The following is a 144,179-nucleotide window of genomic DNA, read 5'->3' on the forward strand; positions in this document are numbered from 1 at the left end:
AGTTTCTATTGTGACAACGCCATCGTCAAGTGCGGTGTCAGAGATGCCACAAACCATGTGCGATGATGTGCATCCATTAGCATCACATTGGCCTCGTGGATCGTACTCTTAAGTCTTTGGTCCAGATCCCATGGGGTCTCTCCTGGAAGCATTGCAATCTCTTTAAACCTGATGATTGACTGTGTCTCTGATTTTAGTTGGCTAAATTCTCTATTCAATGCATTCCGGATCTCTGTTATCACTGCGTTTGAGTGGTCATTAGAGTGCTTGATATACCATGTCAATGCGCGATCCTGCAGCACGCTCACCAATGTAGCCTTCTTAATATTGTTGTCTGTGACACCTTGCGCTTCCTATACTACTCTTACCATGAACCAGAATTGGTTCAGATCTTCATTCCCTACCCCTCTGAATACTGGTAGTTTGATCGCGCTTGCCATACTGAACTGTGAAGGTGGTGGAAGTGGAGTGGGTGGAGATGGAGGTGAGGGAGGTGAAGTGGGTGGTGGTGTGGGTGGAGGGGGTAACTACGGAATGCACTACCTTATCAAACTAACCGCGCTTCTTAGAGAGACCTTAGTGAGCTCTTCCTTGCTCTCTCATTAAGGTGAAATTATGGGACTGTTTCCTAATTTTCGTTGCTTTTGTAGATCTTTCCGCTCTGCATTGTCCCAAACATTAATGTATTCACATGACCCTCTTTTCACATAATAGCATCTTAATCCAATTATTTAAAGACTTAATATACTTACCTCACGATCCTTTAAGGAAGCATCATTCTGCTTCGCTGTAACTCATGGTCGTGTCTACTGCAAACTCAGTGATAAATCCCCCTATTATCCAGTCAAGCCAATGGTCCACATTTTGCATGATCTTATTTTCTGATGCCTCTAGTCTACGTACTAATTCCGGAGTCCACACTATCGGTTGGTGGAGCCTACACCTTCCCTAGCTGTTGGCTAACCTCGTGATCCAGTCATACAATTCAAAAGGAAATGATACAAGAAAAATCTCGTGGATTTCATATACGCGTAGCGATCCAACCACTTTTTCTTAGATACTTGTGGAGTTCTATTTTCCTGTGTCGTGAACTCATGAATCTTCTTGTCCAACCACTCTTCACTTTCCTTCTTGGTTGGGTTCCAGTGGCACGACATCAAACATCCCTTAGGCAGATCCTAGTCCCGGCAACAGAACCATTTGTTGGCTACGTGGGGCTTGACCTAGGTTCAAAAGTGATTTAACCAAGAAATCCCTGTACTACTGACCCTTTCGACAATAGTTCATGGAGTGCGGACTGAGGTCTCACCTAAAGTAGTATGGGAGGGTGCTAGAACCAGGTTTCCGCACCCTAGGGATGTCTTGATTAAGGTCTTGGAGGTTCGCGGTCTGAACCTGTGCGCTTGTGCTGCTCCACACAGCAGCCAGTGTGTACCTTTGTAATGGACACGTATACAGTACTATCCAGATCTCAATCCTTACTGCACTATTATATTATTGCTTTGACTTAGTTTGTGTGGGCCCAATGTTCTTATCACTTATTCAACTTTCAAGTAAGTGCACGTAATCAATACCACTATAAATGCATAAAGATAAACAGAACCATAGATGCACAATATTCTGAATCAAACTTATCTTTATTAATAACCCTTTTCAAGTTCAGTTCATTTACAGACCCGACTCTTCCCTATGCACTCAGTTGCAGGGGTTCGTGCACTCAGCTGCAGACTCTACTAGGCCTCTGTGCACTCAGCTGTAGAGCCTTTTCCTACTACTACAACATAATACATTTCAGATCCACTTCTATCCTCTAAGCATGCCTTCGCATCTATCTATTACTTTCTTTCCAAAAACTACCTTTACACTTAGAGCCTCGTTCTATTTATACAATCCCATGGTCCGCAGACCATGGGTAGGCCGACACATCTTGATATTATTTTACAATTCTTAGGGTGGAAAACCCTATGACTCATCCTAGAATTTTGCGCTTCGTGCCTGTACTTCATGGGGTCTTTACATAACATTGACCAAAATTCGGGCTTTAAGCCCCAAAAACATGTTGTGGGGGGATCCACTGCCCAACAAAGCTTGAAAAACAAAACAAAACAAAAACACTTATTTCATGCCTCGTAGGAATAGGGATAAATTAGGATTTTTTACCAAATACTCCCACCACTTCAAATAGCCAACCTTCCCTCTTCTTCAGTGGCTATTAATTGGAGGACCCCTTAGGCGTACAACCAGAGATATTTGAAGAGCCTACATGGGGAGAAGGAGAAGGAAAACCCATTCCAACTGAACTAATGGCTGAAAAATAGAAATGACAGGGGAGATAGAGATAGAATTGAGGGTGCTTTCTCCATTAGAGAAACCAATGGGGATGCCAAGATGAAAAACATAAGCCCCTCTTCTCTTCCTCACTTCCATGGCCTGACCTCAGAAGATCCAGATACTTTCTTGTTTGAGTTCGTTGTAATATGCAGAACTTATGATTACACCACTGATGATCAGAATTTGAAATCATTTACATGCACTCTGAAGGATGTAACTCTGCGCTGGTTCATGGGTTTACCTAGGGATAACATCACCACTTACGCTCAGATGCAACAAGACTTCAACAATAAGTATCGGAACTACTGCAGGTCCAAATATACTAAAGAGGAAATTTTTAGAATGACCTTGGGGCATGATGAGTCCTTAGAAGATTATGAGGAAAGATTCTAGCTTAGCTACAGAAGGGCCAGGTTCACACTTGATCCTGAGTCACTGAAGCTATTCCTACTCAGGGGGGTCAGGGAAGATCTTCTGGATACCTTAAACCTGCTAGCAGGAGGGGACATCTACCAACTACCCTATGAAGATATCAAGACTATCTTTAAGAACCATTCTAGGGCAGCTAGGAAAAATGGTAGGGGTAGTCAACCAGTGGCCAACTCATCCTCTTCCAACACATCTATAAAAGGTGAAATTGGAAATGTGTTAGAAGATTTCAGGAGTGAAATGTTGCAAACCCTTGCCCTACAAATGGACATTATGCACATCAAGAGAATGTAGGAGAAAGCAGAGAGAGTATTAGCCATCTTCTGCCCCAAATGCACAAGGAGGCACCCTAGGAATGAATGTACATTAAACCTTATAGAAAGATGTTCAGTCTATGAAGAAAACAACCCCACAGACAAGTGCCCTTCTTTAACTAAACTAAAGGTTGTGTAATAGGGAACTGAAGGGGTGACTGAACATCTCTGCCACATAAATCAAAGGAGGCCTCATGGGCCTCGACTATACCAGTAGGGCATGCAAGGGTCATCCTATGCATATTAAAACCCTAACCAAAACACATCCATTCCCTCTTAGGGCCCCCTGCTCATACCTCCTGGTCTACACCTTCTCCTTGGTCTTTTGCACCTTAGTACCATTCCAAACCAACCAACTAGCCATTTTAGCCATATACTCCTCCACAGCCTCAGTGGAATGCACCACCCCAAGGGTGGAGCCCCCCATAAAACAATGCTCCAGCTTTATTTCCTTCACCTCCTTCTCAACCACAACTTTTACACCCTGCTCCACCTAAAAAACATCAAATACCTACCCAATCAAATACGAACCTGAAAAACACACAAGCACAATAGGTCTTCATTGGAGAGGCATCTTACCCTGCTTATGTTGTGGAAATTTAGGAAATCAACCTAAGGTATGGGTGTTGGGTGTGGAGCCTGATTATATTCCTTCTTTAGAGGTATCGCCGCATTGGACCCCATTTCGTAATGTGGTGTCAACGCCACCCATAAAATGTACACTGCCAAGGTGGGGCGATGGTAATTATTTGGAGCCCCCACTTGGTGCGGGGATCGGGGGAAGCACCCCCGAAGCTAAAAATAGATGTAAAATTGCCTTGTAAAATGTTGTAATTTCATAATCAAATGGGTCGTTCATTAGGCGGAGATCTGACAGTAGAAGTTATGTTTAATTTAGGGTTTTTGCCCCTAGAAGGTAACCCCTTGCTATACATTAGGGAATTGTATTACGTTTATGTAGATTTGTTTTCTGAGTGAGAAAGAGAGAGGAGATTATGTGAGAGTGAAGAGGGAATTACAATGGATCTGTTGTAGTTTGTATCTCTTCATTTTTTTGGATAATATAAAAGGAAGGACTAACTGTTTCTCTATGGACATAGCCCAAATTGGGTGAACCACGTATATCTGTGTCTTGCTTGTTTTATGCATTTTCTATGTTTATATTTCTGCAATATATTTTATGTGTTCCATTGCCATGTAATATATAATTTTCTAACACTGGGAGAGTACTCCCAGACAACCAACATCCATCTCCACCAAGGGAGAGTGAGGAGGAAAGAGTGGAAAGTATGCCTAGACTAAATCCACCACCCTTTCCTAAAAGATTAACTCATCCAGTCCAACCTACCATAGAAGAGAATGAACTTTTGGGTGAATTGAAAAATCTGTGTCAAAATTCCAGTTCTCCAAGTCATTAAGGATGTACCTATTTAGAACAAGCTGATTAAAGAGAAGTGTTTCAAACATCTAGGGAGGTGAAAAAGAGACACCTCTACCATTAATGTCATTGGAAAACTATCTGAATTAATGTTGGGGTAGGTAATTTTCCCAAAGTATTTAGACCCTAGAAGCCCTGTAGTAGATGTGCACATCAATGGCACCATTGTCCCACACACCTTGATTGATCTTGGGGTTTCCATTAATGTGATGACTAAGGACACCATGCTCAAGCTGAATCTCTAGAGTTCATTAAGAAAGACCAAGACAGTCTTGCAGATTGCAAACCGATCCATAGTAGCCCCTGAGGGGATTTTTGAGGATGTGATGGTATCCATTGACTCCTGGGAGCACCCTGCGGACTTCCTAGTTCTCCAACCTAAGGCCAAGCTTAATGGTTATCCTCTCATACTTGGGAGGTCTTGGTTAGCCACTATCGATGCATACATCAGCTGTGGGGCTGGAAACATGACTATAAAAAATGGGCATCCATCCAAGCAGTTGGTCTTGTACCCTCCTACTCAGCCATCTTTAGAACATGATCTACCTTTATGGCTAGAAGAGGAGGAAGAAGATGAAGTCTACTCCGCTCAAGTCTATACCCTAGAAACTACCATGGGAGGAGGACAGCCTGATGAAGGTGATGTGATTGAACACATCCTTCAAAATCCAACTCCCAATACCTTGTCTTTAGAAGAACTATTGAAAGAAACCAAGAGCAACCATCATATTGATCTATGCTTCGCTGATTCAAACCCCACTCATGTCAAGACAACAGAATTCGACCCTAAAATAACTTTGAAAATCAAACCCTCTCTTTCTGTACACCAAGAAGAAGAGTTATGTAACATGCTAAGGGAAAATTTTGATGCCTTTGCTTGGAGTTACAAAGAAATGAAGGGAGTGCACCCCTCGATGTGTACTCACCACATTTATATCAAAGAAGGTTGCAAACCAGTCTAATAACCCCAAAGTAGAATGAATCTAGCTCTAAAGGATATAGTCAAAGAAGAACTGTAAAAGCTGCTAGATGTAGGATTCATTTACCCTATCTCGGAAAGTGAGTGGGTGTCTCCTTTGGTGCTAGTTCCAAAGAAAAATGAGAAGCGGAGGATTTGTGTTAATTACAGAGAGTTAAACAAAGAAACAAAGAAGGACCATTTCCCTCTGCCTTTCATTGACCAAATGTTAGATGGTCTGGAAGGGAATTTTTTTTCTCTTTCTTAGATGGGTTCAGTGGGTACAATCAAATCTAGATTAGCCCAGAGGACAAGGATAAAACCACCTTCACCTACCCTTGGGGTACTTGCGCTTATAGGGTACTTCCTTTTGGTCTATGCAATGCCCCTACCACAACTTTCTAGAGGGCAGTCATGAGTATCTTTACTGAGCTAGTCCATGATGCAGTGGAAATTTATATGGATGAATATACACCTTATGGGTGTGATTTCTAGGAGGCTATCTCCAACCTCGATAAGGTGTTGAACAAATGCATTGAAATGAACTTATCCCTTAGTGCCAAAAAATGCGAGTTCTTAATGACTGCAAGGAATGTGCTAGGTCACTCAATATCCCAGAAAGGATTGCAGGTAGACCCAAAGAAGATATCCATCACCCAAAGGGTGCCAGCTCCACAAAAATAGAGGGATGTCAGAAGTTTTCTAAGTTTAGCCAAATGCTATAGGATATTTATAAAAGAATTCAACAAGTCAGCTTCTCCTTTATTTGTGTTATTGGCCAAAGACTCCGAATTTTTATGGTCAAAAAGTTGTCAAGAAGCCTTGGACACCCTAAAGGACAAGTTGACCACTACACCAATTCTCTGAGGCCCAAATTAGGCTCTTCCTTTGAATATACATGTTTATGCCTCTCACAAAGCCATAGGAGGAGCTCTAGGCCAGATAGATGACAAGCTACCTTATGCCATTTACTTCATCAGTAAGAATATGTCAAAAGTAGACCTGAACTACATAGTGATCGAAAAAGAGCTCCTAGATGTTGTGCATTATAAATTTAGGCATTGCATTACTGGTTACCAAACATTTGTACATATTGACCATGCTACAATGAAATACCTGATGAATAAGCCTGATGTTAATGCCCCGATTATTAGATGGTTACTTTTATTGCAACAGTTTGATTTAACTATTATTGATAAGCATAGAAAGGAGAATGTTGTTGCATATTTTTTATCCATATTGACTTTTCCTGCAGAGGAGGAAGGAATGGTTGATGATAAGTTACCATATGAACACTTATTCGCCATTTTAGTTCTCTCTCCATGGTTTGCTGACATAGAAAATTACTTGGTGTCTACACAGTTCCCACCAAATTTTCCCTCCAAGGAAAAGAGAAATATCATAAGAAAGAGTGCCCCATTCACTTGGATTGGGGGAAACCTCTTCAAACTAGGCCCGATCAAATACCGAGAAGATGTGTTAGGGAGGAGGAATTCTTTGACATCCTTCTGACCTTTCATGATGGGCCTTGTGGGGGTCACTTTGCAGCCAAAAGAACAACATTCAAGATACTACAAGTTGGTTATTACTGGCCTACTCTTCACCAAGATGTGAGAAGGTATACCAGTCAGTGTGATCGGTGCCAAAGGATGGGGAAACCTACCCCAAATGGTGAAATGCCTCTACAACCTCAAGTGACTTTCGAGCCATTTGACAAGTGGGGCATGGATTTCATTGGACCCACTGACCCTCCATGCAGACAAAATAAGTACATCATTGTGTGCACTGACTATTTAACCAAGTGGGTTGAAGCCAAGGCCATCAAAGAAACAACAGAAGAAAAAGTGGCTGAATTCTTAAGGGAAAATGTGTTTTATAAGTTTGGGTACCCTAGAGAATTGGTCATTGATCAAGGTAGTCAATTTACATCTCACATGATTGAGAATTTGTTAAGCCAACACAAGATCAAGCACAGAACATCCACTCCTTACCACCCACAGGCTAATGGGCAAGTGGAGGTAACCAACAGAGCACTGGAAGGCATTCTGACCAAAATGATTAGCATTGGCATAAAGGATTGGACTGATAGATTAGTTGAGGCCAGATAGGCCTACAATACCACCTGGAATACCACCACTAGGTTCACTCCTTATGAGCTGGTCTATGGGAAGAAATCCTTGTTGTCCATTGAATTTGAATACAACACCTTAAGAATGGAAGCACAACTGGATCTAAATCTCACCAGGGCACAACAAGAAATATTTCGCCAGTTGACTGGGCTAGATGAATTTAGGATGCAGGCCCTCCTACACACAGAGGTGACTCAAGTTCAAAGGAAAATTTGGCATGAAAAGAATATAAAGGACAAATAGTTTCAATAAGGTGATTGGGCTTTGTTGTATGATTTCTGGTACAAGGAGTTTAAAGGTAAGTTAAGGAATAGATGGTTAGCGCCTTATGTCATAGAAAAATGTCATGATAATGGTGTTGTACAGATAAGAACCACTGATGCAGAGGATATCCCTTTACTTGTCAATGGGTATAGATTGAAGATCGATAAGAAGCCCTTGGCAAAGTAAGAATTCATCAACAGCATCAGCAAGACAGTGATGGTGGTGGAGTAAGTGTCAGCTTCCACCCCACCAAGTCCCTAAAGAAAAAAGAAAAAAAGAAAAAAAAAATAGAAAAGATAAAGAGACTTAGGTGAAAACCTCTATGAGGCACCCGAGTCCCCCTGTTTGGTTGAAAACCTCTTGAGGCGGCCCAAGGGTGTTTTAAAAAAGAGAGAAGAAAATAAAAATACCTCTGGGTGAAAACCTCTTTTGAGGTGCCTAGGGCAGGCAACTAGGATGAAAACCTCCTTGGAGGCAAACTAGTTACAACTATCCGACCTGATGTTGGGGTAGGTAATTTGTTTGAAATATTTGGACCCTGGAAGCCCAGTAGTTGATGTCCACATCAATGGCACCATGATCCCACACACCTTAATTGATCTGGGAGTTGCCATTAATGTGATGACAAAGGACACCATGCTCAAACTCAACCTCCAAGGCTCCTTGAGGAAGACCACGACAGTACTGCAGCTAGCAAACTGCTCCACCGTAACCCCTAAGGGGATTGTCGAAGATGTGATGATCTCCATTGATTCTTGGGAGTACCTTGCTGATTTCTTGGTTCTCGAGCCGAAGGCAAAACTCACTAGGTATCCTCTCATCCTTGGAAGACCTCGTTAGCTACTGTCGATGCCTATATCAGCTGTCGGGCTGGGAACATGACCATCAAGAATGGGCATATGTCCAAACAGTTAGTCCTATACCCTCCTCCCCAACCCTTGTTAGAACATGATTTACCTCTCTGGTTAGAGGAGGATGATGAGGATGAAGTCTATTCTGCACCACTTTGTACATTAGAAACTATCATGGGGGGGAAATCGCAAGATGAGGATGATATCATTGAGAATTTAATTCAGAATCCACCCCCAGTACCTTGCCATTAGAGGACATAGTGAAAGAAACCCAAAACAATCCCTTAACTGATCTCTGTGTGGCCGACCTGACCTCTCTCCATGTTAAGAATATAGAGTTTGGCCCTGACAGAACCTTGAAAATCAATCCATCCCTATCCACTTCCTAGGAAAAGGAGTTGTGCATCTTATTGAGAAAACATTTAGATGCCTTCACCTGGAGTTATAAGGAGATGAAGGGAGTGCACCCTTCAGTATGTACTCATCATATATACATTAAGGAAAATTACAAACCAGTCAGGCAACCTCAAAGGAGGATGAATCTAACCCTTAAAGACATTGTTAAGGAAAAATTGCAAAAATTACTTGATGCAAGATTCATCTACCCAATCTCTGACAGTGAATGGGTCTCTCCTTTGGTGCTAGTGCCAAAGAAAAATGGCAAGTGGAGAATCTATGTCAATTATCGGGAATTGAATAAAGCCACTATAAAGGACCATTTTCCTTTGCCTTTCATAGATCATGTGTTAGATGGTCTTGTGGGGAAAAAGTTTTTCTCCTTCCTAGATGGGTTTAGCGGGTACAATCAGATTCAAATCAACCCAAAAGACCAAGATAAGACCACTTTCACTTCTCCTTGGGGTACCTTTGCATATCGGATCCTTCCCTTTGGTTTGTGCAACGATCCAGCCACTTTTCAGAGAGCAGTATTGAGTATATTTTCTAAACTCGTTCATGATGCAGTGGAAATATATATGGATGATTTCACTCCTTATGGTTCTAACTTTCAGGAAGCTTTATCTAACCTAGGAAAATTCTTGGGCAAGTGCATTGAAATGAACCTATCCCTCAGTACGGAAAAATGTGAATTTTTTATGACCGAAGGGACTGTGCTAGGTCATGCAATATCTCAACAAGGACTGCAAGTGGACCCCAACAAAGTCGCCATCATCCAAAGGGTCCCACCTCCTCAAAAGGTGAGAGATGTCAGAAGTTTCCTAGGCTTAGCTAGATATTACAGAAGATTCATTAAAGATTTCAGTAAGTTAGCCTCTCCATTGTTTGGTATTTTAGGAAAAGATGCCGAGTTCATATGGACCGAAAACTGTCAAGAAGCCCTAGATACCTTGGAAAGCCAACTTGTGACTACCCCAATTTTGAGAGGCCCAAACTGGGCCCTACCTTTCCACATTCACACAGATGCCTCGAACAAAGAAATAGGAGTAGCCTTAGGACAAATTGATGAAAAGTTACCTTATGCCATATACTTTATAAGAAAAAATTTGTCAAACGTAGAGTTAAACTACATGGTGACTGAGAAGGAACTCCTAGCTATGGTGCATTCCTTAAAAAAATTTAGACATTATATCACAGGGTATCAAACCTTTGTGCACATTGATCATGCTGCAATTAGATATTTAATGAGCAAACCGGATGTAAATGCTCGCATTATTAGATGGCTTTTACTGCAGCAGTTTGATTTGACCATTGTTGATAAACCTGGTAAAGAAACTGTTGTTGCTGAATTTTTGTCTAGAGTGAATTTGCCTGCAGATGAAGAAGGAAAGGTGGATGATCAAATGCCAGATGAACACTTGTTTGCTATCTCAGTACTCCGGTGGATGAAATTTGGATGAAGCAATATTTCCATCTACAATGACAGTATCAACCATCTCATCAAGCTCTGCAACATAGTTTACAGGGGGTTACTCTTCTAGCAACACAGTCTAAACTCCACCTATAACAAATGACACCTTCCTAGATTCAACATGACTAGGAGTTAGAATTCAATCACTATCAAGCATAGTTTCCACCACACCTGTCCTCAAAGGAGAAGAGCAAGATCTTGAGGAAAAGTGCCCCTTTCACCTGGATTGGGGGCAATCTCTTCAAACATGGCCCAAATCAGATCTTGAGAAGATGTGTCAGGGAGGAGGAAGTTTTTGACATTCTCCTGACCTATCATGATGGGCCTTGTGGAGGCCATTTTGCAGCAAAAAGGACTGCCTTTAAAATATTTCAAGGAGGCTACTATTGGCCCACTCTTCATCAATATGTGAGGAGATACACCAGCCAATGTGATTGGTGTCAAAGGATGGGGAAACCTACTCCAAAAGATGAGATGACCATGCAACCTCAAGTGACCTTTGAGCCATTTGAGAAGTGGGGCATGGACTTTATAGGTCCTATCAACCCTCCTTCAAAACAGAAGCAACACATCATTGTGTGCACCGATTACCTAACAAAGTGGGTAGAAACAAAAGCAATCAAAGCAGCAATAGAGGAAAAAGTAGCTGATTTTTAAAGAGAAAACATATTCTACAAGTTCGGGTCTCCAAGAGAATTAGTCACAGATCAAGGTAGTCAGTTCACTTCCAATTTGATTGAAGACCTGCTCACACATCATAAAATCAAGCACAAGGATTCCACCCCTTACCATCCACAAGCCAACGGGCAGGTGGAAGTCACTAACAAAGCTTTGGAAGGAATTCGGATCAAGGTAGTGAGCAACAACAAAAAATATTGGGCAGAATGATTGGTTGAGGCCACTTGGGCCTACAACACAACATGGAAGACCACCATAGGGTTCACACCCTATGAACTGGTCTATGGGAAGAAGGCTTTGCTGTCAATAGAATTTGAATACAATACACTAAGGATGGAAGCTCAACTAGACCTAGACCTCAGCCATGCACAAAAGGAAAGACTACTCCAACTCAATGGATCGGATGAACAAAAAGTGCATGCCCTCCTACACATAGAGGTAGTTCAGCTTCATAGGAAGATATGGCATGATAGAAATATCAAGGAGAAGCAATTCCAAGAGGGAGATTGGGCACTGCTCTATGATTCAAGGTATAAAGACTTTAAAGGCAAGCTCAGGACAAGATGGCTGAGACCATACACTGTGGAAAGATGTAATGATAATGGTTCAGTTCTGATCAGAACCATTGATGAAGAAGTCATCCCCATGCTTGTCAATGGACATAGGTTGAAAATTTAAAAGAAGCCCCTCTCCAAGTGAGAGTTCATTGAAGATCTATATAAAACAGTGATGGTAGTGGGGCATGTCTCAGCCTCCACACATTGAAGAAATAGAGAAAAAAAGGAAAAAATAATAAGGACTCAAGTGAAAACCTCCATGAGGTGCTTGAGTCCCATCATTGGGCTTAAAACCTCTTCTGAGGCAGCCCAGTGATGCAAAAAAAGAGAGAAAAAATAGAATAAGATCCATGGGTGAAAACCTCCCTTGGAGGTGCCTAGGGTAGACAATCAGGGTGAAAACGTCCTTGAGGCACCCTAGTTGTCTTTCAAAAAAAAAAAAACAGAGAAAAGAAGAAAAAGAAAATTGAATTTTAATGTGCATTGCAGGTTGCAGGAGGACCACAGGGAGCAAGAGAAGATGCCACAAAGCCTATTTCATCTCCTCCACACTCTTCTCCATGATTTTTGACTTTTCTTCCACCCCACTGTGTTTTTTTCAGAAACTGTGTGTTCTACAAGAGGCCCTGTGTTTTCTATAGGAGGCTCCTGTAGAAATCACAGAGAGCCAGAAATGGTTCCAAAAAGCAGTTTAAGGGGCTGGGAAGTTTCATGAAGAGCATGTAGACCCTCCTACAGCTATCCACCCTCCTTTCCATCCATCCCACATCTACACCACCTCATCATCATCATATTTTTTCCTTCCTGTTGAAAAAACAAAGGGAGCAGCATCTCAAATCTCACTTGCAGCTTACCAAGTACCTCTCCATCTCCATCAACATCTCTGGCATCATCCTTACTGCTCCCAGCACAAAAATTAGCTAAAATTTTAAAGGGAGAAGCAACTACATGAGCTCATGTAGGAATTCCTGTAGCAGCCGATCCCATTAAAATCAAGCCATAGCAGCGAAAGAATTGCAACCATGGGATTGAAGGAGACATCTGAAGCTAGATCCAGCAAGAGGATACCTGCAAAAAACAACTAGCCACACATCAGGAAGCAGAAAGCATGTAGCAAATGAAATACAGGCATGCAGTAAAGGAAATACAGGCATGCATCAGCAAAAGGAGCCAAAATGCCTCACAACACATACATTCGACTCACAGGTAAGTGACTAACCCACTCCTCTGTTGCATTGGTGTAATTGAAAAATATGCATAAGTGAATGACATGGTTAGTGTTGAACGAGAAAAGGTGGCCAGTTCACTAGCCACCCTCATCCAGTTGACTGTGCTCATCTCGAGTTGCCACCACACATGCATGTATTCAAACTCTGAGAAAAATCCCAAGGACAGGTAGTGGAGGGTTTACAAACTCCGATGCAATGATGGGAGGTGATTGTGGGAAGAAAGCATGATGACAAGGCGAGTGGGGACCAATGGTCCAAATATTGCAACGTACATCTTTTGCCATCTCACCCTCTCACCGGAAATATCTAAAAGAAGAAATAAGTACTCCTCCTCGAAACTCCTTCACCACCTTCTCCTTCATTTCATCCGCGTACACTTAGCTGCAGCAAGCTCTTTGTCACCACCACAGCCTCGAAACCATCGTTCTCCATCACTTTCATCCATCCTCCTGCTATCGGCGCTCTATAGGAGCACTTACAGGTACTACTGGAGCACCTACAGGCAGTTCTACAGGAGGGGAAGTAAGTTGTTTTTAAGGAGAAAACACGGGTTTTTTTTGCTCAATTTCTGGCTTGAGGAGGTAGGTTTTGTGCATACCCACCTTGATTATCAATATGTGCAAGGAATGATATAATTTTAAGGAGGAATTGAGTCCATAGAAGAATAGGAATTACATAAAAAAAAAAAATTTGCCTATTTTCTTAAAAAAAACACAGTTTTTCTCTGTTTTCTTGTTTTCTACAAAATTCTTGTCTCCATCATTTGTTGTTCAAAAGGGGTATAAGCACAATGACAGGGGGATTCATGAGGAAGGAGACCACAAATTCAACCAGGCTCCATGAACATCCCCAAGTAGTAGCCATATTCACCAGAGAAAATTAGATGACATTTTTTGAGAAATTCTGAGAGTTTGATGAAGAAGTGCCTCAGGAGTTTGCCCTTTCTTTAGTCCCTCACTCAAGGACCCATGCCACTATTACTTTTAGAGGTCTCTCCATGGAAATCACCCTAGAATTTATCAGTAGGGTTACCACCCTTCCTCTTGGATTACCTTGGATCAAAGATGAAAAGCCAATTGGATAGTCTGCCAAGAAAAACTTCTTTCAAAACAATGAACACCCTGTAGAAGACAAAAATGGCATTAGAAGGACAAGCATACCCTACCCTTGGGATGAGGTTAGTTATCAAATCATCAAATATATTTCCTGTGAATGGAGGTATAGCATAGTCTATGGCTACCATTTTAGACTCCTCCATGAGCTGAGATATGGCATGGAGACTCCAACACCCCAGAAACTCAGCATCCCTTATTTTCTCCTGCAGTCCCTCATAGACTCCAGCAATAAGTTGAAGGCAGGAGGTCTAAATCAGCTGGCTCACCATGGGTTAATTAGAATGTTAGTGGAAGAAGCCCTCCATACCTTCAGAATCCCCATAGCATGGGAAATTTTCTGAAACGTGACCGCAGAAGATGACATAAAGGCCCTCACATATGATCCCAGTCCTTTTGATAGTGAGGAGGAAGAGCAACAAGGGAGAGAAGGGGAAGAAACTGAGGAACAAGAAGGGAAGAAGGAAGAAATCAAAACAGAACAAGAGGAAACAAAACCAACAAAGACAGAGAAGAAGACAGAAGGAGGAGAAAAAGGGGAAAAAAAGGCAGAGGTGTCTCTTGAGACCCTAGAAAGAGAGGCAACAGCTGCTCTCACTACCCTCACCACCCTAATTAAGCCAAAACCAAAGAGGAAGAGGCAGACCTCAATGTATTTCATGGCTAGGAAGAGCACAAGGATCAAACAAGGGAAACCCTAGCCTTCTTCTAAAGTGCCCATTATTATTGAAGATTCACCCTCTGTCTAACGGAAGGAATCCCCTTCCAAGTAACCTATCACTTATGAAAGGGGGACTCCTAGATCTCCCACATGGAAGGAAAAAGTAGAACTACAGGACTCAAAAACAGTCCTACAGGAGGCACAGACTGTTCTATAGGAGACCCTGTCAAGACTATAGGAGACCGAAAAACTTGAAAAAAGACTAGAAGGATAGTCACAGGGGAAGGAGGAAGCAACAAAGGCTCAAGAACCTGACCCCCAACCTAGTTTGGGCTCTTACTATAATCTTCTTGAGGGGGGAAGAATCATTCCACAGAAATTTGCAATCCCACTTTTCTTTGAGTTGGAGAAAGAAAGAATAAAAAGCCATAGGTGGATGCAAATCGCTAAATCCAAGGGAGTTGAGGATATTGGCCATATGGAGAATCAACTTAAAGAAATGGGTAGAGAGATAAGTGTTGTTAGACATAGAGAAGCAATCACAAGAACTCACTTGCAAACAGAAAATGAATTTCTAAGAAAACAACTGCAAGAAAAAGAGACACAATTGGCATGCATGGCTAGCTGGTCCATGGAGGCACTACAATGCAGAACACCAACAAAATCATATGGATTATACCTCAAGGACCAATCGCTACAGTTTCAGATAAAGACTTTGGTATAGAGAGGCACAATGCCTTTCCAAGATTACAGACAATTTATGGACCTATGTGACCAAAGTTCATCAGAAGACAAGGCAAAAATAGTAGAATTCTATTTGCATAGCATGGCCCTCACAGACATGAATGTGTGGGACCCCAATGCCAGGCTAGGGGACCTGCAACTAATGGCCATGGGATCATGGATGAATCATGAGGAATTAAGGGCATCAGAGATAAGGAAGTTGATGATAAAAGAGAAGAATGAGCCCCTAATGATCAAAGCTGAGCCATCAAATCCCATGGCTTTCATCAACACACACCAGCTGCTTGCAAATAATCCCCAAATTGCCCCTAAGTATATCAATGATCAGGCTCATGCCATTGCACATTTTGAGGACATGGAAAGGTTACTTGGGGATGACTGTATCCATGTCTGTATGAGGAGGTGGAACACCCTACCACATAGTTTATAGATCAGGGAGTATCACTCCCCAACAAGGATGAAAGAAGCATTAAGGACAGTGCCAATGTATAAGCACTCTATGTAGAATTTGAAGGTCAATTGATTGGCCTCAAATTGGGTCCCCCACTGCTGCTAGGCATGCTAGAAGGTAGAAAAGAAGAAGAAAAGCAACAGTAGTGGGAAGAGGTGGACAGAAAAGTAGGATTCAATGACAGAGAAGAGGACCTCACATCAGAAGCATGGGATGTCAGGGAGACCATCAGGGCCATCAAAGATGAGGAGATGGACTAAGTTGCTCAGAGGATGAGCAACACCTTTAGTAGGGGGGTGATGATGAGCCCCATAAATGGGTAATCATACGGTCTCATTTTGCCTCCTAAAATAGTCTAATAAACCAATCTCTTAGCTTATTGCATGTTTTTTTATTACATTTATGCTTATGGAGTGAGTTGGGTTGGTTATGTTGCCAAGGAGTCTAATATGTGTTTAATGCATATTTTTGTTGAATTTTGAAGACAAAGTCAAAGATTTAATGGACAATTGGCAGCAATAATTCGAAGCGGAAAAAGGAGAGGATTTATAGGGGAGTATCCCCCTCATTTATGACTCCCCACTTCGAATTCTCCTTCATGCGGCTTGAAGCACAAACAACCAAATCAATGCACTTGGAGGCAGCCGAGCAAGTGGAGGATAACTTATGTTTATCTCAAGTTTTGGGAGCCAAGACTCCCTGATTTTAAGGAAGCTATTGGGAGATTCAGTTGTATAAGTAGAAAGGCCTAGGGCCTCATTAGGGAGTTAGTCAAATTTTCAAATTTTTGTTGCAACCTTGCTATGCTCAACTTCGAGCTTACTTTTGTTTACAGTTTCATGTAATCCTATTATTATTTTGATAATAAAGATGAGATCCTTTTTGAGCTAGCACTGAGTTACCTCAGAGGGATGAAGCTCTTGGGTTAGGGCCCAATCCAAGCAACCAAGCTCCTCTTGTTTGTATTTCTATGCTTTGTTTCAATTTATGAATTAGTTGCTGTTAGATAAATTTCTTTCTTAGTTAAGAATAGGTTTCTTTTGGTGATTTAGAAGGTTGTTTCCATTCAATTTTTCTATAGCAGGTTGAATAGGGATAGAAAGAAGAAATAAAATGGCCATCAACAGAGCCTTGGTCTCCGTTCCTCCCTTTGGGACCATGAACTGAGGCCAGGACCCTCTTGCTGCCACAAAAACACAGAGTTGCCTTCTCCATAGGATTTCTAGTGTTGCAATTTGTTAGAAGGCTAATGATTTTCTTTAGATCTCTTTCACCATGCTCATTTCTATATTGCACTAATTTTCCTTCCATGCTTTCTCTCATTATAGCATTTCTTTAGCATTTCTTTCCATAACTCTTAATCTAGATTAGTTTGATGCAAAATTCTATTTTTTGATGTACTTAGTTTACTTGCTTGCTTGATCTCCTTGTTTGATTTGCAGGTACTTTTGCAGCAAATCTTTTCTCACAGTAATTCAGCCTACTAGAAATCACATTCTCTCCTGATCTATGCCCTATAGGTCGCCCAAAGTTCACCACAAATCTGCCTTAGTTTTCTGCACTTTCCATAGATTTTCCTCTCTTTCCTTGAACAAATCCAACCATCTCTCCCTCTCCTAATAATCCTTGGTGACCCCTAGGTACCTTAACACATCATCCCAGCCTTTAGCTACCCTTTCCACCCACTCTCAAACCTTCAAAACCTCCAAAAGTACTTTCGGCATCCTCCTCTAGACCTCCTGTAGACCTCCTATAGATCCCCTGTAGCCTCCTGTAGATTTTCCTGTAGGCTTCTTTCTGAAGTCCGATTGCGGGAAAAGCCTCCAAAAGGCCACCTGAGACCTCCTAGGACCCATCCACACCATCCTACATATTCTCAGGTCCAAAAGATGCCCTCCATTGCCACCAAATCACTGCCACATTCACAATAAAATAAATTACATGCATGATAATTTCACATAGAAATACATAAAAATCCAAAAAATAAAAATAAAAATTGCTCATTTACTTCTAGAAATAGCTTGAGTAGATGTTGTTTACTTTTTGAGTAGGTAATGGCATTCATTTCATGGTTTTTCATCTCTCTTTCTGCAAAAGTAAGATTAGTTGGTTAAGTAGGGTTTTAAATAGAGGAATGAACTGTTATAGAGTTTTATGAACCCAACGTTTCAGACTACCAAGTGAGTCCATCATCAGGGGATGCGACAATAGATATTCTAGAGATATTCATGATGTATCCATGAGCTATATTTTAAGTTATATTTGCAATTTTTAAGAAAATTTAGATTGGAAATCATTTTCGCTCTGGATAATCTTAATTTCTCGAATTCTGATGCATTGTCCATCATGTCCCTTCCATGGTAAAACTTGATGTTGTTAAATAATGAATCCATACAGGTGAGGATAGTTTTAAATAGAGGAGGAATGACCTGTTATAGAGTTTTATGAACCCAATGTTTCAAACTGCCAAGTGAGTCCATCATCAGGGGATGAGACTAGATATTCTATAGATATTCATGATGTATCCATGAGCTATATTTTAAGTTATATCTGTAATTTTTAAGAAAATTTAGATTGGAAATCATTTTTGCTCTCGATAATCTTAATTTCTCGAATTCTGATGTGCTGTCCATCATGTCCCTTCCATGGTAGGACTTGATGTTGTTAAATAATGAATCCATACAGGTGAGGATAGTTTTAAATAGAGGAGGAATGACCTGTTATAGAGTTTTATGAACCCAACATTTCAGACTACCAAGTGAGTCCATCATTAGGGGATGCGACAATAGATATTCTCGAGATATTCATGATATATCCATGAGCTATATTTTAAGTTATATCTGCAATTTTTAAGAAAATTTAGATTGGAAATCATTTTCGCTCTGGATAATCTTAATTTCTCGAATTCTGATGCACTGTCCATCATGTCCCTTCCATGGTAGGACTTGATGTTGTTAAATAATGAATCCATACAGGTGAGGATAGTTTTAAATAGAGGAGGAATGACCTGTTATAGAGTTTTATGAACCCAACGTTTCAGACTACCAAGTGAGTCCATCATCAGGGGATGCGACTATATATTCTAGAGATATTCAAGATGTATCCATGAGCTATATTTTAAGTTATATCTGCAATTTTTAAGAAAATTTACATTGGAAATCATTTTCTCTCTGGATAATCTTAATTTCTCGAATTCTGATGCATTGTCCATCATGTCCCTTCCCTTACATTTCAGTCTTCTTTTCCTTTCTACAAGTAGAGTAGCCTCTGTAGAGTAAGCTTTCCTTTCTTTCATCACATATAGAGCTTCTTCTAGAATCCATAGAAGTTGGCTTGAGCTCCTAGTGATCTTGCACCAACTGACCAAGTGACAACCTACAGTAAGAACTAGTGCTTGTGCATACAACACCGTCGCTTCTAAGTTTGTTACGAACTATCGGGTTGATAAAAGTAAAGTAGGAAGCCCAGGAGTTGCAACATTATTGCTGCAATACTGGTGCTCACCAAAGAAAAATTAACAAAAATAAGAAGATTTGAAGGTCATGGCAGAAGAAGACATGAATGATTCAGATAAGCAAGAAAACCAAGGGCATCAAAGTTATATTGAAGTTTGGTTTCAGAGAATCAACAAGATGGAGCGTCACTCTCTTCTTCAACTATGCTTGATCCTTTCAAAGTCAAATTATTTGTTCTCTGAAATCCAAGTACATGTCAAATCATATATTGGAAGCCTACACATCATTTTTATATGTCATCTTGATGTGCATATGGATCCATTAGAATTATTATTATACTTGAAAGTAATTTTGTTTTTCAAGTAGAGCAGGGTAAAAAAAAAAAAAAAAAAATTGAAAAATAAGAGGAAAAAAAAAATCTCAGGTGAAAACCTCCTTTGAGGCACCTGAGATTGTCTCATTGATTGAAAACCTCCATGAGGCAGTCAATGGGTTGGGAAAAAGAGAAAAAAGAGAGAAAAATAAAAGATCCTAGGTGAAAACTTCCTTTGAGGCGCCTAGGCACACCTACAAGTTGAAAACCTCATTGAGGCAGCTAGTATGCCTAGAAGAAAAAAAAAAAGAGAAAAAATAAAAAAAATATGTGTTCCATGTCTCTTTCTGATGAATGTAGGTGCCCTCCAACATTTGCAAGCAACAAAAACAAGTTGGCACCAACAAAAGAAAAAATAGGTCAAATCTAGTCAAAAGAAGTCAAATTTTGACTTTCTCCTCCTTTGCTCAAATGCTCCAACATGACCAAGGCCATGAAAATCCATCACCCTCATCTATTTCCACCATCCACTCATCATTTCCAAGCTTCTACCACTCATTTTCCTTGCTTTCCTAAAAAACTACAGGAATGCTCTGTTTTACTACAGTGAACAGAAATACATAGAGCAGAAAACTATTTTTTCCATATCTTGCAAACAATGAATCCATTTTCCAAGCTATTTTAGGGGTAGATCCATATGGATGATGGTAACATGCTCAAGCAATTTCAGCAAATTCCAGTGCATATTTTTCGAAAAATCAACCTCCATCACCTACAATCATTTTTTAATTTTCTTGATATCCTTGAATCCATTTAAAAAGATGTTTCATGGGGAGATGCATATGGATGATGGTAACATGCCCAAGAAATTTCAGAAAATTCCAGTGCATTGTTTCCAAGAAATTAGCTTCCATCACCTTCAGCCATTTTTAGTTTTTCTTGAGATTCGTGCATCCATTGGCCAAGATTGTTTTATGGAGAGGTGCATAATGATGATGGAAACATGCTCAGAAAATTTCAGGCCAATCCATTCTACTGTTTGGGAGATATGAACAAAACAAGTCTGCTACAAGAGGTTGTCCTAAATTACTATAGGATCTCTACAGGAAGGCCGAGAAGAAGCTAGAAGAGGCAATATGATGGAGAAATGGGTCAAAAGGTTAGGTATTCTTTAGGAAAAGTTGATATAGGTCCCCCAACATCTACACATCAACAAGAAGACAACCCATCAGCAAAATGAGATCAACAAAAAAGAAAAAGGCAGTCAAGAAGATGTACCCGAGTCATTAGCATCACAAAAACATCAACTCAATGGCAACATGCATTTCTCTCCAAAAACCATCAGGTAGGTACAGGCATGCAATATTCTTGACCTCTTCTCTTGAGCATATTATAGTTAGAAATTTGTTTTCAATGCATTGAGGTTTTATAAGCTAAGGATGGGTAAGTAGTCTCAGCCGCCTTCAACTAGTTAATTGCAGCTCACTCCTTCACTCATGCAATGTTGAAAAGTTAAAATTATGAAGGGTGATGATTTCAAGGAATGGGACAATAATTAAAAGAAGAATTTTTTGCAAAGGCCAAGTCACCATAGCACTCCAAGCCCTCCATCCACTTCATATCCACTATCTATCCATCATTTTTCCATCTCTGTCTCACCCTGAAATTTCCCTAAGAAAAATAGATCATCCTCTCCATTTTCACAAACCTACACTACTCCCTTTAAGCCCTAGCATCATGCTCCAAACCCTTTACATCAGTTATCATCACTCCCATACTGTTAAAAGACTATGAAAGAGAAGGAATGGCTACTGTAGGAAGACAAAATGTTGCTACAAGAAGGAAGAAAGGAACAAATGGTGCTAAAACAAAAAAAAGCAGTGCCTAAGAGAGACCTAATCAAAACAGAAAACTCTGAGACCATTAGGCAATCATCTAAGCCACAAAAGAAAAGAAGGCAAGCTAACGGTCTCAAGAAATAATGATTTTTCTATGCACAAATATATTTTTGGGCTTGTCCTAGCAGAACTTACAACTAAGATTATTGAGGGAAAGGACTGAGGAATGCACAAGAGAGAGGCCACCAAGGCCATGAATGATGCACAATGAGGTCACTACGTTGCTCAGGGGATGAGCAACACTTTAAGCAGGGGGTATGATGGACCTCTAAATTAGACATAAATTAAGGCTTGTGCCTCTAAATTAAACATAAATAAGGCCCATCTAACAATCCTTCATCATATTAAACCTCTCTTTTTGCATTAGATAATCTATTTTTAACTTTAATATGTTCATTAGGAAGGTTTATGAATAATTTCATATATGTGCCTAATATTATTTATTTTTGTGGAATATTATGAGAATATTAGGCAGGTTATGAAGATTTGGAGGAGGAGATAATTTAGGGACTTTATCCCTACTATAGAAGGATGAATATTAAATAATAAATCAACAATATGTTATGGAATTATGGCACAAATTGTGGAACTCCAATGATTGATAAGATCTAGGAATGTGTTCTCTATCATTTAATGTAGATTCCTAGTAATGGGAACCAGATCCACTAATCAAGGGATTTTGGTGGAGAAAGCTTCCTCCTTTCATGGGGAATGATTCCTAATAAATTTGTATAAGCACCAAGTCGAATTTTCCTCTAGGGAGAGATTTTGATTAGTCTTCTTGTGGAGAGAACTCACATTTTTGCAGCTCTATTATATTTTCTTGCAAGGATGTAATTTTATTGATGAAAATAATGAAGATTGGTGTCATGTTGAGCTTCTAAATCTTGTTCTCCTCCATAGGAATCTAATTTTCCTTGGGCTTGGCCATCTGAGGAGCCTTAGAGCCCTTTTGTATAATTTTTTTTATTCTTTCCACTTCTTATTCACTTGCATCTCTTGTTCTTGTTTCTTTCTATTTCTGCATTTAGTATTAACGATTTCTTGTTGTAGTATTGGGTTAAATGGCTAATGTAAGTTCTTTTGTAGGATCACAAGAATCATTTCATCCTTGGAAAATATTTGGAAGGTCATAGTAATCATTAAGCTACTTGGATTAGTTTTCTTATTCCCAAATCTAGATTTTTGGAACTCCTTTGAAGCAAAGAACAATAAATTTCTACTATTTTTTAGTGCATGATAATGAGCTTCAATCAAGTTGATTCCACTTGAATTGGATCAAAAAAACATTAAATTTAATTAAAAAAAATAGCCCATTGCATTTGCACTTGATTAGGTTAAGCATTTTATAGATTTATTAGCTCACTAGTTCTTGAATTTCTGGATTTTAGACTAGTAAATTTTCGTTATTTAATAAATTTTTCCCATGTATATATGAATTTATGGATAGATACAGAAAATAATGTTTGTTGTTGTAGGAACTTCTACATTGCAGGGAGGCCTCATCTCATTCACCTCATCCAAGCCTCATCCACCCATGTCACCAAAATCCACTAAAGTCTCAATCCGAATTCTTGTTTTATAAGAAAAAATTATCATTTCCATTGAGAAAATCTACCCATCTTGAAGCCCTTGCTTGAGTTCTAGGTAATGTCCACCACTCCCATGCCTTATTCTTCCATTATCAACCTTTCCTAAGCTTCATTCCACCTCCTAGACCACTTCCTAAGCTTTCGGTCTGTTCCTTTAATAAAACAAGGGATCCTGTAGGAACTAGTACATCTTGTAGAAATCCTATGGGAAATCATGTAGCGGCTTGTTTTGAGCTCGAATTGAGAAAAATCATCATTTAAGCTAGGATTAGGCCTCTACTTGACCTCCAAGCCATCAAAACCATTGTACCCCTCTTCCTCCACACCTGTCTCCCCTGCTAAAGAACAAGGAAAGATTAGCATTTGCATTTATAAAATGAAAAGATAAAGAAAATTAGTTCTTTTTATTTATTAATTAGCACATGCATGCAGTAGTTAATACTCCCTAGATCAGATTCCATGCTCAGTTAGTTTAAATCATCACATGTGATAAATAGGGTTAAGTTAGGTTTCTTTTACATTTAGTTCATGATCTTTATGCAATTAGAATATGTTTCTTTCCTTGTACTTTATTTCTTGCAATAGGTTAGGGTTTCCATTTTGATGAGCCCCAATTTTGGTACAATTTGGGCTCATTTTGGCCTATTCTACTTGCTCAAACCATTCATTTTTTACTGCTTATGCATGCATTTCTTAGTTTATTCATGTTGTTTGTAGGAAGAAGGGTAGGCACTCTATCTACGTGACTAATGCATTATGATTCCAGGTTTTGGCATTAAAAGGGAGCAAAAGACAACGAAAAAGGAGACAAGGAGACAACGAGGTGGCACTGCTGGTTTTTAGGAGAGGATGTCCACGGTCTTAGGGACATTCCTCGTGATTCCCACCAAGAAATCCGAGCTCCAATCCATCTCCCCTCCGAGCTTAGAAGCAGCCAGTTGTTCTACAGGAACAGCAGTTATAAACTGCTCTACAGGAACAGCAGTTATGACCGTCCTACAGGATCAGCAGTTAAACTCTAGTTGGACAGCCGAGCTCCTAAAATCAAGGACATTTGTTGGATCATCGTTTTTGTATAAGTATAGAGGCCTTAGCCTTGGATAGGTTGTTGAAACTCTCGTATTGCTATTGTAATTTTGGAGCACAGCTCAGTTTTTGTTCCTTTTTGTAAGCCAATTTGGCATGATATCAGATAATGAATAAAGAAGGCAGATTCTGATCTAGTTCTGAGTTTTCTTAAGGAGACTATAGCTCTCAGGTTAGGGCCCAACCTGAGAGCCATAGATCCCCTCTGCTGTAGTGTTGTTTCCATTTCGTTTCAGCGCCTTGAGTTTTCCTTTTTACATGCAATTTGAATTACAGGTTGCTAATTTAGTTGTTTTCATGAGTTTAGATAGGATTTGCTTATGGTGAATTGGTTTACAGTTGCTTAGGTTAGAAGAGGATAGATACAATCTATTGGAGCTCCAACAAAAAGGTTGTTAGGGCTCACTTCCATCTCATCTGGGATTGGAGTGCAGTCCATGACTAACCACCAAAAATACGCATTTCTTTATTCCATGATTGCTGCAAACACAGTCACGTTATGTTAGATGCTTCCACATGATTCACACCTGCACCACACTCCTTTACCACAGCTTCATGCACATTCTCCTTCGCGTTTAGATTGCTGTTCATTGAATTTATAAGCACAGGTAGTCTAAGTTAATGCATTTTCGGTTTGGTGATAGTCACAAGCATTTGTTCCATTTACACTGCTTTCCCTCGTTCCATTTCTTCGTCCTCCATCTTGATCACACCTGCAAACACATCTTTGACCTCTGCTCCGCTCTGTCATCTCCCAAAGTCTTTCACTCCTCACGTACATCCATTCTCTAGCCCTTTCGTTGACCTAGCCCTTTATCTTCCAACCTACTCCCTACATTCACTCCCTATCCCCATTCCTCCACTTCTACAGCCATCACCAGCCTCATTCCTACCTTACACATCTCCCCCTACCATTTCATCACTCCTCCATCACGCCAAACACTCACGGTAGGTCATCCTGTAGCCGTTTGTAGACATCCTGTAGAAACCAGAGTATCCTGTAGGATCCCCTGCAGACTTCCTGTAGGAGGCCACTCACTCGGTTGCCGAGCTTCTGAATGTGAGGAACCTCTGTGGATGGATGCTAAGGATCCCTAGGGACCTCTCCTAGCCTCCCCAACCTATCCCACGCTTCCCTTCCTTCTCCATCCCATCTGCACAACCAAACCCTAGTTAGCACAAGATCACGATCATTCCACCCACTTAAAGGAAAAATACAAAAACATATCTTTCATGATGCAAGTAGTTTAGATCCATGCATTTGCACTTATTAGAGGTAACAGCAACATTGGTAGAAGTTTCATTCACATGTTTTGCATTGTAGAGGTTAGACTAGTTAAAATTAGGGTTTCCTAGGTTTACATGCTTTGATTTGCTTTCAGTCCGTTTTGTCAAGTAGAGTAGTTTTCCTTTGAGAATAACTTTCGTCCATCAACTAGCAAGCTTCTTCTGAGAGCCTATAGAAGTTGGCTTGAGCCCTAGCGGACTTGTGCCAGCTGACCAAGTGACAGCCGCGACAAGAGCTAGTACTTGTGCATATAGCACCGTCGCTTCCAAGTTTGTACGAACTACCGGGTTGATAAAATGAGAGACAGGAAACCCCAGGAGTTGTAGCATTATTGCTACAATACTGGAGCTCACCATCTTTTTGGCGCCGTTGCCGGGGAAGCGTCAGAGTATTAGTAATTGTTGCTTTTCTTCTACTTTCGTACTCTTACTTCTGCTCAGTAGTTTATTTCATTTCCATTCTGCAAAAGTAGCTTAGCATTTCCTGCTTTCCTAGATTAGCATTTCCTGCTTTCCTAGATTAGCATTTCCTGCTTTCCTAGATTAATATTTCTTGCTTTCCTAGACTAATATTTCTTGTTTTCCTAGATTAGCTTTCCAATTCTGCAATTTCATTTGAGCAATATAGTTAGTTGTAGATCACTTTGTTTCAGTTTTGCAGGTACCAAAGAAAAAGAAAAAGCACTCAAAAAAAGAAAAGTCCTTTCCATTTCATGCCTCGTAGGAACCGAGATAGATCAGGAAAATTCCTACCAAACACCCCCACCACATCACTGAGTCACCCTTCTCTCTTCTTTGGTGACAGTGACCCAGAGGAACCTATAGGTGAACATCCTGAGATATACCAAGACCCTATAGAAGAAGAAGAGTTAGAAGCCACTCCATCTGAAGCCATGGCTGATAATAGGAGAGAAGATGAGAGAATAGAAGGAGCTTTCCCCATCCGAGAGACCAATGGAGATATGAAAATGAAAAACATTAGCCCCTCCGCCTTGCCTCACTTCCATGGACTGACCACTGAGGATCCTGATACCTTCTTGTTTGAGTTTGCTGTCCTTTGTAGAACCTATGACTATACTGAAGATGAGCAAAAGCTGAAGTTTTTCCCTTCCACTCTTAAGGATGCAGCACTACGCTGGTTCATGGGATTACCTGGGAATAGCATCGCTACTTGGGCTCAGATGCAGCAAGCCTTCAATACCAAGTATAGGGATTATTGTAGGTCCAAGGAAACCAAGGGAGAGATCTTTCGAATGACCATGGGGAATGATGAGTCTTTAGAGGATTATGAGGAGAGGTTCCAACTTAGCTATAAACGGGCCAGGTGCACACTTGACCCTGAATCCCTCAAGTTGGTTCTACTCCGAGGAGTCCCTGAAGATCTCTTAGACACCCTTCACATGTTAGCTGGGGGGGGACATTTACCAACTGCCTTATGAGGACATCAAGACTGTGTTTCGAAATCATTCCAGGGCAGCTAGAAAACGAGGTAGAGGAAATCTCCTCTCCACTAGTGTCCCTTTCTCCAAACATGAGTTTACAAACCAATTAGAAGATCTTAAGAGTGAGGTGATACAGACCATTGCCATGCAGCTGGACACATTCAGGATCCAGCAGAAGAAAGAAGAAGCTGAGAGAGCCTTGGCTGTCTTCTATCCTAGGTGCACCAGAAGACACCCTAAGAACGAATGTCCATTGCATTCGGTTGAAATGTGTTTCGTTTGTGAGGAGGACCACCCAACAAATCAGTGTCCAACCTTACCTGGGTTTAAAGCCATGTACCAAGGAACCGAAGCCCCCACTGAACCTCTCTACTTCATCAACCAAAGGAGGCCTCAAGGATCTAGACCTTATCAGCAGGGGATGCAAGGGGCATCTCAAGCTTATTACAACCCCAACCACTCGACTCCCATGCCTTCCTGGGGTCCACCTGCTCATCCTTCTTGGTCCATGCCTCCTCCATGGTCTTATCCACCTCAGTACCCTACTCAACCTACTTCTCATCCATATCCCTCACATACCCAGTCGCAGCCTCAATGGACTGCTCCTCAGTCGGGGTGGAGGCCCCAATACAACACTCCTCCTGCCATTTTGCCTCCACCACCAGTTCAACCTCAGCCTTTACCTCCTGCTCCTCCAAGGCAACCTCAGATGCCTGCTCAACCGAACCCAAACCCCAACAATAGACAGGCTCAGCAGGTATATACTGGGGAGACCTCATGCCCTACCTATGTTGTGGAGATCCAGGAGATCAATCTTAGATCTGGAAAGACTCTTCCAGATCGCCAACCTCCTCCCCCAAAGGATGAGGAAAACCATCAGGAGAGTGAACCAAAGCATATTCCACCCTTTCCTGAGAGACTAACAGCCACCACACAACCTAACCCAGAAGAAGATGAGCTTTTGGGTGAGCTCAAGCAGTTGTGTGTAAAAATCCCACTTCTCCAAGCCATCAAGGATGTGCCAATATATAACAAGCTGGTTAAGGAGAAGTGTTTCAAACACCCAGGCAGACGGAAGAAAGATGCCTCAACTATCAATGTCGTAGGACAGCTGTCTGACCTTATGCTAGGACAAGTCATCTGCCCAAAGTACCTAGATCCTGGAAGCCCTGTAGTAGATGTTCACATCAATGGCACCATTATCCCCCACACCTTGATTGATCTGGGGGTGGCCATCAATGTGATGACCAGGGATACCATGCTTAAACTCAATCTTCAGGGTTCCTTGAGGAAGACCTCGACAGTACTGCAATTAGCAGATCGCTCCACCGTGACTCCCGAAGGGATTGTGGAGGATGTCTTGGTCTCTATCGATTCTTGGGAATACCCTGCAGACTTCCTGGTTCTGCAACCAAAGGCCAAGCTTACTGGATATCCTCTCATCTTGGGAAGGCCTTGGTTAGCTACTGCAGATGCTTACATAAGTTGTCGGGCAGGAAACATGACCATCAAAAATGGTCCCATGTCCAAGCAGCTAGTCCTATACCCTCCTGCCCAACCTTCTTTAGAGCATGATTTACCACTCTGGTTGGAGGAAGGAGAGGAAGACGAGGTGTACTCTACACCTCTATGCACCCTAGATACCACTAGAAGAGACCCTCCTACCGAGGATGATTTGATTGAGACCCTGATCCAGAATCCACCTTCCAGTGCACTATCTTTAGAGAAGTTGGTGGAGGACGCCCAAGCTAGCACCTTAGTGGACCTTTGTACAACCAGCCCTGTCACTCCCAGAGTCAAAAGTGTGGAGTTCGGCCCTGAGAGAGCATTAAAGATCAGCTCCTCCCTATCTCCTTCCCAGGAGAAGGAGTTGTGTAGCCTATTGGCCAGCCACTTAGATGCTTTTGCTTGGAGCTATAAGGAGATGAAAGGAGTCCATCCCTCGGTCTGTACCCATCATATATACATAAAAGAGGATTGTAAACCAGTTAGGCAACCCCAGAGGAGAATGAATCCAGCCCTTAAAGACATTGTCAAGGAAGAATTACAGAAACTGTTGGATGCTGGATTCATCTACCCCATCTCAGATAGTGAATGGGCATCCCCTCTGGTCTTGGTTCCCAAGAAAAATGGGAAATGGAGAATCTGTGTAGATTACCGTGAGCTGAACAAAGCTACCAAAAAAGACCATTTCCCTCTACCTTTCATAGATCAAGTGTTGGATGGACTGGCAGGAAAGAAGTTCTTCTCTTTCCTGGATGGGTTTAGCGGGTACAACCAGATTCAAATCAGCCCGGAAGACCAAGATAAGACCACCTTCACTTGTCCTTGGGGTACCTTTGCCTACCGTGTCCTTCCCTTTGGGTTATGCAATGCTCCTGCTACCTTCCAGAGAGCTGTCTTGAGCATCTTCTCGGAGTTGGTCCATGATGCAGTAGAAATCTATATGGATGACTTTACTACTTATGGGGCTAACTTCCAGGAAGCATTGTCCAACTTGGGAAAGGTCCTAACCAAGTGCATCGAGATGAACTTGTCCCTTAGCCCTGAAAAATGTGAATTCCTAATGACTGAAGGGATCGTGCTAGGCCATACCATTTCTTCCCAAGGATTGCAGGTGGATCCTAACAAAATTGCTCTCATCAAGAGGGTTCCACCTCCTCAAAGAGTAAGGAATGTCCGGAGTTTCTTGGGATTAGCAGGATATTACCGAAGATTCATTAAAGATTTCAGCAAGCTAGCCTCGCCATTGTTTGGTCTGTTGGCAAAAGATGTGGAGTTTAAGTGGACTGACGATTGTCAGAGGAGTTTGAATGAGTTAAAGGACAAGTTGGTGTCAGCACCAATCTTGAGAGGTCCAAACTGGGCCCTACCTTTCCACATCCACACTGATGCCTCGAACAAAGCCATAGGTGCAGCCTTAGGACAAGTTGAGAAAAAACTTCCATATGCCATTTACTTCGTTAGCAAAAACTTGTCCAAAGCAGAGCTGAATTACACTGTAACCGAGAAGGAATTCTTAGCTGTGGTCCATGCACTGAACAAGTTCCGACATTATATTACTGGTTACCAGACTTTTGTACATACTGACCATGCTGCTATTAGATATTTGATGAATAAACCAGATGTGAATGCTCGTATTATTAGATGGTTACTTTTATTGCAGCAGTTTGATCTAACCATTGTTGATAAACCAGGGAGAGAAAATGTTGTTGCTGACTTCTTGTCTAGATTGGATTTGTCTGCAGATGAAGATGGGACGGTGGATGACCAGATGCCTGATGAGCATCTGTATGCTATCTCAGTACTCTCTCCATGGTTTGCTGATATAGCAAACTACCTTGTTTCAGCTCAGTTTCCTCCGCACCTCTCTTCAAAAGAGAAGAGCAGAATCATCAGAAAGAATGCCTCATTTACTTGGATTGGGGGCAACCTGTTCAAGCTTGGCCCCGATCAGATCTTAAGGCATTGTGTAAGGGAGGAGGAAGTCTTCGACATCCTCCTCACCTGTCATGATGGGCCTTGTGGAGGACATTTTGCAGCAAAGAGAACTGCCTTCAAGATCCTGCAGGCAGGCTACTATTGGCCCACACTTCATCAAGATGTCAGAAGATATGTCAGCCAGTGTGACCAATGCCAAAGAATGGGGAAACCGACCCAAAGGGATGAGATGCCTCTCCAACCTCAAGTGACTCTTGAGCCATTTGAGAAGTGGGGCATGGACTTTGTGGGTCCAATCAATCCCTCTTCGAGGCAAAGATCCTACATCATTGTGTGCACTGACTACCTGACAAAGTGGGCAGAGACCAAAGCAATCAAAGCAGCAACAGAAGCAAAAGTGGCCGAGTTCCTAAGAGAGAACATCTTCTATAAGTTTGGCTATCCAAGAGAGCTGGTCACTGATCAAGGGAGCCAGTTCACCTCCCACCTGGTTGAAGATCTCCTAGCTCATCACAAGATCAAGCATAGAACTTCCACTCCCTATCATCCTCAAGCAAATGGGCAGGTGGAAGTCACCAATAGAGCATTAGAAGGGATCTTGACTAAAGTGGTGAGCAGCAGCAGAAAGGACTGGGCAGATTGCCTGGTTGAAGCCACATGGGCTTACAACACCACCTGGAAGACCACCACCGGCTTCACACCTTATGAGCTGGTCTATGGGAAGAAAGCTTTGCTGTCCATTGAGTTTGAGTATAACACTTTGAGGATGGCAGCTCAGCTGGACCTAGATCTCAGCCATGCACAGCAAGAAAGGTTATTGCAGCTGAATGGACTGGATGAGCACCGCATGCAGGCCGTCCTTCACTCAGAATTGGTTCAACTTTAGAGGAAGGTGTGGCATGACCAACATCTCCATGACAAGCAATTTCAGCCGGGAGATTGGGCTTTGTTGTATGATTCCAGATACAAAGATTTCAAGGGGAAGCTGAGAACCAGATGACTAGGGCCATATTCAGTGGAAAAATGTCATGACAATGGATCTGTTCTTATCCGGACCATTAATGAGGAAGCCATCCCCATGCTTGTCAACGGGCATCGATTGAAGATCTACAGGAGGCCTCCCTCCAGACAAGAGTTCATCAAAACTATGGAGAAAGAAGTATTGGTCATAGAGAAGGGTCCTGCCCCTGCTTTGGGCACACCCTGAAGAATCTAAAAAAAAAAAAAAAAGAATAATAAAGATCCTTGGGTGAAAACCTTTCTGAGGCACCCAAGGCAGGTGGTAGGGGTGAAAACCTCATCTGAGGCGCCCCTGCTATCTTTCAAAAAAAAAAAAGAGGAAAAAAGAAATAAAGATCCTTGAGTGAAAACCTCTCGGAGGCGCTTAAGGCAGGTGGTAAGGGTGAAAACCTCATCGAGGCGCCCCTGCTATCTTTCAAAAACAAAAAAAAAAAGAGAAAAAAAAAAACAAAAAAAAAAAAAAAAGAAGAAGAAAAAAAAGAGAAAAAAAACAAGATCAATAAGCTATTATGTGAAATTTGCATGCAGATTGCAGGTGTTCTATGGAGGAGAGGAAGCCTCTCAAGTCAAAGTCAAAGGTCCTTCTCATGCAACCAGGACACCTCACAAGCTCCTCCTCCAAGAATGCTTATGTTTTTCAAGGTATGTGCAATTTTATCATGGTTTGAATCTTCTACAAGAAACTGCTGTCTTTCTACAGGAAGGCACAGTTTTTCTACAGGAAGGCCGAACTTTCTACAGGAAGCTCTGTGTCTACAGGAAACTTCCTGTAGGAGTTTTGGGCGGCCAGAATTCGTCGTAAAAGGAGATTTCACGACCATGGCTTGGTTTGGATGCATGCAAGCCTCTGTTAAGCATCCTTGCACGTTGCTGTCACCATGCTCCACCACCTGTGTCGACATGCGGCCAAGTCCCTGCACAAACAAAGGAAATCGATGAGTTCTCGTGAGAAAGCCATTTCCAAATAGAAAAATGATGGGATCTCATACCACAGGCATCAAGAGCTCTGGGATCGTGATCAGAACCGCCATCGTGCAGCATGCACCCAAGGAGAAAGGACTGTTACGAGACCCCTCGGGGGGATCCTGTAACAGTTCAACCTGCTCAAGTGGATGCCATTCACAGCACCGTCATCTGAGATGAAGCGCAGGCGCATGCAAGCAAATCCGTCCACTCCAGCGTTGGCATCTGGTTACCACGAGCTTCCGGGTCTGTGTATGCCGCATGCAGTAGGTAGATCCGCTCCCCGTCGTCCAAAAACCGAAAAATCGTGTGCAGCCGCACGCAGGTAAGTGTCTTCCCCTTCATTCCATCAAATCGCATGAATCTAACTTTGAATTTGTTTGCAAAGCGTAAAATTGAATGGTTGAGCGGCCGTATGGCCAGTCGACTGGCCACGTCGGCTAGTTAAAGTGTAACTGGGTGATTGGGTGGCGGACATGACAAAGAGAATGAACGGCATGCACGTGGGAGCACTCTTCTCAGAAGCATGAGTTTAACAGGAAAGGCGGCGGTAAATCTGAGGAAATGAATGCAGCAGTGAGTGAGAACGCAGGCGGAGGATGGATGACGTCACCCAACGGTCCACGGGGACAGCTCATCCCCCGCGCCATGGATTGCGTTGGTTCAAAATCCAATCGGCTAAATCAACCACACGCATTTATCATCCAACACTTCAACTCGGCTAAGCCATTCTGATTTCTTCTGCATTTTGATACGCCGAGTCGTTGGCTACCAGAACGCTGGTCAAGCACACAGTAAGCGCGGCCAACTACAGTCCTCCCCGAGAATTGCGCGTGGCTTCTACAGGAACGCAGTCCTACAGGAAGCAGTCTCTACAGGAACGCGGTTCTACAGGAAGGTGAAGTCTTCACGTAAGAAAAGGTGGCAGAAAAGAGGTAACCCTGAAACTCCTTCCGCAATTGGCTTTCAAAGGTGGCAAGGTCATTATTCACAGTCTGGTCATAAAAAAATATTGGATTGCCGTGCCTATACTATCGCTTCTACAGGATAGCAGTATAATTAGACTGTGGTCTGTGAATTCATTGCATGCTCTGTCTATAAGACCGAATTTCCTTTGTATCTACCGCCTTTGGTCAAAACCACTCTGTTCATCATGCCTGGTGGGTTTATCAGGCGAGAGCCCACTGATTCAAATACACTAAGAAGAAATCCGGCAGTGGTTGAGCTCTTCACTAGAGCACAATGGATGCCTTTTTGTGATAAGCTACAGGGCTACGATGATGAAGTAGCTGAGGAATTCTTGCAGGCTCTGCAGCCTAAGTCCCAGACACTGGCCACAGTAACCTTCAGAGGTCTAAGCCTCAGACTCACTCCAGAACACATCAGTCGGATCACAGAACTTCCTATGGGCCTTCCGTGGGACAAAGACGAGAGGAAGCTGAGACCGTAAGCCAAGAAGGAGTTCTTCCCACCTGAGGAAGAATTCTCTGAGGATAAAAACAGGGTGAGGAGGACCAGCCTGTCACCACCATGGAACGAAGTCAGTTTGCACATTATGAAATATATTACTTGTGAAGGCCGGTTCAGTATCGTGTATGCATATCACTTCCGGCTCCTCACTGAGTTAAGGCACGGAATTGACCTTCCTGTAGAGCAAAAACTAAGCATCCCTTATTATCTCCTGCAGTCCCTAATGGAGTGTGCTACAAAGCTAAGACAGGGCATCCCTGATCAGATAGCCCATCATGGGTTAATAAAACTGCTTGTGGAGGACGCATTGCACTCATCTAAGGTACCCCTCTCATGGGAATCCTTTTGCAATCTAACCAAAGACGGGGATATTAAAATGCTGGTCGAAGAAACAGGTTCCTCTAGCAGTGAGGAACACGAAGCAATGGCCGAAGAACAAAGGAAGGAGCATGAGGAAAAGAAAGGCCAAGAAAAAGGTGGCACACCTACCTCGTCAACAAGGGAAAAGAGGATGAAGAGCAGAATGGACAAAGCAGAGGTGGCCCACGTCAGCCCGAGCACCTCAACAGCACCTACACCCAAAGCAAAAAGCAAAGTTCAAGCAGGCAAGCAAGTGGAAGTGAAGACCCCTGTGTCTACAGGGAAGCAAAAACAGGCTTCTACAGGAAGCCCGACAACACAAACTCAGGCTTCTACAGGAAGCCCAAAAAACATTGAAAAACAGGCTTCTACAGGAAGCCCGAAAGCAAAAACAAAGGCTTCTACGGGAAGCCCGAAGATCAGCGAGAAGCAGGCTTCTACAGGAAGCCCAAAAGCAAAAACCAAGGCTTCTACAGGAAGCCCGAAAATCGTTGGAGAAAAGGCTTCTACAGGAAGCCCGAAAGTGCAACCACAGGCTTCCACAGGAAGCCCGAAATCTGAAAAGGAGGGACCCTCTACAAGGAGCTCTGAGAGAGCAAAACGCAAAAAAGAGAGGGCTAGCATTCTCGAAAAGAAGGCTGCAGTGGCGCTGGCTGCCCTCAGTACACCCCCGAAACCGAAGGAGAAAAGAGAGAGGGAGACCCCTCTACAATCTGAAGCCAGGAGGAGCAAGAGGATGACCACGGGCAAGCCACAGCCTCCACCCAGCAGCCAAACCACTTCAGGGGACGTCCCTACTTCACCCAGTGCAAGAACCCCTTCTAAAACATCAGCCACCCCCGAAAAGGGGAGCCCAAAAATAACTTCCTGGACACGGAAGATAGGCCAGTCGTCTTCCGAATCCCGACTCAAGGAAATAGGAAAGGGGAAGGAAGCATCACCCTCGTCACCACCAGGGGCAGAGAAAGCAGGGCCATCAAAAGCAGAAAAGAAAGAGCTTGTTCCGGTCCCGAGTCCTCGGCCAAGGACAAGGAGCAGGAGCAAGGTTGCTCAAGGATGAGCAAATGGTTCAGCTGGGGGGTGATGATGAGCCCCAATTTTGGTACAATTTGGGCTCATTTTGGCCTATTCTACTTGCTCAAACCATTCATTTTTTACTACTTATGCATGCATTTCTTAGTTTATTCATGTTTTTTGTAGGAAGAAAGGTAGGCACTCTATCTACGTGACTAATGCATTATGATTCCAGGTTTTGGCATTAAAAGGGAGCAAAAGACAACGAAAAAGGAGACAAGGAGACAACGAGGTGGCACCGCTGGTTTTTAGGAGAGGATGTCCACGGTCTTAAGGACATTCCTCGTGATTCCCACCAAGAACTCCGAGCTCCAATCCATCTCCCCTCCGAGCTTAGAAGCAGCCAGCTGTTCTACAGGAACAGCAGTTATAAACTGCTCTACAGGAACAACAATTATGACCGTCCTACAGGATCAGCAGTTAAACTCTAGTTGGACAGCCGAGCTCCTAAAATCAAGGACACTTGTTGGATCATCGTTTTTGTATAAGTATAGAGGCCTTAGCCTTGGATAGGTTGTTGAAACTCTCGTATTGCTATTGTAATTTTGGAGCACAGCTCAGTTTTTGTTCCTTTTTGTAAGCCAATTTGGCATGATATCAGATTATGAATAAAGAAGGCAGATTCTGATCTAGTTCTGAGTTTTCTTAAGGAGACTATAGCTCTCAGGTTAGGGCCCAACCTGAGAGCCATAGATCCCCTCTGCTGTAGTGTTGTTTCCATTTCGTTTCAGCACCTTGAGTTTTCCTTTTTACATGCAATTCGAATTACAGGTTGCTAATTTAGTTGTTTTCGTGAGTTTAGATAGGATTTGCTTATGGTGAATTGGTTTACAGTTGCTTAGGTTAGAAGAGGATAGATACAATCTATTGGAGCTCCAACAAAAAGGTTGTTAGGGCTCACTGCCATCTCATCTGGGATTGGAGTGCAGTCCATGACTAACCACCAAAAATACGCATTTCTTTATTCCATGATTGCTGCAAACACAGTCACGTTATGTTAGATGCTTCCACATGATTCACACCTGCACCACACTCCTTTACCACAGCTTCATGCACATTCGCCTTCGCGTTTAGATTGCTGTTCATTGAATTTATAAGCACAGGTAGTCTAAGTTAATGCATTTTCGGTTTGGTGATAGTCACAAGCATTTGTTCCATTTACACTGCTTTCCCTCGTTCCATTTCTTCGTCCTCCATCTTGATCACACCTGCAAACACATCTTTGACCTCTGCTCCGCTCTGTCATCTCCCAAAGTCTTTCACTCCTCACATACGTCCATTCTCTAGCCCTTTCGTTGACCTAGCCCTTTATCTTCCAACCTACTCCCTACATTCACTCCCTATCCCCATTCCTCCACTTCTACAGCCATCACCAGCCTCATTCCTACCTTACACATCTCCCCCTACCATTTCATCACTCCTCCATCACGCCAAACACTCACGGTAGGTCATCCTGTAGCCGTTTGTAGACATCCTGTAGAAACCAGAGTATCCTGTAGGATCCCCTGCAGACTTCCTGTAGGAGGCCACTCACTCGGTTGCCGAGCTTCTGAATGTGAGGAACCTCTGTGGATGGATGCTAAGGATCCCTAGGGACCTCTCCTAGCCTCCCCAACCTATCCCACGCTTCCCTTCCTTCTCCATCCCATCTGCACAACCAAACCCTAGTTAGCACAAGATCACGATCATTCCACCCACTTAAAGGAAAAATACAAAAACATATCTTTCATGATGCAAGTAGTTTAGATCCATGCATTTGCACTTATTAGAGGTAACAACAGCATTGGTAGAAGTTTCATTCACATGTTTTGCATTGTAGAGGTTAGACTAGTTAAAATTAGGGTTTCCTAGGTTTACATGCTTTGATTTGCTTTCAGTCCGTTTTGTCAAGTAGAGTAGTTTTCCTTTGAGAATAGCTTTCGTCCATCAACTAGCAAGCTTCTTCTGAGAGCCTATAGAAGTTGGCTTGAGCCCTAGCGGACTTGTGCCAGCTGACCAAGTGACAGCCGCGACAAGAGCTAGTACTTGTGCATATAGCACCGTCGCTTCCAAGTTTGTACGAACTACCAGGTTGATAAAATGAGAGACAGGAAGCCCCAGGAGTTGTAGCATTATTGCTACAATACTGGAGCTCACCACATTTCAAGCAGTTCATTTTCTGCAATTAGTTTAGGATTTGATTTTAGTGCATGCACTCCATTACATCATGATAGTTAAGGAAGAACACATTGTATTATGCACATATACTGTCGATACCTCTTAAGTTTGTACGAAACCCAGGTTGATAATTAAAGTCGGTAACCTTGGGAGTTGCATCATTCTTGTTGCAATACCAAGGCTCATCAGTTGTTTAGGAAAAGAAGGCGAGGCTCTGCAGCTGAGTGCATAGAGGCCTAAGTCTGCATCTGAGTGTGCAAAAAAATTGCAACTTAATGCAGAGGTCAAGAACTGTTTGTTGTACAAAGAGTCATTATTTTAGCAACAATTCTTGTTGACGTATCCCCACATTGGTTTAAACCACGGTAAAATTGGTGTCTTCATGTGTATATTTGCTTATTATATGTTGTAGCATATTAGTTTATTACAGCGTCCCTTTATTTTAGTACAATGATGATTTATGGTTTATATGATATGTTTTAAGTGGTTAAATGAATGCGACAAAGTAATTTATGAATTTTAGGAATAAGAAAACATAATAATACCACATCTCAACATCCTTCAATGTTGCAGAAACCTGGTTCTCAATCCTCCCATAGTCACTTTAGGTGAGACTATGATCTGCTTGCAAGTATTTTCCTAAAGGGTCAGTGATTGAAGGTTTTTATGGTGCGCAATATAGATCAAACATGGTTAGCCCAAATCATAACCAACAGTTCTACTGTGAAATTTCATTTATGAAACTGTCATTGAGTTCTAGGAAGTGACCTGGGCTCTGGGCCTGAAAAAGTGGAACAAATCCCAGAGTCACAGGCATAGGATTGAGGAGAAATGTCCCTAGACGCACTCATGCCTTGTTGTAGGAGCGACTGAAGCCTCCTAGACCCACCCTTGTCCATATAAAGGGAACATCTAAGCGTTTAATGGTCTAAAAAATCAATGGGACCCAGGGATTGGTCACGGGTGTTGTAGCATCCATTGTTATTTAAGTTTTATTTTCAGTTTTATCACAAAATGAAAGAAAAATAAAAAAATATGAAAGAAAAACCAAATATTATGTTATAACATAAATAAAAAGAAATGCGGAGATTTGAAATAAATGGTTTAATTTATATTATTAATGGCTTTTGAAAGTGATAAACCAGCGAGAAGATCTGGGTCATCCGATCAATAGGCCACAGATCCGACGAAAATCACGTAGTTAACTAGAATAGGGTTTATTTCAGAAATTGGATGCGATGATGTATGAAACACAGTTTAAATCGCTGAAGTCCAGGTCAATCATAGCCATCCATCGAAAGAGACGAGATCCAACGGATATTGTGTCGAAAAGTAATCAGGTTTTATCTTTAAAATCAGACCCGATAAATCATTACCTGGCAGTTTTATTTCTTATCGGGTCTGTATGGGAGTCAAAGGGGCATTGAAAAAATGGATGCGATAAAGTTTTGTTCAAACAGGTCTAATTTTTCGTGAGTCTTGAGGCATCAGACCATCCATTGAAAGGGTGATTGGATGGTGATCGCGTACATCTCAGGTGGACGCGACAGGTTTATGAACCAGAGTTTTAATTCTTCGAGTTCCGTGGTAACCGAAGGTTTGCCATATTCTGCGTAAATTGATCTATTTTGTTGTTTTAACAAAATGACCAAAGTTAGAGGTAGATAACTAAATTATAAAGGAAAGGTGATTGGTCGGGTTTCTTAGTGTTTCCGCTAATCAGAGCACTCTAGATACATATGTGGGCCATAAGGGTTTCTTTATGTTTTAGCCAATCAGAACATTTTTGATACATACATGGGCCCAAGTCCATGCACAAAGTTCTTGTAAAGTTGCAGTTTACTGTGTTAAAATAGTCTAACTGTCATCAGGACATCTACAAGGCTACAGCTTGCAGAATAAAACTCAAGCCACAGATTTGAACAATGAACAACCATCACCTTCTAATTTCTGTTACTTTCTATTATTTTATTTTCTTGAGAATGAGGTGTCTTTTACCCTCTATGTAATCATTTGTAATAACTTTTACTTTAGACAGTTAGGAGAATAGTTAAGTAGTTTGACAGTTTTGGCGATTACCAACTGTGACTCTCATAATGTATAAAAAGAAGAAAATTTGCAGAGTTTTCCATACATTGTTGGGTATGATTTTGTGACTTCTTTGTTATGTGTCATCAAATGTTTTCTTACTTTAATTATGGTAATGAAGCTACAGGTCTTTGTTTTCTTATGTAAATGAAGTTAAAATCCCTTAAAAGAGCGCTCCTATACTTGAAATTCCTACCTCTGCAATTCTTCTAAGTTACAGATAGTAGATTCTGTGTAAAATAGCATATTGTCTACGACTTCTTCCATCTTTCTTCATTCATCATTTATATTCAACAATCAAATGGAATTCTGACATTTTCATGTCACCTAAGTATTGAGGGTTTTAAAACCAAGTCTTTCAGGTCCTTCATTTGAGAATACAACATACAATTACATGACAAACAAGTGACAAAAATTATAAACATTAATGTCTTAAGCACAATTTCCACACAGACAGGAAATTGGTTTCTTAAGGTACAACAACAGGGATGACTAGGAAGGCTTCTGGGAGTCCTATACTAGGTATAGAAGGTATGTGTTGTGGGTGTTCGTTGATTCCACTTCCTTAAGGTCACCTAGGAGGTTGAATCCCATTATGGTGGCCTCTTGTTGCATATTTACCCCAATTGGCTAGTTACTTGGGTAGATGTGGGATGAGGGTGTTAGAGAGTGGTATCAGAGCATGTTTTTGTTTTTTTGGGTCATATCTGATACAACAAAGTGGTATTAGAGCGGTTTTTTCTCTCTTTGGGTCATATCTGATACCACATAGTGGTATTAGAACATGGTTCATCCCTTGGACTAGACAGGTGGTGTGCGTTGGTCTTGCATTCATGTTGGTTGCACGTGTGTTAATCATCCTTGTGGTTTATATGCCTATTGCATATGCATGGTGTCATTCATGGTTGTAGTGATGTCACCATGTGAAAGAGGATGTTGTTTTAGTGAAGTGTGTCATCATGACTGTATGATTGGTTATGCATCACTATGTGTGCCAGTGTTGAAATGTTGTCAAATGTGAATTGATATAGTTGTTGTTGTCATGCATGAGGTCATGGTATGTGTAGTTGACATGGTCATGCATTGATGACTGGACTCTAGCTAGAATGATGGTTATATGGCTATATGTTTATGTATTATATGTATATATGTTTTCATGATTATGTTATACATGTATTATGTTGATTGGTTGATCTTGTAGATGAGGTATCCTCCTCTAATTATGCTAAGGTACATTGGTTTACTGTGATTTGGTTTAGCTTACATTATATATTGTAGGAACAATATCAAAGATGAATAGAAAAATGGTAGACTATAGTTCATGAGATTCTCCTTATGGGTCAGATGAGTAGCGTGGTGTTGGGAATACTTCTAACTTAGCAGATACACTGAGAAGTTCGAAGGCAGAAGTAAGGAGTTGCAAAGCACACAATGACAAAATCATACATGCACAGGAGAAACAAGTAGAGGTGAATGATGTGATACTTTAGCGTTTGTGAGAATTGCAGCGACAGGGGCCACTTCAGATCAACCATAGGAACGATAACAAAACTAATTGGGGCATTTGGCATAGGTTAGATAGATATGACACAGTTATAGATGTAAGGTTGTTGGATACTCCGGATAGGAGAGGTAATGGATAAAGGTATTATTCTAGTTCTGGTTCTGATAGGCATCATGATCATCATTGTTATCACCTTTACAAGAGAGTGATAGGGGATACTTTGTAGGTTTTAACCCTGTACAGAAATTACTTGCATACGAATTCTAAAAATAGAAAATAAACAATGGTGAGAGCATAAAACATAAAACAAATATACATAGAGATTTTCCCCTGGATCCCAAAACCAGGACTACCAGATTGATTTTTCATTATATTCCTTTCAATGTTACAATACATATATATACATGTTGAAGCATCCATAAACCCAAATACATTAACCCTATATTAGAACATAACCATATTTCCCTTGACAGTATCTACAAAATACCATGGATAGAAAATGATCATGCCCTAAACCATGTGCCAAATCCATGCACAATGTTGAAAATAGCAACAAGAAATGCTAAATATAGAAGTGCTAAATTTAGTACCATTATAAATAGGATTTTGGGATACCTTCCTATTTTAGTCAGTCCCTAAAACTAAAATAGTGAAGTAAAATTCGAATTTGATCTTAGCAGTTGTTTGTAAAATAATTAATTAATTTACCATGAGTTAATTAGTTAAGGAAAATCAAACATGAAGTCTATGTGGGGACATGCAACAGTTTCTCCATTAATTGAGGAATTTATCCATCAATTAAAGAGATAAGGATGAGTTGTAATATTGATTTGTAATTAGTTGGCTCAGTTAACTGAGTCAAGTCGAGTTAGATTAATTCAAATAGTTTGTTGAATTAATGTAAGTTCAGTTAGGTAATGCATGCATGCATGTAACTGCTGCACTTCAGATAACTGAATATTCTCTCATAAATAACTCATGCATGTCAATTCAAACAGAGACCCAGTTGAGATCAGATGGAGGGGCAGTGTACTATTAGTTGCTAGAATATTCCATTGTGAATATCTCTTTCATGTAGAAGGAATTATTTCCTTGAGGATTGCGTAGTTACTTCTTCAGGTTTTGTGAGTGTGATGAGGCCAATTCACACCTGTGGAATCACTGGACCCCAAGAAAAACTGCACAAGGAAATAGGAGGCTTGGAGGGCTTGAGGAAGACATATACTATGTCTATTCAGCCTGTGAGTTGTATTGTTTGATTGCAGAGAGAGCAAGATAGATTGAGAGCTGATTCTTTTTGTAACTTGAACAAGAATTCCACTTGTATGATAATACAGAGATTGGGGTTTTAGGCTGAGGCTTTCCCCGGGTTATTTCTTTTGTGTTATGTGTGATTGATTTCTCATTCTCAATTTGATCCGAATGGAAAATGGCATCAACCCATGGTATTCATCCACCCATGGAATTTACCCATGGTATTGTAAGTGGCATCCACCCATGGTGTTTATCCACCCATGGTATTCATTCACCCATGGTATTGTGACATCCACCCATGGTATTCATTCACCCATGGAATTGACCCATGGTATTGTGACATCCACACATGGTATTCATTCACCCATGGAATTGACCCATGGTATTGTAATTGAAAAATACTATGAGTAACAAGTCGCATTTTGTAAAAGGATAGTTTGTCCTCCATAATGTAGCTCTTACAGTTACTCTCCACTTTAATAAAAAAAATTATTTGTGGTTTTGTTTATTGGGCATTATCCTCTTTTTCTTGTGGCAATTTTAAATTTTCAGATCTTGGGGGCCTCTCCCCAATATCCATTTCAATCTTTCAGATCTTGAGGGCCTCCCCCCAAGATCCGAATCAGTGGCATCGGAGCAGGTTATGATTTTATGGGAATGAGGGTTTAATGCATATTTCAATTTCAAATTTTTGTAGAAATATTCACCAAACTTCAGGCACGTGCTGCAACCTCCACATAACATTTTTTTTGGACAAGCAGGAAGAATTTATTTTTTTTTCATTTTTATGCAGGATTTTTTTTTGGGCGGCGAATTTGCAGATCAGAGCTGAAACATTTGGTGCAATATTTACAAAAAAAAAAAAAGATCTGGATTCCTTGCAAAAAAATACCAAAATTCAAAAAAAATAAAATCGGCCGAATCGAAGTTTGGATGAGGGATATATCGCTGATTTAAAATAAACTATGTTGTAGAAATTTTTTCTGACAACAACTAGTGGACGAAAACTCTCCTATCATTTTTTGAAGTTTTTGTGCAGAATTTCAGAAAAAGGATTGTAGATCTGAGCTCCTCTTGAAAAATCACCCAATTAAAAAAAAATGGGTCGAATCGGAGTTCGGATGTGGGAGATATCGCTGATTTAAAATCAACTATTTGTGATGGAGGAAAAAATTGCAAGGCGAATTGGAGATTCTAGAGTGTCCGATAAGGATTTCCAACACATGGGAAGATGCAAAATGGTCCTTCTACTTCCAAAAACAGGTTATAATAAATATTCTGAGTTATATTGACTGAGTTATGTCCATTTTAATTCTGGAGCAGCATTCGTAGCGGGTTCTCATTGGAGACGTGCCCTCCACCCCCACTTTAGTAGGAACCTACTTCACATTCATCAGTTTCAACATATCAGCATTCGGCTTGGGTTATTTGGAGATGTGCCCTCCCACCCCAGGCTATGTAGGCACCTGCTACTTCATCAACAACCAACATCACGGTTATGGGTCAATCGCACAAAATCCTTGTTATCGAAGTCCATTTGCTAAGCCGAACACTGTTAGCATCACAATGGGTCACAAGCATTACTGGGTATCTCTATCCTCGGATCTCCATTCATCATGGTTATGGGTCATCCACAAACCCACACTTCATCGAAGTCCATTTTCTAGGTCACACACTGTCAATATCACAGTTGGTCACAAGCATTATAGGGTATCTCTATCCTCGGATCTTCGTTCATCATGGTTATGGGTTAACCACATAAAACCCTTCTCTTCAGTGGCTCTTCATATTCAACAAAGGCTTTGGAGGAGGAAACTTCATGCAATGGGGACCATTTCTTCTTAAGGAGGGAGGAATGATCCGAATGGAAAATGGCATCAACCCATGGTATTCATCCACCCATGGAATTTACCCATGGTATTGTAAGTGGCATCCACCCATGGTATTGTAAGTGACATCCACCCATGGTATTGTGACATCCACCCATGGAATTGACCCATGGTATTGTGGCATTCACCCATGGTATTCATTCACCCATGGAATTGACCCATGGTATTATAATTGAAAAATACTATAAGTAACAAGTCGCATTTTGTAAAAGGATAGTTTGTCCACCACAATGTAGCTCTTACAGTTATTCTCCATTTTAATAAAAAAAATATTTGTGGTTTTGTTTATTAGGCATTATCCTATTTTTCTTCTAGCAATTTCAATTTTTCAGATCTTGGGGGCCTCTCCCCCAAGATCCATTTCAATCTTTCAGATCTTGAGGGCCTCCCCCCAAGATCTGGATCATAGTTATATGTGTTCTCTTGATCTTGCTCCATTCGATTAAGCTTCCGCAAAGTGTTGTAGAAGTATATCTTGTATTTTGCTTTAGTTTATTGCATAATCTATTGATCTACAGTGGGAATTTATACATGGTATCAGAGCAAAGGTGATCAAGGAGAAGAACACTATACAAGAAGTTCGAAGTTTGAAGTTTGAGGTTCCTGAATATAGAAATCGAGTTCTTATCACATCTCAATTTCACCAATGGTGTTCAATGGTTTAAGACTCGAGTATGCCCTTGATGGAAGTTCGAATTATATAGCCTGGAAGGATCGCATGGAGGCAGTATTAGAGGATAACAGTCTAAAGGACTTCATTGATCAAGAAGTCCCCAAGCCAACTGATGCTACTCAACTAGTAGAATGGAAGAAATGTGTAGCTAGAGAAAGGAGAATCCTCCTAGAGGGAGTTCGAGACCACATTGTATCGAGCCTCCATGGGAAGGAGACACCGTTTTTTATGTGGAAAAAATTGAAATATCTATATCAAAACAGCAACGATCAGAGGAAACTGGCGCTGAAAGACAAGCTTCGTAAGATCAAGTGTGAAAAGGGTGACACGATCTCTACATATCTGAACAAGCTCACCACCTGCAGGGATGAGCTTGGAAGTGTAGGGATCACAACCGTTGATGATGACATGGTGAGTCTTGCACTCCTCGGTCTTCCTAAGAGCTGGCATAGCTACCAAGACTTGGTTAATGGAAGAGAAAAACTGCCAGATTGGGAATGACTTTGGTCAGATTTGATGCAGAAGGAAATAAGAATAAGCACTAGAGATGGATCCTCATCAAAGCAAGATGATGAGGAAAAACTAGCCTTAGCGAGTAAGGCGAGGAAAGGGCAATGGAAGGCGTCCCATCCCAAAACCAATTCTTCCCATGGTGGGAAGAAGATTGACAAATTGAAAGTGTGATGCTTTCATTGTCATGAAGTGGGCCATTATGCTACGAATTGTCCATAGAAGAAATCCAAGAAGGGTTCCCTGAAGGGATTTGATGGTGAGGCACTGGCCTCACAGTTTGAGCTAGATTTCTCGCTTATCGCATGCATGGTTTCATCCATGGTGGGATGTGTGTGGTACCTGGACAATGGAGCTTCATTCCACATGTCAGGTGACAAGAATATTTTCAGTACCTTGAGGGAGAAGGATCTCCAAATGTAGATCAATACGGGTGATGATGGAAAGTACCATGATTCAGGTTAAGGTACGGTTGTGTTTTGAGAGGGAGCATGGAGCTCCCCTGGCCCGGACTGATGTAAAGTATGTACTAGGTCTAAAGAAGAATCTTGTGTCTGTTGGTATGCTAGAAGATAAAGGCTATGATGTAGTCTTTAGTAAAGGAAAGGTATTCCTGAGGTATATCGGTACTGGACAGACAAAGAAAATTGGGATTCAAGTAAAGAATCTCTACAAGCTAGAGGTAGATGACTGTGCTGCATTGAGTTCCAAAGCTAAGATGGTGCAGAGCCAAGATGTTGGCGAGCTATGGCCTAGAAGACTGGGCCACTTGCACCATGGATTCTTGAAGATCATACAACAGATTTCTACCGGATTACCCAAGGGAAAACTTGAGCAGACAAATACATGCAAAGCTTGTACCTTGGGTAGGTATGCGAAATCTTCCTTTCCGGATCAAGACAATAGAGCTAAAGCAATCTTGGAGCGAGTTCACTCAGATATTTGTGGACCATTCTCTACAACCTCCATTGCTAAACAAAGGTACTATGTTATTTTTGTTGATGATTTTTCTCGTAGATGCTGGATCTACTTTATGCAAAAGAAGGATCAAACCTTCTTTTGGTTTTGTGAGTTTAAAGCCTTGGAAGAGAAAGAAACTGGAAAGAAAATAAAAGCATTGGGTAGCAACAATGGTGGAGAGTATGTTTCCCAACAATTTAAAGACTTTTGCACTGCAGAAGGAATTAAACAGGAATTGACGGCACTTCATAACCCACAACAAAATGGGGTGGTCGAAAGAAAGAATAGATCAATTGTGGGAGAAACTCAAGTGATGTTGCATGACCAAAGCCTACCACTGCATTTGTGGGCTGAGGCATGCAATATAGCAGTATACTTGCATAACAGAAGCCCACACTGTATACTAGGGATGAAGACACCTATGGAGGCATTTTTCCAGGAATCGACCTGATGTAAGTCACTTCCGAATCTTTGGATCATCAGTTTACTGTCATGTGACCAAAGATGCCAGGAAGAAGCTAGACCCAACAGCTGAGTTGGAATACTTCTGGGGTACACAGATACACCCCACAACTATCGAGTGTACTTGCCTTCCACTCAGAGGACAATGGTACACAAGGATTTGAAGTTCGAAAAGCAGAAATCCATGTGCTTATCACTTGAGAGGGAGCTCAAGTTGCATGTAGAGGAGGAAATTTTAGTTCCTCGGGAGGAGGAGCCTCAGATTGATGCGGAGCAGTTGCATGCAGAGGATCTAGGAGTGGAGACATCCACTCATGCTTATACTTCCAAAGATAGGCGGAAATGCTCAAGGGAAGCTGACAGGTTGATGCTGGATGCACAGGAGAATGTGGGACAACCATATTCTTAGTGTAGATAGAGGAGGTCACCTGAGCGGTACACTAGGTACATGGCCCTGTTTGGGGAGTGTATAGATACCGAACCTTCTTCATTCAAGGAGGTAGTGTAGCAACCAGTCTGGGTTGATGCAATGGTAGAGGAGTATGACTCTATCATTTGGAACATTGTGTGGGATGTTGTCCCAAGACCTCAAGGCAAGTTAGTGGTGAGTTCCAGATGGCTTTACAAGGTAAAGCAGGCAACTGATAGCAGTGTTGAGAAACATAAGGCAAGTTTTGTTGCCCGAGGTTTCTCACAGGTCAAGGGGATCGACTACAATGAGACTTTTGCTCCTGTAGCAAGGTACTCATTGATTAGATCAATGCTGGCACTAATAGCTCAAATGGGGTGGAAGATCCACCAGATGGACGTGAAGACAACATTCCTCAATGGGAAGATTGAGGAGGAGGTGTACATTAAGCAACCAGAAGGTTTTGAGACCTTTGATCGTGAGTCGCATGTGTGCAGACTCAAGAGGGCTTTGTATGGGCTGAAGCAAGCACCCCATGCTTGGTACACCAGGATCGACAGCTATTTCACCGGTTTGGGCTTCACCAAGAGTGAATCAGATGTGAACCTTTACCACACCATGGTAGAAGGTAAACCACTTATCATTGTTCTTTATGTCGATGATCTGATTTTGACTAGTGATGATCAACTGATATAGTCTTGCAAGGAGGACCTTGCAAGAGAGTTCGAGATGAAGGACACGGGCCTTATGCACTAATTTCTAGGCATGGAATTTTGGCATAAAGATGGTGAAGTATTTGTGTCTCAAGGCAAGTATGCCAATGAGATACTCAAGCACTTTCACATGGAGAAGTGCAAGCCCATGCAGACTCCTCTAGCTGGGAACTGGAGGAAGGAGGATGCTACTTCACATGAGGTAGTATCTGCTACTGTTTATCAGCAGCTAGTGGGTTCACTTATGTATCTGGTGAAAACACGACCCGACTTATGCTTTGCGGTGAACCAGCTGAGTCAAGCTATGGTTCAGCCTACCAAGCTGTTTTGGAAGGCCATGAAGCATGTGTTGAGATACCTCAGAGGCACATCTCAGTTTGGATTATGGTACAGACAGATAGAGGGAGTGAAGCTTCGGGGCTTCACAGATGTTGATTGGGCAGGGAGTCCATCAGATTGAAAGAGCACTTCTGGAGGAATCTTCAACCTTAGTTCAGCTGCAGTTTCCTGATATAGCAAGAAACAGAGATAAGTTGCACTTAGCTCAGTAGAGGCTGAATACATTGTTGTTAGTCAAGTTGCATGTGAGACCATTTGGATGCGGAAGATTCTAGTTGGGTTGTTTGGTCAGAGGATGGATCCTACAATGATCTACTGCAATAACCAGAGTTCTATCAAACTCTCTAAGAATCTAGTTTTTCATGATAGGTCGAAGCACATTGATATCCGGTATCACCATCTTCGAGACTATGTGGTCAAGAGGATCATGTTGTTGTTGTATGTTTCGATCGAGGAATAGGATGCAGATATTTTGACTAAGGTATTGTCAAAATGAAAGTTCAAGTTCCAAAGAGATAGGATTGGGGTTACTAATAATCCCTTTCTTGTTGAGAGGGAGTGTTGGAAATAGCAACAAGAAATGCTAAATATAGAAGTGCCAAATTTAGTACCGCTATAAATAGCATTTCGAGACACCTTCCTATTTTAGTCAGTCCCTAAAACTAAAATAGTGAAGTAAATTTGAATTTGATCTGAGCAGTTGTTTGTAAAATAATTAATTAATTCACCATGAGTTAATTAGTTAAGGAAAATCAAACATGAAGTCTATGTGGGGACATGCAACAGTTTCTCCATTAATTGAGGAATTTATCCATCAGTTAAAGAGATAAGGATGAGTTGTAATATTGAGTTGTAATTAGTTGGCTTAGTTAACTGAGTCAAGTCCAGTTAGATTAATTCAAACAATTTGTTGAATTAATGTAAGTTCAGTTAGTTAATGCATGCATGCATGTAACTGCTACACTTCAAATAACTGAATATTCTCTCATAAATAACTCATACATGTCAGTTCAGACAGAGACCCAGTTGAGATCAGATGGAGGGGTAGTGTACTATCAGTTGCTAGAATATTCCATTGTGAATATCTCTTGCATGCAGAAGGAATTCTTTCCTTGAGGATTGCACAGTTACTTCTTCAAGTTTTGTGAGTGTGATGAGGCCAATTCACACATGTGGCATCACTGGATCCCAAGAAAAAATGAACAAGGAAATAGGAGGCTTGGAGGGCTTGAGGAGGACATATACTATGTATATTCAGTCTGTGAGTTGTATCGTTTGATTGCAGAGAGAGAAGGATAGCTTGAGAGCTAGTTCCTTTTGTAACTTGAACAAGAATTCCACTTGTATGATAATACAGAGATTGGGGCTTTAGGCTAAGGCTTTCCCTAGGTTATTTCTTCTATGTTATGTGTGATTGATTACTCATTCTCAGTTATATGTGTTCTCTTGATCTTGCTCAATTCGATCAAGCTTATGCAAAGTGTTGTAGAAGTAGATCTTGTATTTTTCTTTAGTCTATTGCATAATCTGTTGATCTACAGTGGGAATTTCTACACGCAAAACCATAGGTAGGCCCATCCACGTAATATAGGGTCCTGTTAGTGCCTAAATCTACCTCATGCTGAGAAAGGTAGGATCTAGGATAACATCAAACCACGCTTAACTTGGTAGCTAGCCCTACTAGGTCGGGAGAGGGCTCTGTCCTTGCCAATCTCAACAAAATATGATCAATGAGGCTTGAGATGACTGATGTAAAGACTAATTTTAGGCTAGGTATGTGTTCATAAACGTTTGATTGAATTTTATGATGTTTTGTTGGCTCAAATGTGAAAGGCATATTTGGGTGCGGGGAATGAAGCTCAGTTTTGCAGAGATCTCTATGGGGCGAGGTAGGAAAATGGTTTGGTACTTCAAATTGAGTGAGATGGAGAGATTTTAGACTGGTGAGGAGTTGGAGAGGGCATGAAAATCTCAGGGATCCTCTTCAAATATCTGAAAACATAAATAACTAAACAAACCCTAGGTAAAGCACTGCAATTTCAATGGATTCTACCTTAATCCTTATTTGATTTAGTTAAGATGAAGTGAAGAGAGATAATGGAATACATAAATCACATGTAAAACTTGCAATTATAGAAGAAAACACAATACCAAATCAAGATGCCACAAGAATCCCATAAAGTGCTGCAAACCCTAGTCAGTTCCTTTGCCAAACTACTAAAATGTGTATACAATGAAACTCCAAGCTTGCTCAAAAGTCCAACCATGCTAATAACTGAAAAATCAAAGATTTAGGAAAACAAAAACTCATATTAGCCTCTAGGGGTTGAGCTTATGAGTTTAGGAGTTGTTTCAACAAATTCTAAACTGAGAACTAAAAAGTAGGCAGTGGAACAGCATGCCTCTCAAAACTAGGGAACTGATTCATTCAGTTGCAAACTACGTTTTCATGGAAGAATCTACCTCTATAAGTCAAAATTTAACATAATTACATCAATATCCATCAAATTAAATTAAATTACATCATGAGTTTGATATTTAGAAGAAGAAAAGTCAAACTGTCAAGAAACTAGGCGAAAAACAGAGTATTTTTGGTCAAACTGAGCAAAATTTCCACAATGTGCCACGCTTTTTTTTCAGCTACTTTTTGAGGCATTACTGGTGTCCAAATTTGCTCCAAGGATGCTTGTTGGAAATTTCTGCATGTCTAATTTGCAGAACAAGTGGAATTTTTGAATTTGGCCTCCATTTACCCCTCCAAAATTGAGTTCTCCCAACACTGCTTCCTGTGTATCTAAAAAGGGGTAGAGAGGTCATTTTTGGGGTGTTTTTGACCTTTTGGGGGGCGCAAAACCTATCAAAATTTCTTGGCCATTGGTGAGCATGCATATTTTTCCATGAAAAATCCAAAAATTATGATTTTTCATCAAAAGGAGACCCCCATCAAAAGCGAGCGCCAGGTGGTGCGACACATTGGGCAGAAAAACCTGTTTTTTGTGCCAAAAATTTCAAAATTGAAAAAAGTGTCCCAAATTTTTTGAAATTTGGGCTGAGTGTTCTCCATCAAGTGCTGTGTTGGGCCAAGGAATCCTCAGCCAATATCTGAAGTCTATCTTGCTCCTTTCACTTCCTTGATGCCTTCTTCAACTTGGCCTTCAAGTTCCTGATTCTTGCCTTGTAGCTTTTATTTCTCGCCAAGTAATGGTAGGCCATGTGCCTCAACATTGTTTTCTCCCTATTGGCCTTCTTTAGAAACTTTTCTAAGTGGATATTTTCTCTCTCAAGCCAAGACTCACGATCAGCATTGATTTCTTGCTCAAGTAGTGTGAGTTTCAGTTTTCTCCTTTTAGCAACTTGCCAGTTTTCTCGTATGTTTGCAACTCCATAATCGTTTGCTAATCCTCTAGCTACTTGTTTCTTTGCTCCAGGTATTTGATTATCCACTTAGCTCTTTCTAGGTTGAGGGACAAATCATTAATGTCCGCCTGTTGCTCCTGAATGATCTCCCTGAGCTTTGAGCTTTGTGGGCCCAAATCAGTGTCATCATCCTGAACGAGAATGAAATCTGTCTCCTGCTCTCCTGAAGGTCCCTCATCATGCAATGGCTGCTTGCCCTTAACCTGAACCTACTCTACTGATGGAGGAAGCAAGACCCCTTCCACCCTGGGTGGAGATAATACTCGCTTTGCTGCTGCAAACAACTATCTAGTGCCCTTTTGATAGGTGACAAACACCGGCACACTAGCGGTCTGTGTCTCATGACTCTCCTGCTGATGTGAAGGTCCACCTGTCTCATGAAAAGCTTCTGGAGGTACTTGAGGAGCCGTGAAGACCTCATGAGAAATGAAATCCTCCCATGAGATGTTTTGCAAACCAAGCTGATGCATGACCACAATCTTGATGAGTGCAAAATGATATATACTGTTGTACTACTGTTGAGGAGTCTTCCTTTGCACTAAGGTGGTCATCTTCTCGATGTTCCAGCAAATAAAGTAGGGGAGATTCATCATTCTCACCTGAGTAAAGTGCATCAACAATCTGATGTGATAAGCATATAGGCGAGAAAACCAGCCCTCACAGCTGAAATACTTAATTATGAGTTTCATCAAAGGAGCATATGAGTCTTTCAGATACCGGAAGGGAAAAACTCTATTGAGATGTCTTTGATAACTAGCCTTGATGTAAGGCTCATAATGTTCTCTCTCAATCTGTTGCCTTTTATTCCACTTCTCATCGACATTTGGAATGCCATTTGCTAGAGAAATAGTCTCTGGTGTCATGGTGAATGTCACACCTGCTAGAGTGACTTGGCCATTATGTAAATGGATCACAAACAACCTGGCCAACTCATGATGGTATTGGACCCTCTCTACCATCTCACAGAACTGATAACAGGATTGGTTTTGAAAGCATGTGATAGCAATAGGGCAGGCCTGCAGCTCAACAAGTGAAGTAGGCTTCTCCCATATATGTTTACCACCCTTGTGAGGTCTCCTTGGTGCATGCATTTCTGTAGGAGAGTCACTGTGTGTCTCTTCATCTCAGTCATAAGAAGGATCAAATTCCATGCTTGCCAAATGTTTGAGTTGTCGTAGATGAGTATGAAGAGATTTTAGGTGTCTTTGATTTTTTGTTGCCAAATGTATGAAAATGTATGAGGGACAGTGAAGGGATAGGGTAAGAGGGGTTTTGGGAATGTTGCTGACTAGAATTTGGGGAATAGAAGGGTTTTAGGGATAGTTATTAGATTTTGGGATAGCAATTAGGGTTTAGGAATTTGTAGCTAGGGTTTGGGATAGTGGGAGTTAGGAATATGGGGTTAGTGAATTTAGGGATATGGGAATTAGGGATATGGGGATGAAACTAGAAAATGAATGTGGGAAACAAAGAGTGTGGGAGTGAGGGAATGGAATTTGGCAGCAAAAACACAAACTACAAATCCTAAGCACTTATTTTTTAGCAAAATTGCAAGGAGGTAGGGTTTCAAGCTTATCTCTTTAAATCACCATAAACTTTGTAAGAAAAACTCATTCACCGGCAGTGGAAGAATGATGACTTACTTGATCAGGTGGAAATTTAGCAAATTTGGAAATTTGAACGAATCTGTGGGTGAAATTGGGCTTGAAGCCCTATGCGTCGTGCCACAAACCCAACGCGCTGCACCTACTCTATGCGTTGCACCAGTGTAATTTCTGCACTGTGGAGGGTGGCCCAATGCGCTGCGCCAGCTCTATATGCCACACCCATGACCCAATGCGCCGCGCCCCTGAAACTTGCCAATTTTGCTGCAATTTTTCTCTTTTTCTTCAATACAGCCTTTCAATCGTTCTCTCCTTTTTCTTTAGATGCAAATGAACTCTTTGAATAGGACCAATGGTTTATATACAAGAAACTTTAATTTTTCACTCATAAAACCCACTTTTGTAATGTTTACAATTGACACTTTCTTTTCAAACTTTGTTTTTTAGGTAGCTTTGCTATATTTTGCCCTTTATGAACTGAATGACTTAAATTTTTGTTTGCCTTGTAGGTGATGGAGATGCTAAAGCTTGGCAAGGTGACCAGGGTTGCCACTGAAGCTATTACATATGAAAAATTGAAATTACACCAAATTTTATACATGAAAACATGGAATACTCTGTTTTTCCTCAAAACAGGGTTTTGAGGAAAAAAACATTTTTGAGCATGTGATTATGAAATTTATTGGTACTGAAACTTTATTCAACCTCCTCATGTGCCTGCTGACTGTTATTGAAAATTTTGAAGACCTTTTTGACAAAACCCTAGACCTAATGAAACTGAAACCCTAAAAATGACTCTTGTATATTTAAAGACAAAAAGTGACAGAAAATGATCTAGATGAATGGAAATGGGCCAGAAGGTCAAGGACATGAAGGAAAATGTACGCCAAGCCACTACCGTCAGATGATCCATGATCCTAATGGAATGCAGCTGACTGAGCGAGACACCTAATATGCAATGCAACAAGAGAATTTGATCACTGACAGAGGGATGAGGATACCGACCCTAACATTGGCTCCAATGGGGATGGTAGTTCCTTGGAGGTGCCAAGAACTACAGAACTCTGGGAAAGCAAGCAGTGCCTTTGTCCATTGGGCTATGGAGTCAATAAGTTTGACAAACCAAAACCAAACTCTTGACTCAATTTCAGGATTGAAATCTGACTCAATTTCAACACTGAAATCGACTGAAAGACATAATTCAAACAAACCAAACCAAAACTAAAATCAAACTTCAGTTTTATAGCCTTCACCTCGGGCCCCAAACTGAAAGAATGAAAATAGTACACACTTGCAATGGAATTTAAACAAACCGGTATGTACAATGATACATATGATAGCAGAAAACACTTCAAAAATAGTACCATTTGAGCAGCCGACCATTGACCGGCCCACCTGGATAGTCTTCTCCATTCATTTCTTTCAAAAGGAAAGCATTTTGGCCCTGATATGCAGCAATCCTGAAAGGTCCTTTCCAAAGATTCTCAAACTTTCCATGCTTACCTTTCTCTTCGTTTCTCGCATCCCATTTCAGCACTATGTCTTCTATTTGAAACTTGTCCACCTTTGCCTTTCGGTCATATATCTTCTTGATTCTCTCTTGTAGCCTGAAAGTGTTTTGAAAAACCTTCTCTCTAGTCTGCTGTAAATGGATCATTTGATTGATTTTTTGCTGCAAATGATCGTCCTCACTGCTAGCTTCCTACAGAATTTTAACCACTAGGACTGCGAGAGAGGTCGAGAATACTGTGTCCATATCATACATGAGCTCGAAAGGGGACATGCCTATAGATTTCTTTTGACTTATTCAGTTTGCCCAAAGTGCATTAACAAGCTTTTTGTGCCAACTTTTCTTGTTCATTTCCGGCAACTTTTTGATAATATTGACCAAAGATTTATTTGAGGATTCTGCCAATCCGTTACCTTGGGGGTAATATGCAGTTGAGTGCCCCAAAGTGATTTTATATTTATTACAAAAGTCAATAATTCTTTTAGATTTAAAGGATACTGCATTATCAGTGATCAGCTTATTTGGACAGCCAAACGAGACAAAATATTGTTTTCAAGAAATGAAATGATTACCGAATCAATGGCCTACCGTGTGGGAATCGCCTCAATCCATTTAGTAAAATAATCCATTGCTGTGAGGATCCATTTGTGCTACACTGAAGAAGAAGGATGGATCTTGCCAATGAAATCCAAATCCTCCTACCTTGAAAAATCTAACATTCATGGCAGCTTGCTACATTTTTGTACACATCAGCAAAAAAGAATTGGCCAATAATATCCTACTCTCAAAATTTTATTGGCTATTGTCTTCCAGAAAAGATGACCTCCGCAATCTCCCTTGTGAAAGTCTTCCATAACCTGTTTTTCCTCTTGTTCAACCAAACAATTGAGCAAGACACCACCGGGATCTTTCCAATAAAGTGCATTATTCATTATACAAAACTTGGCAGCCTTCAATTTCAGTGTTCTACTTTTTTTCTTAGCCATTCCAGGTGGTGGTGATAGATTTTGGAGCACATAAACAATGTCCAAATACCAAGGAGAAAGAAGAAAAATTTCTGATACTTGAGCGGGCGAACTCTCTTCATCTTCCTCGGACATAGTAGCAATGAGATTAATGTCCAAGGCATGCAAATTTGACTCAGCCATTAATTTGGCCAACCCCTGTCCTTTGATGAGCTTTGTCGGTTTGATCTCCACGTCATATTCCAACAAGGCAGCAATCCATTTGCCTCTTCTCCCCTCTGGATCTGTTTGCACTAAGACATCTTTGACAGCAACATTAGGGACATAAGCAAGGATGTGAGAATGCAGAATATAAACCCGAAAATCTTTCAATGCCTTTACCAAAGCAAGGGCCTGTTTTTCAATAATATTATACTTTAAAGCTGCATCTCTTATGGTTCTGCTGAAAAATGCAATTGGTTTCTTGAGCTGGTCTCTTTTCTGCATCAAGACCGCTCCCATAATATGATCCGAGGCAAATTAAAACAAAATAAAATCCTGAGTATAGTCCAGGCTGATCAAAACAGGAGTTGAAGAAAGGGCCAATTTCACCAAATTGAAAGACTTAATTGCTTCCTTGGTCCACTTCACTACACTATATTTTTTGAGCATGTTTGTGATTTCCCTTAAATGTTCTACAAGATTGGGCACAAAGCGACATAAGAAATTCATCTTACCATTGAATGATTGGATCTCTTTCTTACTTCGTGGAAAATCAATCTTTTGAATAGCTTCCACCTGAGCTGGATTGATGTGGATGCCCTCCTTTGATATAATATGACTGAGAAGCTTGCTTTCATCCATGGCAAACAGACTTTTCTTTGGATTGGAAGATATACCATACTTCCTACACGCTGAAATACAATCTTCAAATGATAAAGGTGCTCTTCATTTGAATTAGAGAAAACTGTCAAATCATCAAGATAAACAACTAGAAATACATCTTTTTCATTAGCAAATGCAATATCCATTGCCCGCTAAAAGGTTGCACCAGAATTTTTCAATCCGAAAGGCATCTTTGCATAATGAAAAGTTCCCTACAGAGTGGTGAACATTGTTTTGTCTCTATCATCCTCATGGACTAGAATTTGGTTATAACCCGAATGCCCATCGAGTAGCGACATGCGCGATGCTCCAACTACTCTTTGAAGTATGTGATCCATCTTGGGCAATGGATAGTTATCTTTCAAAGATACTTTATTCAGATTTCTAAAATCAATACATAACCGAATCTCACCTGTTTTCTTATGCACGGGCACCAAATTAGAAATCCAATCTGAAAATCTTATAGGGACAATGATACCAACTTTGTACAACCAATTCACTTCCTTCTCTATTGAGGGCGGTAACTTTGGATTTATTCTTCTTAGCTTCTAACGAAAAGGCTTTTGATTTGGCTTGATCGGGATGATATGTTGAATTATGCTTGTGTCATATGCCTTCAAATCTGAATAATCCCAAGCAAATACATCAGTAAAAGAAGATAGTAAACTGATATACTTTGCTTTTACCTGTGGAGGCAATTCCTTTGATAACTTCACCATTCTAGGATTTTCTGCTGATCCAATGTTTACATCCTCAACTCCTTTCTCGGTTGGCAGCAAGCTCGGTTTTCGGGCTACATCATCCTAATCGAACAACTCCTCTAAAGGTATTAGACCTTTAGGAATGACGTTATCTTTCAGCTTCAAAATTTCCATCTGATTGACTTTTATATCCACCTCACCATGATCATACTCCAAATCAATAGAAGTGTCTTTGAATTTACCTTCGTTCTGTAGAAATTCATCGATCTCTTCATCATCTTGAAACACTTGCCAATACCTTTGATTGTCAGGGATAGCTGGGCGATGTTTCACATGAATTTCAAACTTCTTGTTTGAATTCATTGGAATTTTCAAATTACTTGCTGCTGTTGCAAGTGAATCTGCAATGACATTATTGCTTGGCACTTTGTTTGGGGCAAAAATAGGGCTGCGTATCCAAATGCTAATTCCAGCACCTTCCCTTCCTACTATGCTATCAAAATCCATGCTCCATGGGCCTGCTTCGTCCTCCTCTAAATGCTGAAATTCTGTTTGCTCTGTCACTTTTCCTTGTTGTCCATCAATATGTTGCTACTGTCAGAAGGCTGATTGCTCAGCGATACTATCAAGTCTTTGTCTTTCTTGCTTTAAGACCTCTTTGAAATTTTTAGTGATCTCTGAAATGTCTTCTACTTCAACTACTTGGCTATTTACATCATTAAAACTATCTGAATACAAAACAAATGATTCTAAATCAATATGTACATAGTTGATTGGATGATTTACCGATTTCTCCTTGCTAGTAATCATGTACTTCATCTTTTACTCCTGTTATAATTCCCTCATCTGACCAAACACGGGAATAGTAGCATAGGAGAAATCAAGTTGCATTGTCCCTTTAATTTTTGCTCCCCAAGATCTGGAAAGAAGCATGCCAAATCTAGGATATATATCCACCACAACCACATCCATCGAAACATTTTTAGCCGGAATTTGATCCAAATTGACCACCAAATCTTTGATAAGACCGATGCATCTTACTCTACCAGAATCGAAAGAGTAAAGATCATGATACTTTCTAGTGATATCTAATCCCAATTTCTCCATGATGGCCTTAGGCATGAGATTATGAGAGGCTCTAGAATCAAACATAGCATTGTGTAATACATAGTCATGCACCCTAAGGCTGATGTAAAAAGGAGCTACATCACTATCTTGAGACTGACCTTCCAATGCTGGACCAAAAATCAACTCAAGTTTATCATCCTCCACGTTCACCATATCAGATGATGGATCTGTTGGAAATAATACTGAGAGGGGGGGGTGAATCAGTATTATCAGATCAGTAAAACCTTTTCAATTTCATACTCAGAAACATATACGCAACTTCAATTAAGTGAACCCGCGTGTACATGCAACTTTGTCTAATGCAACTAGCGTATATCCAGAGATCTTATAATTCAGTTAGCTTAATCTTCAGTAAATGCATCAGAACATTATTAAGCATATTAACAGTAAACAGGTGCAGTATAACAGAACAGAACATCACACAAGAGCCACACACATGAACACCATGATATAAGGTGGAAACCCAATGTGGGTGAAAACCACCTGCTGCAATTCGTCTCTTTCTTCTTTAATAAGAAACTTCTTTTACAATGTACTGGTGCAGTCATTTACCAACACGCAGGCTGCAACCTGCAGAGGGCTACAACCCTCTCTCGTTTTCTAACTACTTTTGGAAGGGAGCTACAACCCCCTCAGCTCTTGTACTAGCCGATCTATTTACTAGTACGTAGGTGCTGACCCTACAACCTTCAGGGACCACGTTTCATCAATTTTCAGACTGGATCCAAGAGTACACAACAAACATTACTGCAATACAATCATCAACTTATACTTGCATCATAATTCATTAAACAACCCAATACTGAATCACTGAAACCCTGTCATCAAGATCACAGAACCCAAACCAGAGCCCAGAACTCTGCAACAACCACCAGAATCAGCAGCAACCTGAAATATCAAATCTTATTATGCATACGCTACTTCACTGTACCAAACCCGCGTGTATACGCGCTTTCACCAAAGGCAACCCGCGTGCAGATCTAGAAATAATTACTTATACCTTCGCTTTCAGATCTGACCCTTGCCAAGCGTCCTGAACAGATAACCAGCAATACCAGATCTTCTCACTTTGTCAGACACCTAATGCATGCTTCTTTGCCTAATGATCTTCTCCTTATATAGCCTTAGGTACTTTACCATACCATGGTCCAAAACCATAGTTACACAATACCATCAACCTCAAAACGAGGGATCGACACGCCCGTCGAGACACCATGGTCCGAAACCATAGGCACAACTTCCAAGGACTAACCGCCACGGACCAAAGGTACTTTTCACATAAACGCTCTTTTACTGAAGCCAACCTGTGTGTACATGCGACTTGATATATAGAGAACCTGTGTATACGCGACTTGGTATATAGTGAACCTTCTTGTATACGCGACTTGGGCTTAACGAACCTGCGTGTATGAACTTTCTTGGCATGTTGTACTAAGATCTGTCCTCTGATTAAGTTGCCATCACTTGTACCAACCTCTGAGCATCTGTACCAACCTCTGAGTGAGTTTCCATCAAGGACAACACTTGAATCATAATGCCAACAATCTCCCCCTTTGGACTTGATGGCAACCACCACACCAAGTCACTCTCCCCCTTTGGACTTGATGGCAACCACCACACCAAGTCACTCTCCCCCTTTGACATCAAGGGCAAAGGGCGGACCAAGATATTTTCTTCTTTGGTATACCTTCATACTGCTGTCCATACTCTCCTTGAGTACATGCTGAAGTTTCTGATTTGGCTCCCCCTTTGTTTATGCCAAAGTGTACCAATCTATCCACGCTCCCCCTGAGCAGATGCAGGTTCATTCAGATCTGTACCATAAGCATCAGCCTGCAATACTATGCCTTTGATCAAACAATAAGATGTATCATTTAGTTTCATCAGCCACTTCTAACCATAATGCCAACAATGAATTATTTGGAGTATATGCTCCCCCTGAGTGTGAGCCAACCATGACTGAACCATTTCCTGAGTCTGTTCTGCTCCCCCTGAGCCTGAGCCAACCATGACTGAACCTGGGTCTGTTCTGCTGCCCTTTCTTCATATACGCGACTTTGCAGCCTGTAACTCGCGTATATACGCGACTTGTCTTCATTATATCAGCGTATGCAGGATGGAATACTGAATTTCATCACTTTCAGATTCCCCTGTGTCTGTTATGTCAGCTGTCTGAGTTATGCCACACCTTTCTGTCTCTGTCTTCTTCAATTCCTGGAACTGTGATGATGTATGGTCCTCTTGTTTTGAATTTTGAAATCTGCTCCTGCATTCCCTTGCTTTATGCCCATAGTTGTTGCATGTATAACACCTTACATTTTTCATGTTCCTTCTATGACAATCAATTGCTTTGTGTCCATATGCATTGCAGGCAAAGCAATATCCTCTGAAATACCTGGGATGCGATGATGTTTCTTGAACCATTCTACTTCTACATCTGGCTGCAACATGTCCAAGATTATGACATACATAACATTCAACATTATTCAGTGGAGGAAATAGTCGTCTATCACGTCCATAGTTAGGAGTAAAGGATCTTCCTTGAGGAATTTCTTTCCTTGGTTGTTCCTTGTTGAGCATTTCAGATTTCTCATTAGAGTTTCTTACCTCACCTTGTGAACTAGATTCACCTTCAACATATTCATGAAAACCAAGACCAGTCTTGATAGCAGGAGACCTTTGACTATTAAGAATATCATCCAAGACTTACATACTATCTTGAAATCGTAAAAGCTTATCCTTTTCTTCTATTTTACCTTTCAAGATATTTACCTCAACTTGATGTTGTTCTTCCTTTTTCAGATATTGATTCCTTAGGTCTTCTTCAGCTTTTCTTCCTTCTTCCACTTGTCGCTTTAGTTTGGTCACTTCATGTTCTTGATCTTCAAAATCTTCTCTGTTCTGTTCTCTTGATTTTTTAAGATCTTATTTTAGAGAGAGGATCTTTGATTCAAGTCTCTGAATAGTTGTACTCTGATCCTTTACTATATCCTGCAATTGCTCCCTTACCCTGATTTTTGTTTCCAATTGTTCTTTTAATTTGGCAAATTCTTCAGTTTCTGCATTCTTCTCTTCATGTGCCATGAGACTTTTAATATCTTGGCTATTATTGGATGAAGCATTCTTATTCTTATGTGCCATGAGACTTCTAATATCTTCACTATCATTGAATGAACTTTTAATATGGGTATAATAGCTTCTACCATCTTCTTCAGATATCTTTCCTTTGTTATGAGGACATCTAGCAGCGTAGTGACCAACTCTACCACATAGAAAACATTTGAAAGGTAGCTTACCTTTGAACCGTCCACTCCCCCGTTCAAGATTCTTGAAAAAATTTACCTCATCTTCTTCCTCTGACACTTCGAATGCGACCTCTGGTGGTACCTCTTGTCGCATTTCAAAAGCAGTTAAGATCCCGTGAAGCTGTGACATGGTGATTTTCTGCACATTCTCCTTTTCTTCTATGGCAGATACTTTAGAATCAAATTTAGTAGACAAAGATCTCAAAACCTTTTCAACTAAGACAACTTCCTCAAATTCTTCACCCAGATCCCTCATACAATTCACAATCTCATCCATACGCAGGAAATAATTAGCTACGCTTTCATTACTACGCATCTTAAGAGTTTCATACCGGATTCTGAGAGTTTGAAGCTTTGCTCTTTTTACCTGATCATCTCCTTCGTAGCTTGTAACGATTTTGTCCCATATTTCCTTAGCTGATTTGAAATGCATGATCTTCATAAATTCTGATTGAGTCAAACTACTCAATAGGACAGTAACAGCTTCGGCATTGAGCTCATATTGCTTTTTCTCTGCTGGATCTGTAGGAGTTGCTGATGGGAATTTGTATCCTCCTTCTACGATTCCCCAAACTTCTGCTCCAAGAGATTGTAGATATGCAGTGGTTCTTATCTTCCAGTGAGTAAAATTGTTCCCGTCAAAGACTGGTGGCCTGATGTGTGCCTCTCTTTCTGGATTAGCCATTCTGATGGATCTTTTCCTTCAAGCGATCAAGCTTCCTCTGAAGGACCTGCTTTGATACCAGTTGTTGGAAATAATACTGAGAGGGGGGGCTGAATCAGTATTATCAGATCAGTAAAACCTTTTCAATTTCATACTCAGAAACATATACGCAACTTCAATTAAGTGAACCCGCATGTACACGCAACTTTGTCTAATGCAACTAGCGTATATCCAGAGATCTTATAATTCAGTTAGCTTAATCTTCAGTAAATGCATCAGAACATTATTAAGCATATTAACAGTAAATAGGTGCAGTATAACAGAACAGAACATCACACAAGAGCCACACACATGAACACCATGATATAAGGTGGAAACCCAATGTGGGTGAAAACCACCTGCTGCAATTCGTCTCTTTCTTCTTTAATAAGAAACTTCTTTTACAATGTACTGGTGCAGTCATTTACCAGCACGCAGGCTGCAACCTGCAGAGGGCTACAACCCTCTCTCGTTTTCCAACTACTTTTGGAAGGGAGCTACAACCCCCTCAGCTCTTGTACTAGCCGATCTGTTTACTAGTACGTAGGTGCTGACCCTACAACCTTCAGGGACCACGTTTCATCAATTTTCAGACTGGATCCAAGAGTACACAACAAACATTACTGCAATACAATCATCAACTTATACTTGCATCATAATTCATTAAACAACCCAATACTGAATCACTGAAACCCTGTCATCAAGATCACAGAACCCAAACCAGAGCCCAGAACTCTGCAACAACCACCAGAATCAGCAGCAACCTGAAATATCAAATCTTATTATGCATACGCTACTTCACTGTACCAAACCCGCGTGTATACGCGCTTTCACCAAAGGCAACTCGCGTGCAGATCTAGAAATAATTACTTATACCTTTGCTTTCAGATCCGACCCTTGCCAAGCGTCCTGAACAGATAACCAGCAATACCAGATCTTCTCACTTCGTCAGACACCCAATGCATGCTTCTTTGCCTAATGATCTTCTCCTTATATAGCCTTAGGTACTTTACCATACCACGGTCCAAAACCATAGTTACACAATACCATCAACCTCAAAACGAGGGATCGACACGCCCGTTGAGACACCATGGTCCGAAACCATAGGCACAACTTCCAAGGACTAACCGCCACGGACCAAAGGTACTTTTCACATACACGCTCTTTTACTGAAGCCAACCTGTGTGTACACGCAACTTGATATATAGAGAACCTGCGTATACGCGACTTGGTATATAGTGAACCTGCTTGTATACGCGACTTGGGCTTAACGAACCTGCGTGTATGAACTTTCTTGGCATGCTGTACTAAGATCTGTCCTCTGATTAAGTTGCCATCACTTGTACCAACCTCTGAGCATCTGTACCAACCTCTGAGTGAGTTGCCATCAAGGACAACACTTGAATCATAATGCCAACAGGATCTAAATTCAAAATATTAGACACCTGACCTTTGTAGCTGTTATCACTCAGGTTGTTCCCTTTGACTCTTAGGGGAATACGGCCGAGGTAACCACTAACCAATCTTCGGATTACAGGTTCTAGCCCACCTGCAATCAAAGAGGGCTTTCTCTTTCTGATTTAGCTTTGTTTTAGGAATTTTAGGCTAGTTATGATGCACTGAATTTTGTTTAAAGTTTGGTTGAATGATATCTTCTAACAGCTGAAATGCAATGTTCAGAGGGTTTTAGTCCATTGGGCATTGGAGTCTGTGATTAAGTGTTGCTTGAGGTGTTTAGTGAGAATGATGATACTGCAGAGCCAGATGGGCATTCATGAAACAACCTTCAAATTTGGGAAGTATGGATTGTAATCAGACAGTGAGAGGCAATTAAGGTTCTTTCACTATGCTGGTGAGATGAAGAAATGAAATATTGCTCAGGAGCAACTCAGAATTCCTGAACAGTATTTACTATGAAAGATTCAGTGTAAATGTGAGCAATTAAGAATTTCACATTCATAACTAATTCTGAAGAAAACATAATTAACAGCAGAGATTGAGCTTAGGGCGTTTAATAAACAAATCCTGAACTATTCTTTTTCTCTGATGCTAAGACCATTTAACATACAGCATATGCGGGTTTCGTAAGCGAAGAGAATATAAAGACACGGTTTAGAAAACTTATTGTATCATGAAATAACGCAGGAATCCTGCAGCAGCAAGCAATCTCATCACAACACATCAAACAACGCAGAATTTCAGGAACTTCATCAGCTTCTTGTATTGAAAGTCTGTAATTACAGTGTAGCTCTTCAGAAGAAAAATCAACAACCGCAACTAAGTTATGCGTGGGGATATATATACAAAAGTGTTTCTCAAAATATCTGAAAGATGAGTCATTAACTCATAACTTTCTTACCAACTTTCTACGAATAGTAGATACAAAAGTTATTGCTTATTTAAAGATTAATAAACAACTGTTTATCTTTGTCAGAGACCCTTGACTTTGAAACCAACTGGGTCGGCCGACTGATTTGCATTGATTTCGGGAGTGTTTGCTTTCTTGCTGCTTTGCCACGATGCTGCTGTTGTGGTCGCATCATTTGTAATCATCCATTGGTGCCTAGTCATCATCTTTGTCACTCAGCTGCTCTTTCTTTTGCCACCCAAGTAGATTGAACATGTGAGTCATTTGAAAATGCTGACTCAAGATTGATCAAAAAAAATTTCAAACAAAATTTGATTTATCAAAGTAATGTTTCTATCATGCCTCTCCACCAATCTTCAGTAGGCAATTGGTGTCTCTGTATTTTAATCAGAGTCTCATCAGTTTCAGTATATTTGTAGTAATTTGGAGGTACTTCAAAAAGGTGCTTGATCTCATGCTCAATAAAAGACAAATTTTCCAACTTTTCACAGAGAGCTTGCCCAGATGGGGACCCTGTTTCCTCTGAACTGCTTGCGGATGTTTTTATTTGATTTGTTGCATAATTGTTGACCCTCTTGGCATAATTTTCATGTGATAACAACCTTCCTGCACTAGTTACCAAGCTGGGAAGACCTCTGTTATGCAATGCTGTGATTTTTGCAATGAATTCATTTACCTCTGTCTGCATTTCTTGACACCTTCTGTCTAATGTCTGCACATAATTCCTCAAGGTAAGCACCCTCCTTATTAGTAATATGGTATCAATCCTGTCTTTGATACCCATTCCTACTAGCTGAAGACCGGTGCGATTGTTAAGCACTTGAATCATTCTGTTGGCTATTTCAGGCATACTTCCCAGGGATGCCCGGGCTCTTTGACCTTCTGCTTTTGCCCTGCTTAGGAGATCCATTTGCTCATGGATAGTCTCGATGGACTGCCATTGGTCTGTAATGGATTAACCAATGTTGGCCCATAGAATCTTCTTGATTTCACTTATAGTTTTTTCCAGAGTAAGCTCTTTTTCTAAATCCTTTATCTTTTTTTCAATAGCCCTTACCTCTCTTGTTCTTTCAGCTATATTCTATTTTGATTTGTCATATTTTTCTTCAAGCGTAGCCAATTTCTCTTTAGCCACCTTTAGTTCTGCCATCTGTGCCTCCAGAGCTTCTAGTTCTTTCATCATATTTTGCGTGTTAAGGCTGGGTACCTGTTCTGATGTTGTTGTTGGTGCTGTCGCTTCTGGAGCCAGTGCTGAGCCTGAAGGGACTGCCTCTGATGTTTGTCTAGTGGGAGGACCTGCTGAAGTAGTTACAAGGGGCACATCTTCAATGGCTGCAGATGTCTGTGCTGGCTGAGCTGGTAATTCTCCTTGTTTTGCCCTTAATGCTACCTCCAAGGCACCCTCTGTTTCCACCAATCTCTTATGCAGGGTCAAGAGTAGAGCAACCACATCTTGATCTTTCTTTTGTTCGGCAACCCCTTCAGTCTGAGGGTGATAGGTGGGTGGTAGTTTGATCTGCTTTCTTAAAGCTGCTATATCCTCATCTTTTTTCTTCATCAAAGCCTGCACGCCCTTAGGATCATTTGGATCATGTCCTAGCTCTATAATAATTTCTTCCAAGGACTTGATTCTGTTGTCCTTGGCTTGAGATGAAGCCTTCTCTAATTCTAACTGGGCAGTAGTGTTATGTAGAGAATTTTGCAAGCGGTGTGCTAATAGAGTTTTATCAGCCAATGTAGAATAGAGCATCTCCCCTGTTTGCTTGTGTAGCTCGATCTGGTCCATGGGGTGGATGTCTTTGGCAAACACCTCCAAGTTAGTTCTGATGTAGTCTACAGCTGATTGAGGTTGCTGCATAGTAGACCTAAAATGACTAAGAGTCATTTTTCCTTCTTGGATATCATAGGCTGACATGAGCCTTTCTTGATTGGTTGGTGCCATTATGAGTAGCTGGTTATAGAGCTGGTATCTAACCGGCTCATTTCTTGCTTTTATGTCTGTAAACTGCTTCTTGATGCTAGAATCTGCCTTGGTCCGCTGCCTTGAAGAACTTACTTCTGTTCCTTGTTGCAGTTCTTGCTCTTGCTGTAAGGAGCTGGCCGATGTTTCGATGCTAGGAGGGAGCATAGTATCAGTTGGTCTTTCAGGCATTTCCTCCTCAGAGAAGGGATTTAGCCTCTGTCTTTTCTCACCTTGCTGATCTGTTGAAGTAGTGAGAGGAGTTTCCTCTTGCCTATCTCTTTTCCTCATTCTTTCTTCATTTGCAGGTGTCTGTAAAACTGTAGTTTCAACTGTTGCCTCCTGCCTTGGAGGGATTTTCTCTTGGGTTTGCTGCTCTGTGGAGACCGGCGCTTCAGCCATTTTTTCTTGCTGCTCCAAATTGGGAAGTGACTCCTCTTGTTGTACTTCTTTGCCTTTAGCTATATTTGCTGCTTGACCAGTTGCTTTGGCAGACTGTTGGGGAATAGTGGAGGATGAGGCACTTTCTCCAAGATGCCGAGGGGCTGGAGACCAAACCTGTCCAAAATATTCCAAGTCAACTACTTTTTCTAATTTTTTAATTTCTCTCTCTGCTAATTCTTCTTCAGAATAATCCTCCACTAATGTGCCTTCTCTCCACTCTAGTTGGTTAGCATATTTTTCAATTTCTGGAATGCTAAAGTGATCATAGGTAGCAAGCCTATACTTGATTCTTCTGAGGCTTATGAAATGATTAGGGTCATATGGTGCCCAATAGAAGCTTGTTTTGAGCTGGAGATTTTTTAGGATCTTGTCTGCCTCTCCCCAAGCTTCTTCGCTCTTATTAAAGATGAATGGACCCAGTTGGTGCTTAATTTTCAGCTGTGCTTTCTTATTTCTGTTATGAAAATGGATAATGTCTGCATTTCCAAATTGCCGGAAGTAATATAATGCAAAAAGTCTCATGGGAACGTACTTTGGCAGTCTGTATGGGGCTAGCTCACAGCCATATACTCTGATTACTGTGTGGTATTGGTAGAAGTACCAATCTCCAATGCTATAATTCTTTGAAAGCTAGAGGATCTTCTGCATTTCATCAGTGAGTCTAGGAGGAGGAGAACTCTGCAGTAGGGACAAGGCTGGATGGATGAACAGATCAATGAACTCACAGTAGTTGTATGGAGAGTAAAAGATATGGTGACAGACTGGTGTCCAGAATACCACTAACCTCCTGTTTCCTTTTGCATCCAGCTTTTTTAAGAAAATAGGGAAACTGTCAGGCTGATTGTATAATATCAAATGATATATATAGGATGTGTATTTGAATACCCTCTCTCTCTCCAAATTCATGAATTTCTCATGAATTCTGTCAGCAATGAATGTGGCATAATCATACTGGATAGCAGGGGGCTGTCCTGGAGTGAACATGGATAGCATTACCAAGATTGTTTCATCCACAAACTCGCTGGTATTGAATCCTAAAATGCAGGATATCATGTCCACTAGCAGTCTCCCTATTTCATTGAACCAGACATGTAAATAAGGAGGAGGTTGCCGGGGCTGATAATATAGCTGCAGGAACAACTGGCCAATCCTTGTGACCTCTGAGCTGGGCAGCTTGGCACCTTGTTTGAGCAGAAAATTCATAGAAAGGGGCGCCAGAGGTTTGGTTGGCTCAAAGCTTAGCATCTCATTTATGGATTGAGGAGTGATGTGAAATAAAACAGTCCCAGATGGACCCAAGACTGCTCTTTGAGAGGGTTCATAGTGTTCACAACACTGATGGATGAAGTCTGGGAATACATTCACTTGTGGAAGATAATAGATGGGCAAGTTGGACTCCCAGATACCTATGTCATCAGCACCGCTTGTGTGTTTCCTCTTTAGCTCACAAACGGTTTCTATGTGATATTTGTTACTTATTTCAACTGTTTCTTTCATTTGATAATCCCTGTCAGCAAGGGCCAACCATTCTAGGTTCTTATGTGGGGCATTCAGGGGTGCAATATTCAATGCCACAGGGGTCTCCATTGCTTAGTTCTCACTTGGAGTTGAATTTGTGCTTTGGTTTCGCAAAACTGGCAGTGAACAGTAAATTATGGTTGATGAGATGACTTGCAGAGATGAGAATGAAGGTGAATTGGGTTAACAGGGAGCAACAGCTTGTTGAGAAAGTGAATGGAGCCAATGCCTGGGAGTGAGTGCTGCTTTTTCAGTGGAATTTGTCTGCTAATGGTTTTAAGTCGCAAATGCGCAGGAAGCTGTGGGAAGTGGGCGAAATTTGAACAATGGGAGCCCCTTCACATGAACTTGGGGCTAAACTGGCAGATGGAGGGTCTTAGCATTCAGGAATTTGAGTAGTTATTATGCTTTTTTCTGTTTGTCTCTTTTTTTCTTTTTTATACTGCAGAGAACTCGGAAGACCAGGGTACACAGAGGAAATCGGTAAATACCTGGGGACTGTGAGGCCGAAGGTGTTGAAGGTTGATGAACTTGCAGCGCCAGTAGCTCAGGGCACGAATTTTGCAGTTGGCTGACAAACGACGTAAAACAACATGCAAGGGAGCACAGCACTTGACCAATAGAAATGCAAAAAAAACGATGATTTTGGGCGAATATATGGAAAAAAGGGATTTGGCGCCTTTTTTTGTAAATGACGTCAGCATGACATCACTGGTCGGGCCCGGGTATGGAGGGATGACGTGGCGATGTGTGACTGGGCTGACGTGGAGGGATGACGCGGCGGCCATGTCGGATAGAGAGTGAGATGGCAGTTGACGTGACTGCTGATGTGGGTGATGACGTAGGGGCGGGAACAAACGGTGGTAAGTGGTATTATCAGACCACTTGTGGTATGGGCCCGGTAACTGTCAGAGGCCGCCCAATCCAATAAAAAATGGGCACGCGTCCCTGGCACTACGTCACCCACTGACAGATTTCGGGCGGTAAAGGACGGATAGCAGAAGGGCTCCGAAATGCCCGATGACCGTCGGATGGGAGGGCCCAGATCCGACGACGGACGGGAGGACAAGCCGCCATCGCGATAACGGTGAGACCCAATCATTATTAAATTTTCTCTTTTGATAAAGCGCGGAGACTATCGCACGGACTGAGTCGATCTTGCAGACAAGATAGACCTTCCTAGAATCTAAAGAAGACCTAATGACAAGCAAACCAACCAGACACTATCTTTCCCTAAATATTCTTTAATAAACAATAGCAAACAAGTGCTTTTAGGGCCTACCTTTGGTCCAACGCAAGCTTGTGGATGCCCTCGCTCCTTTGATTCCAATGAGCTCCTTTTCACGAATCTACAAACACAAACAAGGAAAACAAATTAAATAGCACCTGAAAAACCAATTGCATAAAACATATTTAACATGAAAGTCAAGGAGTCCATGAAACAAATAACATAAGATACTTGTTGAGAAAAATGAGTTTGATTGTATTCATTCAAAAGAAGAAGAACCTTACAACCTTTGCCTTGACGTTGTACAAGCTCCTCCTAGGATCCAACAAGAAGTCTCCTCTACTTTGACAAGTTTCACTCACTCCCCAATGAAGCCAAAAAGGTATGTGATCTCTCCTCTTAAGCTCAACTAGGAAGTCTTAATTTCACCAGCATTTACCCTCAAAATGTTCAGCTTCTAACCCCCTTAGTCCTCACCCCAATGCCTGTATTTATAGTGCAATGGAGGGAAGTTACTAAGTCCTCCTTCAAAGGGATAAAACCCTCCTTCAAAGGGATAGCTCCTTTAGTCAAGGGATTAGCTCCTTCTCTTTTGGGATGCATGAACCACCTCAGAGTGAACAATCCACGTCAAAATTCCTTCTAGAAAACTCTAGAATTAACCCAAAGTGAGTTTTTTAAGATAAAAATTGCGCCTTTTGACTTTCACAGGGATCTGCACCTACACCGTTAGGGACAGAGCGGGTAGGTACGCAGCTTTTGTACACAGAAGGTGCGGGACCGCAGGTGACCATGAGAGAAAGTGCAGAACTAGAGTTACATTGATTTTTAATGTCTTTCTCCCATTTCCAAAGCTTGATTTGAAGAGCTGAGGTCTTAGACTTACTCAGGAGGACAGTACAAGTGATGATAGACCCATACTGACTGCAAATAATCATGGTGACGATATTTTTGTGTAACAGATTGCCCCCTAAAGTGCGAAGTCTGTAGTAGATGAGGATTTCATTTATCATATAGGAAGAGTGAAGTACTTTATCATTTCGAGGATCATCTTGTGGAGAGCCCGGTCAGAACCTGTAAAAACATTCAATGCAAGATATATATATGAGATCATATCATCGTTGAGGTAGGCATTCCCATACTCAGACCAAAACTAACTAGAAAACTATCTACTGCTCTGATGTAGGAATGATCTTGTAAAACATCACAAGTATAGACTCATGTGAACACAGTATGGGCGCAGCCATCTGTTTATGAATAGTCCACAACATAATGAATACAAAATTCCTCGCAACCTGGATGGTGGAAACTAGATCCAGGGTCTTCATTTCTACTTCCCGAAATAGTACGATTCTATCCATGCGAATAAACGTGTTGATGTCGAACATGGTAGAAACCACTTGATTACCAGTCAATGATGTAAACTGTTAACAAGTGTGAGAGAAACCACCAGTGATGTCAATGGCTCTCAAAGTACCCAGTACAATCCATGAGATGTGAATAAATGTGTTGATGTCGAACATATCACAGAATCCTTCGATCGAAAGTCAATGATGTAAACTGTCATCAAAGGCGAGAAACCCGCCATTGAGGCATGCATATCTCAAGGTACTGACGATTCCTAGATCATCTTTCTAGATAATGAGCTGATGTCGATAGAAAGCGATCCGTCGTAGGCAAGCCCACAACACGAAATCATAGATCAAGTTGAAGAAATTTAGTTGCAAGGACTGACTCAGGGATGGTCAAGATGGATGACAGATATTTTGCAGATGAATGGCTAATTGGCAGTGACCTCTTGGACACATAACGACACGACAGATGGCTTGGTGACAATTGACCCAAAGTTAATACCCAGGAACCGGCTGAAGACTTTCAATGTGGTTTGATCAACTGTTTAAGCAAAGGATTTCCCAACCCAGGTGAATAAAAGTGTCGTGTTCAAGAGTGGTTACAAAGTATGACAAACAGACTCATTTTTCTCTCTTTTCCCCCACCATTTCCAGCAAGTACCTCTTTATTTTTGACAAGCTTGAGGAGGATAGCATTTGCTTGATTATAAGCTCATCCTTCGGATGAGTCCAACTTAGTTTAAATTCGAACCCTAAGAAGGAGTGGTTCGTTCCTGTTTGTAATTGAACAGGTCCTTTACTGTGAAATTTTAACGAGTCCAGTATAGGAGAAACTCGGCGTTTTTCAATTTTAGAGAGTCTGAAAAAACTTAAGAAGACTCCAGGGTTGACCTTTTTCGTAAATTTGTGTCTCCCAAGCCCGAAAAAGTATAAAATAATACTTGAGAGAACCGCTTGATCTTTTACGACCAAGGAGTACTTTTCGTTATTAGTGCCCTTGACTCAAAAAAGTAAAAAAGCGATCAATGGCACGTCGTTTTATAACCAATATCGAATTCGAAACGACAAAAATCTGGCAATCTTTTCATGTTTTTACGGTCGGAAAAGAGTTGTAAGTGGACCGTCTTTTAATTCCGTTTTAACGAGTTTAAAAGAAACACTCAGCAATCTTTTCATGTTTTAGGAGTCAGAAAAGAGCTTAAAGATGACTCTACATGTTTTTCTGTCAAAAATGATAGATTTCGCCTAAATAATCCTTTATTCTGCACAAAAACACAAAAATTACTCATACCTGTTTGAAATAGATAAAAGCGTCGCAAAATACCTTTTCAAAGTGAAACATAAACAAATTTGCGATTTATTTACTCAAAAAACTTATAAAAAGGGCCTTTGTCGATTCATTTTTACCGTTTGAGTTTGGGTGAGAAAATAGTGCTTTTGCTTAGAAAACTTCCCGTGAAGATTGTGGAAAATCTAACCATCGGAATCGAGCGCCGTCTTCTCCAGGTAATCCACATCATCCTACTCTTCATTTTCAACCATTTAGTTTTTTTATTTAGTCCTTCATTTCATTTTTTGGGAGGGTTTTTAGGTGCAAAACCCGCGCGCGGGGGTCCGCAAGTTTACCATTGCGGACCCGCGGACCCCGACTTTTTCTCCATTGGGAAAAAGCTCGGGGTCCGCACCTTCCGTGTAGACAAATTGCGGACCCACGCACTGTGTCTAACTCGGAGGGTGCGTACCCCGCCTCAAGGGTTTTGAACCCAAAGATTCTCAAAAAAGGACCAATCAAAATATTTTCTAGCAATTTAATTAATCTTTATACTTGATGCAGAGAGTACATCATGCTAGATTGGCGTGAACAAGAGCATGAGGACGTGGATGCTGCCGTATGGAATCATCAGCGTTCACTTGATGCTTTGAGGGCGTGCGGACTGTATAAATTCTGGACCATTCCTGGCATGAGGGCTCAGGTGGATTTCTTACAATGGCTGGTTGACAGATGGAGCATACAGGACCAGTGTTTTTTCATTGGCGGCCACCAGCTCGAAATCGAGCCGGCGGACATTTATTTCTTGACTGGTTTGCCTAAGAGAGGCAAAGACTTGACTCTGCACGGGACTAGGCCAGGTGGCCAGTCTGTCGATAGCCTCCGGCTAGAGTACTGCAATAGCCATGCTAGAGACAAAGGGATAGACATAAAGACTATATCCCGTCCTGAACTCATGGTGATTGCGTTTACTGTCACCAGACTTTGCGGAGCTGCTGCATTACATATTGCCACCAGATCCCAGATGCGTATGGCAGTTGATTGCTTTCGAGGCACCATCTTCAACTGGTGCAATGCTGTGCTGGCCAATGTGAAAGGCCAACTGACCAGGGCCAAGAGCGGACGACTAAATACCTTTGGTTATGGGGCTTTGGTCATGAGTTTTGGCCTGGAGAGGGTTCCTATGCTGATCCCACAGCACCTTACTGTTGGAGCTGGGCTTCCTCGAGAGCCCAAACTGATGCGATGGGTTGCAGTCATGGCCCGTCACCCGGACGAGAGGACAGAGGTTGCTCGGTTCATACCTGAGTATTTCCAATGGTTGGAAAACCAGGTCTTTTCCATTCAGGACTTCCCTTACGCTGGGATAGATTTTCGTGGTGACCCAGACATGGCTCTTCCACCAGGAGAGCAGTGGGTAAAATCCTTTTCAGCTTTTTCTATTTTAATTCTTTTTATTTTTCCATCGTCTCAAAACTGATAGTAAAAATTTCAAATGCAGATGTGGGTCCACAGCAACCAGCCGCTCTCCGACCTTTCGAGAGGAGGCAACCAGTTGCACCCGCGCCAGCCCCACAGGACGAATCAGCAAAGGTTTTGGCCGAGTTGGAGGGTCATCTCGAGCGTTTGACAGGAGATATTCCTGAGACCACTATAGATGACATTCCTCGTCGACTTCAGCGCTATGTGATTGGAGTCCCGGGACCTTTTAGGAGGTTCCTTTGCAAGGTGGCCCGTGTAGTGGTTTCTTATAGAGATCATCACCAGTGATAGGATGATCGCCTATTGTGGGCACATGTGACATTTTGTTTTTTGTACTTATCATTTTTGCCAATCATAAGGTGTTTTTCAACCTATGATCGGGGACGATGTATTTTTTGACACACTCCTATATATATCACTATTACCGGCTTATCTTGTAAATCATGTTATGGAATGGTTTTAAATTTACATGTATGATTATTGCAAATGTCTATTTAACATTCGAGAAGCAATTGCATCTGCTAATGTATTTAAAGACCTTGGAATATGCTAATATTCAATGTAATCAAACTCACGTTCCAAGAGACGCACTCTCAAAAATAATCTTAATAACACTGGATTTCTAATGGCATACACTCTATTAAGCTGTAATACAATGAGTTTAGAATCTAACCTCACTATCAAACTCTGAATCCCAAATGAAATAGATTCAGACAATAACTCAATCACTGCACTATACTCTGCAATGTTGTTTGTTGTTTGACCGAGGCTTACCCCATGCATAGAAACTAACTCATCCACAGTGACCAGCTGCTCTCCGGCCTTTCGAGAGGAGGCAACCAGTTGCACCCGCGCCAGCCCCACAGGACAAATCAGCAGAGGTTTTGGCCGATTTGGAGGGTCATCTCGAGCGTTTGACAGGAGATATTCCTGAGACCACTATAGATGACATTCCTCATCAACTTCAGTGCTATGTGATTGGAGTCCCGGGACCTTTTAGGAGGTTCCTTTGCAAGGTGGCTCGTGCAGTGGTTTCTTATAGAGATCATCACCAGTGATAGGATGATCGCCTATTGTGGGCACATGTGACATTTTTTTTTTTGTACTTATCATTTTTGCCGATCATAAGGTGTTTTTCAACCTATGATCGGGGACGATGTATTTTTTGACACACTCCTATATATATATCACTATTACCGGCTTATCTTGTAAATCATGTTATGGAATGGTTTTAAATTTACATGTATGATTATTGCAAATGTCTATTTAACATTCGAGAAGCAATTTCATTTGCTAATGTATTTAAAGACCTTGGAATATGCTGATATTCAATGTAATCAAACTCACATTCCAAGAGACGCGCTCTCAAAAATAATCTTAATAACACTGGATTTCTAATGGCATACACTCTATTAAGCTGTAATACAACGAGTTCAGAATCTAACCTCACTATCAAACTCCGAATCCCAAATGAAATAGATTCATACAATAACTCAATCACTGCACTATACTCTGCAATGTTGTTTGTTGTTTGACCGAGGCTTACCCCATGCATAGAAACTAACTCATCAGAGGGCAAATAGATAACCCAAGCTGCGGAAGAGATGTTCCGTGTATTACGACAAGCACCATCAGCAAATCCGATGTATGTTTGGAGAGGCATCGACATCTGCAATATCAAGAGTAAAACCAAGATAAGCAGGAATAATGACGGAAAAACACTCTCTAAGCTAAGCACACTTTTTAAAATAAAACACACCAGCTAGAAAGAAAAACTATCCTAACTAAAAATCTCCATACCCCATTCTTTTAAGCATGATACCTCTTCAAGTAAAGGCCATTTCTGGGTTTATCCAAAGAGTCCCCATCAAAGTCTCCCAATTCATAAGCCCCTTTGGCTAGCTTTCGCTTGACAACATAGGGACCATGCCACATAGGAACGAATTTTCCAGCGCCTAATTTATCATTAGCTTGATCATAAACTAAGACTAGATCCCCTTCCGAAAAATTTCGAGGGGTCACATTTCGATCATACTGAGCTTTCATTCATTTTGCGTGAGTCTCGATCGCCAATGCAGCATCACGTCGATTCTCATCTAATTGAGCCAAGTATAACAAACGCTTTTCCTCTTCGGAAGTGGCTGGAAGTAACTCGATGGCCATTTGCAGTGACGGGATTTCGCATTCAATGGGTAACACGGCTTCCAAACCATAGACTAGTTGGAAAGGAGTGAACCCTGTTGATGTTTTTACTGAGGTTCGGTACGCCCAAAGCGCTAAAAATAGCATGTTGTGCCAATTCGACCGATGAATTCCAATTATTCATCGGATCATGATAACTAAAACTTTGTTGATGGATTCAACCAGACCATTCGCTTGTGGATAATAAGGGGTTGAACTATCGTGACGTAAACCAAGCTGGCCTGTAAGTTCAGTCATCATAACGTTTCGAAAATGATGCCCATGATCAGTGATTATCGCTTGTGGGACACCAAACCTAGCAATTATATGATTGAACACGAAAATTGCAGCTGTTTTGCCGTCTACCTCGAATGTAGGCATCGCCTCAGCCCACTTAGTAAAATAATCTACCGCAAGGATGATATACGCATGCCCCCAGGCCGAGTGAGGGTTACATGTAATAAAATCAATACCCCATTTGGCAAAAGGACCAACGACAATTATAGGGTGGAGAGGAGTAGGTGGAGCATGCATCTTACGATCAAAAATCTGGCAGTTGTGGCATTTTTGGACCGCCGTAATACAATCTTTAAACAAGGACGCCCAGAAATAGCCAGCGCGCAATATCTTTTGGGCTATGGCATACCCAGACATATGACTGCCACACGCTCCAGAGTGACAGTCATTTAGAACCCTTTCAGCCTCTTCGTGAGTTAAGCAACGTCGAAAAATAGAGTCCGCCCCACGGCGATAAAGAGTATCTCCAATAATTTTGAATTGTTGGGACTGGAATCGAATTTTCCGACGTTCCGACCTTGAAATTTCTGGCCGAAAGGATTGGGTCTGGAGATAGATGATAATATCCCCATACCATGGATCTAAAGTGCTGATTAGAAACAAAGATTCGTCCGCAATGGGCTCCTCTGCCACAGTTTCCGTGTCAGCACGCGGGAAGTCACACATTAACTCCGCAAACACTAAAGATTTCTTAGACTTAGATTTCTCAAACTCCAAGTCGAACTCCTGCAGGATAACGATCCATTTAGAGTACTTGCCCCCTAGCAATTGTTTGGTCAAAATGTAGATCATAGGGTTGCAATCCGAAATTATTGTAGTTTTACGTAGTAAAATGTAGCGACGAAAACATTGGACAGCTTGAACGGCTGCCAATGCCAATTTCTCCACATGTGAGTATTTTAGCTCAGTTGGATTTAACGTTCGACTAAGGTAATATATCACATGTTCCATTCCGAATTCATCTTCCTGAACTAAGACCATTCCAATGGTGGAATGGGAGGCAGCGAGATACAAGAAGTAATCCCGGTTGTAGTTGGGAGGATGCAACAACGGTGCATGGGTCAATGCGTGTTTGAGTGCATCAAAAGATTTCTGAGCTATCTCATCCCAAGAGAATTGAGTGTTCTGTTTCAACAACCGAGTAAAACCCTTTGTAACCTCGGCATAGTTAGGAATGAATCGTCGTAAAAAGTATGCTTTCCCCTGCAAACTTTGGAGTTGGCGAAGACTCGAAGGAGGAGGCAATTTGATGATAGCTTCGACCTTTGAGGGATCAACGCGAATGCCGGCTTTCGAAACTACAAATCCCAGCAATCGACCCGTTTCTATACAGAAGACACATTTGTGTGGGTTCAACTGAATACGATAATGCCTACACCTCATAAAGATTGCTCGTAAATGGACGAGGTGATCAGCTCGATGTAATGAATGAGCAGGCAAATCATCAAGATACGGTTGCACAATGTGTTTGATGTCATGAAACACATAAGACATCGCCCTTTGAAAAGTTTCTCCGGCATTCTTCAACCCAAAAGGTAATTTGCAATAAGAAAATGTCCCCCATGGACAAATGAAAGCCGTTTTTGGTTGATCGGCAGGTAGAATGTTGATTTGATTGTATCCAGAAAAACCGTCCATAAAGGAAAATATTTCGTTGTCGGCACAATCATCAATGATTTGATCGATATAGGGAGTTGGGTAATTGTCCTTTGGACAGGCTCGATTAATGTCCCTATAATCGATGCATATTCTTATTGTTCCCTGCTTTTTGTTAACCGGAACAATATTCGATACCCAATCCGTTAACGGGATCGGATAAATGAAACCTGCTTTCAACAATTTTTCAACTTCTGCTTTAATTGCAGCAGCTTTTCGTGGGTGAATCTGACGCAAACGTTGCCAGACGGGTTTAGCATCCGGGTAAGTCTTGATCTCATGAACAACAATCGCGGAATCAATTCCTGGCATTTCCTCATAGGACCAGGCAAACACATCGTGGAATTCTTGAAATATGGCCTTATATAATTGAATTTCGTTATCTGTACACGAGGCACCTATATGAATGTTTTCAACAATTATGGGCTTAACCGAAATGTCAATAGGAATAGTTCGAGAGATGTTTCCCAAATTTAACTCTGAATCGGGATGTTTCATTGGATTCTGAGGTTCCTTGACATATTCAGTTGTAAAAATTGATGAGAAATCATTTTCAAAACGATCATCCTCAGGTAAAAACGAAGATCGGTGATGGAGATCTTCCCATGGTAAATCATCTACACATAGGATTTCACGAATTTTCTCATCAGAGTGAACAAGTTCAGAAAATGTAGTTAAATCCGAGGTTGATGTGAAAAGTGATTCCTCACGGACCACATTCATTAAGTCAATTTCGGTTGAACCCAGGTCGGCAAAAGACTACACGGCTTCATAGGCAATTTCATATGGACTGAAAGGCATGGAATTACCAAATGAGTCTATCTCAGATTCAGAAGGGATGATCCAAGGATCATCATAAATAATGGTGTCTGATGTAATCATATGAATAGTTGCAAATGAAGATGATGCGTTGATTGGAGGAAAAGGAAAAGTTCCCAGTAAACCGGCATCTTTAACTAATCCTACTCCAACATCCTTATATGGGATAGTCATTTTACCAACATGCTGAATACTCTCCGAAGAGGGTGGGTCGGATGAAAAGTAAGCCAGCTGGTCTATCGTTACGATCTTTCCATTATGTGGAAACTTTATTACGCGAAAGACCGATGAAACGACCGCTGTCATAGAATAAGACCAACTTCGACCCAAGAGAAGGTTGTAGTCTAGAGGGGCATCAACCACCTCCACATCTAGACTAACGGTTTTTCCTTCAACCCCTATAGGCAAATCCTGTAGAATTCCAAAAGGATGAAACCCACAGCCATCAAAGGCCTTAAGAATTGTCGGGGATTGATTTAGTGAAGGAGAACCAAGCGATCTCCAACACTGTATCAACATAATACACGTTGAGGCTCCCTCATCAATTACAGTCTGATGAATAGGCCTGTTTTTGACTATCACTGGGATCTGGAAAGCCATTTGATGAGGGAGACGCGGTGTACTATTTTCTAGATCGAAAATTATTAGGTTCGGGTCCTGAACGTCAACAGCTCCTATAGCCGACAAAAGTAATTTACACTGTGCTGGACATGATTGCAGCACTTCCAAAGCCGACATTGTTGAGGGTGAAACAGCCAAATCCTCAACAATGTTATAGTTCTGAGCCGCTCTCACATGTGGATTGAAAGCTGACTTTCGAAGTATACCCTTAGCGGGCGGTTTGATTACCAAGTCTGGATTAGGTTTCTCGATCTGTAGTGGATCGGAACCGGGAGCTGAGGTTGATGGATTAGAATGAGAAGATTCTGCTTCTTTACCATCAACACGACTTTTACTACCATAATCTTGCGGTCGAGTCGCAATCCTAACATGGGACATCATCAATATGGGTTCTTCATTGGCATTCGAGGAAGAACCTATCATCTTGTTGTCTTGACTTGGAAATGGATCCTTCAAAACAGCAGGAGTTTGGGAACCTTTGACGATCTTCGCAACCTCTGCACGATGAGGGCAGTCTCTTGTAAAATGTTCATCGTCACAAATGAGACATGGATAACGAGGTTTGCGCTTTTCATCATTGGATTCTGCCTTTTCAGGTTTCTCCTTTGAACTTTTGTCCGTTTTATTCTTCTTCTTTCCTTTCTTCTTCCCACCGGATTTTGATTTAGCTGTAGATGACTCTACAACGTGAATATCGGCGGAAATCTCTGCAGAAGAATCTCCTGTTGGGGAATCAGGCAAGGTTATAATAGGAGAATAATTCTTGGAGGATTTCTTCTTACCTTTAGTGTTAATTGTGCCAATCATACCGTCAGCGGCATGAGATCCCGAAGGAGCTGCAGCGATTTGATTTGACTTGGGAAGATCGGGGATCTTTTCGTGTAACGTACCTGACTGAGTATAAACCAAGTCAAGGTACTGTGCTTGAGAAATGACTTGCTCCTCAGTAACCACTCCGGCTTTAGCAACATCTTCAGTGATCTTTGGCAACAAAGATTTTACAAACCACTCGGCCAAGATTTGATCCGGAATAAATACCTTCACTAAACAACGTCGACGTCTCCACTCATGAATATGATTTGAAATGTACGTGGATGTCGACTGTTTTAGCGAAGTTAACAATTCCGTGCCATTGTCATATTGGACCGGCAACTGGAAATGAGTTAAAAATGAGGTAGCTAACTGACTAAAATTATAAAAAGTGCCTCGCGGTAACTCAATGTACCACTTGGCCGCGAGACCAATTAGAGTGCGCTGGAAAAGTCTAAGACGGATCGAATCATCTGTGATGGAGTTAGAAGCACACCAGAGGTGGTAAGTCATCACATGGTTCGACGGGTCCTCTCCTGATTTGTTGTTGGGAAAAGTATCTATTCAGAATGCCCCTATCCCACTCTAAGGTGTGATAGTGCCTTAGCAACAAACAAGGAAAACTATTTTCGTACTCTTCTTTATGAAATGTAAACGAAGAGGAAGGATGTAACTAACCTGTGTCTTTCGCTAGTTTGTTGATCCACTCGCTCTCCTCTTTGTTCTCTTCCCGCTGCCTGCTCCCTCACTGGTCCAGCTTCACCAAGTTCCTGCAAGATGACAGAAGAGGAAAACTACACAAAAGACATAGATTTACATTCATAACTAGCTTAGGATCAAATTTAAGCTAAACATGCAAATATAACAAAACATCATTGATACACAGCATGTAGGAGAAACTCAAATAGTTTTATTGATATGATAAGAAAGTCCAAGAGGAGACACAACCAAGTGAGTCCCGATCCAGCATCTACCTCCCAGCAAAGGAATCCCTTCCTCACCTCCAACAAAGCATAAATCACCCAATGCACTAATCTCAATCTCAAACCAACAGCAATTCTCTGCAAAGTACAAAATTCCAGCCTCCTGGATCTCTAGGTGAGGGATCCATATATAGATGTAAGCAGAGAGGATGAGTCAGCTTATGTTTTGACTTGTGGCTTCTCTCTGTCAGTTCTTGCTTCCACTTGGAGGCTGAGAGCCTCTTACTCATCACTGGTCGAATTCAGTGAGGCAAGTGTCATTGGAGAAGATTCTGGAAGCTTCCATTGTCTTTCCACCTCGTTGAATGAGCTTGCCATTTGTCATTTCCCGCTCAATGCACCCTGGTAGTGCATTCACCTGCGTTGCAACGCACCTAGCCAGTGTATTTGGGTGCTTTGCAACGCAGGCAGCTAGTGGAGCATCTGAATTGATCCTGATTTGACTAGTTTTGGGCAGTTTCTGGTGGAGAACTTCTGGGAGAAGCTGTCATTTGTTGACCTTGTTTCTTTAGGAGCTGGAACAACATCTTTAGGGACTTAGGATCCCTTGGTTTATGGACATTTCATGCTTATAGCTGTAAGGCACAAAAATGTCTATAACAGTTGCCCCCTAAAGTATGAGGCCGTTTATCGGGTGAAATGCTTTATTAGGAGGATCCGAAGTTCTTTCAATGCCGGGAGGAGACCTGTAATAAGATACAATACAATACATTATTTTCATACTATTTTCATGATCTAGCTGAGGCGGGCATTCCCATGCTCAGCTTTATAAATTCATTTTTATGTACATAGGATAGACAATCGTCTGATGGTAGACTGATGATCTTGATGAAATCATCATCCTTTTGGTAGGATGATTATCTGTGCTGTAATGTTGTACATGTCAATGTCTTTATTTTTCCTGAATATATATCGCAGCCCAAATGGATGAAACTAGATCCGGGGTCTTCAATCTCGTCCGATCTTCACTCTAAGTACAAGTCGATCCATGTGAAAAATGTTTTGAAGTCGAACATGGAAAGACATCGCTTGATTACCAGTCAATGATGTAAACTGTTAACAAGCGCGAGAGGAATCACCGATAATGATAATGACCCTCAAGGTACTGCAGTACAATTCACGTGGTGTGAATAAAGGACTTGGTGTCGAACACCACGCAAAATCTTTCGGTCGAAGGTCATTGATGTATACCTGTCGCCGGAAGTGAGAAACTTGCCATTGAGGCATGCAAGCTTCAAAGTACTGAAGGGGGTGTTCCTAGATCAACTTCTTGGATAATGAGCTGATGTCGACAAGAAGCGATCCGTCAAAGGAGGGCCTTAATGTATCCCACATCAGTGACACGGAACGGAGCAAATGATTTTGATGGAGGTGAAAACGATCTGATGATATATGGTTCAGGGTGGCGGTCATGAAAGATGAAGTATAATGTATGGTAGTGGATGGGACACGGTTGACTTCTCTGGATGACTTCTCTTGAACATATCGGTGACACTTATATGATGGATTGGTAGCATTTACCCCAAAGGTGGATGGTATGGCGAGACCATGGTGATGTGACCGGTGAATGAAACAACCCAACCCGACTCAGGCACGGAGTGGAAGTGTCATGTTCAAGAGTGACCTGCTACCAATAAAGGTTCTTTGAGTTTCTTCCCAATTTTTCCCCAGTCATTGCTGACCAGTACCTCTTTATTTTTGTCAAGCTTGAGGAGGATAACATATGCTTGTTCTATAATTTTCCCTTCGGGCAAACCCATCGCTATGTTTTAACGAGCCTAGCGATAGTGAAACTCGTTCTCGTCTAAAGACAAGTTTGTCGCTATTAATGTTTTTAACGAGTTTAACGACAAAGACAACTCGGTACTTTTCATTTTTAGAGAGTCTGAAAAGGTACGTAAAGGTAACTCCGGAATTCCTTTTTCATCATCTAATCCCTTAAGTCCGAAAAAGTATAAAACAATACAGAAGGGATGAATTTTCGATAGTTTTAATGAGCCGAACAATACAAGCGCTCGATCTTTTTGTGCAATAATCCCTCAGGTCCAAAAAGATTAAAATCTAGAGGAGGGATAGCACTCCCGGTCGCTTTAACGAGCTGGAAGGCCAAAACTTGGCAATCTTTTCATATTTTACAAGTCAGATGAAAAGAGCTTAAAGGAGACTCGTCTTTTGAGGAACGAGTGATAAGACGGGTAGCAGCTGATTCCAGGTAAGGGTTGGAATTTTCCAATCACGGCAGTGTCACAAGGATGCCTATTGAAATCACTCTTCACAGCTGTTCCTCAAAATGGGTAAACAATCAAATGGAGGTGAATGATCGGCCAATGGAAAAGTGGAGGTGACGGTGCAAACACGACCAAGGCTTTAATGGCTGATAATGTGACATTCACGGTGGTTATTTACCGGAGGATAGTTCATTTTTTAACGATCTTAAACGCGGATTGAAACACTTGCTCGGTCTTATGTTTATTTTTTAACGAGCATGAACTATGTGCTAAAACTGCTCGATAACATGGTCTAGTTTTGATTTTACCGTAAATAGCTTTGCCTTTTCAAAGATAGTACTGTTCTTTCAATTGCTTCATCAAACTAGTTAGAAATGAACAACATTTGCTTGAAAATGAGATTAAAACACTAATATTTTACTTTGAACAACGTAAAAAGCAATTAAAAAGTGTTTTTACCTCTCATTTTACCATTTCATTTGAACTTGGTTTGTTGGAGCTTTGGAGGTGCCTCTTCCCCCTTGATTTTCACCAGTTGATTTCAGGAGATTCTGTGGACGATTCTCGGCGCCGTCTGGACCAGGTAGGAGCTAAACCTGAGCTCTTTCATTTCATGGTTTCCTTTCTGCATTCTGTGCTTCATTTCCTGCTTTTCTGAGCCCCTGGGGTTTGATGGGTTCGTTCTGCCATCAACGCACCCTGGGCATTCGAAACCTGCGCTGAATTTCAACTAGTATGAAGGCAGTTTGACCTTCAACGCAGGTGGAACACTGTGCAGGTGCGTTGGGCGCAGAAAAGGATTTTGTTGCACAGTTTTTGATGAAAATTTTTGCCTGTTTCTCATCAAAACCAGGATCTAACTCCCCTCTTGTTTGTTTTTCAGAGATCTTGGAGCAAAATGACCCTTACATGGCGAGAACGAGAACATGAAGAAGAGGACATGATTGCCCTACATGATCCGGTTACGGTGAACGCGCTGCGGAACTGTGGTCTGCTGAAGTTCTTCCGCATCTCTAGCATGAGACAGTAGATCAACCTACTGTAGTATTTGCTCGATGCTTGGGATCCTATCAATCAAGTTTTCCAGATTAGGGGCAAATCTATCCCCTTGACCGCAGTAGACATTTACTTCTTGACTGGCTTGTCGAGGCGGGGTGCCCCCATCTCTTTGTCAGGATCGGCCCGAGGGAGTGACTCTGTGAGAGATTATGTCCGCCAGTATTACAGGGAAGGATCTCAGCCGAGTAAAGATGGCAAGATCATCATCCGTGATGTCACTGACAGGTCCCTTAGGTCTATCCTGTTTACTTTTGGTAGGATGGCCGGTAGTGCGTCTCTTCATGTGGCCAACAGATCCTATATGCAGCATGCCTTGGAATGCCTCCAACCGAAAATATTCAACTGGTGTGATGCAGTACTTCTTGTGATGAAAATTCAGTTGACCAAGATAAAGGACGGGAGGTTGAAGAACTTTGGGTTCGGTTCTATTTTGACCGCCTTTGCCTTGGAGAAGATACCACTGATGCAGCCGCAGTACATTGCTCTTGACTTACCTTCTCCTACTGAACCACGCATGCAGAGATGGGTTGACCATATGTCTAGGCATGCTGGTCAATCTCAGATTTCTTTTTCTGATACCTTCTTCAGGTGGTTTGATCGTCAGGAGATGGTCTATTCCGAGTATCCATATGTTGGCATGGATTTCCGGGGGGATCCGGATTTAGTACTGCCGGATGGCGAGCAGTGGGGCGCTATTGGTAAAATCTTTGACCATATCATTGTTTACTGTTTTTATTTATAATGTCCTTGTGCTTTATTCTATCAAGACTTTAATCAAACTCATGTGTGCATGCAGATGTTGGTCCTGTTCGTCCAGTAGTTCTTCTGAGAGTGCCAGCCGCTGCCCCAGCAGGAGAGGCCGCTGGGAGGGTTATCCTTCGTGACCTTGATGTGGCCGAGACCCTCACAGCTGTGCAGGAGCAGGTTGAGAGCCTTACTCTCGGTATTCCAGATGTGAGGATCGACGAGCTACCTTTGCAGTTACAGCGGCATACTACTGGTGTGCCTAGACGATGGACTTGTCTCTTACGCATGATCGCACAGGCTGTGACTTGCTATCACGAGCATCATTAGACTAGGGTGCCCCCTAGCATTTTGAGTTTTTGGGTCATGTGACCGATTTTTTCTTGGTTACAAAACATTATATGTAAACCATAAATAGCTATATATATATATTTTGATTTTCGGGGTTTTATTCTGGTTGAGTTATATGATCCACATGTAAAACATTGATGATGTGTTTCTTTTTATAAATGTCGCAAATGTCTATCTAACACATAGTTTGCTAATGAGTCGGTTAATGTGTTTAAGTTTCTGGAAATATGTTGGTATTGAATCAAATCAAATTGTCTTTCCAAAATCTTAACCCTTAGGAACATGTGATAAATGGCTGGGTTTCGGACGGAATATATACCATTGAGTTGTAGTATTACGAGTTGTGAGTCTAGCCTGACGATTAGTCGGCGTATACCATGGGTGATGGCATTAGAGAGCATTTCTATCAACGCGCTATACTCAGCGATGTTATTCGTTGATTGACCAATACATACACCTCTGAAACTTACTAACTCGCCGCTTGGATCAAAAATGGCCCAGGCTGCGGAGGACAGGTTCCGCGAACTACGACTCACTCCGTCGTCATATCCAACACATGTCTCCAAAAGGTTTGACATCTGCAATAAATGTAAAAAGGTGGATTACTCGACCAAAACGAACACTTTAGCGAAAACAAAATACAACAAAAGCACATTGGTCACTATTTAAGCATAGTAACGCTTGAGGTACAACCCATTACGAGGTTGCGCCAGTGGAATTCCGTCATAATCCATTAACTCGTAGGCTCCTTTTGCTAACACTCGTTTAACAATATAGGGGCCCATCCATAAAGAATTAAATTTACCTGCTCCCAATTTATCGGATTCTTGGTCGTAAAGCAAGACCAAGTCACCTTCTGAGAAGACACGGGGTTTGACATTTTGTCGAACTGCGCCTTGACTCGTTTCTTATGGGCTTCGTTAGCCAAAGCGGCATCACGACGGGTTTCATCCAATCGGATTAATTCCAAGAAACGGGCCTCTTCTTCTGAAGTTCCGGGGAGGACATCGATTGCGAGTTTAAGAGACGAGATTTCGCACTGGACTGGTAAGACTGCTTCCAGGCCATATACCAGTTGGAAGGGTGTGAACCCGGTTGCATTCCTTACTGAAGTTCGGTAAGCCCACAAGGCTGAGTACAGGATTAGGTGCCACCTTCTTTTGTGAACTCCGATCATCCTTTGCAACATATGCTTCAGGACCTTGTTGATCACTTCAACTTGTCCGTTGGCTTGCGGATAATACAGAGTAGAGCTGTCGTGAGACAATCTTAGTTTGGCAGCTAATTCGAGCATCATGTGATTGCGAAAATGCGATCCATGATCCGTAACTATAGCCTGTGGTACGCCAAATCTGGCGACTACATGATTGAAAAAGAAAAGGGCAGCTGTTTCACCAGTGTTATCTAATGTAGGCATCGCCTCGGCCCATTTGGTAAAATAGTCCACGGCGACTATTACATACCCATGCCCCCCGGTCGAGGTGGGGTTACATGTCATGAAATCGATGCCACATTTGGCGAAAGGCCCAACAGCAACTATCGGCTGTAATGGTGCAGGTGGTCTTCTGGTTTCGCTATCAAAAATTTGACAAGCATGGCAACTTCTGACTGCGGTTATGCAATCCTTGAACATTGTTGGCCAGAAGTATCCTGCTCGTAAGATTTTTTGTGCTGTAGCATATCCAGATTGATGCCCCCCACACGCCCCTGAATGACACTCATTCAGGGCTTTTTCGGCCTCCTCATGGGTGAGGCACCTTCTCAAAACTGTATCGATACCACGACGGTAAAGCGTATCACCAACGATCATGTAGTCTTTTGCTTGGTATCGTATACGTTTTTATTCAGAGTGAGAGGTATTTGGCCTGAATTTTTGGGTCTGGAGATAAATTATTATATCTCCATACCACTCATTGCTTGCAGATATCAGGAACAAATTCTCGTCCACGATTGATTCTTCGGATGTTTCATCGTTGGACGACGATGGGAGATCGCACAATAATTCTGCAAAAACTAGAGCTTTCTTTGACTTGGATTTTACAAATTCCAGATCAAACTCTTGAAGGATTGCTATCCATTTTGAATATTTGCCCCCCAGCAACTGTCGCGACAATATGTAAGTCATGGGGTTGCAATCTAACAGAATGGTAGTTTTCCGAAAGAGGACATAATGTCGAAATCTTTGTATCGCTTGAACAGCTGCAAGCACTAGTTTTTCAACATAAGAATATTTGCTTTCTGTATCGTTTAAGTTTCTACTTAAATAATATATAGGGTGTTCAATTCCATCGACTTCTTGAACTAAAACCATTGCGATGGTTGTGTCTGCTGCAGCCAGATACAGGTTAAAATCCCTTGATAATCGGGGGCATACATTAATGATGCTTTTATTAAAGAATCTTTTAAAGCATCAAAGGAAGCTTGCGCAACCTGATCCCAGGCGAAGGGTATCTCCTTTTTCAAGAGACGTGTATAACCTTTAGCAAGTTCGGCGTAATTTGGAATGAACCTCCTCAGAAAGTTTGCTTTCCCTTGGAGTTTCTGAATCTGAAACAAATTTGAAGGTGGAGGCAAATTTATGATTGCCTGGACCTTACACGGGTCGAGACGAATCCCATCCTTGGAGACTACAAAGCCAAGTAAACGACCAGAACCGATGCAAAACACACATTTGTGCGGATTGAGTCGTATCTTGTAGTGTCGGCAACGTAGAAATATCGCTCTTAAGTGCTGCGGATGATCAGTCCGCTTTCGTGAATGAGCCAGAAGGTCGTCGAGGTATGGTTGAACGATGTTCTTGATGTCATGGAAGGCATGGAAGGCATAATTAATTGCCCTCTGAAAGGTCGCCCCTGCGTTCTTTAAACCAAAGGGTAATTTTCGGTATGCGAATGTGCCCCACGGACAAATGAATGCAGTCTTTGACTGGTCCTGTGGGCGGATATTTATTTGATTATACCCGGAAAATCCATCCATGAATGAAAAGATTTTGCATCCGGCGCATTCATCAATTATCTGGTCGATGAAGGGTGTAGGGTAGTTGTCTTTCGGACAAGGTTGATTTACATCCCTATAATCGACACACACTCTAATTGTCCCTTGTTTCTTCATAACAGGGACAATATTCGATACCCAATCGGTTAGAGGAACCAGGTAGATGAAACCAGCATGGAGAAGTTTTTCAACTTCTTCCTTAATGGCAGCGGCTTTCTTGGGGTGCACCTGTCTGAGCCGTTGTCGTACCGGTTTGACATCTGGATACATCTTAATTTCGTGTTCAACGATACTCAAGTCAATGCCTGGCATTTCATCATATGACCAAGCAAAGACATCTCTGAATTCGTGAAAAAGAGCGTTGTATATTTCCAGCTCTGAAGTAGAACAACCTTTGCCGACATAAATATTCTCTACAACATCCGTTTTAGTCGAGATATTTATGGCTATGGTCTCTTCAATGTTGGATAAGTTTCGCTCGGAATCCACCGTATTTACAGTATTTGATAGGAATTCAAAAACTGAAGTATGATAAAGGTCGTATTGAGTATCTTCTTCATAATCTGGAAGAAGGGAACGATGGTGGCAATCATTCCATGGTGCCCCTTCAATCAACATTGATTGTACAATTCCTTCATCGGTTCCATGCACTCGTGACCAAGGATCTGAAGGGGTACCATATTCTCTAGACCTATCTACCCAAACGCTTGACGAGCTTTGATTCGGGTTTGCCTCCCATGCTAAAAACATTGATTGCTACAATATTTCTATTGGGCTTGGGGGCAAAACCATTGCATGATCCATGTTGATATCGTTTTCTGAGATCTTTGTGGAAGATATCATATTGCAGGTACCTATCGACGCTACTTCCACCAAGTTGATTGGAGGTGGAGGAGCGAAAGTTCCCATTAGTATAGGATCTTTTAGTAGGCCTACTCCGATATTCTGAAGCGAATGGGGGCTTCCATGGATCATGGGAATGCTTCCTGTAACTTGTGAACCATTGGGGAGGAAGTTTTGTTGGTCGACGATCGTAATCCCCCCCTGAAAGGGAAATGCAATCTTTCTAAAATAGGTCGACACAACAGCTGCCATGGCATATATCCAAGGTCTTCCCAGTAGGATGTTGTAATCAAGATTCCCATCGATGACTTCAACATCTATTTCCACTGTTTTTCCCCTAGTTCAACCTTCAAGTTATTTAGGATACCATATGGGGTATATGTCCTTCCGTCGAATGCTTTTAATGTCGTCGAAGATCGCGACAACGTTGGAGATCCTAGAGTCTTCCAGCAACTCATCAACATAATACATGTAGATGCCCCCTCATCAATAATTGTTCGATGAACAGTTTTGTTGAGGGCTTTCACTTGAATAAGGAAAGCTAGTTGAGCTGGTAACTGAGGATCGTATCCTTTGTGGTCGACGGATACAAGATTGGAATCCTTAGGATCAACCCCACCAATGGCTGATAACAAAGCCTGCCTTTGGGATGGACAATTTTGTAGTACTTCAAGAGTCGACATAGCGGATGGCGATTGGGCCAAATCTTCCACTATGTTATAATGTTGCGCCGCTCTAGCGCAGGGATTAAATGTCGACTTGTGTACTACTCCCTTTGGCGGTTTTATTGTTAATTCAAGAATGATGTGTGGTACAACTTCTGTCGAAGTTGTTGTCGAACTACTTGGTCGATCTTTATCCTTGTTGTTCGACAGCTGCGGATTCCCGTAATCTTTGTTCCTTGTCGAAATCAAAGCATCATTTTGCTGCTTCGAAATCGACAACATTAGCACTTGCGACGCGGAAGCATTTCCACTTTCAACCAGATTTGTTCCTGGATTTGGAAACGGATCAGTTAACACAGCTGAGGTTTGCGAACTTTTAAAGAATCTTTTAAGCTCAGCTTTGTATGGACATTCTCTCGTCCAATGATCCTCATCACATATCTGACACCCTGAGGGGGGTGGTTTCCTATTTCCAGGAGGGTTTGAAGAAGTTTTTTCAGGAGATGATTCCCCCTGTTTCTTCTTCTTCCCTTTGCCTTGTTTCTTCTTGCTTCCTGGTTGTTTGGTTTCTTTGCCTTTATCTGCTAATACGGCATTTACTTCCGAAGAAAGAATTTCGTCTTTTGCATTTTGATCTGAAATCTTACGGGCCTTCTTGGATGTGGCCTTTGTCGATTTCGCGTTTGTCGTGCCAATCACACCATCGCCGGCATGAGAGTCATTGTTTGATTTAGGAGGAGGAGGAATTGAGAATTCCGGTCTAGGGGCGTTAGGTATTTTGTCGTAGAGCGTGCCAGACTGAGTATAGACCAAGTCCAGATATTACGCACGAGCGATAACTTGCTCTTCCGTTACGACTCCCCCCTTTGCCACATCTTCCGTTATGGCAGGAAGTAATGACTTGATAAACCATTCAGCTAATAGCTGATCGGGAACGTACGTTTTTACCATCCTACGACGACGTTTCCACTCATGTATATGATCAGATATGTGAGTGGCCGTTGTCTGTTTGAAGTTGGTTAGGATTTCCGTTCCCGTTTCATACCTTATCGGTAATTGAAAATGGGTTAAAAAAATCGTGGCTAAGGTACTGAAGTTGTCGAGCGAAGCTCTAGGCAATTCAATATACCATTTTGCCCCTGGACCCATTAACGTCCTCTGAAAAAGGCGAAGCCTTATCGAATCATCGTTTAGGGTGTTTGATGAACACCATAGATGAAATGTCATCACGTGATTCGATGGATCTTCGCCTGGATTTCCATTAAATTTAGGAATATCTGAAGGAAGTTTATGTGGAATCGCTGGCCACCAAGGGGCGTAAGCAATTGGATCATTTGTTAATCGGTGTAAATCAGGTAACTCTAAAGTTGCCACGAATGGTAACTGTTGATTCAGGTTAGGTGAAGCATACCCAGGATATGATGGAATCGCCTGAGCAGTTGGTCTTTGCATACCAGCATAATGCAGTTGATGCTGGTATGACTGATACGGTTGGTGGACATGACCATTGTAAAATGGTTGATTTTGACCGTTTTGAATGTACGGCTGTCCACTGTTCGCAAAGATCTGCTGCTCAAAACCTTGGTATACTTGTTGGAATTGTGGTTGTTGGTATTGCACCAACCATGGTTGTGAAGCCATGTTCTGTTGCGCTATACTAACCGTTGGACCAAGGTGTGGGGTAATTGTACCCGTTTGGACCTGTTTCGTCCCACCAGTCGGCGATTGTGGTTGAGTCACAGGGTCAAGGGGCTGTTTCATTACAACCTGAGAAATCTGAGGTTGACATACAACAGGCAGCGTTTGAACTTGTGACACTGTCACAATAGCCGGTGTAGTAGGTATATTCGACACAGGTACGCATTGTTGCATCGAATATACAACCCTTGGTTGTTGGGGTAGTATAGGTACCCAACCACTTGATGTGACTCCAGTATAACCTGAATACTGTTGTGAAATCCCGTATGGATATCCTCCCAGAGGGGGTAATGAAAGGGCATACGGCCCCCCATACGGTGGTAATCCGGAACTCAAGGGGATTGTCTGCCCTTGGGGACTGGATTGCCCAAATTGACCTCCAAATGGATCAATTTGTCGAGTCTCAACATAAGAGTTGCCGAATATTATTCCGGAGGAACAAATAGGAACGGACCATACTGTCGAAATAGCCCCTGGGTGGACTCCTTCTAGCGATTGTGAGCTAGTCGGGACAGATGGTACGCCGGCAAACATTGTCGGAGTGATGGCAGGGAGTTCTGTTGTCGCTGTGTCAGTCGACACAGTCCTCGATGTTGACGGTTGTTCAGACATTTTGAGTCTATCCAAAAGATTACCTAGCGATTCTACAGGAACTTCCGCTGGTGATGGACCAACTTCTGATGCCGAAGGAAATAGAGTGACCCCGACTCCAAAGTGTGTTGGAGTACTTGCTTGTGGATCTTCTACAATTTCCTCTATTGCAATCAATCCAGGTGGAAGGGGAAGACCGTCAGGTCCGTAAAATATTTATGGTGTCGAAGAAGGGGTTGAATCGATAGCGACAGATGTTTTAGGAGCAAGACTCTCCGAACCGGTTGCAGATGGAACTGGTTCAGTAACACAAGTGTTTACTCTCAGACTAGGATCAGTATCACTGTCCCTCTGTGGCTGTCGAACTTCTTCTGTAGAGGCAGGGTTTCCAGAAATGTTTGGAGTAACCAAAATCTCGGATGTTGTTGGAACACTTGCTCTAACTTTAATAGGAGATTTCGAACCGGTTAAACGAGTTCACTTTGTCCGTGCTGTTTTCGATTCCGGAGACAAAGACGGTTGACTCGTAAGCCTCCGCGAACGACGGGGTTTCAATTGACTTTCTTCCACGATTGCGGATTACTCGATCAACTAAAATACAAAAGGGGAAAGAGTGTTTCCGAATTAAAGGGAAAAGTATCTATTCAAAACGCCCCTATCCCACTCTAAGGTGTGATAGTGCCTTAGCAACAAACAAGGAAAACTATTTTCGTATTCTTCTTTACGAAATGTAAACAAAGAGGAAGGATGTAACTAACCTGTGTCTTTCGCTAGTTTGTTGATCCACTCGCTCTCCTCTTTGTTCGCTTCCCGCTGCCTGCTCCCTCACTGGTCCAGCTTCACCAAGTTCCTGCAAGATTACAGAAGAGGAAAACTACACAAAACATAGATTTACATTCATAACTAGCTTAGGATCAGATTTAAGCTAAACATGCAAATATAACAAAACATCATTGATACACAGCATGTAGGAGAAACTCAAATAGTTTTATTGATATGATAAGAAAGTCCAAGAGGAGATACAACCAAGTGAGTCCCGATCCAGCATCTACCTCCCAGCAAAGGAATCCCTTCCTCACCTCCAATAAAGCATAAATCACCCAATGCACTAATCTCAATCTCAAACCAACAGCAATTCTCTGCAAAGTACAAAATTCCAGCCTCTTCTTGATCTCTGGGTGAGGGATCCATATATAGATGTAAGCAGAGAGGATGAGTCAGCTTATGTTTTGACTTGTGGCTTCTCTCTGTCAGTTCTTGCTTCCACTTGGAGGCTGAGAGCCTCTTACTCATCACTGGTCGAATTCAGTGAGGCAAGTGTCATTGGAGAAGATTCTGGAAGCTTCCATTGTCTTTTCACCTCGTTGAATGAGCTTGCCATTTGTCATTTCCCGCTCAACGCACCCTGGTAGTGCATTCACCTGTGTTGCAACGTACCTATCCAGTGTATTTGGGTGCTTTGCAACGCAGGCAGCTAGTGGAGCATCTGAATTGATCTTGATTTGACTAGTTTTGGGCAGTTTCTGGTGGAGAACTTCTAGGAGAAGCTGTCATTTGTTGACCTTGTTTCTTTAGGAGCTGGAACAACATCTTTAGGGACTTAGGATCCCTTGGTTTATGGACATTTCATGCTTATAGCTGTAAGGCACAAAAATGTCTATAACATGATTTACCTTCGAACTTGGGAATGTCACTGGGCAACTTATTCGGCATTGGCGGCCAAAACGGAAGATAATTAATCGGATCATTCGTTAGGCGCAACAAGTCTGGTAAGTCCAAAGTTGCGATAAATGGTAACTACCGATTAGAATCCCTAAAACTCTGGGTCATTAGACCAGCCCCAGGAGGAGGATATCCGAGATAACTAGGAATAGGAATCGCGTTCGGGATATTGTATCCTCCCGGAAAACCAGGATTAACCGGACCATACTGGGGTTGTTGAGGTTGTTGATAAGTGCACCCAGGATACGGTTGATACTGATAAACTGGCTGCTGGACAGCAGGACCGAATTGGTACTATCCCTGGTACGGCTGATAGGTGAATTTTGGTTTACTTGTGACAACCGTACTTAAACCAGGTTTTCCTACAGGCATCTGAACCGTAGTTTGAATTGTGGATCCAGACGGTGGTAAAGATGTCTGAGGAGTAGATACAGAACAGTAGAAACCGGAGTTGTCGATACTCCAGAAGTAGGTGGGGTAGATTGAACAGATGTTGCGGCAGTTGCAGCAGTCGTTTGAGATGGAGTACGAGGCACAGTAGGCCCAGACTGAGAAACTACCGAAGGTACAGAAGTTTGAATATTAGACTGGACTGGTTGCTGCGGTGTACCAGAAACTAAGGGTTGTCCAGTTTGAGATGACAACTGTACACCTGGCTGCAACACCTGTTGGGTTTGCAATGGATCCCACACTATGTTCATTCCGGGGTGCTGACCCATAACAGGTTGAGAATATTGAGGACCATAACCGGGTTGAGGGTAGGATTGATAATTGAAAGGTACATTTCCCATTCCTTGAACATAAGATTGACCTTGGGGTGGTTGGAAACCTTGGTTCGAGTACTGACCTTGGGGTAGATACCCTTGAGGCACGTACTGATACTGGGGTTGACCTTGAGGTATAAATTGATACTAGGGTTGACCTTGGGGTACATATTGAGTCTGGGGTTGACCTTGAGGAACGTACTGTACCGTAGGTACGTACTGTCCTTGAGGTTGTCCCCCTGATGCAAATTGTGTACCTTGAGGTTTCCCCCCAGGCGTTAATTGAGGCTGCCCGCAGGCGGTAACTGGCCACCTTGAGGTTGAGAATTGGGAATAGAACCTGACATCATAAGAATGTCTTCTACGCTCAACGGCTTTGTACCATTGTTTCCAGTTAATAACCCTTGCCCAATTGGTTGAGGAGATGCTCCTGAAAAAGTACCAGAAAGTGACTGATACCTGGAGGGAATAGAAGGACCGCCCTACAAAAAGGATTCAGGCGATTGAGTAAACATACTGACCTGACATACTTACGCGAGTATAAAAACCTCTAGGATGATAAGGAGCACGAGGTGGTGAAAAACTTAACCCTGGGTTTTCCAAATAATTAGTCAAAGAAAGATACCAAGTAGTACTCCTAGGTGGACTGTAAAAAATTGATTCACGCTCCCTTAGATCAAGAACAGGTTGATTTTCAGGGATAGGTATGCCTACTTCTTCTTCCGGAGCAAGTTCTTCAATAGCAATAAGTCCATAAGGAAGATCTTGGGTAATTACTCTTTCTACCCTAGGTGAATCAGGACCACTAGAAGTTGGAGAGACAAACCTAGATGTTGGAGTAATAGGTTCAGATATCTCAGGTTCTTCACCTATATCACTAGTAGATGAAAAGCTACCAGCAAGTTCGGAAACTGAAATCGATTGCGGATCGTAACCTGTTACTAGAGTTTGGTAATCAGGATGTACAACCAATGAAGACTCTCCTTCTTCAGGTGACCCAACTTTACTACCACTAGGAGTTACGAGGACTTTCAAGCCTTCAAGCTGGCTCGGGACTTCTTCAGGAGGTTGGCCCCGAAGTCTACGAGACTTCCTCAATAAATCAGCCACGGTTACAAACTCAGGAGACTGGCCCCGAAGTCTATGGGACTGTCTTGGTAATTCAGCCACAGTTAAAAACTTTTAACTACTTCACACGCAAACAAAGTAAAATCTCAATGAAAAACACCTAAAGCCTCTAAAGAACCAAACAAATTTGAATCACACGCCTAAAGAATCTAGAGATCAAACACATACAAACAGTAACTTTTCGGACCGAAAACACTAGTTGGTGATGAAATCCAACGTCGCAGAATTCAGTACAGAAATGGTGGTTGGAACAGTTACCCCGGAAACCTGCTTAATGAATAGACTGGACCAAGTTCCCCCACTTAACCGTCTCGAGTGAAGTGAACCCCCCAGAAAATCCAAGTGAGTCTAGCCGTCGTCTGCTCCAGGTACAGTGGGATCTTCCCACCACTGTCACCTTAGGAAGAATCCTAAAGAATATGGCCACTAAGGTTACCAATTGAGACAAATACACCTGGGGGAACAGTCTACGATCCCATACGCACACAAGGGCAGAGTAGCAAGCTCAATCCCCTTGAAGGCTCCTTGACATAATCCAAGGTTTACCAACAAGTGACCCCAGGCTCCTCGACAATGGTTAATCCGAGGTTTACCGTTTTTAATACGTGAATATCTGGCGTCGTTCCCAATGAGGAAGGATTGATTCCCACACTAGTTCGGACACAATCTCGTGCTTCTCCTTTAAGAGGAGCTTTCCCAGAGCATAAATGCAACAATTGGATTTCTTCCTACCACAAGATATAGCTACTTGTTTGTTTTTACTGTCTTGGAGAGTTAATTACTCTCCTACTCCAAGACACTAGCCTAAGCTAAGTTGGTGTATCAGAGCCCTAGAAATAAAATGTTACTAGGTGAATTTTACTTTAAGCGTTAATTTTAGTGGTTGTTGTTTAAGTCAAGAGGTGGCGGAGATGAAACTCGCGGTGTAAAGACTCAACTCGAAATCACTAAAAAGATGCACCTAAGATGATTTAAACAATATTTTCTCTTCGATGAACTTCTACACTAAGAAAGAGTTTGAGAATGCAAATACTTTGTAAACACAAATCTTTTTCAATTAAACAAATTTAAAGAAGAGCTTTTCCCTTTCCAAAGCACTCAAAACGAGACAACTAGTTATTTCACAAAAATTTCCCTTTTCTTTTCAAAGCATTCAATCACTACAAAAACAAACTTTTTCCAAAAGAGATTTTTTTTTATATTTTGTAAATAAAACACTCAAAACTAATGAAAATGACTAACTTTGAGAGCTACAAAGTGTAAAAAGCTACTTGAAGTCAAAGCCTACTAAAAGTCTTTTTGAGGATGTTTTACTTAGCTAAATGTGAGCTAGGGACTAATTTATGCAGAATCACAATTAGTCAAAAAACAACCAATCTTTCATTTTCTTTTTTTAAAAATGAAAATTCCAACTTTCAAATACAAGTTTTTCGAAATTTTGAAATGAGAAAACACAAAGCGGATTCCTCAACAAGGGGAGATTTCATAAATGGTCAGACTCATAAGAATACTGGTAGACACCAAGGTAATCTGAGGTCCCTACGGCTTCTAAGCTCAGAGCCACTACACAACCAAAAACGAAAAACAAACCCAACAAGCAAAATTCCTAGGAATTCCACCTAAAACCCTAACACTAATGAAATTAAACCAAGGAAAGTTTTTGACAGGGAACAAGCAGGTCTGGGCAATGGCTAAAATCTATAAACAAATTCTAAATTGATAAAAAAGAGAAAAATTTAAAATTTTTCAAATTTTTGACAGGGTACGCAGGCAACCTATTTACACAGGTGCATTCACGCTCTGTGTACAAAGGAAAAGTGCGTACAGGTACGCACTGTGCTTAACTCAGAGGGTGCGTACCTCTCCCAAAACTATGAAAAATAAAAATTGACTCAAAATTAACTAAATTCACCCAATCCCACAATCATCAAGTCAAAAACAGAAACAGAAAATACAGTTTCTCAGGTCAAAGTATAAACAAGGAAAACAATCAAGTCCCTAGCGGAGTCGCCATTTTGTCGCACGGAATGAGTCGATCTTGCGGACAAGATAGACCTTCCTAGAATCTAAAGAAGACCTAATGACAAGCAAACCAACCAGACACTATCTTTCCCTAAATATGCTTTAATAAACAATAGCAAACAAGTGTTTTTAGGGCCTACCTTTGGTCCAATGCAAGCTTGTGGATGCCCTCGCTCCTTTGATTCCAATGAGCTCCTTTTCGCGAATCTGCAAACACAAACAAGGCAAACAAATTAAATAGCACCTGAAAAACCAATTGCATAAAACATATTTAACATGAAAGTCAAGGAGTCCATGAAACAAATAACATAAGATACTTGTTGAGAAAAATGAGTTTGATTGTATTCATTCAAAAGAAGAAGAACCTTGCAACCTTTGCCTTGACACTGTACAAGCTCCTCCCAGGATCCAACAAGAAGTCTCCTCTACTTTGACAAGTTTCACTCACTCCCCAATGAAGCCAAAAAGGTATGTGATCCCTTCTCTTAAGCTCAACTAGGAAGTCTTAATTTCACCAGCATTTACCATCAAAATGTTCAGCTTCTAACCCCCTTAGTCCTCACCCCAATGCCTGTATTTATAGTGCAATGGAGGGAAGTTACTAAGTCCTCCTTCAAAGGGATAAAACCCTCCTTCAAAGGGATAGCTCCTTTAGTCAAGGGATTAGCTCCTTCTCTTTTGGGATGCATGAACGACCTCAGAGCGAACAATCCACGTCAAAATTCCTTCTAGAAAACTCTAGAATTAACCCAAAGTGAGTTTTTTAAGATAAAACTTGCGCCTTTTGACTTTCACAGGGGTCCGCACCTACACCGTTAGGGACAGAGCGGGTAGGTACGCAGCTTTTGTACACAGAAGGTGCGAGACCGCAGGTGACCATGAGAGAAAGTGCGGAATCAGAGTTACATTGATTTTTAATGTCTTTCTCCCATTTCCAAAGCTTGATTTGAAGAGCTGAGGTCTTAGACTTACTCAGGAGGACAGTACAATTGATGATAGACCCATACTGACTGCAAATAATCATGGCGATGATATTTTTGTGTAACAGAGACACGAAACCTTGGATAAATGGTAAAATGTGGGTTTACGGGAACTTTATACAAGTGATGCGGAAAAGAGGGAATTAACATCATGAAGGGTATATCGAGTGAGGGTTATTAAATTAACCAAGTGTTAATTTAATTCCCGAATATAGCATGGGAACTATATACATGAAAGCCTTTGATTTTTTCATGCTTCCCGAACTTCAAAATATATGGCTATAATGCCCAGGGGGGGGGTATGTACGTATTTTTGGGTTTTTGCATAAAATATGATAATAGTAGGGGGAGGGGAACACTTAGGGAGTTAAATAGTAAGGTTAGAAGTGGATATGAATTTGAGATATGAAAGAAGGACAGAGAGCTAAGTTTAAAGAGTAAACTTAGATTTAGAAGCAGATGAGAGTGAGAAATGATTTTACACAAGAAATGTGGCTTTCTTGTGTGATAGAAACCAACACCTTGGCTTAATATTTCACAAAAGATAAAGTGATGCTAGGACTTGTTGAGCGAATCCCAAGGTCCATTGGAGGGATGTTAGAAAAAGATTTCCTGGGAAAACAGGGGAAGTTAGACATGCTTCCATATTTTGTTATCAAAATGCTGAATAAACAGTTCTGTTCTTGCTAATATAAATTTTCCTTGTCAAGCTAACTCATGAAGAAAATCAGGCTTTGGCAACCCCTATCTACCTACCCATCTTGGTACCTAGCATTTTTTGTTACTTCAGGGAGGGTGCACTTAGACTTGCAAACCCTCAATTGATATTTTCTTTTTCTTTTCAAATGATTTGCTATCTAAAACTACCCTTATCGCTTCCAAGGGCCCAGATTAAGCAGTTGGGCACCTTTGTTCTCTGCCTAACTTCTAATCTACCAAGCTTAAACTGTTTGGACAGATTTTTCTTTCTCTAGTCTAGAACAGACAATTTAAAACATGGCATGGCCCAGCTTGAACTGTTGGGCCATCCATCAAGATAGCAGTGGCATTTTGGTTGGCCACTTTCCTGGTCTTTCTTTAGGGTTCATTTCAATTATTATTATTATTATTATTTTATTTTATTTTATTTATTTATTTATTTATTTATTTTTATTTTTTTTTCTGACCAATTCATTTTCTTGCCTTTTGATTATTCTTTTAAGGCATACCCTCTTTACATTTTTTAACTGTCTGTCTCCTTCACAAAAATAGAACCTTTGTATCATCAAAGATGAACATTTTTGGCACTTCCACTGTCAATCATGAAAAATGAAACCCTATTGGTATAGGAGACTAACAGTAGCTACTGTTCTTCATCAACTCAGTCAAAGGAATAGATACTTTTAACTTAGCAATTTCATTTTCTAAGATAAAAACTAAAGTTTTCTCTACCTCTTTTACTAAAACATCCTTCTTTTCAGTTTTTTCCTTTGATGCACTTGGCTGATTGGATCTTTCATTTGCTGATGGCATTTTGTTGGTGGTAGGATCAACTGTCTCTTTTCCCTTTTTCTACACAATGGGAGGATCATTCTTTAGCGATGTCGTCTCCTTCCTTTTCTGAATTGGATTTATGGGCACATCTCTACTTCTGAGTGAATATTTTCACTACTGGGCTGAAAAAGAATTCATGTATACTCTTTGATATTCATCAGACTCCTTCTCAAGAACTGTTTCATTTGCCAGGATGAAATTTTTGTCCCTTTCTACAACTGAATTCTCGAAATACTCCTCATCTTCAGTGATAAAAATTGGCATATCATTGGGTGTAAAGAAATGATTCTCTTCTCTAATTATGTTCTCCTCATCATCTGATTCCGGACCATGTACAAAATTCTGCTGTAAGGGTGTCTTCACCTGCTGCTGCACTTGTCAGTCTTGTGCTCGCTGCTCTCTTTGCTTGATTCTAAATTGTGGTTGCTGCTAACCATGGAAGTTGGGATTTCTAACTTGTGTTTCAGGCTTGTCAATTGTCAATCTGTCAAACATATTCTCCATCTTCCGAAGCACTTAATTTGAAGAGGAAACCTCTTCCTTTATTGTTACCTTCTTTTCAGCCTTTGTTCTAGCTCTCTTGGCAAGCAAATTAGCTTCAACGTTGACTGCAATTTTCTGCATGTCTTCCAAAGTGGTCGGATCTCTTTCTCTTAATTGATAGGCCATATCAGGATCAAAACCATCCAGAAACTTAATCAAAGCCAGCCCCATAGGTGGCTTTATATGATCAAGAATTGCATTGTAAACAGAATTGAATCTAATACAATAATCTTGAACAGACTCACCAACATTCCACTTGATGTTCTCATATTCGGAAAGGATCTGAAGAGGGTTTTTCTTCACTTCCCAGTGATCCAAGAATTGTCTCTGAAGATTAGTCAATGTAGTGATACTTGCAGCTGGAAAATCTCTGAACCACTTCCTCACTTCTCCTCCAAAGGTTTGTACAAACAGTCTCATAGTCACATTTTCAGCATCAATCTCATGAAGGTCAAAGAAATCTATCATCCTATCCACATGTTGTTGAGCTGTAATACCTTGAGGAGTGCCATCAAACAATGGAATTTTGCTTTGATAATCGGCGGGCATGTCATCCAAATTTTGAGGCAACACAAGGGGTGCAAATCGGGCAGCCATTGCTCTAGGTGGATTTACAACCGGTCTTGGGGATGTAGGGGGAGTTGGTGCAACTGATGTATGGGGTGTATGTGGTGTGGATGGAGGTGACGAAACTTTTTATGTTTGAGGGGTAGAAAGAGTGAACAAAGGTGACACAACTGCATATTTTTTATCAGATATAGAAGGCTACAAGGGAATGGTGGGAATGAAAGGAGGTTTGGTAGGAATTTTTGAACTAGATGCAATTGCAGATGACCCAAGAGTTGCAGATGCAGACTCTAAGAATTCGGGAATGTTTGTAGCCACAATGGAAGTTTGGAGTTTCAAGATATAATTGTCAATTGACTTATTGGCCTTTTCAGTTTCAAGATCTTTGACAAACTCTGGATTTAGGACAGTAGAACCAACAACACTCTCAGATTTTGTCTCAAACAACGACACATCAAATTGTTCATCAAACTCAAGATCTTCAAGATACTAAAAAATCACAGGACATAAGTGAGATTTGAACACAAGAATCACAAAACTTTCTCGGCGAAGGATTCTCGGAATGAGACTGGGATTTTAGTACACAGGAGGTGGATCAGGATCTGGATTTGCTCTGGTGTGTCTTCTGGAAGCCAGTGTGGTATTCTTTCCAAGAAATCAAAAGGACATTACCTAACTTGTTCAACCTATCAAATGCTAAACTTATCATCCAAAGCTTAGAAATGTCAGATGTACTAGGGTAATTTGCAAGTTAGATATTTTGTTTATAAGACTAGACCAGAGATTGACTGAAGCAGCGTTTATCTACTTTCGATAATTCCAAGAAAAAGCGTTTCGAAGGCTACCTGGATAATCTTCAGGCTCCGTCTGTAGTTTATAAAATGAAGAACACTAACAAACAAACAATTTCTTCCCCATTACGGTCGCCACTATGTTAGTGCCTAAATCTACCTTAGGCTGAGAAAGGTAGGATCTAGGATAACATCAAACCATGCTTAACCTGGTAGCTAGCCCTACTAGGTCGGGAGAGGGCTTTCTCCTTTTCAATGTCAGCAAAATATGATTAATGAGGCTTGAAATGACTAATGTAAAGACTGATTTTAGGCTAGGTATGTGTTCAGAAATGTTTGATTGAATTTGATGATGTTTTGTTGGCTCAAATGTGAAAGGCAGATTTGGGTGCGGGGAATGAGGCTTAGTTTTGTAGAGATCTCTATGGTGCGAGTTAGGAAAATGCTTTGGTACTTCAAATTAAGTGAGATGGAGAGCTTTTAGACTGGTGAGGAGTTGGAGAGGGCATGAAAGTCTCAGGGATCCTCTTCAAATAGCTGAAAACATAAATAACTAAACAAACCCTAGGTAGAGCACTGCAATTTCAATGGATTCTACCTTAATCCTTGTTTGATTTAGTTAAGATGAAGCAAAGAGAGATATTGGCATACATAAATCACATGTAAAACTTGAAATTATAGAAGAAAACACAATACCAAATCAAGATGCCACAAGAATCCCATAAAGTGCTACAAACCCTGGTCAATTCCTTTTCCAAACCGCTGAAATGTGTATACAACGAAACTCCAAGCTTTCTCAATAGTCCAACCATGCTAATGACTTAAAAATAACAAGATATAGGCAAAAAAAAACTCATCCTATCCTCTAGGGGTCGAGCTCATGAGTTTAGGAGCTGTTCCAACAAATTCTAAACTGAGAACTAAAAAGTAGGCAGTGGAATAGCATGCCTCTCAAAACTAGGGAACTAATTCATTCAGTTGCAAACTACCTTTTCATGGATGAATCTACCTCTATAAGTGAAAATTTAACATAATTACTTCAAGATCCATCAAATTACATTAAATTACATCATGATTTTGACATTTAGAAGAAGAAAAGTCAAACTGTCAAGAAACTAGGTGAAAAACAGAATATTTTTGGTCAAACTGAGCAAAATTTCCCCAATGCGCCGCGCTTTTTTTTTAGCTACTTTTGGAGGCCTTAATAATGTCCAAATTTTCTCCAAGTGTGCTTGTTGGAAAGGTCTACCTATCTACTTTCCAAAAAGGGTGGAATTTTGGAATTTTTCCTCCATTTACCTCTCCAAAAGTGAGTTCTCCAAAGACTGCTTTGTGTGTGTCCAAAAAGGGGCAGAGAGGTCATTTTTGGGGTGTTTTTGACCTTTTTGGGAGCTCAAAACCTGTCAAAATTTCTTGGCCATTGGTGAGCATGCATATTTTTCCATGAAAAATCCAAAAATGTTTAGTTTTCATCAAAATGATACCCCCATCAAAAGCGAGCGCCAGGTGGCATGGCACATTGGATAGAAAAACCTGTTTTTTGTGCCAAAAATTCCAAAAATGCAAAAACTGTCCCAAATTTTTTGAAATTTGGGCTGAGTGTTCTCCATCAAGTGCTTTGTTGGGGCAAGGAAGCCTCAGCCAATATCTAAATTCTACCTTGCTCCTTTCGCTTCCTTGATGCCTTCTTCAACTTGGCCTTCAAGTTCCTGATTCTTGCCTTGTAGCTTTTATTTCTCACCATGTAATGGTAGGCCATGTGCCTCAACATTTTTTTATCCCTATTGGCCTTCTTTAGCAACTATTCTAAGTGGATATTTGCTCTCTCAAGCCAAGACTCACGATCATCATTGATTTCTTGCTCAAGTGGTGTGAGTTTCACTTTTCTCCTTTTAGCAGCTTGCCGGTTTTTTCGTATGTTTTGCAACTCCATAATCATTTGATGATCCTCTAGCTGCTTGTTTCTTTACTCCAGGTATTTGATATCCACTTAGCTCTTTCTAGGTTAAGGGACAAATCATTAATGTCTGCCTGTTGCTCCTGAATGATCTCCCTGAGCTTTGAGCTTTATAGGCCCAAATTAGTGTCATCATCCTGAACGAGAATGAAATCTATCTCCTGCTCTCCTGAAGGTCCCTCATCATGCAATGGCCACTTGCCCTTATCCTGAAACTGCTCTGCTGATGGAGGAATCGAGACCCCTTCCACCCTGGGTGGAGATAATACTCGCTTTGCTGCTGCAAACAACCGTCTAGTGCCCTTTTGATAGGTGACAAACACCGGCACACTAGCGGTCTATGTCTCATGACTCTCCTGCTGATGTGAAGGTCCACTTGTCTCATGAAAAGCTTCTGGAGGTATTTTAGGAGCCATGAAGACCTCATGAGAAATGAAATCCTCCCATGAGATGTTCTGCAAACCAAGCTGATGCATGACCACAATCTTGATGAGTGCAAAATGATATATATTGTTGTACTGCTGCTGAGGAGTCTTCCTTTACACTAAGGTGGTCATCTTCTCGATGTTCCGGCAAATAAAGTAGGGGAGATTCATCATTCTCACATGAGTAAAGTCCATCAACGATCTGATGCGATAAGCATATAGGTGAGAAAACCAGCCCTCACAACAGAAATACTTAATTATGAGTTTTATCAAGGGAGTATATGAGTCTTTCAGATACCGGAAGGGAAAAACTCTGCTGAGATGTCTTTGATAACCAGCCTTGATGTAAGGCTCATAATGTTATCTATCAATCTGTTGCCTTTTATTCCACTACTCACCGACATTTGGAATGCCAGTTGCTAAAGAAATAGACTCTGTTGTCATGGTGAATGTCACACTTGCTAGAGTGACTTGGCCGTTATGTAAATGGAGCACAAACAACCTGGCCAACTCATGATGGTATTGTACCCTCTCTACCATCTCACAGAACTGATAACAGGATTGGTGTTGAAAGCATGTGACAGCAAGAGGGCAGGCCTTCAGCTCAGCAATTGAGGTAGGCTCCTCTCGTATATGTTTACCACCCTTGTGATGTCTCTTTGGTGCATGCATTTCTGTAGGAGAGTCACTGTGTGTCTCTTCATCTCAGTCATAGGAAGGATCAGATTCCATGTTTGCCAAATGTTTGAGTTGTCTTAGATGAGTATGAAGAGATTTTAGGTGTCTTTGATTTTTTGCTGCCAAATGTATGAAAATGTATGAGGGACTGTGAAGGGAGAGGGTAAGAGGGGTTTTGGAAATGTTGCTGACTGGAATTTGGGGAATAGAAGGGTTTTAGGGACAATTATTAGATTTTGGGATAGCAATTAGGGTTTAGGAATTTGTAGCTAGGGTTTGGGATAGTGGGAGTTAGGAATATGGGGTTAGTGAATTTAGGGATATGGGAATTAGAGATATGGGGATGAAACTAGAAAATGAATGTGGGAAACAAAGAGTGTGGGAGTGAGGGAATGGAATTTGGCAGCAAACACACAAACTACAAACCCTAAGCACTTTTTTTGAGAAAAATTGCAAGGAGGTAGGATTTCAAGCTTATCTCTTTAAATCACGATAAAATATTTAAGAAAAACTCATTCACCGGTAGTGGAAGAATGATGACTTACTTGAGCAGGTGGAAATTTAGCAAATTTGGTAGTTTGAACGAATTTGTGGGTGAAATCGGGCTTGAAGCCCTATGTGCCACGCCACAAACCCAACACGTCGTGCTTGCTCTATGCATCTCGCCAATGTAATTTCTGCACTATGGAGGGTGGCCCAATGTGCCGCGCCATCTCTATGCGCCGCGCCTATGACCCAATGCGTCGCGCCCCTAAAACTTGCCAATTTTGCTGTAATTTTTCTCTTTTTCTTCAATATGGCATTTCACTCATTCTCTCCTTTTTCTTTAGATGTAAATGAACTCTTTGAACAGTACCAATGGTTTATATACAAGAAACTTTAATTTTTCACTCATAAAACCCACTTTTGTAATGTTTACAATTGACACTTTCTTTTCAAACTCTGTTTTTTAGGTAGCTTTGCTTTATTTTGCCCTTTATGAACTGAATGACTTAACTTTTTGTTCACCTCGCAGGTGATGGAGATGCTAAAGCTTGGCAAGGTGACCAGGGTTGCCACTGAAGCTATTACATATGAAAAATTGAAATTACACCAAATTTTATACATGAAAGCATGGAATACTCTGTTTTTCCGAGGAAAAATACATTTATGAGCACGTGATTATGAAATTTATTGGTACTGGAACTTTATTCAACCTCCTCATGCGCCTGCTGACTGTTATTGAAAATTTTGAAGACCTTTTTGACGAAACCCTAGACCTAATGAAACTGAAACCCTAAAAATGACTCTTGCAGATTTAAAGACAAAAAGTGACTGTAGATGATCTAGATGAATGGAAATGGGCCAGCAGGTAAAGGACATGAGGGAAAATGTACACCAAGCCACTATCATCAGATGATTTATGATCCTAATGGAATGCAACTGACTAAACGAGACACCTATTATGCAATGCAACAAGAGAATTTGATCTCTAGCTGAGGGATGAATATACTGACACTAACAGGTCCAAAATGTTTTTCTTGTGGAAAGAATATAACACATACCCAAAATTCTCCCACTTGTTGTTTTCTTTCCACAGGGGGCCACAAGAGAGCTTAGTCATTGGTCCATCCTTGTAATGCCCATTGTTTCTCTACACCAATAGAACTTCTCAGTGTTCACAAACTTTGTCAGTGCATCTGCAGTATTCTTCAAATTGTCCACATTTACCAAGAACACCTCTTTTTCCTCAACCATATCCCTTACAAAGTGATACTGAACATCAATGCGATTTGTCTTTGAATGATAAGCAGGGTTCTTTGCCAAGAAAATTTCACTTTGGCTATCACAATATATTCTTATAGATGGTTGTGCTAACCCCACAATCTCCACAACCCAACTACTTCCTTACTTGCATGAATCATTGCCATGTATTCTGCCTCTGTAGTTGAAAGTGCCACTAAAAAATTTCTCTTACTCATCCAATTTGTTGCACCTCCAAATAGGTTAAACACATACCCACTTTAGATCTTCTTTGATCCATATCTCTAGCCCAGTCTACATCAACAAAGCCACGGATGTCCAAAACTATGTCCAATCCTAATCTTCCTTGATAGCACAAACCATAATCACTAGTGCCACGCAAATACCTAAAAACCCGCTTCACCATTGTTCAATTCTCCTTTCCTGGTTTTGACATAAACCTGCTCAATACTCCCACTACATGTGCAATGTCTGGTATAGCACAAACCATTGCATACATCGGGCTACCGACTGCACTTGCATATGGAAAACGGGACATGCCCTCTTCCTTTTCTTATGTCTTGGGAGACTTTTCAACAAATAACTTTACACCTACAAGAATAGAAACCTTCACCAGTTTAATATCCTGCATATTAAACCTCTACAGTATTGTCTCGACATACTTCCTCTGGTTTAACTAGAGCTTCCTTGGCTTTTCCCAAGCTCGTTTAGTTTCCATGCCCAAAATATAGTTTGCAGCACCAAGATCTTTCATGTCGAATTTAGAGGACAATTGGATCTTCAAATCCTAGATAATTTATTTGTCATTTCCAACCAGCAACATATCATCCACATACAAGACAAAATAAATAACATGGTCACCAAATAATTTAAAATACACACAATGATCGACTTTGCTTCTAGTGAAGCCAAATCCCCGTATATATGTATCAAATTTATGATACCAAATCCTTGGTAACTGTTTTAACCTATACAGAGACCATTTTAACCTACATACTAGTTCTTTCTTACCCTTCACTGCAAAGCCTTCAGGTTTCTTCATGTAGATCACTTCTTCCATATCTCCGTGAAGAAATGTTGTCTTCACATCCATCTATTATACCTCAAAATCAAAAGTAGAAGCAAAAAATAAAAGTAATCTAATAGAAGCTAACTTGGAAATAGGAGAAAAAATATCACCAAAATCAATTCTAGACACCTAGGAATAACCTTTTTCTACAAACCAAGCTTTGTATTTCTCCACCTTTCCTTCCGTGTTCATATTCTTCTTAAACACCCATTTTCTACCAATGGGTTTCCTTCCAGATGACAACTACACCAGATCCCAAGCCTCATTTTTGTGCAAAGATGTCATTTCATCAAGCATGGCCTCTTTCCAAAGTTTACCATCCTTTGAATCCACTGCTTCCCTCACAGTTTTGGGATTATCATCAATAATAGATAAAGAAAATTTTGAAGAGAAAGAAGATGGACTATATCTTTCTAGCTACCTTATTTCTCGAACTAATCTTCTCACAGCTAGAGTTTGTGGCTCTTCATTTTCTGATTCCTCTTCTGTTGTAGAGTTTGGTTTTTACTCATTTAGCTCAAACTCTATATTCTCAGGTTCCTTTGTTAGGAATTCATGTTTAATAACATATTTCACCTCTCTAAACACCGCATCTTAGTTGTACACAACCTTCCTTGTTTCTGAGTTCCAAAGATTATAACCTTTTAAACCATCCTTATACCCAATAAAGATGCACCTTTCAAATTTACTATCCCACTTTGTTCTTTTCTCCTTTGGAACATGTACATATGCATCACATCCAAATACCCTCAGATGTGAAATAGAAGGTTTCTTACCAGTCCATGCCTCTTGTGGATTCTTATCCTCCAATGCTGATGAAGGTGATTTGTTGACCAAGTAACATGCAGTCTCCACCGTCTCTTCCCAGAATTCCTATCCTAACCTGACACCACTAAGCATGATTTTTGCCTTTTCCATCAATTTCATGTTAATTCTTTTTGCAACTCCATTTTTCCAAGTTATGTATGGAGTAGTATTCTATTGTGCTATACCACACTTATTACATAACTCTTCAAATTCCTTCTTGCAAAACTCTCCACCATTATATGTCCTCAGCACCTTTATCTTCTTCTCTATCTGGTTTTCCACCAGAGACTTAAATTCTTTAAACTTGTCAAAGACTTCACATTCCTTCCTAAGGAAATATATCCATGTATTACTTGAGAAGTCATCTGTCAATGATACATAGTACACAGACTTACCCAATGAAGGAACTGACATAGGTGTAAACCATCACTGTGCACAAGCTCTAATATCTGTTTCATTCTCTTAGCACCAGAGGGGAAACTCACCTGATTATGCTTCCCATATACATAATTTTCATAGAAATCAAAATCCAGAGAGAAATTAGACATACCTTTTACCATACCATTACCATGAAGTATTCAAAGGCCCTTGTCTCCAATATGTCCAAGCCTTTGATACCATAACATGGTCTTTTCTCAAGAGGCCACTAGATGTTCTGCTCCACTTTCAGGAACCATAGAACTGATACACCCATCAATAACAGTGCTACCCTGAAGCTTGTACAAATTCCTATTCCGAACTCCCCACACCAATATCAGTGCTCCTTGAACGATCTTGCATGTATATTTCTCGAACACTATTTTTACACCTACATCATCTAGCTTGCTTATAGAAATCAAATTTTTGGTTAATGCAGGAATATGCAGAACAACCAGAAGTGTTCTAATCTTTCCACCTTGAAACCTCAACTTTAATTTTCCACGATCGACAATTCTAACCTTTCTGTCATCCCCTAAGAAGACATCACCACCATCATATTTCTCATACTCATAGAACCACTCCCTATGGGGAGTGAAGTGAAAGGATGCAACTGAGTCAATCAACCATGCCTCATGATTTACAAGTGTACTTGAAGAAGAAGGCAATTACACATCCCCACCTTTGTTTGAAGTGGTTTTTGCCTCTACAAAAGGAGCATCATCAGATCCATTTCCTTTCTCAGGATCTTTAGATTTACAGTCCCTTTTGAACTGCCCTTTCTTTCCGCAGTTCCAGCACACCTTTACAAGCTTTCCTAGAGATTTCAATCTACCTCTAGATTTAGATCTCCCACTTGAGGAATTATTTTGTTTCTATTCTGGGATCATCGTCATACAGACAAGACATCACCATTCTAGCCCTCCATATTTTTCCGTCTCATCTCCTTCAACAACAAGGATGAGATTATTTCATCAAAATGCAAGGTAGTTGCATTGCTACCTATTGCAATAACCATATTATCCCACAACTCTGGAAGAGAACACAACAAACTGATGCACTTATATTCATATGAAATTTTAATATTAACAGATAATAACTGGCTTACCAAAGTATTAAAGGCGTTCAGATGCTCTAGCACCGAGTCTCCATCTTTCATCCTCAAGTTATACAACTTTTCCGTAGGAACAATTAATTCACCAGAGACTTAGATTGGTACAAAGTCCCTTACTTTTCCCACAAAGCCTTCACCGAAGCTTCCCCTGATACATTCAACAATATTGAATCTGAGACACATAATCGTATTATGCTCTTTGCATTCTGATCCAACTTCGCCCAGTCTTCATCTTACATTGTTGTTGGTTTAGTACCTGGATCTACCATGATACATTGATCTTTATCCACTAGAAGATCCTCCATCTTGAGTTTCCACAACTCAAAACTTTGACCATTAAATATCTTTATCTCTATCTTTCCACTGCTCGCTATCTTTTTTCACCACAAGAATCAATCCTGCAAATTTCCAATTGAACAGAGTCTACCATGGGCTTGAGAAAACCCCTCAGCAACAAAGGCATCCCCTTGAAGCTGAAACAACTCTGACACCAAATGTAGGGTTTTAACCCCGTACAAAAATTACCTCCATACAAATTCTAAAAATAGAAAATGAACAATGGCGAGACCATCAACCACAAAACGGATATACATAGACATGCTTCCCCGGATCCCAAAAACTGGACTACCAATTTGATTTTTTATTATATTCCTTTCAATGTTACAATACATATACATACATGTTGAAGCATCCATAAACTCCAATCCATTAACCTTGGATTAGAACATAATCGTAGTTCCCTTGACCGAATCTACAAAATACCATGGACAAAAAACCATCATGCCCAAAACCATGTGCGAAATCCATTCACAGAACCATACGCAGTTCCGCCTAATATAGGATCCAAAAAAAAATTCTCATGGAAAGAATATAACACACACCCAACATACTTTCCAGATGAGTTTAAGAAATAAAATTAACCTAATTTTGATGGAGACTTGAAGAAACCAGAAGATGCAAAGGCTTGGATACTTGGGATGAACAATTTCTTTGAGTTGCATGAGTACACATAAAACATGAAGGCCAAAATTTCTATCTTCAGCCAAAAAGGTAAAGCAAATATCTGGGGGGAAGAAGTGAAGCGGCTAAGAAATAGTAGGATGGAGGACTTGAGTTGGCATGACTTCAAGAGGCTTTTTAGGAAGAAGTACTTATCAGAAAGGTACTACGACAGTAAGGCCAAATAATTCTATGAGCTAAAGATGGGATCGATGACGATGAGGAGTATACAACCAATTTCCTAGAACTATTAAGGTATGTATCGTATCTTAAAGATGATAAGGCTAAAATTCTGTAATTTGTTAGTGGATTTCCATTAGAATTTAAAGATCAGATTGAGTATCATGAGCCTCGGTCACTCGAGGAGGTTATTGGGAAATTGAAACATTGTTATGAATAGTCAAAGCGTAAGAATGAATCTTAACACAAATGGAAAGGGAATGTCACACCTTATGCACTTCCCCATGTCATACCCCGGAGTGCCAAAACCTTGAAAACTATGCAGTGTACCCATCCTAATATGCAGTCCAGATCCTCCCTGAAGAACTAATGAAAACATGCCTTGAGCCTTACCTGAGGAAAATGAACTCAAAAACCAAATTTCAGAGAACGCGACTTTGACATTGCCCTCTCATGCTGATGGTAGGTTGCACCATATGAGCCTCACGCTACCAACATATATTTTGCGTGGATAATTGTGTTGAACCCTAAAAGGCAAGTTTTCCCAAAGTGGAGGATAAGCTTCGTGATCTAGAGCCTTCCAGAACAACGAGATGGATGATGTTAATTGTGGATGTGGTCGAATTATCCCAATATTATCCTTTGATCTTATCCCTATGAGATTCCTTCTTGAGATGAGGACCTTCCCCTATCTTTGGTGAGATCCTAACTCCCTCTCTCTACCTATAAATTCATCCCCCTCCATTCCCAAATGGTTGGTCTCTGATTATTTGCACCCTTATGCTGAGATAGTGCCTACATGCTATTCATTTTGGATTGGAGAATGAGTGCTTGGAGATCTTGAGCTTGGACATGGACATTCACTCAAGGAGGGCTACTAACATCAAGGCCTAGGTTGCATGCTTCCTCTTTTGTTTATTAATATATACAACTGTTGGTTCACTTTCCATAAATTCTTGTGTCAATGCTTCATTTATCTTAATGCTCCTTGATCTATTAAGTGGATTACATTTGATTATGTTTGTTGCACTTTTATGCTTTGTCGTGTCTTTGGCCTCTTGTGCAGGTATTCAAACACTATGAGCAACAAGGACTAAGCATGAGGAGCAAGTGATCAAGATCTTCAACAAAGGAGTTCATCATAACATCAAAGCGGGTTTTCTTTCTCTTCTCTTATTTTGATTGTAATATAGGAAAGTGTCTTGTAAATTGTCTCGTTTGTTGTTAGACCCAGTCATTGGGCTAGAGGTATTGTCTCTTTTAGCAGAAAGGATTTACCTACACAACAGGGAATGATAAGGATAAAGGAAAGGGTAAAAAGAAACTGAAAAGAGAAAGGCGTCAGAATGCAGAAGAGAAAGAGAACCTTACAAGAATTTCAATGTAGCTAGATAGGGACATGGATCACAACAACAAAATATAGGTGATGGTACTCGATGGTTGGAGTGTTGGACATGTGAGAAGGAACACCTTAAGAGATATTGTCCATGGAATCAGGGTGTTAGGCCTCATATCTATAGTGCACAAGAGGCCAGACAATTGGGGATGCTCGACAGAGCATTCCTCATATATATGTAGAGTTGGACAATAGATAGGCAGACCATCAAGCATCTATCATTCTGATGGATGATGAGCTTTGTGATCAAGTTTTTTATATTTTGATTGACCCTAGATATAAGTATAGTTATTTTAGTTCTGACTTGGTGGATAAGTGTGGTTTGAATAAATAAGTGCGTGCAGAATATTGGTTAGTGTATTTGGTTATAGGTACTATTAGAGCCTAGATTTACCTCAGGCTGAGAAAGGTAGGATCCAGGGCCAACATCAAACCACGCTTAACCTGGTAGCTAGCCCTACCAGGTCGGGAGAGGGCTCTCTCCGGGTCAATCTCAGCAAATTATAATCACTAAAGGCTTGAGATGACTGATTTAACTATTGATCTTAGGCTAGGTATATGTGTGCAAGAGTTTGATTGAATAAAACGATGATTTGTTGGCTCAGATGGAAAGGCATATTTTGGGTGCGGGGAATGAGGCTCAATATTGCAGAGATCTCAATGGGGCAAGGTAGGAAACTGATTTTGGCACTTCAAATCAAATGAGATGGAGGGATTTAGATAGGTGAGGAGTTGAAGAGGGAAAGAGCAACCATGGATCCTCTCCAAACAGCTGAAAACATCAAGAAACTAAAACAAACCTCAAGTAGAGCACTGCAATTTCAATGGATTCTACTTACACTCTTGTTTGATTTCGTTAGGAAGAAACAAGATAGATAATGTCATACATAACACATAAACAAATACAGAAGAAAGCATTGTACCAAAACAAAATGCTATAGGGATCCCAAAGAGTGCTGCAAACCCTGGTCTCAATTCCTTAGCCAAAATGTTGATATGAGTGTACAATGAAGCTCCTTGCTTTCTCAAGAGTACAACCATGCTAATGACTGAAAAACTACATAATATAGACAAACCATATCTCATCCTAGCCTCTAGGGGTCGAGCTCACATGTTTAGGAGCTATTCCAACTAATTCTAAACTGAGAACTAGAAATCAGGCAGTGGAACAACATGCCTCTAGAAACAAGGGAACTGATTCATTCAGTTTCAAACAACATTTTAACCAATGAATCTACCTCCATAAGTAAAAATTTGACATATTTACATCATGATCCATCAATTTGCATTAAATTACATCACAAATTTTCCATTAAGAAAGTGAAAAAGTAAAACTGGCCAAAGCTGGGTGAAAAACAAAGTAATACTTGGTCAAACTGGCAAAATTTCCTCTATGCGTCACGCCTGATTCTCTATGCATAGCACCTGTTTGGACCCACTTTTGGAGGCCTTCCTGATGTCAAAATTTTCTCCAAGTGTGCTTGTTGGAAATATCTGCATGTCTACTTTCCAACCCAAGTGGAATTTTTCAATTTGGCCTACATTTGCCCCTCAAAAATTCAATTTCTCCCAACATTGCTTCCAGTGTGTCAAAATAGGGGCAGTAAAGTCATTTTTTGAGTGTTTTTGACCTTTTTGAGGGCTCAAAACCTGCCAAAATTTCTTGTCCATTGGTAGGAAAGCATATTTTTTCATGCCAAATCCAAAAATGCTGAGTTTTTGTGATTTGGAGGCTCCTAGCAAAAGCGAGCGCCACGTGGCGCAGCGCATAGGGCAGAAAATCCTGTTTTTTTGTGCCAAAAATTCAAAAATGCAAAAAATGCCCCAAATTTTTTGAAATTTGGGCTGAGTCTTCTCCATCAAGAGCTATGTTGGGCCAAGGAAGCCTCAGCCAATATCTAAAGTCGATCATGCTCCTTTCGCCTCTTTGATGCCTTCTTCAATTTTGCCTTTAAACTCCTGATTCTTGCCTTGCAAACTTTGTTCCTCGCCATGTAATGAAAAGCCATGTGTCTCAACAAGTTTTTCTCCTTGTTGGCCTTCTCCAACAATCTCTCTAAGTGGATGTTGGCTCTCTCAAGCCAAGACTCCCGATCGGCATTGATCTCTTGCTCAAGTGAAGTGAGCTCCACCCTCCTCCTTTGGGCAGCTTGGCGATTCTCCCGAATGTTTTGCAACTCCATAATCACTTGTTGATCTTCAAGATGCTTATTTCTCTGCTCCAAGTACTTTATAATCCACTTAGCCCTCTCCAAGTTGAGGGACAAGGCCTTGATGTCTGCCTGCTGCTCTTGGATGGTTTCTTTGAGATTTGCACTTTGCGGGCCCACATCTGTATCATCACCCTCAATGAGAATGAAATCGGTCTCTCACTCACCTGAAGACCCCTCATCCTGTAATGGCCTCTTGTCTTTATCCTGAACCTGTGGTGCTGAAGACGAAAGCGAGACCCCTTCCACCCCAGGTGGAGATAATACTCGCTTTGCTGTTGCGAACAACTAGCTCGTGTCATTCTGATAAGTGATAAACACCGGCATACTAGCGGCCTGTGTCTGATGACCCTCATGCTGATAAGAAAGTCCACCTGTCTCATGCAAAACCTTTGAAGGTCCCTGAGGAGCTATGAAAAACTCACGAGAGATGAAATCCTCCCAAGTGATGCGTTGTAATCCAACTTGATGAATGATCACAATTTTAATGAGAGCAAAATGGTAAATACTATTGAACTGCTGCTGAGGGGGTCTTGTGTTGCACTAGAGTGGTCATCTTCTCGATATTTCAGCACATGAAGTAAGGGACGTTCATCATCCTTACCCTGGTAAAATGCATCAACAGCCTGATATGATAAGCATATAAATGGGAGAACCGGCCCTCATAGCTGAAATACCTCATTATCAATTTCATCAAAGGAGCATAAGAATCTTTGAGGTACTAAAAAGGAAACACTCTCCCGAGCTGTCTCAAATAGCCAGGCTTGATGTATGGTTCATAATGCTGCCGGTCAATTTGTTGCCTCTTGTTCCATTGCTCTCCAATGTTAGGTATACTGGTTGCTAGTGAAATAGATTCTGGTGTTAATGTGAAAGTGACACTAGCTAGAGTGGCTTGACCATCATGTAAATGTAGCACAAATAAGTGGGCCAACTCATGGTGAAACTGAATGCTAGCAACCTTCTCACAAAATTCATAGTAGGACTTGTTGCACAAAATATTGTCACCATGACATTCTGCAGTCAGTGTGAGTCTATCACCACTCATACTTTCCTCCTATGCAAGTCTTAAACCTTAGCTCTTCATGTCAAGCCTTGAAAAATGAGAGAAAGTCCTTAAAAATCTCTAAAACTCTGGTTCCGCACTTTCTCTTAGCATTACCTGCAATCCCACACTCCTTGGTCACGTCCCCTGTGGACCTGCCCGCTCTGTTTCTGTCTAATGGGTGCGGACCCCTGTAAAAGTCAAAAAGGCACAAGTACATTCTTAAAAACTCACTTTGGGTTATTTCTGGAAGCTTCTAGAGGGAATCTTGGTGACTGATTGGCTCGACACTCACTTTTGTTGTGAGTGGGACTCTTATGGAACTCACACCACTTTCAAGTGTCCTTCTTTGTCTTCGTGGTGTTTCTCTTTGCTTGCATCTTCAATGGGTTGTCATAGATCACCTTGCCTTGGCTTTGTCCTTTGTTATGTGGTTTGGGGGTGCCTTTCCCTTGCTTTAGATTCGCAGATCCAAAGTGTCACTTCTTCTATTTAAACTTCTGCTCGATCATGATAGCATATCGATAGGCAACACCAAGTAGGGAGATATCTAGGAACTCCATCTCATCCTGGATGTATTTGTGTAGAAAACCATGGTACTTGACTACCATATGCCTCTCATAATCTTTGATACCAAACTTTGTGCGAAGGGTATGAAAAATATTTGTGAACTCTGACACATCTTGTTCCCTTCCCTACCGCATTGTTGTCCACTTTATGTACTTATCTCCATAGCTCATGATAGGGTAATATTGCTCATTAATGGCATCTATGAAAGAGTTCCAAGTGGATGCAACTGAAAAAAGTGAGGGTTCCCTCTCGTCCCTCTGCTCACAGTAGGTATCCCACTAGTCCTTGATCTAGGTGGTGGGTTTGAGGAGTGCAAAAGTAATATTTTCCCTATTAGAAAATCATGAACTGAAAAATAATTTTTGAATAGATTTAACCATTTATCTATGGTGTAACCTCATCAGTTCAGTTCGGTAACCTCATCGCCATTGTCCAACCCCGGTTGAGAAGAGATGTGGTAGCTACATGCCTCTGAAATGTGTTACAATGAGGCTTAAAGGCCTATTTATTATTGAGAAATAATCGAAAACCCTAAACATCCAAAAACCTATCCCTAGGAGATGAAGCACCAAACATATGGGCCCTGTTGGGGGTAAACTTGTACATCAACTTCCTAGGGTCGTAATTTGGCATACGATCTTTGTTTGATGGACACGATACCTCTTTAGAAATATCTATCCAAGGAATACAACTTTCAACTAAAAATGTGAGTGAAATCCTCACCTTATCCTGTTAAGTTATGGTATGTTCTATGCTAGAACAATTTATTTAACTTTTCACAGTTAGCAATCACATCAGCATTTAAATAAACTGCAGATAGAACATAAATATAAATCGCAGAAAACAAGCCAAGACAAGAGGACACAAGATGTGGCACAAGCCAAGGACAAACCCCACAATGTGTGGGGAAACCCTTCGATCAAATCTTCTTTTATCTTCAAATATCAGCAGAGAAAGAGAGAGAGAGATAGTACATTTACAACAAAAGTCAACACTTTGACTTATCTAGATTGAGCATAGATCATTTCATATAATGATGAGATCAGTTGAAGACATTCCACTTTAACTGAATCTCCAAGGTGATGGCTTCACCTATCGTAGTGTTGCACCTCATCCATTTGCCGCACCTTACCATGTAGCACCATGTTGCCCCATTACAACGCTGGATCTAGATGACTGAGCTACTCTCATATTTATGCTGCTCATCATGCCGCATCTTTCCATGGTCTCATCCACCATCAAGTTGCTCATGCTCATGATTACATTTACTATGATGTTGTCCATGCTCCATGCATCATTGTGCTACCCATGCACATGATTACATTTACCATGATGCTCATGATCTCATACATCAAGCATCATGCTGCTCATACTACCCATATACATCATGTTGCTCATACTACCCATGCTGCTCATACTGCCCATATGCATGATGCTGCTCATACTGCCAATGCATATACATAACAACGTTGAGTTTTCATAATGTATAAACCAACAAACTTTTTTCAAAAGTCCAAGACCGTAGGTAATTGACAGGTTCGAGCTTCAAGGCAAGTATGAGAGCTATCTTAGGTCTGCAATAGAATAGTGAATTAAGGTCTGCATATAATATGCCACTTGTCAACAGTGCTACAAGATGTAGGCTGAGAATGCTACTATTGTTGTTTCACACGCTAAACATTGTTCCTTCAAATAGCGAATACCACCAATGAAACCCTTATAATAAATCATTAACCCAAAACTTTCCAGTTTTTCACAATCATCTAAGGCGATTGGTTTTCTACCTCAGACATGTGACATGCTTCAGATTTGCTGCAGATAAATTTTGGTGATGTTGTAAATGTGTCTCAGGTTAGAGTTATAGTAAGTGTTGAGTGATACTACAGAGACCAAAACCAGATCCAATGATTAAACATTGCAGCAAACCCTCCGAGATGGATCATAGCAGTGATACTTCACTAGGCCATAGAGATAGAATATGCTATCCAGATCTTGGCTGAAATTGTGGTAGAAGACCTCCAACAAGACCCACATGCAAGACAGTTAAAGTGAAACCCTTTTTAAGTTAAGAAAGCCCTCACCCAAAATCATAACCTCAAACCCAATGTAAAACCTTCTCAACATTACTATGTAGAGTCAAAGATGTATTTCAGAGAGATCAAATAATTTTGATGATTTATCACATTGACTATCTTGCGTATGAGTCTCCCTGATCTGCGTATTAATTTCATCATAAGTCTTCTTTGATTTGCGTACATAAGTCTTCCCTGATCTGCGTATTAGGGCTTGTGGTAGAGCACCTTTCAACTACGACTGTGCTTCCTTTTGTTACTATGGCTAGGGTTTTACATGGTAACCTTTATACGGCGTATGAGGATCCTCGGTGACTGTGTTTAGGGCCTGTGTCTAGATGTCCAGCATTTCATCTTCATTAGGATAGTGTAGATACTAGGGCACTCTTTTGAATCTTTTCTCCATCAAACCCAAAACAGGATGAAGAGAGATCACAAGAGAGTGAGTGTGTAGAATGACTTAAAGTCTCCTTCTATTTATATTAAAAATGTGGATGCTTGAATAGACATGACGTTTGGGCTTCTAGAGCCTACATAAGTTGCTAGTCGGCTAGATAATAAATCCATAATCAAAATAAATTCATATCTCCATAAATACTTATCGGAATCGGATGATCTTTGGATCAATCCTACACCTCTCGACAAGAGGGATCCAATAAAAATATCAGCTGCTATAAATAAGATGACCCACATGGAGTTTGGCCCTAGTTGCCAATTTTAACACTCCCTCTCAACTAGGGAGAACCCCATCCGTTGATCCATAAGTATGATTGTACTATCTCTGCCATCAGTGCCCTACACTGCTCTGCCCAGCTCTATTGTCTCAGTTGGCTCTGCTCTGCTATGCTAGCTCTGTTTAGCTTTGCTGGCTCTACTCTGCTCTGCTGAACTATGAAGAAGAAGAATTGATCAAGAATGTCTCATACCATTCTCCATTGACCCGAAGTCAGTTTCAAAGTGCGTGCCACTGGTCCCAGACCAGTCTCAACCGACCCAAATTCAGTGTCATAGTGGGTACCACTCCTACCACTGGTCCTAGACAAGTCTCAACCTCCCTGAAGTCAGCGTCATAGTATGTACCACTCTCACTGGTCCCAGACCAGTACTACACTGACACGAAGTCAGTCTCAGAGTATGCACCACTGGTCCCAGACCATTCTCAACTGACTCGAAGTCAGCGTCATAGTATGGTACAACTCCTACCACTGGTCCCAGACTAGTATCGCAGTTTCAGAGAGTGTACTACTGGTCCCAGACCAGTCTCAACCGACCCAAAGTCAGCTTCATAGTATGTACCACTCTCACTGGTCCTAGACTAGTACTGCACTGACACGAAGTCAATCTCAGAGTATGTACCACTAGTCCCAAACTAGTCTTAACCGACTCGAAGTCAATGTCATAGTATGGTACAACTTCTACCACTGGTCCCAGACTCGTATCGCAGTTTTAGAGAGTGTACCACTAGTCCCAGACCAGTCTCAGCCGACCCAAAGTTAGCATCATAGTATGTACCACTCTCACTGGTCCCAGACCAGTACTGTACTGACACGAAGTCAGTCTCAAAGTATGTACCACTGGTCCCAGACCAGTCTCAACCGACCTGAAGTCAGCTTCATAGTATGGTACAACTCCTACCACTGAACCCAAACCAGTATCGCAGTTTCAAAGAGTGTACCACTGGTCCCATACCAGTCTCAACCAACCCGAAGTTAGTGCCATAGTATGTACCACTCTCACTGATCCTAGACTAGTACTACACTGACACGAAGTCAGTATCAGAGTATGTACCACTGGTCCCAGACTAGTCTCAACCAACCTGAAGTCAACGTCATAGTATGGTACAACTCCTACCACTGGTCCTAGAGCAGTCCCATTGATCCCAGATCAATGAAGGTCATCCTAGCATATGGAGTACGGTAAATACAACGATGCGTCCTTCGGTACTAATATGGTCCCTATCTTCATTTCTCTACTGATTGATCAGATGAGAGGTACTTCCCATGAGTCCCAGACTGCATGGGTAGGATGCCTTGACAGGAGAACTTAATCAATCCCGTCCTCACAGGAGAACACATCAATCCTACTGCAATTTCCATGGAGAACACATCAATCTAGGCCGCCATGGAGAACACATCAATCCAGGCCTCACAAGAGAACACATCAATCCTGCTACAATCGCCATGGAGAACACATCAATCTAGACCTCACAGGAGAACACATCAATCCTACTACAATCGCCATGGAGAACACATCAATCCAGGCCTCACAGGAGAACACATTAATCCTACTACAATGGAGAGTGAATCATCCTGTTCCACAATAGAGTGAATCATCTTGTCCTACAAGAGAGCGAATCATCTTGTTCCAGTGTGCACCATCAGGGGAGGGTGAGTCATCCTGTGGTCGTATGTTGCTCCAGTAAGAACTGCGAGCCCCCAGAGCTCCCAGAGCTCAATGTATGCAACATGCATGACCCTTGTACAAGGGTCTCTTGACGACTCCAAGTCATTTGGGAAAATCACAGATTTGATCTTCCCCCCCGGGGCTTTAGCGACCTGTACATCATCTCAATGCGATGGAGCCTCCTTGCTAATCGACTTACCATATACTAGATAAGGTAGTATCTGATGTCTATCTGTTGAATATGGGATTCCTCAATAATCGAATCCCACCTCTGGTTGATACAATAAATCTCAGTGGTATTCATCATGTGTACAAACAGCTCACTGAAGAGCTTCCCCAACCAAGCAGCTTCATACGATATCATACTCATAGATATGTATCAGATCTCAGAGGTTCTTATAACAACTGACTTCTGCTTCCTGCTTAGAAGCAGAATCCAAAGAGGAATAGCACTAAGAAGTGTTACAGTGATCCTCCACATTGCCTGCCCAATCAGCATTCGAGTAATCATGCAATTTCATATTTCCGGTAGTGTATCTCAATCCATGAGAGATTGTCCTTAAGACATCTCAAAAGATTCTTGGCACCAATCTAGTGAGGCTCAACCAAGTATGTGGTTCCTATGCTAACTGTAAAATGTATCTCTCGATGGAAGTTCACCAAGAACTTTCCCAAATCTGGTCCAACATCATTACCGTATAACTTCCTTGAGGCAGTCATAGGCTTGCAGTTTATCATTTCACATCTGGAATCCAACTCCCTCTTACTTCTGCAAGTGAGAGGGTCTGCATAGGTCATCCTCATAAGGTGCTAGTATGAGAGGTCTATCACCCACAACCTTTGGATGGTTTGGATCCATTTCACTTCTAGTGAATCTCAACTTTATTAGACAGCTTATCAATCCTCTCATACTATGCCCGGGGTGTTTAGCTTCAAGTCATAGAGGGCTTTCTTGTCAAAATTTCTTCCACCTGCATATGTGAGATTCCCAATCATGAATCTCAAACTCCTCGGGTTGTTCCAAACCTGTGGACCTATGGCATGAGGGGAATGGTCCCCTTATACAATTTTCCTTCGGTACATTTCAGACATGTGCCTTCATGCTCCTTTTGAATTCAGGCATCCCAGTCACTATCAGACTCACAGACCTCTGGTGCTATGTGTCAATGGTCCCCAGTGGACTTCCTATAACTTAATACAACCCTGAACTCAAAAACATCTTTGAAAATTCTATTTTCAAACACGTACCTTTCCATCGATGAATGCCACCTTAAAACTTTCGACTTCCATTCCTGGGGTTCCTTTCTTCCTTGAAGAGTCGGCCGTGTCCTTGATGACCTGTATCTTTTCCATTCGAACACTTCTTCGCATAAGGGCCGAACTTATAACCAAGACATCTGCCTTTCCTTACACCCTTAGATCCAAACTTCCCAATGAAGTGATCTTTAGGTAGGCCATCAGAAGTTCGTTGTGCCATTCTGATAATATGCTTTGCTTCGACTTCACCCTAAGTGAATTGTGAAGAACCCATTGATCCTTTTGTCTTGTACCAATTGTCTTCGGTGATTGCTCTTTCACTCTTGCTTGGGCATTGTCTTCACCTTACCTCTGATACCATGTTAAGTTATGGTATGTTCTATGCTAGAGCAATTTATTTAAATTTTCACAGTTAGCAATCACATCAGCATTTAGATAAACTACAAATAGAACATAAATATAAATCGCAGAAAACAAGCCATGACAAGAGGACATAAGATGTGGAGCAAGCGAGGGACAAACCCCACAATGTGTGGGGAAACCTTTTGATCAAATCTTCTTTTATCTTCAAAGATCAGCACAGAAAGAGAGAGAGAGATAGTACATTTACAACAGAAGTCAACACTTTGACTTATCTAGATTTAGCATAGATCATTTCGTATAATGATGAGATCAGTTGAAGACATTCTGCTTCAACTGAATCTCCAAGGTGATGGCTTCACCTATCGTAGTGCTGCACCTCGTCCATTTTCCGCACCTTACCATGCTGCCCCATTACAATGCTGGATCTAGATGACTAAGCTGCTCTCATCTTTATGCTGCTCATCATGCCGCATCTTTCCATGGTCTCATCCACCATCAAGTTGCCCATGCTCATGATTACATTTACTATGATGTTGTCCATGCTCCATGCATCATTGTGCTGCCCATGCACATGATTACATTTACCATGATGCTCATGATCTCATACATCATGCATCATGCTGCTCATACTACCCATATACATCATGCTGCTCATACTGCCAATGCGTATACATAACAGCGTTGAGTTTTCATAATGTATAAACCAACAAACTTGTTTCAGAAGTCCAAGACCGCAGGTAATTGATAGGTTCGAGCTTCAAGGCAAGTATGAGAGCTATCTTAGGTCTGCAACAGAATAGTGAATTAAGGTCTGCATATAATATGCCACTTGTCAACAATGCTACAAGATGTAGGCCGAGAATGCTACTATTGTCGTTTCACAGGCTGAACATTGTTCCTTCAGACAACGAATACCACCAATGAGACCCTTATAATAAATCACTAACCCAAAACTTTCCAGTTTTTCACAATCATCTGAGGTGATTGGTTTTCTACCTCAGACATGTGGCATGCATTAGATTTGCTACAAATAAATTTTGGTGATGCTGTAAATGTGTCTCAGGTTAGAGTTACAGTAAGTGCTGAGTGATACTATAGAGACCAAAACCAGATCCAATGATTAAACATTGCAGCAAACCCTCCGAGATGGATCAGAGCAGTGATACTTCACTAGGCCGTAGAGATAGAATACGCTCTAGATATTGGCTGAAATTGTGGTAGAAGACCTCCAACAAGACCCACCTACGAGACAGTTAAAGTGAAACCCTTTTCAAGTTAAGAAAGCCCTAACCCAAAATCATAACTTCAAACCCAATGCAAAGCCTTCTCAACATTACTACGCAGAGTCGAAGATGTATTTCAGAGAGATCGAATAATTTTGATGATTTATCACGTTGACTATCTTGCGTATGAGTCTCCCTGATCTGCGTATTAATGTCATCATAAGTCTTCTCTAATCTGCGTACATAAGTCTTATCTGATCTGCGTATTAGGGCCTGTGATAGAGCACCTTTCAACTGCGGCTGTGCTTCCTTTTGTTACTGTGGCTAGGGTTTGATATGGTCACCTTTATACGGCATATGAGGATCCTCGGTGACTGCGTTTAGGGCCTGTGTCTAGATGTCCAGCATTTCATCTTCATTAGGATAGCGTAGATACTAGGGCACTTCTTTTGGATCTTTTCTCCATCAAACCCAAAACAGGATGAAGAGAGATCACAAGAGAGTGAGTGTGTAGAATGACTTAAAGTCTCCTTCTATTTATATTAAAAACATGGATGTCTGAATAGACATGATGTTTGGGCTTCTAGAGCCTACATAAGTTGTTGGTCGGTTAGATAATAAATCCATAATCAAAATAAATTCATATCTCCATAAATACTTATCGGAATCGGATGATCTTTGGATCAATCCTACACCTCTCGACGACAGGGATCCAATAAAAATATCAGCTACTATAAATAAGCTGACCCACATGGAGCTTTGCCCTATTTTCCAATTTTAACATATCCCGTTTTCCAAGAAACGTTGTTTAGGGCCTCAAAACAACTCTAGAAGTTCAAGACCCGAAAAAGTGCCAAAAATAATAAACTATGCTACAATTATGGAAACTTGAAGAAATAATGGTATAATGGTGGGGGTTTAAGTGGAATAGGAGAGTGGCCACCAATATCCACCTAGATCACTACAATCCACATGTCATCATCATCTACAAAGGAACCTGTGAAAGAAGAATAGTAGAATAAATTTGTCACCTTTGGTCCTCTTTGGTTTTTCATCTTCTTCAACTTCTATTGCGGAAGCATGTTGTTTCTATTTTCCTTTCTTATTGACCATATTAGGAAAATCTCTCTTGAAATGTCCATATTCTTGAAAACCATAACATTATATCTTTGTTAATACTTTCTTCTTCTTAGAGGAAGAAGATCCCTTTCTTGACTTCTTATGTTGAGGTCCAAACTTCTTCTTTCGCTTGTTCTTGAAGCGAGCTACAAGGGCTTGAACTTATTCATTTGAAAATCTCTAGTCATTAATATTGCTTCTTCTTGAGCAATTATTCCCATAATTGATCAAATGAAGGAGCTTCTTTCCAACTACTTATGCATGTTGCAAATGCATCCCATGATCTAGGGAAACCATTTTATGTTGTAGTCACAAGTTCTTGATTAGAGATAGTTTCTCCAATAGCTAAAATTTGATTTCTAATTTGTGAAATCCTCACAAAGTATGAATCCACAATGTCGTCATTAGTCATCCTTGTATTTTGGAGCTCATTCTTCAAACTCATGAATTGACTCACATTCTCAATAGTGTAGATATTTATTAGGGCATCATACATCTTCATGGAGGTGTCATGCTTTGCGATGTAGGGGATGAGATGATCTCTAATGGAGTCTACTATTAGACTCATGGCAGGAATATCATACTCCTTAAACTTATGTTTTTCAGTTGCATCAGTAGGTTTAGTAGTATTCCCTATCACAATATACAATAATACTTTGTTCTTTGCAAGAATAAGATCTATTCTGACTTTCCAATCTCTGAAGTTTGATGCTTCCCCTAACTTGTTTTTGGGTTTCATGGAGGAATCCATAAGTACCAATCTATAAGAAGGAATTTAATGAAATTCTTCCTCTAGGGTTTCTACAAAATTGATCTCAATACACTAGTAGAAAATGATAAATTAGTGACTAAGTGACTAAAAAATTTACTCACCACAACTTTTCCAAGTGAAATACTACCAAAAATGAGAAATCTTAAGTGACCCAACTAAAAACAACTAACATAAATCATTAATTTAGTCGCAGGTTAAATATATGACTAGCTAATAAGCAATACAACTAAAAATGACTAATTTAGTCTAGGAAAAAAATACGACTACCTAACAAGTACTATAATAATATGAATCAGTTGTTTATGTTAGTCATTTTAATTGTGTCAAGCAATTTGAACTTACCAGTGATAGAGGATTGAAATGTTGTTAAATATCGGCTTAAAGGTTGTCATTCTTAAACACTTCTTCATCCTCCCATGGTGTATAGTTGAGCCAACTTTGCAATATTTATCTCTAATAATTTGTAATTTTAAAAATATATTTTTTAATAAAAAAAACTATTTTTTTATGTATTTTTTAAAAATCTATTCATTGAATCTAATTGGATCTACTTCCAATTTGAAACTAATTTGAGGAGAAATTTTAACTTTTGAGACTATAATATCAAATAAAAACTACTTTAATTTCATATTAACCAGCCTAAATCCATCCTAACCCCGAATCTATTGAGCACCGAGAGCGATCCAATCTCTACTGGTGAAAACTTCTTTTTTTAGTGCAAAACTTGATGAAAGGTTTGCACCTCAAGATATTGGATCCCTCTCGAGACTTGAAATATATGAGGTTAATATGGATCTAGATTGGTTATATAATACTATATAATATCTATATTTTTATTTGTGTCTATTTTTTATTTCCCCTCTCTATCTCACCCCCCAAACATACACACTCTCCCTCTCCCTCTCTTCCCTCCCCCCCCCTCTCTCTCTCTCTTCCTTTCTATCTCTCTCCTTCTCTCTATTGCCTCCCTCTCTCCTCTCTCCCTCACTCTCTCTCCATGGCTCCTTGTCATTCCCTCTCTCTCTCCACCTTTCTCCCTCTATGTTTTTCTCTTTCTCTCCCTCTCCTTCCCCCTTCAATTCCATATCTCTCTCCTCATCTCTCTCTTCATTCCTCTCTCTATCTTCTCTCCCACCTCCCTCTATCTCTTCCCCCCAATCATTGTCCCTCTCTCTCTCTCTCTCTCTCTCTCTCTCTCTCTCTTCTGTCCAACTCTATTACTATCTCCCTCCACCTCTCCTTCTCTCTCTCCCCTCCATCTCTCTCCCTTCCCCTTCTCTCCTTGTCTCTCTCCTCTCCTATTCTCTCTCTTTCCTCCTCTCCTCTCTCCCTCACTCTCTCTCCAACTCTCCCTTCTCACTCCCTTTCTCTCTATATCCACCTCTATCTCTCTATGTGTTTGTTATTTCCTCCCTCTCTCCCCCTCCAAATCCATATCTCTCTCTGTGTCTCTCCCTATATCCTTCTCTCTCTTCCTTCCTCTCGCTCCCTCTCTCCCACCTCACTCCCCCCCCCCCCCCAATTATTCTCTCTCTCTCTCTCTCTCTCTCTCTCTCTCTCTCTCTCTCTCTCCAAAATTTTCACTATCTCCCTCCTTCTCTCCCCAATCTCCCTCTCTCCCCCATCTCTCTCTCTCTCTCTCCAACTTTTTCACTATCTCCCTCCCTCTATCCCCCTCCCCCCAACCCCCAACTCTCTCTTAAATTTGATCGCATTGTATTGTGTTTAAGAAATGATTTAAATTAAAAAAAAAACTTAATTGGTTGTAAAATATTAAACCTATATTTTGGATCAATCATGTCGAAGAAAATAAAATAATTAAAAACTTTAAAAGTCATGCACTATATTTAATCTATTATTGCTAGTCACTTTGCATACTCTCATCCCTTGGATCCTTAGCTAAGATGTATATATGCTACTTCTTTACATATATTTAGTTAAGATGGATCTATATGGTTCTTTAACCAGCATAGATCCATCTTAGCTTAATTTTATTAAAACCTTAATTTAATTTCTATGGGAATACTTTTAGTAGTCGTGAGGATATAGGGTTTAAAGATATCTCAAATTGTAACATTTTCCCGTCTAGATTCAACTAAAAAAATGTTATAAAATTAAATTAAAATAAAATATTTTTACTATGAAATAAGTTACTGTTTTTTGGCATGTGGTATTGATAAGCCATGGTATTGGTCCATGGTATTGTAACAAAGCCTATTTACAAGTTAATATCCATGGTTAACAATCTTGTCATATTGTTATAAAATATTTTGATTGTAAAAAAAGTTGTGATTTTTGGGTATGTAGCATTGATAAGTTATGGAATTGTAACAAAGATTATTCACAAGCTCATAATATCAATGGACAAGTGGGGGTGAAGGTCCATAGTTAAGAATCTTGTCATATTGTTATAAAATATTTTGATAGTGAAATAATTTATGTTTTTTGGGCATGTGGTATTGATAATTCATGGTATTGTAACAAAGCCTATTTTTACAAGTTAATAATATCTACGATAATGTGGGGGTGAATATCCATGATTAAGAATATTGTCATATTGTTATAAAATATTTTGTTTGTGAAATAAGTTATGGTTTTTGAGCTTGTGATATTGATAAGCCATGGTATTGGCCCATGGTAGTGTAACAAAGCTTATTCACAAGTTAATAAAAAAAATCAAAATACAACAAATTGAATTTTATTATTTTTATTAATTTAAGCTTTTACTATTAATTGAGCCAATATTTAAATATTTACACTCATCCCCAATATCACTTTTAACTTCTTCCTTTTAATTTAGCCTCTAACACAAAAATAAAAATTTCTTATTAAAAATAAATCATTTAACCCAATTACAATTTATATATTTTATTTTTCTATTATAAATATTTCTTTTATTTTTTCCATTATAAATATTTATTTTCTTTTTCATTTCAAGTTTAGCACTAGGTTCAAATAAAATGTTCACAAGTTACAACATCACATTTTAGCATTGCATTTTGCTCTGCCTTGTAGATATCTATGTGGAAATGCCAGAATAAATATTTATTTTCTTTTTCATTTCAATTTTAGCGTTGGGTTCAAATAAAATGTTCACAAGTTACGACTATCTTGATCTAGTTAGGAAGTATCTCGGGAGGGTTCAAATGTTCACAAATTTTGGGAGCTACGAACAACTTTCTGGTAATGGGGTAATTGGTGAAAGGCCACTAAAGTCCAAACTATGTGGATATCGTTCACAAATTTTGGGAGCTACGAACAACTTTCTGGTAATGGAGTAATTGATGAAAGGCCACTAAAGTCCAAACTATGTGGATATCTAGAGATAGATCTGCAGGGGTGGGATAAAGGCAGTCTGGATTGAACTTCGTAGAGTCCTTTCTTGGAGGTTTCCTCCCTATGTCGGATCTCTCACTCAAAATCCCAAATACTTCACCCTTCTGCAATTTTCTTGTTTTAGTGGGCTTGAACAATTTATGTGTGAGGGTGAATATTCCCATTTTGATAGATCACACTTTTGTAGTTGCAGATCTACGGTTAACTCTATGCCTTTATAAACATTGGTTGAATCAACTAGAAGCAGTGGGCACTCAGCTTGATTTGAATGGCAGTGGTGAAAATATGTGGAGTTATGGTAAGTGCTTTGGTTAAGGTTTCAAGTTCCTGTACATATGTTAATTGTATAACTTTAGTCTGGGTAATTTTTTACATTCAAAATTGTCAAATATGTAGAAGTTACTTTACATGTAGCTTAGATGAGAAAAAAATTGTCTTAATATAACATGTAAACTTCATATTACTTACAACTGATGCTATTGTATCTTATTGTGCATATGTTAATTGTATAACTTCAGTCTCGGTAATTTTTTACATTTAAAATTGTCAAATATGTAGAAGTTGCATTACACGATGAGAAAATATTTGTCTTAAAATAACATGTAAACTTCATATTACTTATAGCTTATGCATATTGTATCTTATTGTGCATATGTTAATCTTATAATTTGTGGGTAATTTTTTACATTTAAAATTTTCAAATATGTGTAGGTAACTTTTTATAATTATCAAATATGTAGAAGTTATTGTAGAATTTTGTAGAATTTTTCTACAAATCAGCTAGCTTTGATACCATATAGAACTTTTTCTACAAATCAGCTAGCTCTGATACCATGTAGAAATTTCCCACCTATAGATCAACCTGGTAATACAATGTACTAAAGCAAAACACTTGATCTACTTCTACAAACAATTTAACGGAAGCTTAATCAACCATGAGCAACATCAATAAGAACACAGATAACTGATAAGAAGGAATCAATCACACATAACACAGAAGAATTTACTCGGGGAAAGCACCTACCTAAAACCCCATCTCTCTATTATCATACAAGTGGAAATATAGCCCGGATTACACAAAGCCTTAGCTCGGAAGCTATCCAGCTCTCAGTACAATCCCTCTGCTGCTCATAGACAATCAAAGGCTTCTCACAAACCTTCTCCTCTGCCCTCCAAGCCTCCTGTTTCCTTGTGCAGTTTCCTTGGGGTCTAGTGCTGCCACCTGTGTGAATTGGCTTCTTCACACACTCACTAACCTCTGATCTAACTGCACAAACTTGAAGGAGATAAATCATCATCATGGACGAGATTCCTTTATAGGAAAAATATTCATCCAACTGTTAGTACAGTGTCCCTTCTCTAATCTCAACTGGGTCTCTGTCTGAACTAACATGCATGAGTTATTTAAGCTATAATATTCAGTTATCTGAAAATACTAGTTGTTACATGCATGCAAGAATTAACAAACTGAATATCATTATTTTAACAACTTGTTAAATTAATCTAACTAGACTTGACTCAGTTAACTCAGCCAACTAATTACAACTCATCCCCATCCTTTAACTGATGGTTAAATCCCTCAATCAAAGGAGAAACTATTGCATGTCCTCACATAGACTTCAAGTTCATAATTCTTTAACTAATTAACTCAAACTGAATTAATTAATTAATTTACAAATTGTTGTTAATATCAAAATCAAGTTTTACTTCCTATTTCTAGTCCAGGGATTGACTAAAATAGGGATCCACATTGAACTGCTAAAAATAGAACTTCTATTTTTAGCACTTCCATTTTTCATTCCCTATTGCCCATCCATCACTGATGTGAAAACTTATATTTTTAGCAATTTCTTGTTGCCAATTTTCAACACTCCCTCTCAACAAGAAAGGCTTCCTCTCGAACCCAATCCTGTACCTCTGGAATGCTTTGCATGCAACACATCTACCAAGTGTGGTTGCTCTAGCAACTCTCAGAACAAAAAAAACTTCCAAGTGACCACTCTATTGGGTTAGAAACATACTCTGATGCTGAAGCTCTACCTGCTGCTGACAAGTGCTCCCTCTCTGACCTCTGTGCTACTGCAACATCTCCATGCATCTCACACCATTGCACCCTTCTCTGTGCTACCCTGCACAGTGCAACACACTTGTGCCTCTCGCATTGTTGCAGCCTGCATGCTCTGCGCTGTCCTGGGATTCCCTGCACTATAGCTCTCTCTGCCGCTCCATCCGCATCTGTCTCTACCCAATCAGTCAGTTCCTACTACTTCACATCTGAGCTCCCATAGCAAGGTATCATCAAAGAGGATGGGTACCTCAAGGATCCTACCCCTCCTCCATGGGACGATCACTCCACATCGCCCCACCTCCTACCCGGAGGTATGGCTGCATGTGATCCCTCTGCCCACCTAGCTCGAATTTTCCCCCCTAATGGAGGTCTATACATGAGTAGATGTCTCTACTCGATCTCCTCTTAACTTCCTTTGCTGTGGCTGCTCCACAACCTCCTGAAGTTGCTGCGCAAATCGTGGCTCCTCCACAACTGTCTGAGACTTCTTCTGGCGCTGCATGTTGAGAGGTAATATACTGTCCCTCTCAACCACCAAGTCTCTAACCTTTGCCTTGCTCCTCAAGCCTTTGCATGTATCTTGTACCTCAAGTGCATACAGGTTCTTGGCTAGCACACCAATCTATTTCCACTTTCCTGCCGTCACGAAATTTTCTAGAAAAATCGTTGATTTCAAATCAGTGATATCTCCCTCATCCGAACACCAATTCAACCAATTTTTTTATTCTTTTTTTGGGTATTTTTCCACAAGGAATCCAAATCTGCTATTGATTTCTGAAAAATTTGTACAAAAAATTTCAGATCTGCTCTACAAACTCTCGGCCCAAAACTCAAAACTTTGAAATCTCCTCTCAGTATACTGTTCTCTTCTTGATTACCTATGCTCTGATACCATGTAGAATTTTGTAGAATTTTTCTACAAATCAGCTAGCTTTGATACCATGTAGAAATTTCCCACCTATAGATCAACCTGGTAATGCAATGTACTAAAGCAAAACACTTGATCTACTTCTACAAACAATTTAGTGGAAGCTTAATCAACCATGAGCAACATCAATAAAAACACATATAACTGGTAAGAAGGAATCAATCACGCATAACACAGAAGAATTTACCAGGGGAAAGAACCTACCTAAAACCCCATCTCTCTATTATCATACAAGTGGAAATATAGTCCGGATTACACAAAGCCTTAGCTCAGAAGCTATCCAGCTCTCAGTACAATCCCTCTGCTGCTCATAGACAGTCAAAGGCTTCTCACAAACCTTCTCCTCTGCCCTCTAAGCCTCCTATTTCCTTGTGCAGTTTCCTTGGGGTCTAGTGCTGCCACCTGTGTGAATTGGCCTCTTCACACACTCACTAACCTCTGATCTAACTGCACAAACTTGAAGGAGATAAATCCTCATCATGGATGAGCTTCCTTTATAGGAAAAATATTCATCCAACTGATAGTACACTATCCCTTCTCTGATCTCAACTGGGTCTTTGTCTGAACTGACATGCATGAGTTATTTAAGCTATAATATTCAGTTATCTGAAAATACCAATTGTTACATGCATGCAGGCATTAACAAACTGAATCTCATTATTTTAACAACTTGTTAAATTAATATAACTAGACTTGACTCAGTTACCTGAGCCAACTAATTACAACTCATCCTCATCCTTTAACTGATGGTTAAATCCCTCAATCAAAGGAGAAACTATTGCATGTCCTCACATAGACTTCAAGTTCATAATTCCTTAACTAATTAACTCAAACTGAATTAATTAATTAATTTACAAACTGCTGTTAATATCAAATTCGAGTTTTACTTCCTATTTCTAATCCAGGGACTGACTAAAATAGGAATCCACACTTAACTACTAAAAATAGAACTTCTATTTTTAGCACTTCCATTTTTCATTCTGTGTTGCCCAATCCAGCACTGATGCGCAAACTTCTATTTTTAGCAGTGCTATTTTTAGAAGTGTTATTTTTAACACTTCTATTTTTAGCAATTTCTTGTTGCCAATTTTCAACAATTACATTACACGTAGCTTAGATGAGAAAAAGTAAAATTGTCAAATATGTAGAAGTTACTTTACAGGTAGCTTAGATCCGCACACAAATAAAATATTAGGAATATGGCAGGCGAATGAGTAAGCATTTTCACACTGGTTTAAAATTTCCCATTGGTTGGTGAATAGAACCAATTCAGAACTATTGCTATTTTTGGTTGAGTATTAAGTTATTAACCCAAGATATAAACAAAAAAAAAAGAAGAAGAAGAAGAAGAAGGAAGAAGAAGTTAGTATCTTAAATGATTGAAAAAGACTATTTCAAATGTTATATAGAAGTTACATTTCAGGTAGCTATATCTACCCTGACATAACTATAATATTCCAACTCCATGTTTTTCACACTTTTCAATATTTTAAAGATTTTTCTATTGTAGTGTGATTATGCAATTGAATAGTCGATATTCTTTAAGACATCTCCTATTTGCAACATTTTGAATTCTTAAGTGGGATCTTGGTTAGGTAGTTTTACTAGATGGTGTTTTATAATTCAGGCAAGAGACTTTAGGAGCAATCTTCTATTGCATGCTTGTTTCCATTATGCATATAATATTTGCAACTTTTGCCACGTGAGTAACCCAACATCCCATGTTGAACATGAAGCAAGTACCTGAAAAATTAGGGAAAACTAGTTATTCTATTTCCAAAGGGGGATAGATCCAGAGAAGGTAGCGACAATTATCATAAATGGCTTTTGTCGGTTTGTATTTAATGAGATATCACTAGAATTTTCTACTAAAATAAATCAATTGATGAGTTTGAAGCTTGAAGGTAGTGTTGAATAGGTGTTGCAAGGTCTCTCTATAACACTATCTATATACATGATTCTAATATCATGATATGGTGTCTCAATAACACTATTTTCTAGTGTCGGATGGTAGATGTAGATAGCTTTCTCATGTCCTACAAGTAAATCATATCATTATATTTTCTATGAAATCTCGGAATGTGTTCAAAGTTTGTCTCAGATAAGGAAATATGTATGTACTCTTGAATTTATCTATGTTGTAATAATATCAAGAATAAAGTTTTCATTGCAAAGAATTGGGATCTACCATGTAAGTTTTCTTTACTACATGAAATTCTTGATTTGTTAGATCCCAACTAGCTAGGATTGAATTTGTTTTTTTTGTAATGAGATTAAGAATAAAGTTGTCATTTCAATCACTAGAATCTATCGTGTAAGATTCCTTCACCACATGAAATTGTTGATTTGTTAGAACCCAACTTATTAGGATTATGAAGAGTCCTCTTTCATGAGAATATTTATGAATGATCTATTCTTACTCAAAGAATTACATATTACAGAAAGGTGGAAAATAAATGAGATGCAACTGAAGGGTTTTTGTTTTAAAATACATGGAGGGAGTATAAAATAATTTTCAGTTGCCTTCATATATTATGGAGCACCCACTAGGGTGCTTCATTTTCCTCCTAGTTAATTCCTTTTCTATTATCCCAATGCTTCTAAAATCCCTTCTCTAAAGTGATCGCTTAACTATCTTGGGAGGGAAAGTGATTACTTGATGGGAACCCACATATTACAATTTGATTAGGAGCAAGGGATGATAAATATTCACATTATTTGATCTCTTCTACGAGTTAAAATAATATCGAACATTTGTCTTTCTGTTTAATTGATACGACAATCACTCCAGCATTTGTTAGGATTTTGAGACCTTTTTCAATGATTTTTATTTTTTTTTCTTAAAGTTGTGTTCTCAATTAAGGAAATTAAATTAAAGGTGAAAATTATGCAATGGAATGATTTTCTATTTTAGTGCCTAAGAATGCCTTGCTAATGTGAAGAGCTTGGTATTTTCTTGACTTAATATTAGTCGCATTTGACTTCCTCGCAATCCTTTTAATTTCATTTTTGTCATGTTTATATTGTTATCCTTGAATTTGGTTATCTACTATGTGTGTAATAGGAAGTATTAACTATTAAGCACTCTCAAAGGTGATAGTGATGATGACTAAATTTAAATGCCCCTACTTGACACTCTAATATTACATGATCATGCAAAGAAATTATTAATCAATATTAAAGGGAAGATGATTAATGTGCAGTGTTTCTTGGCTTGTCATATAATTACTACATTTTTGCCCCCAATAATATATTTGAGGCTACTTATTGATTGTTACTTGTGGAGCTTCCCTTTGGCTCAAAAAAACATCCAGGATAAATGTCCATTGCATTGGCATTGGAAATCATCAAAGAGGACTTCACCAAAAGTAGTAGAGGACATGGGAGAAATTGGTACAATGAGCAGATAACCACTAGAGAAACACCGAGGCACCATAATTTATTGTGTATTTAGATTCACTCGAAATTAACTAGTCACAAAAAGTACCTTTTTTCGAATATTTTCATGTATACATAAATACTCAGAATGCAATTTCAGACTAATTATTCAAACTAATAATTATATGGTAGTCATAATTTTAAAATTAAATAGTACAATATGATTAATATTATAGGACACAACTATAGGGTCTGACTATGAGGGGCATTATGACAATATATGTACACTTCTCATTATATTAGAGAATAATCTCTCAGAGTGTGGTATCCATCCAACGGAATGTACTACCAAAGGCCATTGTGGGAATGAAATTTTTTCTTTTAGTGAACCATGGTGATATATTTTCTTGGACCTTAGTATCTTTGTTCCCTAAGGTTTTGACACTGCTCACAGCTAGTACCTTCAGTCAACCAAGTGAGGTACTCATCTTGGAAAGTTGAATCAATTTTTCTCTGTTACAAAATTATATATTACAGAGCAATGGAAAAAATAAAATATTGCAGAAACATAAACACAGAAAATGTATAAAACAAGAGAGACATAGATATATGTGGTTCACCCAATTTGGGCTACGTCCACGGAGAAATAGCCAATCCTTCCTTTTATATTATCCAAAAAAGTGAAGAGATAAAACCTACAACAGATTTGTTGTAATTCCCTCTTCGCTCTCACATAATCTCCTCTCTCTTTCTCACTCAGAATACACAAGTATATCTAGCCACAATACAATTCCCTCATATATAGAAAGGGTTTACCTTCTAGGGGAAAAACCCTAAATTAAACATAACTTCTACCGTCATATCTCCCCCTAATGAATGGCCTAGATTGACTATGAAATTACAACATTTTACAAGGCAAGGGTGATCTTTCTTGCTGACTGTTTAGATCTCTGTAATATGATAGTAGATCTTTAGAATATTACTGGTTGATACAAATTTGATTCAGAAGTTTTCATGATTCATTAATTTTGGAGGTATACGCAGGTTTGGTTCAAGGAAGTAGTGTAGACAAGAAGATTGGGTTCATTAATGTAGTGTATGCATTCTGACATATGATTTTTGAGGTTGCAGTTGCTTCTAGATGATGATGCAGGTTTCTGGGTTTAGCACAGGGTTCTGGTGAAGTGATTTGACTATTCAGATTGACTGATTGTTGGTTGATGCAGTTATTATTATTGAGTTTGAGCTACAATGTTTCTAATGGGTCCAGTGTGAAAATTTGATACATGGCCTTCATATTGTGTTGTTGTGTACCAGGAGTATCTAGTCTGAAAATATATGAGATATGGTCCCTGGAGGAAGAGAAAAGGTCGTAACCTTATTTAGGCTCGTGCCTATGTATTGGTAAACATATCGGCTAGTATAAGAGCTAGGGGGGTTGTATCTCCTTCCAGTAGAAGCTGGAGACCAAGAGAAGGTTGTAGCCTTCTGCAGGTGGGTGCTTGCATACTGGTATGAGTATGCACCAGTACAAGATTGTAAACAGATTTTCTTTATATTAAAAAGAAGAAAGAGACGACAACTATAGGTGGTTTTTCTCCAGCATTGTGTTTCCACCTTAAATCTTGGTGTTCATGTGTGTTTCTTATGAGTGATGGTTTATTATGTTATTACTGCATTTTTTAATAAAGTACTGATGCATTGATTAAAGATCAACACATGATGAATTAACTGAATCACAAGTTCTCTGGGTATATGTTGGTTTCCTTAATAACAGTTGCATGCACACACAAGTTCACTTCACTGAAGTAGCATATATAAATCTGATTGTGAAATGAAAAATTATTGAATTGTAAATATTGATTCATGCCCCCCCCCCCCCCTCTCAGTATTATTTCCAACATCTGCAGGATTTGGCTAGTGTGTATACTTTCCAACTTCAACTGTCCATATTGTAGCACTGACCGTATGAAATGGTACTTGAGATGTATATGTTTAGTCTTGGAATGAAATCTAGATTTACTTGCAAGATGAATGGCACTTTGGTTGCCACTGTATAACCTACCCAACTCCTGCTTCTTACCTAATTCATCCAGAAACCTTTGTAACCAAATCATTTATTTACTAGCCTTTGTAGTAGCAACATACTCTACTTCCATAGTTGAGAGTGCAACAACACTGTGCAATTTTGAAACCCAACTGGCAGTTATTCCACCTACTGTAAACACATACCCTGTGGTGCTTCTCCTATTATCTCTATCACATTCCATATCTGCATCAACATATCCCTATACAACAATTTCTGAACCAACAAATCATAATTCTTTATTTGTGGTACCTCTCAAATACCTGAGAATCCACTTCACTGCCATCCAATGTTCTTTTCTTGGATTGTTCATGTACCTGCTTACAACTCCCACTACATGTGCAATATCAGGCCTTATGCAGACCATTGAATACATTAAGATTTGAACTGTTGATGCATATGGAATTGTAGACATATAAGCCATCTCTTCTTAATTCTTGGGACACATCTCCTTACTTAGTTTGAAATAGCTAGCCAAAGGTATACTAACTAGTTTTGCATTCTGCATATTAGATATTTTCAACACCTTTTGTATGTACTCGCTCTTAGACAATGTTAATTTGTGATTCTTCATGTCTCTAGTTATTCTCATACCAAGGATCTTTTTTGTAGCACTCAAATCCTTCATTGCAAATGAGTTTACCAATTTTCTTTTGAGCACATTTATTTCCTACATGTTAGAACCTGCTACAAGCATGTCATCTACATACAATAACAATATAATATAGCTGCCATCTTTTTTCCTTTTGAGATAAAAAAAAATGATTAGAGTGACATCTAGTATAACCTTGTTCATACATAAACCTGTCAAATTTTAGATACCATTGCCTTGGAACCGGTTTTAAGCCATACAATCTCTTCTTCAACCTGCACACTAGTTTCTCCTTCTCTTTGACCTCATATCCTTGTGGTTGCTGCATATATATCTCTTCCTCCAAATCCCCATGGAGAAAGGTTGTATTTACTTCTAACTGCTCAAGATGTAAATCTTCAGTTGCTACTAGACTTAAAATAGTTCTGATTGAAGTCATTTTAACAAAAAGAGAAAATATCTCATCAAATTCTATACCTTTTTTCTATGCAAACCCCTTCACCACAAGTATAGCTTTATACTTTTTTCTACCTCCATCTTCTTCCTTCAACCTGTAAACCCATTTATTTTGCAATGTTGTTTTACCTGTAGGCAGCCTGACTAAGTCCCAAGTCTGGTTATGTACCAAGGACTCCATCTCTTCTTTCATGGCTTTCTCCCACTTCTTCCTAGTTTATACCTGCATTACTTCTTCATAACATTCTGGTTCACTAGAATCAGTCAACAATACATAATATAATGAAGGAGAGTATCGTTCAGGGGGTTTACTTATCCTAGTAGTTCTTCTAACACCAATTTCAGGTGTTTGAGGTGCTTCTTGTTGTTGTTGTGGATGTTGATCATTATGATTTTCAAGCACCTTCACTTTTTCTTTGATCTCATCAAGCACTGTGTATTCTCTGTTTTTTTTTTTTGTTTCTATTCCTACTTCTGATCCTTATGCAAAACCTTTTCATTGAGTATGAAATATCTGCTCCTAATGATTTTGTTGTTTTTATAATCATAAAAGTCATAACCAAAATCATTAACACCATATCCAATAAAGGTACATTTCTTTGATTTTGCTTCAAACTTTGTTCTATTTTCTTTATTAATGTGGACAAACGTTTCACAACCAAAATTCTTTAAAAATGAGTAGTTTACCTTTTTACCTGTCCATGCCTCCTCTAGAATACCTCCATCCAAGAAACTTGAAGGCCCTTTGTTTATTAGATAAACAACATTATCTACAACATCTGCCCAAAATTGTAAAGGCAATCCTGCATGCAATCCCATGCACCTTGCATGCTCCATGATTGTTTTGTTCATCTTGTTAGTGCCTAGATTTACCTTAGGTTGAAAAGGTAGGATCCAGGGCCAACATCAAACCACACTCAGCCTGGTAGCTAGCCCTACCAGGTCAGGAGAGGGCTCTCTCCAGGTCAATCTCAGTAAATAATGATCGATGAGGGCTTGAGATGACTGAAATATCTTCTGATCTTAGGCTAGGTATGAGTGCAAGAGAGTTTGATTGAATAAAAAGATGATTTGTTGGCTCAGATGGAAAGATAGATTTTGGGTGCGGGGATTGAGGCTCAGTCCTGCAGAGATCTCAATGGGGCAAGGTAGGCAATCATTTTGGCACTTAAATTTGAATGAGATGGAAGGAATAGATAGGTGAGGTGTTGAAGAGGGCAAGAGAAATCATGGATCCTCCCCAAACAGCTGAAAACATCAAATAACTAAAGCAAACTTCAAGTAGAGCATTGCACTTTCAATGGATTCTACTTACACTCTCGTTTGTTTAGTTCAGAAGAAACAAGATAGAGAATGGCATACATAACATATAAGAAAATTCACAATTACAAAGAGAAGCACTGTACCAAGACAAATTGCCACATGAATGCCAAAGAGTGCTGCAAATCTTGGTCTCAATTCCTTAGCCAAAATGTTGATATGAATGTACAATGAAGCTCAAGTCTTTCTCAAAATTCCAACCTTCTACCAAAATCCAACCCCTACACTATGAAATTCATAAAATATATACATTTTTTCATACTTGTACTAAGGGATTGAGCTCAACATTTTCTTCAAAATAGAATCAGTTACACTAAACATTGGCCGAATTTCTGAAAATAGGTGTTCAAGATGAACTCGTATCTCCTAAACCATAGCATCTATTACAAAACAGAAAGTGGTTTTTGTAGATAAGGTCATGTTGGAGAAAAACCTCTCTCAAATTTTGGAAATTCGTTTCCATTTGGTCGAAATCTGTTCCACAAACTCATCTCTAAAACAGAAAATCATTAAAAATTTAAATCTGTGAAAATGAGCTGTAAAGATCTAGTCACATATCCCAATCCATGATACCTGTGAATAAACTGAAAGACATTTTTTTATATGGCTTGTGATTAACAAAAACCTCTTTGGGTTTCTCAAAATTACTTTCCATCTGTTGTAAAATGGCCCCGCACTAAAATGACTAAAACAGTAAAAAATATGAAAATTTTGCTTTGTTTAAATGTAGGCTCCAAATATCATTGTATATCTCCCACATAGTAGCACCTGTGCATAAACTGAAGCACATTTTTGGTATTTGGTATGTGATGAACAAAAACCTCTTTCGCTTTTGAAAAATTCCTTACCATTATTTAAGACACTGATTTTGTACTAAACTTGTCATTGTGTCCAACAACTGACCTCAAAACATGCATAACCAAGAATCACTCATTCATTTCAATCATATCTTCTAATCTAGAAACCGGTTATGAAAGTGTGATATACCGTTGGAAATATTTTTCTGAGATTATTCTGATGGACACACTTGTGATATGTTTTGTGTTGAACATCATGTGCAAAACATCTAACAAGACCAAACATAGTAAGAGCTCATGTTGATCCCTAGTGACAAGTTGCGAAGACTGGAACTAACATAAGACTGCAACTAACACATCCTTTTTAACACACCATTTTCTTGTGGTGTTCCTGGAACTGTCTTCTCTCTGCAAAATCCATTCTTTGAACAGTACCTATCAAACTCTTTGTTGTAATATTCACCTCCATTGTCTGATCTGAGACACTTCAACCTTTTTCCTGTCTCATTTTCAACCAAAGCTTTCCATTTCTTAAAAGTATCAAATACATCTGATTTATTTCGAATACAATAAATCCAAGTTTTTATGGTTGCATCATCAATAAAAGTAATATAATAAGGAGAGCCTCTGAGAGACGATCCCTGAGCAGGTCCCCATACATCTATATGCGCAAGCTCTAATTTTTTGCTCTTCTTTTATTTCCCAACTCTAAGGTATATTACTCTCTTATGTTTTCCATAAAGAAAATTCTCATAGAATTCCAAATCAACATGCTTCAAACCTGGCAGCAAATTTCTTGAGTGAAGAATGTGCATCCCCTTCTCACTCATGTGCCCGAGCTTATGATGCCACAATGTTTTATCTGCTCTTTTAGAGGTTAAATCATTAACATAATTATAAATACCATTGCATAAATACAATGTACCAACCTTTTCTCCTTTTGCTATTACCAGGGCTCCTTTAGTGACCTTCTAGGTTTTATCTGTAAAAGTAGTTACACAGCCTTCACCTCCCAACTGCCCTGTTGAAATTATATTTTTCTTCAGATCTAGTACATGCCTTACCTCCTTCAATAACCATTGGTTTCCATTCTGTTGTTTTATGAAAAATTTACCCATTCCAATGATTTTACATGGTTTATCATCACCCAAATGAACCTGTCCAAAATCTCCTTGAACATAGTCATGAAAATGTTTCCTATTAGGTGTGGCATGGAATGAGGCCCATGAATCTACCACCCAAGCATCAATAATATTTTCTAAAGAAAGAATCAAAGCATCTTGTAACACATCACCTGTCACATTCACTTCATGATTATTATCTTGTTGCGTGTCTCCTTCTTTTCCCTTCTGAGACTTACAATCTTTCTTCAGGTGTTCTTTCTTCCTGCATTTTTAGCATACTATCTCTGATCTAGACTTGGATTTGGATTTGCTTGACTTACTATGATATCTTAGGCTCTTTCCTCTTTCCATTTTTCTTTCCCTAATCTCTGCAATCAAAGCATTACCTGATATCTCACCGAATCTTTTCTGTCGTATTTCCTCACTAAGGATTGCACCAACAACATCATCAAACTTTAAAGTACTAGATCCAGAGACAGAGTTACTAATGGCCATAACTAAACCATTTCAACTTTCTGGCAATGAGCACAAAAATAACAGAGCCCTAACTTCATCATCAAAATTTACCCCTACAAAACTTAACTTACTGGTAACTGTATTAAATTCATTTAAATGATCAGCAACATATCCACCTTCTTACATCTTCATATTAAATAAACGCTTCATAAGAAATACCTTATTTGAGGCCGACGGTTTTTCATATAATTTGGCCAATGCTGACATTAAACCCTCTGTTATTGTTTCCTTTGAAATATTAAAGGCTATCGATGCTGCTAGGCATAGTTATATTGTTCCAAGTCCCTTTTTGTCAATAATATCCCATTCTGTGTTTGTTATACTCGTCGGCTTCTTTGTCTTTCCACTGAATGTAGGTACATATATTTCTGATACAGGTAATCTTCCATCTGCATCTTCCAAAGCTGGTAGTTTTGGTCGTTAAATTTTTTTACCCTAAACCTACCATCTTCCGCCATTGCTCCCACTCAAACCAGGAAACCTTCTCCCTTATGATTTTATCAGCCAAATAGACCTTCCGCTCTGATACCAGTTGTTAGAAAATTATATATTACAGAGCAATGGAACACATAAAACATTGCAGAAACATAAACATAGAAAATGCATAAAACAAGAGAGACACAAATATATGTGGTTCACCCAATTTGGGTTATGTCCACAGAGAAATATCAAGTCCTTCCTTTTATATTATCCAACAAAATGAAGAGATACAACCTACAGCATATCCACAGTAATTCCATCTTTGTTCTCACACAATATCCTCTCTCTTTCTCACTCAGAATACACACATATATCTAGCCACAATACAATTTCCTCATATATAGTGAGGGGTTGCCTTCTAGGGAAAATAACCCTAAATTAAACATAACTTCTACCGTCTTATCTCCCCTAATGAATGGTCCAGATTAAATATGAAATTACAACATTTTACAAGGAAATTTTACATCTATTTTTAGCTTTGGGGGCGCTTCCCCCTAA

The sequence above is a fragment of the Pinus tabuliformis genome, chromosome 6 (assembly GCF_031772625.1).
Source record: "Pinus tabuliformis cultivar Carrire ecotype Pingquan chromosome 6, CPIR1, whole genome shotgun sequence".
Classification (NCBI taxonomy): Eukaryota; Viridiplantae; Streptophyta; class Pinopsida; order Pinales; family Pinaceae; genus Pinus; species Pinus tabuliformis.